The sequence below is a fragment of the Mytilus galloprovincialis genome, chromosome 6 (assembly GCF_965363235.1).
Source record: "Mytilus galloprovincialis chromosome 6, xbMytGall1.hap1.1, whole genome shotgun sequence".
NCBI lineage: Eukaryota > Metazoa > Mollusca > Bivalvia > Mytilida > Mytilidae > Mytilus > Mytilus galloprovincialis.
Genome location: NC_134843.1, coordinates 75,678,671 through 75,822,849, shown reverse-complemented (window position 1 = coordinate 75,822,849; position 144,179 = coordinate 75,678,671). Strand labels below are relative to the sequence as shown.

The 144,179-nt window shown below is 31.2% G+C and overlaps 5 protein-coding genes and 1 long non-coding RNA gene across 10 annotated transcripts in view; 3 read left to right on the top strand and 3 right to left on the bottom strand.

Annotated features, from left to right (window-relative positions):
- LOC143078322 (uncharacterized) overlaps positions 1–2,221 on the bottom strand; it is a 4,519-nt gene extending 2,298 nt beyond the window's left edge. The window contains exon 1 of the long non-coding RNA XR_012979173.1: positions 2,084–2,221. This is a non-coding gene — a long non-coding RNA (uncharacterized LOC143078322). The remainder of the gene's footprint in view (positions 1–2,083) is intronic.
- Positions 2,222–24,165: 21,944 nt separating this feature from the next.
- LOC143080341 (uncharacterized) lies at positions 24,166–36,745 on the top strand. The gene is made up of 3 exons (XM_076256144.1): positions 24,166–24,302; positions 33,876–34,778; positions 36,498–36,745. The coding sequence occupies exons 1-3, from the start codon at positions 24,257–24,259 to the stop codon at positions 36,512–36,514; spliced, it is 966 nt and encodes a 321-aa protein (XP_076112259.1). The 5' UTR covers positions 24,166–24,256; the 3' UTR covers positions 36,515–36,745.
- A 5,462-nt stretch (positions 36,746–42,207) lies between these two features.
- On the top strand, positions 42,208–47,397 carry LOC143078321 (uncharacterized). The gene is made up of 3 exons (XM_076253212.1): positions 42,208–42,367; positions 43,053–43,256; positions 47,271–47,397. Exons 1-3 carry the CDS (start codon positions 42,319–42,321, stop codon positions 47,276–47,278), a joined length of 261 nt encoding a protein of 86 aa, XP_076109327.1. The 5' UTR covers positions 42,208–42,318; the 3' UTR covers positions 47,279–47,397.
- A 4,250-nt stretch (positions 47,398–51,647) lies between these two features.
- Positions 51,648–109,188, bottom strand: LOC143080339 (AMP deaminase 2-like). 5 transcript variants are annotated; one of them, XM_076256137.1, is made up of 19 exons: positions 109,012–109,188; positions 107,709–107,931; positions 106,669–106,704; positions 101,790–101,828; positions 98,746–98,893; positions 97,431–97,620; positions 93,227–93,250; positions 88,351–88,576; positions 84,630–84,759; positions 79,872–80,009; positions 77,408–77,470; positions 71,957–72,088; positions 70,175–70,338; positions 64,538–64,664; positions 62,128–62,291; positions 60,763–60,883; positions 59,213–59,386; positions 57,734–57,844; positions 51,648–55,436 (listed from the first exon to the last, which is right to left on the bottom strand). In XM_076256137.1, exons 1-19 carry the CDS (start codon positions 109,058–109,060, stop codon positions 55,242–55,244), a joined length of 2,454 nt encoding a protein of 817 aa, XP_076112252.1. In that variant the 5' UTR covers positions 109,061–109,188; the 3' UTR covers positions 51,648–55,241. The 5 variants fall into 5 exon arrangements, with proteins under 5 accessions (XP_076112252.1, XP_076112254.1, XP_076112256.1 ...); XM_076256139.1 differs by lacking the exon at positions 93,227–93,250; XM_076256141.1 differs by lacking the exon at positions 101,790–101,828.
- Positions 109,189–109,370: 182 nt separating this feature from the next.
- Positions 109,371–121,953, top strand: LOC143080340 (BAG family molecular chaperone regulator 1-like). Its single transcript, XM_076256143.1, has 7 exons — positions 109,371–109,514; positions 114,433–114,564; positions 115,365–115,447; positions 115,711–115,824; positions 117,064–117,234; positions 117,649–117,704; positions 121,659–121,953. The coding sequence occupies exons 1-7, from the start codon at positions 109,421–109,423 to the stop codon at positions 121,675–121,677; spliced, it is 669 nt and encodes a 222-aa protein (XP_076112258.1). The 5' UTR covers positions 109,371–109,420; the 3' UTR covers positions 121,678–121,953.
- Positions 121,954–126,332: 4,379 nt separating this feature from the next.
- LOC143080338 (vacuolar protein sorting-associated protein 26C-like) lies at positions 126,333–138,909 on the bottom strand. The gene is made up of 9 exons (XM_076256136.1): positions 138,796–138,909; positions 136,969–137,112; positions 136,074–136,223; positions 132,693–132,779; positions 130,508–130,582; positions 128,691–128,771; positions 128,089–128,185; positions 126,824–126,949; positions 126,333–126,485 (listed from the first exon to the last, which is right to left on the bottom strand). The coding sequence occupies exons 1-9, from the start codon at positions 138,847–138,849 to the stop codon at positions 126,403–126,405; spliced, it is 897 nt and encodes a 298-aa protein (XP_076112251.1). The 5' UTR covers positions 138,850–138,909; the 3' UTR covers positions 126,333–126,402.
- Positions 138,910–144,179: the final 5,270 nt, after the last annotated feature.

Sequence of the window (144,179 nt, the reverse complement as noted above, 5' to 3'; positions counted from 1 at the left end):
AAACAAATCACTACCCTATCCTGTTCTGTAGAAAATGTAAACATTTTCTTTTTCCTCGAATGAGACATACAGAATGAGGCTTACCAAAATTCTGTATCAAATTGAGCAACATAATAAGTGCCATCTGATGTTATGATCTTTTTATCATATGCTTCAACAGTAGAGAATAATAACAGATTCACATATTGATCCTTTTATGTGGTTCCCGAAGTTAAAAGAGTAAAAAAGTTCACGGCCGTCGGGCCCAAAATTTGATACATTCGATATGAAATCTTTCTATCATATGACTCAACAGAGAGAGAGAAAACAAACATTTTAATATGGACGAATCGGCAAAAGATCATTCAACAATATACCTAATGATCATTGTTTGGAAAAGTCAACTTTTTAAGGAAACTTTCTAAATTATGTTTAAGAAAAACTTTAAGAAATGCATTTATTAAATAATTTTTTTTTTTTTTTATTTTTTTTTTATTATTTTAAACAATATACTTTCCAGTATTCAAATAATTGTTTTGTACACTACTTTGTAATGTTTTTCACTGAAAACGTAGCATTGAGGTGTATTTTCCGGAATTGGCCGAGTATTACCGGAATGCCATGTGATAACGTTACGGAAAGGCATGTGATAACAATCGGATTTTGGTGGGTTCGTGTAGCTTAGTCTTTAGATTTACATGTTGTGTATATTATACTGTTGTTTGACTTATGTTTTTTTTTATTTTGTTAATTTGTTCGTTGTCCTTTTGTTCTCGAATGATGAGGTTGAATGTTCCTCATGTATTTTTTCGCCTTTCTTTTGAAATTATCAGAGAAAACAAAACTGTTGAAAACAAATGTTTTAAACAGGAAAATAATTGTCGAGCTTGAAGTTTCCGGTATGATTGCTTTCTTGTGTCTTTCATGCAAAAAATAACTACGTTAAGCAAGGCTATTTATGTAAAACATGATGTCTTAATTATCAATTACAAGAGAACATCACACAAACCAGTATAAACATCATGCAAAAATCGTCATCTCCAAAAGAAAAGCTTAATAAATACCAATATGAAGCATTAATTTGCTACACAAGCACATCAACCATGTTGTGTACAATGTTTGAACAGATTTCGTCTTGCCCCATGATCAATAGCCATGGAGTTGTCAGTTTATTTTCGATTTACGAGTTTGACTGTTCCTCTGGTATCTTTCGTCCCTCTTCTATGTATATAGATGTTTTAAATATTCAATAATTAACTTAACACTATATGTAAAAACAATAGAAATTTGCAATGGGCTACCGGCTACAAGTGATACAGAAAGTAATTGAAGGACGTAGGTGAGCGATTTTTGTCAAGTGCTTTTGGTTTTGCTCCATTGTCAATCTGTACTTGTTTTCTCGCTCCATGACCTCCATTAAACTGTATATATCACGATAGATGTGGTACTGGTGCAGAACCTATTCACACTTCTTGAATACCTCTTTAAGTTGGGTTAATGTTGCTCATTTTTGTGTATAATGCCGTTACATATATGACACTTGAAACATTTTTGATACCCATAGTTCGGAACTTATTTTTTATTCATTGACGATATTCCGTGTTGTTTCAGCAATTAAGTTGTTGTTTCCGTTCGAAATTAAGGAAAGAAATAGGTACAAAAATTACTGTTTCTGTGTGCTGTGAAAAACAATTGAAAAACAAAAATGCGCATCTGGTGCGATATTCGGTACTGTTAATGTTATTTACGTTAAGGACTCAAAAAATAATGTGTCTGAGCTATTAATGACGTATTGAGATGTACTGGGTCCTTCAGTTTGAATCAAAGGCAAATCTAACAAAAAAGTTATTATCATAAAAAGTTTTTAAATTAATAAATAAAATACGGAAATTATTTTACTAGCGCTGAGGCTATTTTCTTGATTTACCTCAACAGGAACACTAAAAATCGAGTATTTGAAAGCCAAGGATGTCCAGGAACCTAAACAATAAGAGAGCTATATAACCAAAAAGAACCTAAAAAATAACCATCTAAGGGTAAATTTCCCCTGAGGGAGTTGAAATCTGAGATTCTCTATAATTTCAAAATTTGTAATAAAACATACCTGATATAGACAAAACTGCAAGAAACACCAAAACGGTAAAAAGTTTCATGATGAATTTCAATATTTACTAAAAAATGTCCAACTGGCAGGAGATGTCACGCCTCTTTCTAAATGACGTTAGTGACAAACGTATTATGTGATAGACATACACTTTTCACATTAGCATAATTAGTATTAATTAAAACTTGACAACAGTTATCTTTAATTTTTAAATAAACAATGTCGTTTTAATTTGTGTACGATTAAGATCTACATTAATAGTATTAATTTGAAATGATTCCATAATAAAGTTCGTGACAGAAAAGTCAGGTGTTGCGGTTAAGCACTTCAGGAAAATGTAATTACATTGTAAGGTACCTACCATTCATCTTTTATTTAAGGGGCAGTGGAGGGGAAAACTTTTTAGGTTTTCTTTATCGGGACTTAACATTTTTTTTGATAGTTTTCTTCAAACATATGGACAGGAACAAGACATTTTTTTTCTGAAATTAAATGCTGTTTTATTTCCCTCTTGTCTTCAATAGACATTGATACCTTTTTAAATTCACTTCTGAAACGAAACAATGTTTTTTGTGTCAAGAAAAAACGTGCCCTCCCCCTCGCATAAACACATGGTCGATGACCTGGGGTAATGTGTATAGTTTGTCTGTTTCAGAATGTTTTCACCATCATAAAAAAAGTATGGTAAAGATTTCATTCCGGACAACACTTAAAACTATACCAACCTTTAGACGTCACGAGTCTAAAATGGTATTGATTACTAGTAAATTTAACAGACTGTTATAGATATGTTATCAACTCAAATTGACCTTAACTAGTAATTAAAAATAATTTCTTTTTGTCAAATCAAATTATAAGTATATAAACTATGACCCTTAAATGACCTTAAATATATATTTTTGTATGTTGTAACATGAGCTTTTGCTCAATTTTTCATATTCAATACAGTTTATAGCATAGACCGCAACCTCTTATTTCAAAGAATTACCAAATATAGAAATTAACTGAAAATCAGGGAACCTTTATAATAAAGTCATGTTGATATAAAGGATCCCGCAATGCATCCAGACCCTGATATAGAACAGAAGAGACTAGTTTTTATTCAGAAATTAGACAAATTTGTTATATCAAAATATTTAGTATTGTTGATAATATCAGATTATGACATGGCATTTTTCATATCGCATGTATTATCAGCCCGAGGTTGAATATCAGCCCAAGAGCCGCATGGCTCGAGGGCTGATATTGACCGAGGGCTGATAATACATGCGATATGAAAAATGACATGTTATGATCTTTTTATCATATGCTTCAACAGTAGAGAAAAATAACAGATTCATATATTGATCCTTTTACGTGGTTCCCGAAGTTTAAAGAGTAAAAAAGTTCACGGCCGTCGGACCCAAAATTTGATACATTCAATCTGAAATCTTTCTATCATATGCCTCAACAGAAAGAGAGAAAGAAAAAACATATTAATATGGACGAATCGACAAAAAAATAAGTCAACAATATACATAATGATCATTGTTTGGAAAAGTCAACTTTTTAAAGAAACTTTCTAAATTATGTTTCAGAAAAACTTAAACAATGCATTTATTGAATAATTTGTTTGTTTTGTTTTTTGTTTTTGTTTTTTTTTATCATTTTAAACAATATACTTTCCAGTATTCAAGAAATTGTTTTGTACACTACTTTGTAATGTTTTTCACTGAAAACGTAACATTAAGGTGTATTTTCCGGAATTGGCCGAGTATTACCGGAATGCCATGTGATAACGTTACGGAAAGACATGTGATAACAATCGAAGCATGTGATAAACTTTTCATATCAGCCCGCTAAGCACCAATTCGAAAAAATACGTAATTTACGTCAATTTAATGCTATTATCATACGGTAAAATTTATATGTTATTTAGTCTAAGTATATAATAATATCAGATTATTACATGGCATTTTTCATATCTCATGTATTATCAGCCCTAGGTTCAATATCAGCCCAAGAGCCGCATGGCTCGAGGGCTGATATTGACCGAGGGCTGATAATACATGCGATATGAAAAATGACATATTATGATCTTTTTATCATATGCTTCAACAGTAGAGAAAAATAACAGATTCATATATTGATCCTTTTACGTGGTTCCCGAAGTTTAAAGAGTAAAAAATTTCACGGCCGTCGGACCCAAAATTTGATACATTCAATATGAAATCTTTCTATCATATGCCACAACAGAGAGAGAGAAAAAAACATTTTAATATGGACGAATCTACAAAAAAAATAATTCAACAATACACATAATGATCATTGTTTGGAAAAGTCAACTTTTTAAAGAAACTTTCCAAATTATGTTTCAGAAAAACTTTAAGAAATGCATTTATTAAATAATTTGTTTGGTTTGTTTTTTTTGTTTTTTTTATTATTTTAAACAATATACTTTCCAGTATTCAAGTAATTGTTTTGTACACTACTTTGTAATGTTTTTCACTGAAAACGTAGCACTGAGGTGTATTTTCCGGAATTGGCCGAGTATTACCGGAATGCCATGTGATAACGTTACGGAAAGGCATGTGATAACAATCGAAGCATGTGATAAACTTTTCATATCAGCCCGCTAAGCACCAATTCAAAAAATATGGAATTTACGTCAATTTAATGCTATTATCATACGGTAAAATTTATATGTTATTTAGTCTAAGTATATGTTAATAATAAATATTACAAGAAAACAAAAATCTCACAAAAGTTTAGAATAAGGAAACAATAAGATGGAATAGTAAGCTAGTCCAATGAAATCCACATGTATTAAAAAGATAAATAATGAGCACGTGTTCATAATTCTAAAAATACAAATATTTTATAACACTGAAAAGTACACATCATGTTAACATGGTTAAAAAAAAGTATTTACTTTAAACAATTGCAGCATTAATATTTTCAAAATAAGAAATATGTATGTCAAAACGTGCAAAAACAATTAAGGATCAAACTAGATTTTTAACAAATGAAATATTTAAGTAATTTAAATTAGGTTGACAATTAACCTAAATACTTTGTGCCTTTTATCATGTTTATGATGGTCTGGTCTGGGGGTCTCTCATTTCTTTATTATTTATTTTTTATACCATGATTTATTATTCTCTATCTTCTATATCATGTTTTATTATTATTGTATTTCCCTTTATTTTCTATTTTTACATTTATAAGTATTCTATTTATATCTATTTTTTTTTTAACTTATTCTCTACCTCCATTTATTCTGCAAACTATTTTTTTTTTGGTAAACCTCATTTAAACACTCTCTTATTATAGATCCTAGACTTCGGTTGTTGTAAACATAAATCTGATATGAGCAGAAAGAACTAAAATTCAGGGTTTGTATGGATAAAACTCTCGGTGAAACTACTTTAAGAATAAGATTCTTTTAAATGTTTGCATGAAGAGAAAATCTAAATGTTGACGTTAGATATATTTGTTTACAAAACCAATAGGTACGGGGCGCCGAATGGGACTCTTGTTGTTTTGTACAAAATCCAATTCTGTCATAACAAAATTATTTTTGTCTAACAAAACTATGTGATACAGACTTGTTTTATGAGAACTTCAATTTTGTGATGACAAAATTCATTTTTGTCATGACGAAATTCATTTTTGTAGACAAAACTCATTTTTGTAGACAAAACTCATTTTTGTAGACAAAATTCGTTTTTGTCATGACAAAAGTCAATTTTGTCAAAAAGGTATGCAAATATAAACTTATTTGCATACAAAATTGACTTTTGTTACCTGATATGGAAATTAAAACACAAAATCAATTGTGTGAGCCAAATGCAATTTTGTCAATTTTGTCTAACAAAAGTCAATTTTGTCTCACAATTTTGTCTCACAAAAGTCAATTTTGTGTCACAGAAGTCGTCTTTTGTATGCAAATTAGTTAACAGAATCCAAACTAAACAAATTTGCATACAAAATTGTCTTTTGTCGCCCAATTTTTAAATTAGGTCACAAAAGGAAAGTCTGTGTTACAAAAATGAATTTTGTCATGACAAAAGTAACTTTTGTCCACTGAAAGATAATTTAGTATGACAAAATTTTAAATTTGTAGTATGCTATAAATTTTGTTAAACTGAACTCATTTTTGTTGAACAAAACTCACTTTTGTCCGTACAAAATTGAATTTCGAGTACAAAATCACAAGAGTCCCATTCGGCGCCACGTAATAGGAATGTGAAAAACTATTAATACGAATCAACGTCGTCATTCTAAACTAAAAGAGGTTGTGATGAATTTTTTTTTTAAAAGAATTTGGTATATCTAATAGTCCAGTGGTTGAAAAATACAATTTGCATCATATACATGTACAGTAAATCTGTGAAATTCTATTTTAGTATCAAATTATCATGAAAATATGATAAATATGGACATTTTATAATTTATTTATACTGTAGTTCTTAGTAAATAATGACCACAATTTTGTTTAAGATTAAGTTGGACTTTGTGCATAAATATAATGCATATATAATCTTAAAGATGATTACATTCAAATCATTTAATGATTGTATCAATAACAATGTATTCAACTGAATGATCACATGTACTTAACTAACGACTACATGTACATGCCAACACAGTGTGGTGTTTTTTTCGCATAGCGTCCAGAGGCAAATGTTTTCACTCTTCTTATCTTTGCCATATTTTTTGCTGTGTCTGAGAAAACACCTCTGTTGTATAAAGATACAGAACATTGACACAAATCATTACGACAAAATGGAAAGTCCTTGAAAGTTAATCAAAAGCAAAAACACATCAAACGAATGGATAACAAGTGCCATACTTCTTATTTTGTACAGGCATTTGCTTATGTAGAAAATGGTGAATTAGACCTGGTTTATTATAGCTAGCTAAACCCCTCACTTGTATGACAGTCGCATAACAATTTCATTATATTAAAAACAATGTGTGAACGAAACACACAGACACATAACAATAGGTATACATGTCAAAATTAGGGATACAGCAGTCTCAATTGAATCTTAATTACCATAAAACAAAAAAATATGTCAACAAAGAAAAACAAAAAAGGCATATAGACAAAGCACAATTAAATAATACTAGTTCATTAACTGATTGTCGATGGATGCCAAATGAAATAATGTTACAATAATCAAAAGATAATGAAAGGGAACCATTTTACACAAAATTTATATATAATTTTTTAAATAAGACTAATCACTTGTATCTATCTTATCATCAACTGGTTTCTAGAGAAGTGATGTTACTGTGACATTTTCACTTCAATAAGATTTAAAATGTTTAAGTCATTTTTAATGTGTGTTGTAAACCTAATCAATTGGGAGATATTGACGACATTAACTGCTTATTCGGTTGCTAAAAACTATATATGTAAATATTAAAGGTTTCTAAATGTTGGTAGTCAAATTTTTTTAACTTTCAAAAAAAGATTTAAAAAATTACGTATATTAATTATATGTCTTTTTGAATGAATTATAAATACTAAAATCTAATCAATATAGATAATTTGTAATGCTTAAACATAGAATGAAATAATTATTTACAAATATAAAATCTGGTAATAATAAGGGAAGATAACAACACATTTAAGTTAAATTTAACTTATATTAAGTTATATAAAAATGTGAACCGTGTGGATCTAATCATTTCCAGCTATCAGAGAATAAAAAAGACAAAATACGAAATTATGTTCATGAAATTCCGTTGATTCATTGTCAGATCATGAAACAGATAGTCGTTTTACTAGAAATGGGTTAAGCTAGAGAATTGATAAGAAGTAGTGGATTCGAAAACGATAATAAACTCGCGACTAACGACTACATGTACATGCCAACACAGTGTGGTGTTTTTTTCGCATAGCGTCCAGAGGCAAATGTTTTCACTCTTCTTATCTTTGCCATATTTTTTGCTGTGTCTGAGAAAACACCTCTGTTGTATAAAGATACAGAACATTGACACAAATCATTACGACAAAATGGAAAGTCCTTGAAAGTTAATCAAAAGCAAAAACACATCAAACGAATGGATAACAAGTGCCATACTTCTTATTTTGTACATGCATTTGCTTATGTAGAAAATGGTGAATTAGACCTGGTTTATTATAGCTAGCTAAACCCCTCACTTGTATGACAGTCGCATAACAATTTCATTATATTAAAAACAATGTGTGAACGAAACACACAGACACATAACAATAGGTATACATGTCAAAATTAGGGATACAGCAGTCTCAATTGAATCTTAATTACCATAAAACAAAAAAATATGTCAACAAAGAAAAACAAAAAAGGCATATAGACAAAGCACATTAATTATAACAAACACGAAGACAAAAATACAAACAATTACACAGCACAAGAATACAATGACGGGATGTATAAGTACCGAACCACTTCAAATGGATATTACCAAAAACAGTAAAAGTAATTATACTTTACAAAGACAAACAAAAGAACACTTTAACACGTAATTCAGAAAATCGTTTCGTTAGTAAAAGATTCGATTGCTGAGATGACTGTTTTTGTATCAACACTGTAAGATGGTTCGAAAGGAAAATCACTTTTAGAAAACAAAACAAGAAAAATTAACTATAGAGAACGAAAGATTGTCTCTTTTGTCTTTTTTCAATTTCTAGTGTAAACTCAAACACCTAAATCTAGGAAAAGATAGCTACTATTGTTCATCTCTGATAATTTAAAGTCAGTTTCTTTGGGTAAATAACGACGGCAGTTAGAAAATTGTTGATAATTCGGCGAAAAATTGTCATCATGACAATGTTCAGTGCTGTTGAAATTATCGAGTAAATTAAATTCAAATGGGTCTATACTAATGTTTGTCATACGATTTATTGCCAATACGTAAATAATACGTAAAGAATGTACAGCTTTTAGTATATCACTTCACTTCCAGTAAGTATATCTAGCATATTCGCTCTTTTTTATTATAAACGGAGGCTTCATATGATCAGTTGCAGCAGATAACTGTGCAATCAGATATTCCAAACGACCGTTCAATAAAATAGGAAACCATGTGTTGACAAAATTGAATGAAAATAAGTGTAAATAGTTGAAAAGTCAAAACTCTCAGTCGTATTAAAAGGAACACCAAAAGTACACCCGAAGAATTATTTGCACTCCATGATAAAATGATACCCTTCTTTTCTTATGCTGTATTTTACAAAAAGTAAAGTGACAAAAATACTGAACTCCGAGGAAATTCAAAACGACGTCCCTAATAAAATGACAAAATCAAAAGCTCTTACTTATCAAACGAATGAACAACAACTGTCATATTCCTGACAGAGGCCTCAAGCTGAGATGTTACAATGATATGATTGTTTACTATATGACTCTTTTTGGAGAGCATAGACCTGAATGTAAAATAATTTCTACTTCATTTTCAAAAACTTCCAAGTAGTATTATCGTCATACCACATCCACATTGTGAGCTGCTTTATCAGCTGGCTCAAATACAAATCGTTTTGCTACTACTTGAAATGTGTTTCTTATTTTTTAACCCATTTCTCTGACGTCTAACAGTGGATTATTTTTCAAGAATCCACTGGCCACCATGTTAACTTAAATCATAACTTTAAACTTTTAACTTACGGCATGTGATATTCTCAAAAACGAGTGACTAATGAAAGATTCGAACTCGCGCGTATTTTCGTCAGTAAAGTCTGTAGTCTATGCATGATACCACTAGACCACGAGTGCCGATATAAATTACTAATTAAATATCACTCTTATATCGTATATCTGTCATTGCATGTCAATATACTGAATTTCAGTCTTTTTGTTATCTAATAAAATATCTACACAGGTGATTTTTAAATCAATGAATTGTAAATATTACTTATTAGTACAATTCCTTAATAAAATAAACATCCATGTACACATTACACTTATGACTTTTAATGTACAAGGCCTTTCCCTTTTGATCATGGCAAATGCTTAATTTTGGTTTTAGTATTAAAATGATATCATACCATGATCACTTAGTTTTTCTTTGTTTGATTATATAAATCAACATCTTACTGACTCTAATTTTAATAAAGATTGATAAGCTTTGACTATAAAACTACTTCTTTGGCGGCAAAACTAGATACAAAATCGTCAACTTTATAGTAAAAATGAAATAAAGATACCCCTAAGATTAAAAACAATATTATGGACTTTCCGAATTGATTTCTCTGAGTTCAGTATTTTTGTGATTTTACTTTTTAGTAGAGAAAAATATCGCAAAAAAAATCATTCAGGATACTAGGCTTGAACTTGGCACTGTTGATATCACAATTTTTTTTTACCATGCCAACGACTAGACGATCACGGCTATGAACAGCTTACATGATACTCTGCAAAATTGAATACCTTATATATTGTACATTTGTAATAAGAGCAAGTCTGCTTGGGTTTCAGAATGAGTACCACAATTAAATAATACTAGTTCATTAACTGATTGTCGATGGATGCCAAATGAAATAATGTTACAATAATCAAAAGATAATGAAAGGGAACCATTTTACACAAAATTTATATATAATTTTTTAAATAAGACTAATCACTTGTATCTATCTTATCATCAACTGGTTTCTAGAGAAGTGATGTTACTGTGACATTTTCACTTCAATAAGATTTAAAATGTTTAAGTCATTTTTAATGTGTGTTGTAAACCTAATCAATTGGGAGATATTGACGACATTAACTGCTCATTCGGTTGCTAAAAACTATATATGTAAATATTAAAGGTTTCTAAATGTTGGTAGTCAAATTTTTTTAACTTTCAAAAAAAGATTTAAAAAATTACGTATATTAATTATATGTCTTTTTGAATGAATTATAAATACTAAAATCTAATCAATATAGATAATTTGTAATGCTTAAACATAGAATGAAATAATTATTTACAAATATAAAATCTGGTAATAATAAGGGAAGATAACAACACATTTAAGTTAAATTTAACTTATATTAAGTTATATAAAAATGTGAACCGTGTGGATCTAATCATTTCCAGCTATCAGAGAATAAAAAAGACAAAATACGAAATTATGTTCATGAAATTCCGTTGATTCATTGTCAGATCATGAAACAGATAGTCGTTTTACTAGAAATGGGTTAAGCTAGAGAATTGATAAGAAGTAGTGGATTCGAAAACGATAATAAACTCGCGACTAAAGTCGCTCGTTGATTATCGTTTACGAATCCACTACTTCTTATCAATTCTCTACTACAGAAATAGACGTATAATGTACCCTTTTATATATTTCCAAATTATTTTCAAAACGTGATATTCGAATAGCCTCAATATTATTTCATTTATTTAAATATTAAATCAATAAACATATGTTTTGTTCAGAATTTTCCGTAGCTATGTTAAAAATATGTAAATTAAAAGAGAATATCAAACTCCAAGGTTAACTAAAAAATGAGCTTGTCCATAAAAACTAACCAAACCATACAATTGACTATTGCAACCAACTCAATGGTTCTGACATTTCAGAAGAAAAGGGGGGAGTGTTGAACCTGGTTTTATAGCCAACTTAATGATAAAAAAGGCGTATCACTTAAACATGTTGTAATGGTCATTTTAAACTTTGTTTCCGTAGATATCATATTTTACTAGTATGTCCTTTCGAAAGCAACAAATTCTGCAACTGATATTTTTTATTAACAGTATATGATCAAAACAAAATAATTTCAGAGATATGAAATATAATTCAGTCATATCCTGCTGTTGAGGTGGTATATAAAATACAAAATGAAGTTTATTGTCAATAGAATGGAATTTGATGCGACTGTCATAAAAGTGAGAGGTTTAGCTATCTGTAAAACAAGGTTCAATCCACCATTATCTACATCAAAAAATGCCTGTACCAAGTCATGAATATGACAGTTGTTATCCATTCGTTTGAGATGTTTGAGCTTTTGATCTTGCCATTTGATTAGGGACTTTACGTTTTGAATTTTTCTCGGAGTTCAGTATTTTCTTAATTTTACTTTTTACTATTTATTGTCTTGCAAACATTAGTTTGATGTAAAATGTAAGCGAAACTTGAGTCAGTTGAAGATTTGATCGTCGAAAATGCAAATTTACTGGTGACACAGAGAGGTTTCAACTCTTCGAATGAAGTGCTGTTATACATGCAATACATGAAAAGCACACAAAAATATCGTCAATTGTGATTGCATAATGAATTTGTAAATGAATACATTCGTATACCGTGAAATTGACGAAAGTTTTAATCTTATTAATCGTTGAGTTACACATCACATTGCATTAAAATAGATGATATTATGATTTAGTGCATAACTTGTTTGGTAACCATAATCTTCACATGAGTTATGCCATTCAAAGCGTGAAATAATTATACTAAATTGTATAAGTCTAAGGTTTTTTTAAATGTTTTATAAGCTTACACACCAATGCAGCGCTCACAACCATTACGACTATGCCAACTGCAACGGTAAATAAAGGCAACAGTAGTATACCGCTGTTCAAACTCATAAATCCATGGACAAAAAACAAAATCGGGGTAACAAACTAAAACTGAGGGAAACGCATAAATATAAGAGGAGAACAACGACACAACACTACAATGTAACAAACACACACAGAAACGGACCAAGCATCAGACAAAATCCCACGAGAATAACAAATATAACATCAAAACCAAACACATGAATTTGGGATAGACAAGTACCGTGACACGTAAGCCTTACTGTCATTGCGACTCTACTAGTCCATCAGCTGGTAAGGCAAAATTTCAGTTCTGTGTTACACCCCAGGGTACCGCAATTTTTTGGTATAAGTCTAAAGAGTAAGGTCTGAAGAATATTTTAAGAGGTGTTAGACTTTTAAAAAAGTGTCCAAAAGGGGTTAAAAGGGGTCTTATTTAAGAGTATATCTAAAAAAAAATTTCACACATATATACAGAAAAAAGAAAAAATAACCAAGTATTCGGTACAATTACCCTTATTAAATTAAACAAATCATATCTTCTTAATACATAGGCTAATTTTTATTTAATTTTTAAATCGTATAGGACCAAGAAAAAAAGGGGGAGGGTAATATCCAAAATTCATGATGTTGAATGAACCAAAGCATACATACTAGTTTTCTTGATATAAAATGTATATTTTTTTACATTGAAACATAGAGCATCAAGTAACTAAAGGCAGAGGTAAGAAAGGGAAAAAAAAAAACATGCAATCAATGACAAACACAAACATAAGCAATGTACATCGCAGTCATTGAAAAACACACATAGTACTAAAAAAATAAAAAGCTTTCAGGGTTTCAAGATAAGTTCTTTTAACAACAGAATCACCACTTTTTAAGGTCATGAAGAAGGTCAATCCATAAAATCATCTTCATTTTCATCAATGCCATCTACCGAATCATCATCACCATCATCTTCATCATCTTCGTCGTCATCGTCAGCCATATCAACGATTTGATTATTCTTGTTGCTACAATCACTCGTATATTTGCAGCCATATGTACAGGATAAACCTTGTCGAATACATGAACATCTTTTGGTAGCACAACCAGCGCAGCTATACATGAACAGCTTATCAGTATCAATAACCCATCTAACGCTGGCGGTTGGACTCGCCAATTGATGCTGATCAAATCGTTCTTAACAATCCAATCATGGTTGTTTGGCGATGGAACAGTGTTGTGTTATAGAGCAGAATTTCAAATTTTTGCCTGAGAGTCAAATCGTTTGATGTGCTTTAACATTGCATCTTTTGTTGGGGCAGTAGATGACAATGAATGTTTTTTGCATTGCAAAAAAAGAATATGAAATTCATTGATGTTATTATAATCGTATCCATATATAGCACACAAAAACCTCTCGAGTGTTTTTGACAGTTCTTCGCTTACCTCTTTAAAATTTTCACCAAGACGGGAAAGACCTTCTGAAAACTCCACAGAACGATTCAAAAGGCCAAATGCTTTGCTTTTTCCTTTACCAGACAAAGCACGAACTGAATCACAGCCACTAAAGGCGTGAAATCCTGTCAGTGCTCTACAAACATTCTCCCTAAATTTTGCGCACATTGATTGCACATTTAATAATCTGCATTTGGAAGACGTACCTATCAGAAGAATAATATTTGAACTGATGGGATTCTGAAAATAGCAGGCCAATACTTCCGCATCAGATTGATTTTATTACAATGGAATCGTAACCTTTGTCAGCTGTGTTTTGCATGAAGAAACATTTTTTGTCGGCTTCTTCCTGTTTGCTTAGAAGCTCAGTGCATTTTACACTTGTCACTATTTCATTTTCAACAGTGATACAAATAAATCAATTCCTTCAAGTGTAAATCTATAGGATTGTTTAATCCATTCCGACACAAAGAATTTAATAAGAGCAATTTTGTTTCTACCAACTGACAACAATTTCTTCCATTGACGAGGACACGATTGTGATGGTCTCAAAATTATTGTTATGATTTGCCCTCCCCTGCGATCCCGTTCTATGTTTTTATGGATATTGTGGGATACTGACCAGTGACAAAATCAATGCGGGAAGCTCTTTTAGAAACTGAAAGGATGGTTTTAAAAACAACATATGCCAAATCAGAAAAAGTACTTGGTATCCTTGTGATGGATTGAATGACTGACATGCCATCAAATATCCACATGCTTTCCTCGGGAATAGCTTGCATTTGTTCAACGCCCTTTTCTAAAAGACCAGCAAGGACAGATTTATTTGTCTTTACTAGTGTACCATCAACGTTTGCAAGAGACTATGGAAGAGGACCTAATTCATATCCAACTGTCTTGTCTGGGCTATTAGTCTATATTTACTTTCAATGTGTTGTTGTTCATATATCAGTTATTAACTACTTACCTTTTATTTCCTTTGTTGAAAATGTAAGCAATGATTGTCTTTTAATTGGTTTGAAAATGCCGATTGACTTTTGAGCAAGCCGTTCACTGATGAAATTGTCTGATGCCAACTTTCCCTTTTTATAGGCGTCGCACATTAATTCAGAGGAAGAAACAGTGCCCGAGGACAAGCCTGATAGCTGCTCAGATGTCTCAAATGTGTTTGTCCACCTTTGCAGTGTTTGAACCAATTTCAAAACGTCAGTTTCATCTCATTTCATTCGAGTTTTGTCAAGTTCTGTTTGTGTGGATGTTTCAGGATTAACTATTCATGCCAAATCTCGACATTTTGATGATATTGAAGCTCTTTCATGTGAATTTAGCAACCAACGTTTAACAGAACCTTTATTCAAACTGAAATCAACAATGCCATCTCTTGTTTTGGTATCTCTGTTCAACGTTTGCTCGATTGTTTGGTCAACTGGAGATCTAGAAAATCCATGAGAGCTTCTCTGAACACAAAAACCAACAGATGAAAGACATACATGGGCATCAGGATATGTATTTGGTAGATTTTGCATATGAAGCAAATACATTTGTAGACTGACATGTATCGGGAATAGTTTTGACTGTCATATGCGAAAAACCATGGTAACATTTTTTCAACACATGTCAAATGAAGTTCCCAATTACCTTCTCTTGTTGCTCTTATAAATACCAATAAAAGTTTGATCATTTCTATGTAAGAATTCCAGAACTTTTTCTTTAGTCCCTCACTTAGATTGCAATATACACTAAATGCCTCAAATAGTTTACCAACATAAGGTGAAATTAGCAAGGTTTTTAATTTGTTTTCTGTTAAATTTTGTCTGATTTGAGCTAAGATTGACAGAACAGATGCTGAAAATTAGGATCGAGAAATTCATTCTCATCATTTGAATTAAGCCAAGAACCAAATGCTTCCCAAAGTAATCGTTCAAAAGCTTAAAATACAATTTTAAGCAATCGCAGCGCTCGATTATAATGTTTACCTTCAAATACACCAGTCAATTCAAAGAACCTGACCCAATAACTCCAGACTCCAACAGGAGATCGCCCAGCCCTGCATCGCCAAACCGTTTCCCAATGACTGCTATAAAACCACATGTAGTGTGACAATATGTACAAAATTTATAAAACAATAGTGAAGCAATATATCAAATTAAGAAGGAAAGAAAAATGATAAAAAGCACTATCAAATGAGGAACAATGTATATATTACGAAAAGCAAATAAATAGTAACCAGATGGTATGTCAAATTGACATAATTATGTGCCAAAGAAAGTAAAAAGTCTAAACAAATTCCCCAACTGACTATTTTACCTACGTTCAAAGCAATGTTTGTCGATTGAATGACTTAACAATCTTAACTTAATCACCACATAGCTAAATCACAAAATGTAAACAAGCACACCTTTATTGAGTTCGATAGAGTGCACCTTTTCAAAAAGCAAAAAATTAACTTTAATTTGTAATTTTGTCATAAATATTTTGTTACACATTTACTTTATAAAATAATTTGTCTCACAACATAATCGACAATTAAATGTTTGTTTTCAGTTGCAAATTGATAACCTTAAAGTGGGTATGTGTGCACTCAGGTATGAATATATTATCGACTGAATCGAAGACGGTAATTTGATGATTTCCGGTATTTCACGAGTATTTGCACGTACTTATGTTTTATTGAATAATTCATATTTTAGACGATATATATATACTGCAAATAGTTTAAACATTGTATACTGGTAAATTTTAAAGTTTAATTCACAAAAACGGATAATTTTATTACGAATTTCTTCATGAAATGAAAAAATATGCCTTAATTTTAACCCAAAAAATCGGATTGTTTGTAATGTAATTACACACTTTTTTAAAACAATAAATCTTTAGTTTTAAATTATATATGATAGTTTTATATCTGTTTTAGTTGTTTCAACCTATACTTTATTTTTTTTCAATCGCTTTATATTAAAAATTTTAATTAAAAATTACTTAGTCGTGATAGCTAAATAAGGGGACCATTGTAAGGGACGTTTTTAAACCTCTTTTGGACACCTTTTTTTGGGTCTAACACCTTGTATTTTATTGATAAGATACTGAAGTTGAATTCTATCAAAAAAAATCGCGGTACCCTGGGGTGTAACACAAACTCCTTAACTAGAGCGCTTTTGAAAACTAGCTGATGGACTATACGGAAACCTGTTAATAAATTATTGATGGATCGACAGTTGATATGTTTAAAAAAAACTGTATTTACCATATTGTTTTTAGTGTGTACATAGTTGTCATTTCCTGATGTTTGGGCAGCCATTTCTATCAATTTCGAAATAAAAGACGATCACATGATGCATTGAATAATGTTTTGAAATTCCATGATTAAGAATTAATTTGAATCAATCATTTACATGTGGAATCGATATCATGTAAATATAATACTGTTATCATTATTTTCCCATTTTCAAATTTTGCATTGCTGATTTAAATGATCCGATGATAAAAACCAAATTTTCTTTTACAACGTATCAGTATCGATTGCCAAATCTTAAATTATTTTGATCAGTTGTACGTAAGAAAAGTTTTGCAAAACATTAAAAGTTGATTCAACATATTGAGAATTCAAACTATCAGTTAACAGACAGGTGGTGTCCACCAGATCCGAAAAGTTTATTATCAGTGTTGACAGCTGCTCATATTGTAAGTCATTCTGTTGAATAATACCTGAAAATAGTGTGAAGGCAATATATGTTGACAAACGGATAAACGAAAGTAATGGAATGTCCTTAAGTTAAGAAAGGAAATAATTTAACCAATAGTTCCAAGTGGTGAAGTTAAAATATTACTTTCGCAAATTTTTAAAAGAGACGCAATCACGAGTTTGTTGACCGTTATATAATTCAAGTTTCACAAATGTTACCGGATATGTTCCTAAAATTTTAACTACACACCCATCCCCTTTTCCAGAATGTGAAATACTGATTAAGACTTATAATAGTTATCAAAGGTACCAGGCTTATAATTTAATACGCCAGACGCGTATAACCGGGTTCTTTCTTACACGAGCAACACGACAGGTGCCACATTTAGTACAGGACCTATTTATCCTACCGGAGCACCTGATATCTCCGCTAGTTTTTAATGGGGCTCGTGATGCGCAGTCTTTATATTCTATGTTGTGTTTTGTGCACTATTTTTTTTGATAAATCTAACAGCATGTATCTTTTAAATCATGTCAGCAGTCTAGAAATGACAACTGAAAATATACGATTAACCACCAATTCAACGTTCTCTCTCTGTTACAGCCTCAAATGTATATACATTCTGAGGCTTTTATAACGTTAAGCCTTGAAAGTTCTAGATGAAAGTTTTACATAAATACATGCCAGATATGTAAAATACCTGCTATTTATATTTATAACACCTGTGTAGGACACTAAAAATAGCATCATATGTACTGTATCATAATTATCATAGAGTCGGTGCTCACGAACGTAATATAGTATATCATTTCTGGCTCTTCTGGTTACGTTCTTTTTTCAAGGATCAAAATTGAAGCAATATTACATTAACCACGAGCCACACACGTTGGCAGCGTAAACACCAAAAAGCACGTGGGTAACCAGATATGGAATATGGAAGTAAAACCAATCACTTTAACTTCGGATTAAGTACAATAAATTGACATTACACTTTGTCATTAATATCTTAGGCCATATAACATTGACAGTGAATTAATATATTCCATTTAATGAAAAGTTGTTTGCTTCTGTACACAACCTTATATCTGGACTAAAGTTTAAGGTTGACATAATATTGAAAATAAGAATAAATTTGAAACTACAGTTCTTTTAGACGACACAATAAGAGGTTAACTTTGTTTTGCTACATATATCTGCGTATATAATCTTTTGTTTTGCAGTATTATATACTATTCTAAATAGATATTTAGACGGCATGTCCTCTGTGATCAACCAAGATATTTCTAAAAATACAAATGTAAGTTATCAAAGGGATGGGGAGAATGAGTGCTCACAAACGTCTTTAAACCTGCCATATTTGCTATGTGCCTATTCTAAAAAGTCAGGAGTCTGTTATCCAATTGTTGTTGTAGATTCCTGTCGGCACAAATGGTGTGTCTTTTATCTTTTATGTGCCATTGGTTCCTATCGTCTATAATTGTTTGTTTTAGCAATGCATTTAAGCATACATAATATAATTTCTTTCACATCTTGTTATGATGGGAACTGTTATAGCTAATCTATTACGGTTATGGTAGTAAATGAATGTTATACGATTACCTCTAGTCGTTACATCTTTACAAAAATGAAATTTATATGAAAATAAGAAGATGTAGTATGAATGCCAATGAGACAACTTTCCATCATAGATCAAATGACGTAGCAGTTAACAGGTTATAGTTCAATGTACGTTTAAGTCTTAGTCAATTAATTACAAAATTAAAATTATTGTTTAAAAGACTTGACTGTTTTAAAACAATTGTAATAAAATTCTACCATATTATAGCGTGTTATTGCACAACACCTTTATGATATGTTTTTATTCATTTATGGAACATAGCATGTAATTTACCCCGTCTGTCTGTCCGTCCGAAAGACTATTCATCCTATTGTATTTCCGTCACATTGTTCTCAGGAAGTACACATAAAGCTGTCTGGATTTTTTTTATCAGGCCTCATGTCAGAATATTCTACCGTGAGTCGCAGTTTAAAATACATCGCTCAAAATTGTTCTATTTACCAAATAACTTAATGTATGTATTTATTTTACACATTCTTATTTTGTATGAAATTTGTCGACGCATTTTTCTATTAACTGTAAATACTTAATTTCTGAAAAATCACTTCCAGGCTTTATGAGAACATGTTTTACCGTGTAATTCGATTTCATTATATTTTTTTCACTTCCTCTTTACAGAATACTATAAGCAGGGTATCATAAGTGAGCAATATCTCAGAGTTCTACTTAATTTTTATTGAAAAAGTTTGTTTGATCTAAAAAGATTAGAAAAATACTATACTGCAACGAAAATTCAAATTGGATAGTCCTTTATAAAAAAAACAAATACAAATACACATCAAACGAATGAAAATCAACTGTCTTATTCCTGACATGGTAAAATTCGTACATGGACGGCGTATTATTGACTGAGTTTCAATAAAAATACCAAGGTACTTAACCAGTGTGTTCGAATACCAACATTATACAATTATATTAAATAAAACTCATATTATCATCTATGTTGTCAGCCTTTTGTACAAAAGAAAATAGAAATAGTATATCATCGTACATTGGATCTTATTATTAGAGATCCTGCTTCACATTGAAAACCTCTATTCAAAGTTGTGTTATTTGTCAACTTCATTATTTCTATTGTACAAAAAAATCACTATTTTGTTGTATACTTTTCTACGTATTATCTGCATTTTTGGTATAACGCAAAAAATTAGACATTTAATGTGGTGACTGTTGTCATTAATTATGTGAATGACGTCAAAATACTGATAATAATGCGCAAATACAAGTCTAAACATATGATATGATTTTTTATAAGAGTTTTGTACTAAAATACTTTTTTTTAAATAAACATCGTGTAATGTACTTAAATTGTAACGACAGAAAGTTACAGATGACAACAGAAGAGAAAAAAAAAAAGAAACTAAATTATTGGAGAAAATATATAAGAGGAATATGGATAAAAGTTTGAAAAAAACCAAATGTCGTTTCAAATGTACTCACATTTGCGAGACGAGATGTTTTAGATAACAATGTATAAACTGAATGCGTTTATATGGTCAACAACTTGCTGCGTGAGAAAAATAACTGACATAGTTTGGAGTTCAAATTTTTATGTCGGTTGATTGAACCCTCTTGTTCTTCACAATGTCTAAAAGATCAATATGTGTTCTTAAGAATGGGTCATCTTTCATTGCTACACGAAGTGTCTCTTTATTTTGTACATCATTTATTGGTATTTATGTTTCTATTATGGTTTTGGTTGAATAGTGTGTTACAATGTATGTCTGATTGTTTGTTGTCCAAAACAAAATTGCCTTTCATGAAAATTCTTTGGACAAGTATTGTGAAAGAGATTGCATGCTAGTTACGTAGGTGCGTCACTGTGTTTTTCTGCTCTGTTGTGTTTTTCGTTCATGAAATACGTTCGTTGTTATTCTACAGTTTGTATGTTGTGTCGACTATTGTATTGTTTGTTGTGCGTTTTTCTGTCATGTATGTTCTTGCGTGCGTGTTCGCTTTATTTTTGTCACGTAGTCGATTCATTTCAGATATAATTGTTAATATTGTCATAAAGCGGGGGTGGGGGGTGGATTAACATTAGATTACAACATGAAATAATCTCTCTCTGAATATTGGTTTATTTTGTCATACAAATCATGTTTTCTTCTTGTGACCTTGTGTCATCGGCGTACGTAACATAAGTGTCCTTTTCCTTCAACAGCCCAGGTATGTCATGTATGTCACAAATGAATATGAATCTTCATTTAAATTTAATGAATGAAATTTATATGAAAATCAGAAGATGTAGTATGAATGTCAATTAGACAACTTTCCATCACAGATCAAATGAGAAAGCAGTTAACAGGGTAAAGTTCACTGTACGTTTACGTTTAATTCCAGAAATAATTTCAAAATCAAAATTATTGTTGTTTAAAGATTTGGCTGTTTTAAAATTCTACCATATTATTGCACGTCATTGCACAACACCTTCTTGATATATTTTCATTAATGTATAGAACATTGCATGTAATTTTCTCCGTCTGTCTGTCCGTCCGTATGACCATCCTTCCTGTTGTATTTCTGTCACATTTTTATGAGGAACTACATATAAAGCTTCCTGGATTTTTTTGATCAGGTCTCATGTCATGCTGTCTGGCAAAAAAGTGGCGGTTGCTTTTGTAAATCAAAGATTCAACATTCGTACACCTGTTAGAGCCAATTATCTAGGTAAAAAATACAACAAAACTCTCCAGAGAGTTTAAACAAGTGTTTTATTTGTGAACGTGGTTGCCATTTTGTTCGCAATTGTCCAGAGAACAACGGGGGTTCTCCGAGTAGAAATCGGTCGTCTTATAATCAAAACTAGCAGTTACATATAACTGTTAGGAAATACCCAAAAACTATTTAGCTTTTTGTAGCGGTTTAGACAGATAGGCAATTAATCAACAATATACATTTGTTGCACCTAGCGGGACAGCAAACTCATAAACTGTACCAAAGGTATTCACGATGAGTTCAAGCTTTTATTGAACAAACACATTTTTACTTTAGAAGAAAAACAACATTGGTGTCGGTATAGAAGAAAATGATATTTTAGAAGAAACTGATATGGATAAGTTTAGCAATTTTCAAATTGAAATAGGTGCTTGGTTGAGAAAAACGATGAAAATGAACTTTCAAGACTGAAAAGGGAAATTTAAATAAAAAATCTTTCTATTAAATATATTGAACACCTTTATATAAAACCAGATACCGCTAGTAAAAAATCTTGGCAAAATGAAATCTCGATTGAAATTTTGCAACAATAATGACATTAAGATATGTGTAATCTGTCAAATGACTTAGTAAACATATAATATAACGATATACTTTAGTGTAGCTGAATTCCTTTATTTTGTTTAGATTTACAACTGTTCATCACAGATTATCATTGACAACTAGGAGATGGATAGATTTAGACAAGACAATAACGATATTGTAATATCAATATCAATATTCAGGTGGTGAATTTCTTTTTCAATTGCGTTGTATGGGTCTATACGACTCACGAAAACTATTTTAAGGTTAATTGTACTGTTACAGAGTAAATGTAATCAAAGATTGTTATTTATTACGAGCAGTACATAGGGTTTAATGATATACTATAGTGTAATGAATTTACTAGATTGTCTTTCAGGTTACCCCTTGTCTATCAATTTTCTATAATAATCATCTATATAAATCAGTTCTAACATTCTAACCTTGTCATGTGCTAAATATATTATGTATTATTATGTTTCATATTGGTATGCCATTGTGAACAGCATACATTTGATTTTAAAGCATAGAACCGTATTGTATTGTAAAGTATGGCGCACAACTACACACGGATAACTCTGTTGTACAAAGACATAGCTATACTGTATACTATCGCAACCGTCGATACATCTTAATTCGCATTGTTATATTAAATTAGAACCACATGAGAATGCATGCAGATTCATTTTTTTTCAAACGTAGAATGAGGGATTGGAATAAAAAAACATACAAGCTGTGAAACGTCGAATTCAGCGAATATCAAAAACGACACACACACTAAGCGAGTAATGTGCACGTTAGGATTTTAAATAGATTATTTCGATTCACTAAAATGATGTTAACTTTTGATGAAACTTTCAAGTTGCAGCCATGTTTAAAGATGTCAATTTATACTAGTTAGTTATCGATGGCAAATAATGTTTTCAAGTCAACCAGATAGATAAGCTCATCAAGTAAAGTGCTCTGGACTTCAGAATTAGGAAAATTTCAGAATACATTGCCTTTATCGTCACTTTATTCGTTTTTGTATTTACCGGTAGGACTCTGAAAATACTTTTGTCTCATCGCTCCTTGACCAGAATGATTCCAAAGTCAACCAAAGGAAATTACACGCGAACAGATTACTTTTCATACTCTGATATTTTTCAAATAAAAAGTTTTAAAAAATTTAGTGAAAATTTCAGTACGCATATGTTAATAATTTTACTACTACGATGGCTACTTTACAGACAAGGTAAACAGGGAAATTACAGAATTGATTTTTGTTAGTTGGAACTATACGACACAACCTATCAGCTATAAATGAGACTATAATGTAAGTTTAAAAGTGTGGTTTTATATATATGAATGCAAACTTTGTTCAATTTTTATTTCCTGATGTGGCAAAACGTACTTTTGGATTTTGAATGATCAAGTTATGACTTTTAATGCAAATTATGTAAAAAAGAAACTTTGACATTTTTAAAATTTCACAGGTAAATTTGTTCTTACAAACCTAATCATAATTAAGAATATAATAAATTAAATATGAAAAGGCATATATATAATGTTATACTTAATTAAAACGTCACGTTTTTATGTCATATAAAGAAAGCATGCAATGTTCTAGACAGCCCCCTTGACGTGAGAAACATTTGTTATAAGACAAATATGAATAATGCAGTTTTTTAGATCACACCTAGATATTATTCGACAGTTCTAACAATGGACCCATATCTTTTCCTTAGCTTGTTCGGACTCACAACTTTGGGTAAGATATTTTGTTCTAACTACTTATTTTCAGTTTTACTTTTAAATAGTAACATTCCATTGATAAAACTCTTTATGTATAACATCAGACTTGTTATGACCTGTTTAGAAAATATTGCTATGAATAAAATGGCTTCACACTAAATTGAAATACATGTAAACATGCCAGTTTCTTTAATGTTTGAAGACTAGCTATTAGTTTCTCTCTTATATTGTATTTATATCAAGTTTTTAGTATTATTTGCATCTGTGGATATATTTCATTGAAACATTCGACAGATATTTTACGGAAAAGAAATATAAAAAAAGCATTTCAGATAAGCTTATCTTTAAAAAATTGAGAATGGAAAAGGGAAATTTGTCAAAGAGACAACAGCCCGACCAAAGAGCAAATAACAACCGAGTTTTCTCTATTTGCTATAATAATTGATTAAAGGACTGCAGTTTAACGGCTATTTGCTTTATACTTCATGCTACGATTTAGTCGAGTAAATATGTTTTAACAAGTCCGTCAGTCTTTTAGTCGATTTTAATTCCGAATTCTTATTCATTTACTTTAAATCGGATATCGATGGTATTGAAAATATTGTCATATATACTGTAAATTAATTTTGGGGTCAAAGGTCAAGGTCAAACTGTACTAAAATAGACAAGTTTACAGGAAGGTTCTTTTCGGATGCTTAATCCTTCGGACTTGAATATACTTATTTAAAAATATTTAAGCAGTAGAAATTTTCAGGATCTCAAATATTAATGCTTCTACAACATTATTTTGATTTGTAGTCAAATATTATACGACAACGTTCCCTTTTGATTTTGGAGTCATTGGGTGTTAGTTAATTTCACAGTTACTTAAACAGCTAATATAAAACAATGCATCATAACAACATTCATGACAATTATTGCCCAGAGAAGAATAAATAGTTGCACAAACTGGTGATTGAAATATAATAAATATTACGATTGACGATACATTTCCGGATTTTTGTATTATTTATAATATACTAGTAGTACCAAATAGAATATGATATATACCATTACAATTTGACTTTAAAGTATAGTCCAGGATATTTCATATCATTCTAATGAACTGTTGATTATGAATATCAACAGTACTAGTGGTTGCAACTATTGTTTTACATTTTTTGGCGTTTGTTTACAAGTTTACATTCATGTGTATAGGATTAGGAAACTCTTCAATGCATATGCTTAAGGAATTTTATCGAAATCAATCATAAATAACATGGCGGCTAAACTTTTGAAAGAATGAATATAAGCAGGATATACTAACACATTTATACCTATTTCTCCTATGTGTAAAAGGGAATTCAGCAGTTACATGTACACAGTAATTTTCTTTCTTTGTTTCCTTTAGTTGAATCAAATATCGTTGAAGAAAACAATACATATTTTGAATAACCTAGAATATTAAAGATCCTTGTGTTTGTCAAATGCGAGTTGATCTGAATAGGAGAAACGCAGAAATCAAATCAAACTAGTTAAAAAGATAACAAATTTTATGTAAGGTATTGAACTTCAAGTTGTACTCCTCGGTACATTTGTGTTTTTAATCTAAAATACAAGCAAGCAAGTGATATAGTTTTGTCTTAAGGGTGTCCCCTGGTCAAAGCAATTCATCTAAGTCTGTTTACTAGAAATCTATACCTGAAGGAATTATTTGTCATTTTGTGTGGTGACCATATTGTACCGCCATTTTGCTTTCTTTATTTATTGGACTTTGACTCTCTGTTTTGAAGTATTATGATCATATCCTCTTGTAAACACAAATCCCTGCTACCATTTAACATAAAGATATCATTTACAAGTAATATTGTTTTCCATTATGTGTAGATGACAATAATTACTGTCAAATTAAATTTACCATTTTTACAGGATTTAGTTGACTTTGAACTTTTTTTTTAGTATTTTGACTATGACATCTTGTGAATGCAACATCTCTAAGACCGTGAACCGGAATCGGTTTTCATTCTTGAAAGGATTGTTTAGCATTATATATCGTTGACCATATCGTCATTTTTATCAGATCTTTTTTTTTCGGGAGTTATGGGACTTTGTCATATTTTGTAGTATGTAACAATAACACCTTGTGAATGCAATAAAGGCAACAGTAGTATACCGCTGTTAAAAACTCATAAATCCATGCACAAAAACAAAATCGGGATAACAAACTAAAACCGAGGGAAACGCATTAAATATAAGAGGAGAACAACGACATAACACTAAAATGTAACACACATAGACAAAATCCCACGAGAATAACAAATATAACATATATATATAACATCAAAACCAAATACATGAATTTGGGATAGACAAGTACCGTGACACGTCTTATTGCAATGTGAATTTACACTCAAAAATAAGAGAGAACAAACAAAAATGAGTAAATTTCGCAAACTTAATTTCAAAACAATCTAGTATTTGTGATATTTGTGATATATATACATGTCCATTTGTTGACATCTTGAACGGAACTCACAAAAATGTCGAAGATAAACAGACATTTATCTATACATTTTTTCACCAAGGGACTCAAAGGGATATCCCATGATGATGTATTGTCAGAAATTGCTAAGGTAATTCATATTGAAGATGTATTATCAATTCAAATCACTGAAAAAGACTGCATAGTAACCCTAAAAAACCCTGAAAGTAAAGACAGACTAGCGGCTCAAGGCATCGCACTAAGAGACAGATCTGTTAAATTTTACGAAGTAGAGAGTTTAATTACTCATGTAACGATAAAAGACGCACCTTACGAACTAGACAACTTATATATTGTTGCTCAGATGCTTAGATTTGGTAAGGTGGTTCCAGGCTCTTTAAAACGAGGCGTTATCAAAGGCACAAACATCGAAAATGGGTCTCGGTATATTGATATTTTGGAATGTGATACAGTGCTTCCGAATAGAACATCTTTTGGTCGTTTTGAAGTAAGACTTTTTGCTGATAACAATCGCACTCCATGTATTTATTGCCATATCACAGGTCATCCTTCATATAGATGTAAGGACAAACCAAGTCTCATGAATCAAAAGAGATGTTACAATTGTTGTGGTATAGGTCACGTAGCTAGCGCCTGTACAAGTGAAGCCTACTGCTCTTACTGTAACGCCAATGGTCACGCCAGACGAGACTGTGAACAGTACAAACAGGAAACAGAAAAAAAGGAATTGGGCAGTTATGGTCCTGAAATATTAGAGGGTAGACAAGACAATACAAAAAACATTCACACTGACGAAGACGACAAGGAATCCATCGCATCAGACAACACAAATTGTGAACGAGAGACGGTGTCTGTTCTCCTTGGAGCATCTAATTGCATTAGGCTGGGTCATATCGACGATTCGGTAGTGAACGCTTCAATATCTGGAGGATCCTTTGACAAAATTGAACAAAACATTGATTTAGCTTTTCAAAAAACTGAAAACAAAGATATTGAAAAGGTTGTTATCTGTCTAGGCACAAACGACATAAGTAGAAATAAAAGTGACTCTGATCAAATAAACCTTCTTGTAACAAGCGCTGTCAATCGTGTAAAGTCTAGCTTTCCAGAGGCACAGATAGGCCTTTGCAATATCATACCGCGAAAAGGCAACGGCGCTCAGTTTCAGAAAATAAATGAAACAACCAAAAACGTAAATAGTTTCATGAAAAAACTTTGTGTTCGAGAACAATTTGTAGCATTTGTTGATATAAATGATCAATTTTATAAACACGGAGCTGTAATCAGAACGTTGTTTGATAAAAATGACAGTAGTGGGGTGCACGTCAGCACAGAGGGCGCACAAAGAATTAACAGTAAACTGTGTGAGTTTCTCAATAGCCCAAACACAAACGTCGTCGTATCAAACACTCCGATTGATCGAAAACGCAACAGAAGTGACAAAACTACTCCAACATCTGCAGACCGGACATCCAAAGTATCAAGAAAAGAGACAGGAATAGATCATGATTAAACCCATGTGAATAAACACTCAGACTACTTAATCTGATTTTAATGTTAAAAAACAAATATTTAAAAAAAAACAAAACAAACAAAAACAAACAAAAAACACAAATGTATCACTGTAAATATTATGTCCACTTTTTTAAACATATTTTTCGTATGTATATGTTATTTAAAAATAATTCGTTTATATGCCTATATGTATATATTGCAAAAAGTGCAAACATTGCTAAGCTATACCAAACTGTATTGTTAAATATTGAGAAGATGAATAAGTATCTGTTTATTATACCTTTTACGGTTTTTAAACGACGCTTAGTATTGTTATATGATGAGAACATGAATGAGTATCTGTTTAATACACCTTATACGGTTTTTAAACGACGCTTTATGATTAAAGTTTTACCTGATTTGTTTACACAAAGGTATACACATAAACGATCCGTTAAGTTTATTGTTCCAAATAGATATAATCAGGTTCAAAGCATTCAAGTGAAACATTTAAATGACGAAAGAAAGAAACAAAAAACTATTCGATCTTAATATGTCTTTGTCAATTGCTTCTATAAACGTAAATGGTTTACGAAACAATAAAAAACGAGATATGATTTTTAATTGGTTAGTTTTAAAAAAGTTCGATATTATTTGTCTTCAAGAAACACATTGTTCAAAATCTGATATTGATAACTGGGGTAATGACTGGAAAAAATTTGGGGGAGGGGAATCAGTTTGGAATTGCGGAACTTCTGATTCAAGGGGAGTGGGATTCCTTTTGCAAAAGAATTTTTCCGAAAATGTAACTTTTATAAATCACGATGAAAACGGAAGATGTCAAATGTGTGACATAAAAAAAGATAATGCTGTATATCATATTATTAATGTATATACACCGAACAACGGTTCCGATAGAAAGACTTTTTACGAAAATTTGCGCAACTTAAATAAAGTGTATGACGATGATAGCGTTGAACACTACACCGTATTATTAGGAGACTTTAATTGTACTTTAGACAAAAAAATAGACAGAATGCCATCACATCAAAATAATGACGTCGGTACAATTGAATTAAAAAATCTTTTATTGAGATATGAATTAGATGATATATGGAGATCTCGATTTCCAGATACAAAACGTTATACGTTTCAGAGAGGAAACTCTAAGTCTCGTATAGATTTTATTTTCTGCAGCAAATCTTTGAATAGTAAAATATTTAACACTCGTATATCTCATTTCCCATTTAGTGATCACGAAATAGTTACATCAAAAATTAAGTTAGATGATATAGAAAGAGGGCCGGGTATGTGGATTATGAACTTAAATACAATTAAATCTGAGCAGTTTTCAAATGCTTTTAAAATCTTTTGGGAAGGATGGAAAAATAGTAAAGACAAATATAATGATATACAAGAATGGTGGGATATTACCAAAAGTAAAATAAAATTTCTAACAATTGATGTAAGTAAAACACTAAATCGAGTATATAATAACAATCACATTAAAAAACTTGAAAAACAACTCGAAGGATTAAAATTAGTAGAGGAAAAAACAAGTATCACCAATTCTAGAATAACCGAAATTGAAAGCGAAATTAAGGATATTTATACAAATTTTACAGAATCTGCGAAAATTAGGGCAAAAATTAAATGGTCAGAAGAAGGTGAAAAATCAACGAAATATTTTTTTAGTTTAGAAAAGAAAAATGGCCAAAACAAGTTATGGAATCGTATAAAAACAAAAACGGGTGAGTATAAATATGATATTGATTCGATATTAAAAGAACAAGTAAATTTCTATTCCACACTTTTTACGGCTGAAGGGTGGGACAAAAATAGCGGTGAAAAGCTTTGCCAATTTATTGAAAATAAGGTAAGTTCGGACGATAAGGAGATGCTTGATAGTAATATAAATATGGAAGAATTAGAAAAAGTGCTCAAAGATCTCAAGACTAACAAATCACCAGGTGAGGATGGCATTATATCTGAATTTTACATACTGTATTGGGATATAATAAAAAATGATTTTTTCACACTCCTTCAAGAAATATTTGATAAAAATGTCTTAAGTAAATCACAACATAAAGGGGTTCTTACGTTATTACATAAGGGTGGTGAAAGGGAAAATATTAAAAATTGGAGACCTCTTACATTACTTAACACCGATTATAAAATCATAGCAAAACTTCTTGCAATGAGACTGAAAAAAGTCTTACCGAAAATAATACATTCAGATCAAAAAGGGTTTGTAAAAGGAAGAAACATTAGTGATGCTAACAGATTAATTCAAGATATAATAGACTATATTGACAACGAAGATGAAGATGGAATAATAATATTTCTTGATCAACAAAAAGCTTTTGATAGAGTTGAATGGGAATGGGTGGATTTTGTATTAGAAAAGTTTAATTTTGGGGGGAAATTTAGACAATGGATAAAAATGTTACTCTATGATGCTATTACTTGTATAAAAACAAATGGACATGTTTCAAAATATTTTTCGATAACACGTTCGGCCAGACAGGGCTGTCCAATAGCACCCCTTATATATATTTTGCAAGCAGAACCAATGGCATGTGCAATACGAGGTAACAAGGAAATTGAAGGGATTCAAATACCTGGTGAGGGGGGTAAAAGTATAGAAACTAAATTATGCATGTTTGCTGATGACACTCAGCTTTTTAACAAAAATGAGAAATCAGTAGAAAAATCTTTTGATGTCCTAACGCTATACGAAAAAGCTTCGGGATCTAAAATTAATTTTGATAAAACCAAAGGTTTACTTATAGGATCTCTTAAAAGGAAAAAACTAAAATTTAATAAAATTAAATGGATCACAGGTAGTGTAAAAACCCTCGGAGTAAATCACGGATATGAAATTGATAATGATGCTATATGGCAAAGTATAATAGAAAAGATTAAAAACTGTGTCCACGTTTGGAAAAGCAGGAAACTTTCATTTAGTGGTAAAACCTTAATTGTAAAAAATTTCATATTGCCCATGTGTAGTTATGAAATTGAAATGCGGGGAATTCTTGAAAAATATTCAAAAGAAATAAACAATATTATTTGGAATTTTATATGGGATGGGAAAGTTAACCAAATAGAAAGACAGGTTTGTTGTCTTGATATAACAAAGGGCGGAATGGGCATGATTAGTATAGACTTATTCATTAGAAGTAAACAAATAAAGTCTCTTTATCGTATTCTCCATGAACCATTAGAAAGCTGGAATGCGATTGGCAAGTATTGGCTTCGACACTTTGACAACAAGTATAATGATCAGTATTTTTTATGTAAATGTTCAAATATTAAAGGACTAAATATTAAAAATATTCCTTTATTTTATCAGAAAATGATTTTTACATGGTCTAATTTTCTAAAAATTGGAGATAATCCCAAAACTAAGAACGAGGTACTTAATATGAGACTATTTGGTAATTCAAAAATTTCATTTCAAAATAAGCCATTGTTTTTTTCTTCCTTTCTAAATAGTAACATGAAATATATCAAAGACATATGGAATGTAGAAACCAACAAATTTAACAGTTGTTGTTCTATATTTGAAAAACTTGTAGATAAAAGAAACTGCATATCGGAATTTTCAAGAATTAAAAGTGCAATACCAATTGACTTCTTACAAATATTAGAAATTGATAATGAAATTAATAAGAAACCAAACATAGAATTGAAACTTTCTAATGAAATGGTTATATTAGACAGATCTGGGAAAACAATCAAACCAAAAGAATTAAAACTAAAATATATTCGAGACATGATTAATAAGAATATATATCCAAAATGTCAACTTAAATGGCAAGAATTTTATGGCCACGAAATTAATTGGAAAATAGTATGGGGCAATTTGAAAAAAGTTAAAATCACCAATAAAATGAAAGAATTTCAATGGAAATGCATTCACAATATCATATATACGGAAAGTAGACTTAAAAAAATGCAATTGTCAAACGGAAAATGTCATATTTGCCAAACTGTAAATAATACTGAAAATCTGCAACATTTATTTTTCGATTGCAATACAACAAAATTAATCATTAGTAAAATCAAAGATATTTTTACATTATGGAATATTCAATTAGATGATGATAATTTAAAACAGTTTATGCTTTTGGGAGATAGCAGTGGTCACTCGAACCAAAATTTACTTGTAAATCTATTTTTTATTTTGACAAAATGGTCCGTGTGGAAAATAAGAAACAAAATTAAATATGATGGGATAAAAATGTCCTCTACATATATTTTAAATCTTTGGAAATCATACATGGTAACACATCTGAAATCTGTACCCTGTTACTTATCAATTAATACATTAGACAAAGAGAAAATAAACACATTAATTAATTTCATACTATAAGTACATACCTTGCAGGAGATAGCAGTCATGTTGTCTGTTTTTTTTATATCTCTTTAATTTATATTGATTACGGTAATCCATGGTTTAAAGATGCACTCGATTATGTTAAAATATTATGTGAATCTGGTTTATAGGTGCACTCGTTTATGTTTTTATAATGTTATATTATTTACCACTAGTAGTACATTCTATAAAGATATTCCTTTTTCACTCATTGTCATATAAAAGAATATAAGTATTATTACATGTATACTATTTTTTTCGGATAATATAGTGCACATTTTTCAACCTCCTGCTTCCCGGACAGTTGGCTTAAATGTAAACGGGAATCCACAGTTTGCATCCTGGGCAACTGAGGAAATTGTAAACAGGAAATATTTGGAATAAACAAGTATCAATTTAAAAAAAAAAAAAAAAGAGAGAACAAACGACACAACGTTATAATGTAATACACACAGAAACGAACTATAATATAACAATGACCATATTCCTGACTTGGTACAGGGCATTTTTAAAGGAAAAAATGGTGGGTTGAACCTGGTTTTGTGGCATGCCAAACCTCATTCCTGGTCACGGTCAAGGAATGTCAGCTCAATACCTGAGCGACCATTTGACAGAAAGCGTTCATACTAAACTGCTTTTATCGTATGTTTTTTAACGGGAGTGATGGCACTTCGATTAGTTTTTAGGAGTATTGAGACAATACGACTTCAGATCGACCATTTGACAGAAAGCTCTTATATTTAAAAAAAATGTAGTTGACTATATTAAACCGTCTTTCAATCTGACCATTTTGTAGGAGTTTTTGTTTCATTTCCAAACATATCTTTCAAAGATATCTTATGAGAGCGTGTGTTCCAAAGATGGTATATTGCCATGCATAACGCATATCAGATCAAATACATTTAAAATAAAAAAAAATAACCATTCAATATAAAACGCTCATGTGCTTAGGTTAAAGTGTTTATAAGAATCAGTTCTCTAAATAATTTAAGTTGATAAACTGTTCTTACTCTTCACTCATAGCACTTGGATATTAACCATCAAAACAACATTATCTCTGTATAGTTTTTGCGATACATAAACTAATCGTTTGTATAATCTACTTTTCTGTGGAATTTGAAGTTAAAAACTATGTTTCTTAGTGCTAAATAATATAAGATGTCATGTACAAATAAGGAGGCAATGACGAGCTTTATTTATTTAATTTATTTTATTATTTTATATCATTTCAGTTGGCAATGGAATCGTACAAGGGCAAATGGGACATATGCAACAGATGGGACTCTCCAACCAACGACGTAATTTTCCATCGCGGACGGGAAGGTTGCTTGGTTCTGGAAATGGTAATGGCCAAGCTGTGAGCAATCCAAACGTAATGACCTTTTCCCACTCGATGAATTCTAATGGTATGGGATCAGGAGTGATGGACAATCAAGGACCTCAGGGTACAGGAGCCGGAAACGGAATGTCCGGACATAATCAAGACATGACAGGACCAGGAAATGTCCAGGGAACGACGGTACATGATCCAGGAATGTCAGGACAAAACAACGGAATGTCAGGTCACGGTCAAGGAATGTCAGCACAAAACAACAACGGAATGGGAGGTCAAGGCAACAATGGAATGTCAGGACCAGGCAACAACGGAATGGGAGGTCAAGGCAACAATGGAATGGGAGGACAAGGCCAAGGAATTGGAGGACAAGGAATGAATTCTATGGGCAATGGCATGGGTGGAGGGGGAATGGGATTTGGAATGATGGGTGGTGGAATCGATCCTTCAGCTTTCATGGGAGGAACAGGAAACAACTGGATGCAAATGCGAATGGCTATGAATAGTGATATGCCACATATGTTTATGGGTACAAGAAACTATATGCAACATCGGGCATGTGAAAAAACACCAAGTATAGCTAATCAATTGTGTAATCCCGCAACACCAAATGCATGTCAAGCTGCAAGTTCTATGTTGTCTGCAAGCATGCCTATGGGAATGATGGGAATGATGGGTATGGGAGGAGGACGACGACAGCAGCAACGACAACAACAAAGAAACATGCTAGTATGCAGTCGTATGAACGAACATGGGCATGCCAAATGTTGTGCTAAAACCATGGCCTATGCAAGATATTTAGGTAAAATTCTATTAAAATTTTATGGTTTCAAAATAAGTTCTCAATTTCAGTTTTATGTTTGCTTTTTAACAATTTTCTCCACTACCAATGATATTCTTCTTTTACAAATATCTTCATAAAATGCAGATAATTCCAACATAAGTGCAACAAAAGTTTGTATATAGAATGATTGTAAGGTTTTTAGTGGTTCTATAGGTTTCTATTACATGATAGCAATATGTAAGCGTTGCTCATTAATAATACCACGTCTCCTTATTTTTATCTTGGTTAATGGAAGGATTGTAAAGTGTACATGTGCATCTGGGAGGGTTAATTTTAATTTCATATCCCATAAACAATGACCATTGATAATGTTAAATTTGTGTGATATCTGTAGTAAAAGATTGTTTCGAAAACTTTCAGCAGACGAGACATTTAAGTGTATGCACTCTTGTTTAAAAAACAATTCAAAATAAATGTAAAAGTGATAACAAAGCCGTAGGTCAATTGAGTCACCTTAAGATTCCGTTGATGACATTCATTTTTGACATTACAGACTCGTATTAGTAAACCTGACACAGTAACTATTTGACACTGGCATTTTTTAAAACGTTCTTGTCTTTATTAGATTACCAGTGTGGATTTAAAGTTGTTGCAAACATCAAAATGCTTTCTTAGTCATTCGTTTTATTTGTTCAGGAAATATAACCTTTTTAAGGGAACTTAAAACAATAAAAGAAATGAAATAGTGGCTACGTATATTTAATTTCGTATCCATAAACTATTAAGTTGGTGACCAGATGTTTAAGCATTTGAATACAGTAATCTTTATTATAAAACCTGACTTTTATGACAATTATCAAAAAAAAGAAAAAAAGACAATGCTAATGCCATACTTTTCCTTTAAGATTCAACTTCCCCAATGCCTTACAATGAAAACAAGTATGCTGGTCACCATGGTAGCAAATAATGCCCTCTTTGTCTCAAAGTTTTTATCAGGAATACAAAGGAAAACAATGCAAGCCTTCACATATTTTTCAAATTGAATAAATAATAGTATACAGTTTTTGATTGTTGGATCCGAATTATTGTCACATTAACCAATTGTGTCTGTGTTGATGGTTCATTCAATGTTGCCAAAAATAACGGAACAATAAACAACTGTCGTACAAATGGGAAGTTTAGTAAGCCATAAAACCAGATTTATCCCCAATTTTCTTTGGAAAATACCTGTACCAAGCCAGGACTAACACAGTTGTTTTTCACTTGTTTGATTGGTTGCTAGCGTTTGTTTTTGTGACTTTTTATCGACTTCTTCTTTCTAATTAATCTTGGGGTTCGATATTTTTGTTATACTTTGCCACTAATGCCACTTTTCACATGTCCCCTGAATATCCTGCAATACCATAACACTGATAGAACTGTGACATAAAGGATTATTATATCTTTAACGTCGATTTCTTTTCATTAATAGGTTGATGCAAAACGTTTAAAAGAAGAATAGGTTGATGCAAAACTTAAAATAAAACAACATTTCATATTGGGCTTTTCAAAAAGTATTTTTCGAACAGAAAATCGCTAATCAATTCAAGTTAGGTTTGATATAGTAGAACATTGACCTTGGTAAACACTTTACAAGCCGGAATATTTTTTCAATAAGACATACACCAAATTTAGCAATTAGTTTATGTTAACTTCTATTTTTCAATTTTCTTACATCTTTTATTTCTATGTTTGTAGATACAATGTTTAAATAAATACTACAAACTACGACAGCAGCGACAGCGTCAGCGCATTTGGGGGAGTGAGTGGTAGTGCATGCCGTGATGTGAATCAAGACCAGAATGCAGTATTAAAGATGGTCGACTCATCTCGTGATATACATGTAATCACCATAATTTAATGTCAAACATTATCATTGTTTTGTTGTTTTCATTTTTTCAGTAGTTTATGTTTTGGTTTTCTTAAATAAATGAATGGCCGGTCTATTCAATTTAATTTTATATATTTGTCATCCACTAGATTCGCGGAAATTGAAACATAGCACTAGGACATGCGTTTAAGACTTCTTTGCAATACGTCTGTTCGATGTACACTAATTGATACTTGGGATATCATGATTTATTTATTAGTTGTTTTTTGCTCGGAACTTGATTCAGTAAGAATACTAGGTACTTTATTGTGTTTTTTGTTTTGCTATGGTTTTTATGTAATTTGTTTAATTTTTGTTTGTTTGTAGTGGTGCTTCGTATCAATATTGAACCCCTTACAACATTACTGATTTTCACATTTTGTTCATGTATTATGCTGATACACCATTGTCCCAGGTTAGGTGAGGGTTGAGTTCACGACACATGCTTTATGTACTTGTCTGACTCAAGTCAGCAGCATGGATTTTTCACCATATTGCTCATATAAATTAAAATTCAGCAGTGAAGGAACCCGGCTGAATTTGTTTAAAATTGAAGTTTGACATCTTTGATAAAAGTAGCATACTACTCTAATAATAAGAGAAATCCCTTCTGACGATATCAACAATTTGATATTTATTCAAGATATCAAGAATTACACTATCATTTTTTTAAAAAGAAAAACAAAGAATATATGACAGGTAGGTGCACAATAAACAGTAATGACAGCAAAAATAAAAAGTACCGAACAACAAGAAAAATTCCAATCGTACAGTCCTTTATTAAAATGGCATAATCAAAATCTCAAACACATCAAACGAATGGAAAACCACTGTCTTATTCCTGACTTGATACAAGAGTCTTCCCCACTAGTGGCAGCCGTCATGTTAACCATGGCAAGTCAAAATTCTATCATAAGTTGCATTCAGTACCGTCATATTCGATTAAAAGAGGCAATTTGTGCCTACGGCAATTGGAACATATATATGGTCACCTCTGACACATAACATTGATATTCCAATACGGTCAATCAAATCATAAAATAGTATATCATAAATATACTTAACTCAAAGGCAAATTGAAAAAGGTTAGGCCATAAAAACTTATCATATCAAATGTTATCAATACAAAGTAAAACACAATCATCATGAACTCAGACTATTCAGAACGGAAAGTCCCTAATCAAATGGCAAAATGTAAAGCAAAAAAAACCCAAACAAATGGACAACAACTTTTATATTCTTGACTTGGTACAGGCATTTTCTTATGTAGAAAATGGTGGATTAAACCTAAGATACAATTCTTCCTGACAAATCTATTGGAACTTAACTGAGCCAAGTATATGATAGGAGAATAAAACTCAATTATATTGACAACTATGTGTGAACAAAACCAACAGACATAATCGTTAAAAAAAATAAAAAGAAGTGGTACAGCAGTCGACTTGTGTAATTACCTTAATTTCTATAAAAAAAAACCAGAAATATGTAATCACAAATTACCATGACACAATAACACAATGACGGGATGTATGAGTTCAGAGTCACGTCATATGAAACAAAGAAACACAAAAATTAAAACTCCACAGTAAAACAGTAAAGTGAATAAACCTGGTTATGTAGCTTGCTCAATCTTCAACTTGTAAGACAGTTTAAAGTTCCATTATATTGACAACATTTAATAAACCCCTTAAACAAACATATTGGATAAATGATGGTGTCTGTAAAACAGTGATGATTTAAAATTGACCATTAAGAACACCTGTTTCAATAGTTAATATACAAGTAGAAGAAAAATCGAAGAAGGGAAACTGTGCTGAAAGTGTTGAAATTATAAAGATGAAAGTAACATTAAAAGAGATATTCATTCTGACGATATCGAAATTCTAATATTTGGTCAAGGCATCATTATTGTGAACCGTTGATGTTTCTATACACAGTACCCATTGCCGGGTAAATAGTTCTAACAGTCAGTATATGCAGGCGGGCTATGTACATCGTTGATATTACAAAAAAAACATGTAAACTACTACCCTGTAAGTCACCAAAAGATTGACAGATATTTGCAACAATAATGGCTTGTTGAAAAAAACATAGCTTTTCCTAGCCCTTACATTTCGTTTGTAAACCGGATTTGTTTTCTCAGAATTATGACTTTTGAACAGCTGTTTACTAATGTTGCCTGTATTTATCATATATACTTTTTCTGGGTATATATGTGCTGAAGTTGACCACGTTTTTGATCATGATTACAATGATTGAATTTCAAATATTGTAATACATATAATTACAAAGAAATATATATTTTGGTACGACAGTGAGTTGTTTAGAAACAATAGATATGCTAATATTATTCTTATAAATGCTAACGTTATCCTTTTTGTACAAATATTTATAAATAGAAATAATACTGTTTTGTTTATTTGGTAAATTTTCAGCATATTGTCTGTCATCTAATTTTGTTTTCTAGATTAGTTCTTTCCCAAATTTTAGCTACGTTGACGTTAAAATATAACATATGTTATCAAATAGTCAAGTGGTTATTCGTATTTTGTAATTAATTTCAATACTATCACAACGTAAGCTAAACTATATATGTAAATGTCATCAATTCTCGGTAAAAAAAGTTGTAGTTTATCATATAGTTAGCATATATTTACAACCCTTCGTCCAATCAAATTGCTTGAATTTACCTTTTATGTTTCACTGTTACATACTTTTCCTTGTACTTTTTTACTATGCATGAATGACCACAAAGTTAAGATTTCATGGTATAATAATCATAAATAAGAACAAAAAGAGCCACCGTGTGTTTTCGAATAATTTTGTTTTGTTTCAAAACTGTTAGAAGTGTGATTTTTGTATATCCTGTATAAAAGTCATCGGTATCAGATTTTGTTGAAACACAATAATATAGTGTAAAAATACAATAAAACCTATGGTTCTTTATTCATTGATCAAAGTACACCGCAATCTTAGAACTGCAGTCATCCATCAGTTAGTAGGCAGTAACTCTGTCTAAAAAAATAAAATATTGCCGTGAATATATGGGATGAGAAATAACACAACTTGATTGGATGATACTCTGAAATATATACAAGAGAAAACATCGTGATGGCGTCAATTTAAAAAAATTCAAGGATTATCCGATTCCTTTTATCATAAATTGAAAAAAAATACATTGTGATAACGTCTATCTGAAGGGAATGTGCCATAAATATTTAGAGTTAGCTTAAAAGTTTACTTTCAGACAATAAAAAATTTCAAACATGTAAGATTATAAATAATTTATTGTTAATTGTTTCTTAATTTGCATATTGGCTAGACGATCTATCCGCTCCTTGTATCTAATTTTTTAAAATAACATGACAAAATTTAGGTTTTTGGGACTTTGCCTTTTTGAATTAACCTTTGAGTTCGGTATTTTATTTTATTATATTTAGTAAAATCTTCATTATCATAACATACATTACTTACAGCTACCACCTTTTCGTTACGAAGTAAAGGGCATTTTAAAAATACTAATTTTTATGTTTGATTGAAATTTGATAAACCGTCAATTAATTTCGGAGTTTATAAACTCAAGATTTGGTAAATCTCTCACATAAATTAAACACATATGACAGCTATGATACTAGTAAGTAAATTGTGTTTCCCTCAGTTTTAGTTTGTAACCCGGATTTGTTTTTTGTCGGAATCGATTTATGAATTTCGAACAGCGGTATACTACGGTTGCCTTTATTCAATTTAATTTATGCACTTTGTTTTAAAACATGTGAGACAAGTTGTCAGCAAAATAAGCTATCAATAGACCAATTAAAAGATAACCATAGTTGTAAGTATGTGTTAAATTGGATAATCAATGGAAGGTTATAAATCTCCTCAAACTGATAGTATAAGCCTTAGCATATACCATACTATACAAACACAATAGACATTTCCTATGTTTTCACATTGCAAGTATATATGCAAAATCGTTTTAGTGTTCAATGACAAAATATCTATTTATTTTTAAATAAAGAAGACATTTTTATAGTACATTAGAATCCTTATCTGAATTTTACAAAAGACGACAGGCATAAGACATAGCTTAAGATTTTGAATGATCATAAATCAAAAGTATATTTCAAACTGAATTAAATACTTTTATCTTTTACTCGCTTTATGAGATCTTTATTTGAATTTGTTTTGGGTCTGAAACCGATTAAGATTTTGCTGTGAATTTTTTTCAAAGCAAAAATACACAATTGTGAATTGTAAAGTTACAATGTGTAGATGTTTGTAGTTGATATCATTTTCGATTGCTTATTGTTACAACAAGGGTTCATGTTGCCATTTTATAAAGGGGTTTCTGTTAAACATATACCGATATGTTTCTATAAGATGTTCATGTATTATATTGCCTTTTGTTGAACAGATTTGTTTTCCCATTGTCCCAACAGAAAAGGATATATATATTTGGATAAGTACGCTGCTATTTAAAATGTTTGATACACTAAAAAAACGTACATATTTCGATTATGAATAAATGTAAAATGATGTGTTTGTTAACTTAAACAAAATAAAAGTTTGGAATGTCCAATATGACTTCGGTGGAACTGCTCGCCAAAACTTATTCATCTTATCCTCTAAAAGAGGTGGAACTGCTCGCCAAAACTTATTCATCTTATCCTCTAAAAGATTGGCTATATTTTTATCCGTATCATTTCTATGTTGTTTCATTAATATTCAGTTTCATGGCCGGTAATCAAATATTTAGTAATTTATGGGCTAACTGGGTTCCTACAGTTTTGAACTGAAAAGTAAATGTGAGTTATTGACATTTTTCAAACATTCATTCTTATGTACATAATCATACCCTGTCTAAAATTATAAAATGTACATTTTATATTAGATTATCATTTGAAGCAGTCATACGGAAGTGATTCTCATTAGAATATTAATATCTCAGCTCAACGTCTTGTCGTAGATTGTATGCCCAACAAATGCACGAATTTAGCCGAATAACGTCACCTGAACCCAAATTCTTGGATGGAGAAATAACGATTTGAATCGCTCGTGATAGTAACAAATCAACCCTTTAACTGAATTGATGGTGTATAAGAATAATTTGAATATATTTTAAAGAAATGTACCGTTTGTTTATGCTCACATCTGCTCTTGTATAAACATACAAATTTCTCGACAAAAATGGAAGTTTTGTAAAATCATTATCATGAGATTTTCGTAAAACATTTAAAAGCCGTCGTATCAATAGCCAATCAAATGTTTCTAAAATGTGTTGTATTTTAATACTGCAAGGTTCCAGAGCACCAATATGTTAAATTATGTTCTTCATTTTTAGGACAAAAATAATCTAGAAGTTGTGAATGTATATGACAAACAATGTATATTTTTAGTGTCAAAATTAATTACAGTAATACATGTAATAAATAAAAATTAAACATGATTTTTTGAAAATGTCATTTTTAATTACAGCATGTTAAACCAAACAGACCACTATCAGATATCTTATCTTTAACACAATGCATGTAAATGAGTCAAGTGTAGAATTATGCAAATTAAGTTTGTAATTATGGTCTGCATACTTTAACAGTTTCTTTGTTACCTGATGAAAAGTAGTCCGGCTAGCAGCATAATTGATTGAACAAAATGAAGGCCATCTTGTTGCTGCTATGCCTTGTTTTGCTCTCATCAACTGGTAAGATATTTTTAAATTTATTTAAAAAAAAAATATTGCAAAACATATTCAGAACAACTTTAAACTGATAAAAAAAATCAAATGAACAATATAAGGATTTTTAAGAACGATCCGAAACGAGAAAAAAAGAAACAAAACGAAACCTAAAAGAAACAAATAAAAATAATATATAAATTAATTTGAAATTAAAAAAAAAAAAAGGCAAATGGAAGTAAGACCCTTTTATTTCAGATTTTGGGGGTTTTACTCAATATTTGTTTATTACACCCATTTGATATTTAAACAAGTGTCTTGTACATCGGTTATAATTATTATAATTATCAACCTCCGATGCAGTGAACATCTATTAGATCTAAAAATTAAAAAAAATCTACAAAGAGAATGGATGAATTTCATTTTTTTTTATTTATACCACAAAACACGAGATAAAATTTGGAGTGTTTTGATGCATAGATACGTGAATACAATTTTTGCAAGACTAAAACGTCTAAGTAAAGTAACAGAGAAAATATCTTGTGTCTTATCGACCAGTAAATTAATTTCTTCAAAGAACCTATCGCCAAAAAGAATTTATTTCAACGGATCAGATTCTCTATTAACCGAAATATGACAATGCAAAGCGTTTACTAATGTGAAACAATGATGTTTCGATTAATATAAATATTCATATATTTTGTTCCTGTAGTAACTTCCCAGTATTGGGGAAGACGGTGGTATGACCCATATTCATCACTGTGCAAAAGTGGATTTTATCTAAGAAATCCATATACTCGAAGACCCTTCTTATGTGATGGAAAATGGAGAGGTTGTCCATGGCCAAGATGGTTCGGTTGCCAGTCCATGACTGGATCAGATGATGGAATAGGAATCTGTTGTTTTGAAAGAGGAGGTACATACATTATCATATCTTTACTCTTCATAAAAAGTGGTTACAATATCTCATGTAAAAATAATGATTATTATGAATTTATAAATTGATTCAATTTAAATCAAATCGTACCCTCTACTGTTTACTTAGTCGCTACCGCTTTTGGATGTTTTTGTCGGTATTTTCATTCCTAAAATAAAATGGTTTTGGAAATTTTCAGTATATGATTTTCTGAAATTGGGCATAAAATTTGGTTACATTTCTTCTAGCATAAGTTTATTGTAGACGGTCTTTCTACTGTATTGAAAATTAATGTCAAAAAACGAAATTCACACAAAGTAACAGTAAGTAAACAGAAACAGAAATATTTTACTTTTTCCTATTCTTGAATTGAGTATTTTTATTTCACACGTGGATCCTTAATAAAATAAACATCAAATTTGAATTGAAAGATAAATTGTTAGGTCGTTGATGTTTTTTTCTACCCTTCTTCTGATGTATATATTTTTCCCAAATCATTCGCGGTTCCCTTATATGCAATCACGCTTTGGATTTATACAAACATAACCTACATGTATGTGTTCTGCACCACACATGAATATTATAACACCTTGTACTTAATTCTTTTAAAGATAGAAAGATTTTTTTGGCTGTACCTGTTGAAACATTAAAACTAGTAAATTGAAAACGATCTGAATAAACTTATTGATTCTGTGAAATGACTTATCTTTGAATATTTGAAACAGTGAGAACTGAGCATGAAGTACGTTCCATTTAGGAACAGAATGGCCCTACAACCCGGCCCGTCAATACTTATAAATGTTTTGGCATTACGCAAGCTAGGATATAGTAGTTATCAAAGGTACTAGGATTATAATTTAGTACGCCAGACGCGCGTTTCGTCTACATAAGACTCATCAGTGACGCTCATATCATAATATTTGTAAAGCCAAACAAGTACAGAGTTGTAGAGCATTAAGGGTCCAAAATTCCAAAACTACGACTAAGATAATCTATGTTTGGGATAAGACAATCCTTAGTTTTTCAAAAGTTTTGTAAACAGGAAATTTATAAAAATGACTACATTATTAATATTCAAAGGGCTGGTGATACCCTCGGGGATGAAACGTTCACCAGCACGGCAGTTATATAATAGATTCGTAGATTCGTAGATGACATCTTGTTCTGACTGATACTTTGGGTTTTTGTTTGTATAAATGAAATAGGTAAATATGCTAGGAGTGAGTTTTGAAGGAGCTTTCATTCAATGTTCACATCCTCGTCTTGTGGTCCGTGGTGAATCGTAGTCTTGTTGTTCGGTTTATGCTCTTTTAGTTATAATTTCACAAATTCAAAAAAGGCCATTTTCTATAATTCTAACTATTTATTTTCATCACTAGGTCGGTTTCGTTTGTGATGGACTATGTTGTTCCCAGATGTACCATCTAGCTTTATGGCCTTTAAAAAAAGGTTTTAAACGTTTATTATTTTTGAATTTCCCAATGCGTTTGTAAGATCTAGAGCGAAACCGGTGATTTTTATATTATTTTCTACCACATTATACCTTAGCATTAATAAATACGATTACTTATTCAACTTCAACTTCATACTTTATTTGGACTTTTTAATTTCCTTGGATTCGAGCGTCACTGATGAGTCTTTTGTAGACGAAACGCGCGTCAGGCATATATACAAAATTAGTCCTGGTATCTATGATGAAATAAAATTGAGAATGGAAATGGGGAATGTGTCAAAGAGACAACAACCGACCATAGAAAAAACAACAGCAGAAGGTCACTAACAGGTCTTCAATGTAGCGAGACATTCCCGCACCCGAGGGCGTCCTTCAGCTGGCCCCTAAACAAATATATACTAGTTCAGTGATAATGAACGCCATACTAATTTCCGAATTGTACACAAGAAACTAAACTAAAAAAAAAAAAAGACTAACAAAGGCCAGAGGCTCCTGACTTGGGACAGGCGCAAAAATGCGGCGGGGTTAAACATGTTTATGAGATCTCAACCCTCCCCCTATACCTCTAGCCAATGTAGAAAAGTAAATGCATAACAATACGCACATTTACAATTCAATTCAAGAGAAGTCCGAGTCTGATGTCAGAAGATGAAACCAAAGAAAATAAACAAAATGACTATAATACATAAATAACAACAGACTACTAGCAGTTAACTGACATGCCAGCTCCAGACTTCAATTAAACTGATTGAAAGATTGTGATTTCATCATATGAATATCAGGCACAATCCTTCCCGTTAGGGGTTTAGTATCATACCATCATAACATATATGAGAAGAACATAACCCGTGTCATGCCAACAACTGGTTTTTTAATAAATGTGTTTAGTTCCGATGCAAAGACCCTATAAGTGAATCAATATTAATGCCAAAATAAGCAATCTTTAGTGACCTGACAACAGTATCGTAACTATATCCCTTCTTGATAGGGTTTTGTTAGTTTCTGAGGTGAATACTGACATTTTTGTGCTTTATAAAGAATATTTCCATAAAAAATTGGATGTGAAATACCTGAACGTATAATAAGTCTGCATGTTGAGCTATATTTACGAATGATGTCCTTATACCGATCATAAAATTTAGTAAATGTTTTGACTAGTTTGTGATATCGAAAACCCTGGTGTAATAATTTTTCAGTAATACATAAATTTCTCTCGTTAAAATCTAAAACATTGTTACATACACGAGCGAATCGTACAAGTTGAGATATATAAACACCGTAAGATGGTGACAATGGAACGTCACCATCTAAAAATGGATAATAAACGATAGGAAATGAAAAATCATCTCTTTTATCATAAATTTTAGTATTAAGCTTTCCGTTAGTGATATAGATATCAAGATCGAGGAAAGGGCAGTGGTCATTGTTAGTATTAGCTTTATTTAAAGTAAGTTCAACAGGATAAATTTCTTTAGTATACATACTGAAGTCGTCATTATTTAGAGCCACAATGTCATCCAAATATCTAAAAGTATTATTAAATTTGTTTATGAGATGTTGTTTCGATGGGTCTTTGCTGATTTTTGTCATAAATGAGTTTATTTATGAGTTATTTCTATTTTTCGAAGGCATAAAATTTATATAGTCGATGTGGCAGTATTTAAATCTTCTTAGGACATTATGATACAGATATATCAAACATTTGTCGCAATTTAAATGAAAGAATTTGTATTTTTAACAATTAATTGAACAATAAATGTTCTTTACTCTTGATCATATTATATTTACAAAAAGATATACTGGGAGCTTTAAAAACGGAATATGTGTTGTGTAATTATTACTACTGTCAACATATTTACATTTAACTAATGAAGTGTTTATGTATTCGAAACGTTAAACGACCTATTTGTAAGGTGACATTTTTCATCTCAAACTAACGACCTTCTGCCAGAAATGTTTAATTAACTTGAAGTAATTAACTTTAACCCTGTCGTGTCAGAGACATTGAAACACACATGTAGCATGTTGAATACAAATTATAGCAAAACTGTTTTGTTTACAAGACATAAGAAGGGCCTCATGTGGGGGAATCTACTAAATTGTTTAATAATATATTTATTACGAGGTTATATTAAATGAAAGATAAAAACTTAAGATTAAGACAGACGGTGTTAATGTCTGGTGCCTGCCCCCAACAAGAAACGGTGATTGTTGACGACGGTTTGATGTCTCATAGTCGTATGCCTAACATTTTTTCTTTTGATAAAACAAAGGATTCATTTTGATGCCCATGCATAGCCGAAATTGTCATTTAAATACTTATTCCAATACAAATCTTAATTTCCCTCTTTATTTTTTACACGGGAGTAATATAAAATTAGTATGTTAGTTTTACTCCTTTTACTGCCTATCAAAAATCATAAGTGAATCATTCTAAAAAGGCATACTAGTTACCAGTCAAAAATAAAAAGGCCACTTCAGCTTTTGGTTAGCAGCGGTTATTTTAAATGTGCAAATGCGACTATAGTATATATATCATGTTTTTTTCTTTTTATTTGCAGATATGTAAGACTATCAATGATGTACATGTGTCTTGCTGTTAGACTTGTCCGTTGATGATGTAATAGATTTTGTAGTGGAGAAACGATGTCTTTTTTTATAGATATAAATATACATACTTACCAATCATTCACAAATATATCATACAGATAACATATGTGTCAATAAAAATATTTGATTTGAAATAGAATGAAATTCAAAACAGTGTGGCTGTGGCCATTGATTGACACATTAAATTCATCCATTGACTGGGACAATTTAGGTGAACGTTTGTATGTAACGACCGCTGCTCACTATGTACTTTTAAAGACACTTAAACTATTGGGTCACCAAAGGTTCTCAACACCTTAATAAAGTAATTCGAAAAATTAATCAGAAATAACACGATGTTTTGATTTTTATCAATTTTATAAATCAAAACATAAAGGTTATTCCTGATTAATTTTTCGAATTATTTTATAATTAAAGGCGTTAAGAAACCTTTGGTGATCCCACAGTTTAAATGTCTATCGTGGGTACGTCGTGAATAGTGGTCGTTACAGACAAACGTTCACGTAAATTGTCCCAGTCAATGGATGAATTTAATTTGTCAATCAATGGCCACAGCCACACTGTTTTGATTTTCATTCTATATATAGATGTGGTAAACGTCAATTAGACTGCAATTCAATAATCAATAGTTAACCTGCAGTCAGTCTTTTCTTCCATAAAATTAATTAAGGTGTATTACGTCACAAATAAATAAATGGAAAATTCGTACTTAAACGATCAGAACATTGTCTCCCGGCGTTAGTTATTAACGAAAGATAATATTCAATTTATTGTGTACGTCACAAATTATTTTTGGTGTCATTTCCATATATAAAATTATTTTCAAAAACGAAGGGATTAGCCAGAAATTAGAAGAAACTCTTTTAGTGTTAAGCGTCAATATAACATTCATGATATTATCCCCACCTTTGTCAGGAAATATCAAATTAATTTATTATGTACTAGCTACAACATGGGTGATAATTCACGGTGAGCGTTTAACTTTGTTCATTTATATTATAGTACAACTTTTTAAAACATTAGTTGTAAAGAGTATACATCCAAAATTCAACACTAGAAATTAAAGAGAAGTATAGAGAAAGGCATTTACTAATTCTCCTGTGTTTAGTAAAAAGAAAAAAAAACATTCCACGACCGAAGAAAAAATACGAATAGACAAACATCAGTCAAGGAACACTACACAGAAAACGAATGACTGCATGGTCAACAAACACCTTACAAAATCTACGATGTAACTTTAGTGTTTCGAAAGAGCAAGATGTTCCTAATTAACGATAGGCAACCTACCCATAGTTCCAGTGTTTAAAACAATCCGATGATAAGTCATATTTAGTGGTTATGAATGAGAAACCAACGAAAGCAATTTGTCTTTGCACATGGTCATCAGATAAAGATGTAACTAAATGAGCTCAGATATAACCCAGTAATAGAAAAAAACAGAATGCTGACTATGGGGTTGAGGATGCCCTCGTAAACGATTCGAAACGTCATCAAGCAGCACTTAGCATCAACCCAGTATAGCTGTAAAAACTCTTCCAAGATACCAGGCGTATTATAGAAAACGCTAGATACACACAACTTCATAAAAGTCTTTATACAACTGTTTTCTCATCAAAATCATGGACAGTATAAAACATATAAAACAGAAGGTAAAAAACAGATATAACACATGTATAAGGTAAAAAAACAGATATAACCCAGAGAGTACAAACCAGATAAAACAAAGAAGGTACAAAACAGATAAAACACAAAAGGTTTAAACAGATAAAACGAAGAAGGTACAAAACATATTAAACACAGAAGGTTCAAACCAGATAAAACACAGAAGGTACAAACCATGTAAAACACAGAAGGTACAAAACACGAATAATATAAAAGGTTCAAACCAGATAAAACAAAGAAGGTACAAAACAGATTAAACACAGAAGGTTCAAACCAGATAAAACACAGAAGGTACAAACCATGTAAAACACAGAGGGTACAAAACAGACAAAACACAGAAGGTACAAACCAGATAAAACAAACAAGGTACAAACCAGATAAAACACATAAGGTACAAACCAGATAAAACACAGAAGGTTCAAATCAGATAAAACACAGAAGGTTCAAACCAGATAAAACACAGAAGGTACAAACCAGATAAAACACAGAAGGTACAATACAGATAAAACACAGAAGGTACAAACCAGATAAAACACAGAAGGTACAAAACAGACAAAACACAGAAGGTACAAACCAGATAAAACAAACAAGGTACAAACCAGATAAAACACAGAAGGTACAAAACAGATAAAACACAGAAGGTACAAACCAGATAAAACACAGAAGGTACAAACCAGATAAAACACAGAAGGTACAAACCAGATAAAACACAGAAGGTACAAACCAGATAAAACACAGAAGGTACAAACCAGATAAAACACAGAAGGTACAAACCAGACAAAACACAGAAGGTACAAACCAGATAAAACAAATAAGGTACATAACAGATAAAACACAGAGGGTACAAAACAGACAAAACACAAAACACGAATAACATAAAAGGTTCAAACCAGATAAAACAAACAAGGTACAAAACAGATAAAACACAGAAGGTACAAAACAGACAAAACACAGAAGTTACAAACCAGATAAAACAAATAAGGTACATAACAAAACAAGTGAAGAAATTATCTTCAATTTAAAAAGATAGAGGGTACGAGTCTTATGTCATGCATGAACGGGGACTTTCTACACTATAGTATAGAAAGTCCCTGGCACGAATCATCTGCCATGTGAATCTACACTCAGTCAGTCAAAAATTTACAATCGAAAATATGACGCAATCGATAAGATTACAAATCAGAATAATAATGCATGATGCTTTTTGTCTATTAGAAGGTTCCATATGAATTCCGCTTCATACAAAACAAGTCACCAAGCATAACAAGTATCAATCGGAATACCGACTGTAAGTTAAAATACCAAACTCTAAAATATTTTTTCAAAATCCTGCATTTTGATGATGTTACTTACCATTGTTGTTTCTAGATGATATAAAATCTTCGCAAGATGAGATTTTTCTTTACCCTAAACAAGGTGTGTGTCTACGGTTACTAATTTTGTAGAAAAGGCTGTGTTTTGAGAACAAGGATGAGAGGCAAAAAATCGTAGGGAAATATCCGTTTTGATATTACCACAAAATTGTTGCAATATGATTCTGACCTACGATTTTGAATATGATTTTTAAGATCCCAACACCGATTGTTGAATATACCTCATCACAATATTTTGGAATGCCATCTTTCCAGGGTCATTCGTAGAATGATGATTTTCTCTATAACCCTGGCTTTCATTTAAACAATGGCTAACCTTGTTAATGTGTTTATAGATATATTTATTTTGATTGTTCATTGGTAAATTTATGGTTATGAAAGTAAGATATAATTTTAAAAAAGATTTCCAAAACAGCAAAATTTAATAAAGCAATCACTTTGATGCTTATAACATAGTACAGACTACTGGGCTGGTGATACACTCAGGGACTTGCATTCATTGTACTGAACCAGATGCCCATTTCAGCATTTTATTTCTCTTCTATGACATTTGTCGATTTGAGACCACTATTTTGAGATACTGGTGTAGAGAACAACTTTGCTTCGTCAGATAAGATTATTACATAAAACAGTATTTAGCATCATCTATCGATCTGACATGTTGTGATCATAGAAAAAATATAACTATAATAAGGAATGTATCTCCTTCAAGCAAATTTCCCAATTCCTCTTCCAGGTTTGGCAACACTTTAAAGTTCAGTGTTTTTTGGTTTTACAGCTCTCTAAAATGATTGTTTTTGATTTTCAAACATGTTGGCCTTGGGCACTGTAGTCATTAATTGTTTAAATATGCATGTGATAAAGTAAAATTTGAACCTTTTGAGTTATTGACAGTACAATGACTGACAAATTTATAGTAAATTTGAACATTATTTTATCTATAATTCTTTAAAAGCTAGATATTAACTTTCTTGCATGCTGTTGTTTGTCTTTTTGTCTTTTTACTTTTTTGTCATTGCTAGTTGGTTTATTATCGACTTATAAGTTTGAATGTCTCTTAGGAATCTTTAATCTTATGTTTATCAAAAACATCAATATCTAAACAAATTTTGTAGTCTGCATTTTAATCTGGAGAAATAATAACCTAGTTAAACACAGTTCATTATTTTATGCCTTGAAGAACACTTCATTATCTTGGTATTGTCTGGAATGTTTCTTGACAAGAATAACTTATCCTTCTGAAACAAAGTAACTCCATATGGGTATGGTAGTACAAATAAATAACTCATTACAATCTTTGGCATCTTTATTGACCAAAATTGCACTTTAATTGAATCACAGAAAACATCAAAACAATAATAATAATTCTATAATTTATATTTATATGTCAACAAACAATTTTATGCTTTTGAGAGATATATTTCTCCTTTAACAATCATGTGGTATAACAGCAATATGTTTCTGGACTTCCTTCCATTTTCACAATTTATTTTTTGAATTCTTAAGCTCACAGAGACCTGTACTTGTACTGCCTACTTTCTTATCAAGCACCAGTAAAATATCAACAATGAATTTCGTTTGTTGTGTTATACAGGACTCTGAAAGATTACTGAGTTCGACATTTCTCCAAACATTAAATGTTTTTAGACTCTGTAGTTTAAGAAAAAGTGTTATTAATAGATTACTTTTAATTTTATCTTTGTAATATGGTCTTGAATATTTGTTTATTTCACCAACATATTTTTTTTTCTAAATCTGTATATGTAGTGTTTTATTTCAAATTATAAATTAACCAAAACAATATTGAATTCAGCCAATTTAAAAAGGAAACTTTGATATTTCAAATATTTGCAAATGCTATAAATTAAAATCTTCTGAATAAAAGTCAACATTTAATTATACAGCTATAAAACAGCAAAAATCTTTCAATAAATATCCCCAACAAATTACAGATTGATTAACTAATTAATTAACAAAGTGATACACTCATTTACAAATGAACACAAACATATCTATTAAGTGAAACAAATATGTCATTCTAAGTATGTTACATAATGCCATAGTTTAGGGTTTATATGGAAAACACCCACATTAACACACAGATACTTTAACAAGGCAGTATGTTTATAATACAATTGTAGTGATAATTTAGATTTCTTCAAGTTCCATACCTTTTTGGCACCTAATTGTTCTGAATTTTAACTCAATTTGCTTATAAGACGAATACAGAACATTAAAAACTGGTTATGCGTATCAGAACATCGGATTTTAATGAGTTTGTAAAATATCACTACTTAAATAGTTTCTAATTCCTGGAAATTCAGATATATATTCTCTATAAATGCAATATTTGATTGAAAAGAATTGAGATTGCAATAATAAAACATGCAGTTAAGGAATAACTGTAATTGAAATGTTCCCATCTTTAAATCTCAGATACACACATGTCCTATGACATTCAAATTAGGGTTGATCATTACACACTACTACAAAATGCACAGAATCCTGATAACAGTCCTCAACGTGGTTCTTGGATACAATATAGCATGGTCTAACATTGCTCATATGAGAATTGATTTTCCAGGACTATTAGATAAGTTATATTTCAAACTAATTGTTACAATCTTGCCTTTCAGGAATTTTGAATTATACAAGTTTGATTCCCTAAATTTTGCAGGATTTTTTTTATCAAGAATAAAAATGTGTATTTTCACTGTGTCTTAATCTTAAAAAGTGTGTATTATACATGACCAAATACAGTATGTTTTCTAATGGAATGTTGTTTATAATAATAGAACAACAACAAAAGCAGACACAGAACATGCCTGCCTTTATTGGGTAGGAAATATATCTGTAATGGAACAACTCTACGTTATAGAAGGATAACTGACTATATAACTTCATGGATATTTAAGTTCACAATATATACAATAAAATATGGTTTTACTGCATTCTATTAACTTTGATCTATTTCTATAAATTACAATACATTACAATAGCAACTGATAGGCAGTGTTGTTTAACTTATATATTATTCTATAAAATACAATACAATACTTCACATTATTCACTGATGGCAGTGAAGAAAAAAAGCACCTCATAACTATCTATAAATAGTTTTCAATAATGCCACTTTAAAGCTATTTCGGTGAATTAGAAAAGTCATCTTTTCATAAATATTTGTTAAAGCTCTAAATATCTGAGTAGCTTGCACATGTTGAGCTATAGATTAAAATTAAATAAAATGAAAGAATAAAAGTTTGTACCAATGTAGAAGACCCGCTTTATCCAAAAGTTTGTATATATGTAGTGAACACATTTCATCTAAGTTAGGTAAAAAAAATGTTTATGATCCTCTTAAAAACCCAATTCATCACAAGATACTTCACTTTCACAACACCTATTTATGACATTGTCAACTGTACTTTACATAATATATATGTATATTTACACAAAACATCTATTTGTCAACAAATTTGGCATACACTAATAATATATAAGTGAGATCTCTTACTTATATCACAGTTTACAAATAAATAATTTTGCTCTGTAAGGGTATTGAGACGATAATTAACCTATCATGATCACCCATATGAATAACCTGGATGTTTCATGTAAAACCAATATTTTTTAATTAACTAACATACAAAATTTTATTTTAAACTTTTGTTTTTAACAATAAAAACCTGAACACATAAAGTTTTGTTGTCTTTGAATTCTTAGATTGAAATCCATTCACATTATGACACTTGGACAAAAAGTATACTCAAATTTAATAAAACGAAAAAATCCAAAGCTAAAAAAAAGCTAAGCTCTTTTTTCATTTAGTTATACACTTAACATTCTTTTGTTCAACAATACAATAAGAAATTCTGTATACATAAAAAGAAGTAATTGAAATGCAAAACATATGGAAATAACATCTGTCATTCTCATAGTTATGCCTTATACAATAACAATTTTATAACTTACATTCTGAATAAAGCTTAGCCATTAAAAAATACTTGAACATTGTCGTCTAACAAAAACAAAATGATTGCATCAACAAATACTAAAAAAATACATGTAAGATATTTAAACAAAATGAATGATGGTAAAAAATAGCCTAATGTGTTTATTATTAATTGTTCACCATGTATACTAAACATTATTAAGACCTTAAAAATTAGCTTTATATTGATATTCAATCCATTAACAAAGCTTTAATGTTAACCATTATGAATTAATGCTATATAAAAGCAGCTACCGGTAAGTCAAACACACTTTTATACCATATAACAGACTTACATGAAGCCACTTATATCTCAAAAACAAAACAATGTTATCCCAATTACACTGGCAACATAAATAAGCCACCTGCCACAGCTTTTATAAAGTGGTACACTTCAGTGTGACTAATGACTAAGTGCCTGTTTTGGGTTAGGAAACCCCTAAAATCAATGAGAAAAGAAAGGCAGTGAAATATTTCCCTTCCTATAAACAAAATTTACACAAATTTAAGTAGCATAAAATGTGTTTTATATAAAACTTGAATATAGCTCAAACGAACCATGTAGATATCATTGCTTAGCCATGGGAATCCCCAAAATTTAATCAGCAGATGAAAATTGATAGTTACAGACCACCTTGTAGATATGATATGCACACCACAGCTAAACTATGCAAAAGCTCATGTTTGGCTAAAGGAAATCCTAAATAATCAATGATGTTAGAACATTCAATTGTGCAATATAACACTTTTAAAGATTTGTTTAAGTTTGATTGGTTCTTTTGAGAAATTGAAAAGGAACTGTTGGCTGAAGCAGATAATAACAACAAGAAAATAAATAAAGAATCTTATAAGTCCTCTCCTCTTCACAAACGACCCCAAAACGTCCATATGAAAGTCTAAGAGGATGACAATGAGTTTTCAGATTTGCGAGATTTATCATATGACTTAACACCACTTGAGATACAGCGTAGCTCATTCACTAGGGATTCATATCTATATGCCACACGGATACCGGAAACATTTGTTCTTGTCACATCATTTCCTGCTACCCCTTCTTTGGTGTAATTCAGTCCAAGCCAGTTCTGTTTTACCTGAAAAAAAAAGAAATTGGATGTATAAAGTAAATACAGGTTTGTTCTCTCTCAATACTAATATTGAAAATTCAGCTACTTCAAAATATTATTTAATCAAAATTTAAACTGAAATTTTGTTTTCTTTTATTACTGATTCAGTGATTTAACATTTTACTTAAATCGAGTGGTTGCTTGTATGCCACACTACATATTTTGTTCAAAAGTCAAGTGTTAGCTTTTTTTAGTAAAAGATCTAAAAATTTAAAATGGGTTAAATATTTTGTATTAAATTTCAATTGAAGATTTCTTGCTATTGTGCAATACTGTGATATTGTGCAATAGTGTGCTACTGCGCAATACTGTGCTATTGCGCAATACTGTACAAAAGAAGATTTCTTGCTATTGCGCAATACTGTGCAATTGATGATTTCTCGCTATTTCGCAATACTGTGAAATTGATGATTTCTTGCTATTGCGCAATACTGCAATTGGATAATTCTTGCGATTGCGCAATACTGTGCAATTGAAGATTTCTTGCTATTGCGCAATAAGACATTTCTTGCTATTGCGCAATACTGTGCAATTGAAGATTTCTTGCTATTGCGCAATACTGTGCAATTGAAGATTTTTTGCTATTGCGCAATACTGCGCAATTGAAGATTTCTTGCTATTGCGCAATACTGTGCAATTGAAGATTTCTTGCTATTGTGTATACTGTGCAATTGAAGATTTCTTGCTATTGCTCAATACTGTGCTATTGCACAATACTATGCAATTGAAGATTTCTTGTTATTATGCAATACTGTGCTATTGCACAATACTTCATATAATAATTTACACATCCTGTTTGGTGTGTATCTCCTGCCATATCAGTATTTTTTGCTTTTATATATAAATCAGAAACAATCAATGTAAAAATGGAAAATTTTAAGGAAAAAAACCCAAAATTTTTTTACGAAAAACCCAACAAGAGGCTGTCACAAGGACAGCAAACCGGATTTATTAACATTTATTTGTGTCCTGGCAATATCACAAGAACCACATACAACTGATGAACGGTGAAAGTGAAAATGGTCAATATCAAATTTGACCTCCATTTTGTCATCAGTATCAACATATTAAAATTTGAAAAGCTTGGGTTGAATGGTTCATGAGTAAATGCAACAACATGAATGGAAACGCCATTTTTCGATCTTTCAAGAACCATAACTCAAGAACAGAAAAAGTCAAAATCAACATTATTGAACTTGACCTCCATTTTGTCATCAGTAACAACATATTAAAATTTGAAAAGCTTTGGTTGAACAGTTCATTAGTGAATGCACGAACACAACTGGAAATGCATTTTTCGATCTTTCAAGTACCATAACTCCTGAATGGTAAAAGTTAAAATCGTCATTATTGAACTTGACCTTAATTTTGTTGTCAGTAACAACATATTAAAATTTTAAAAGCTTTGGTTGAACAGTTCATGAGTAAATGCACAGACAACATTTGGTTGCCGCCGCCCGCCCGACCGGCCGCCCGACCACCCAACCGCCTGCCGTACATCCCCAAATCAATAACTGGCATTTTTGTCACAAAAATCCGGTTAAAAATCTAAATACATGTTTATTAATAAACAACATAAGTTTTAGTTTTTAAAGGAGTTTGCTCCATAAATATATATTTATATACATAGCATTCAGAAAATTAGTTTATAAAGAATAATAAACAAGCCTACCACAAATTCTTCAAAACATTTACCAAAATAAAAAGAATTTTTTGTTGTTGTTGTAGGGATGTATAAATTAACCCTGCCTGTTTTATCGTTTGAATTGTTTTACATTTGTCATTTCAGGGCCTTTTATAGCTGACTATGCGGTATGGGTCTTGCTCATTGTTGAAGACTGTTTGGTGACCTATAGTTTTTCACTCCTATATCATTTGGTCTCTGATGGAGAGTTGTCTCATTGGCAATCATATAACATCTTCTTCTTTTAATACAAACAAAAAGAAATTCAAAGGTTGTTGTTTGTTGCTTTATATCATTTTGTTTTGTAAATAAACCAGGCCGTTAGTTTTCTCGTTTGAATTGTTTTACATTTGTTAATTAGGGACCTTTTATAGCTTATCATGCAGTATAGATTTAGCTCATTGTTGAAGGCCCTACGGTAATCTATAGTTGGTAACTTCTGCATCATTTAGTCTCTGGTGGAGAGTTGTCTCATCATTCCACAGCTTCTTATTTTTATATTCAATAATAACTTAAGGTCAAACCATCTACCCCCCAAATGAAGTGAAACAACATACATGATTAACCTTGTGATAATTACCTCATGTTCAAATCCACTCTGTAGAACACTGTTCCTGGCTATCTCACACATATCACAAGAACTTAGCTTCCATACCTGGGAAGCAATACTATACTCCTCCATCAATGGTTCCTATTATAGAATAAAATTATCTTGTAACTTAGACAAATGGTACTTGTTTAATTACCAAAAAAAATTGCCACATTATTATTATCAGCATCATGTAATTTTTGTAATTTGATAGGTTACCTCAAGATTATTTTCATTTCACATGTTATAATTTTATGTATCTGGTATAGAATTTAATGCAGTTTAATTTTGACAGAACTAAAATACAAATGCTCATGTTCCAAATTCAAAAAAACATGACCCATGTGAATCAATGTGAACTCATGTTATCTGGAAGGTAAGCAGTTCCTGCTCCACTAGTGGCACCTGTTGTGTTGCTCATGGCAAGTAAAAATCTGGTGGTAGTCCCATGAGGTGATCGAGGAATAGAGGACAGGATTGTGGAATCAACAAGTGGAACATATCCATTGGTCATCTTTGAGAAAGATTTTCCATAATGGTCAATCATGATAATGCCTGTACATTTAACAATGGGATGACTTCATCCTTGGTTCAATAGCTTTCTAGTAGGCAGCTACCCTCTATCAACAAAATCATGGTAGCAAATGCAAGCTCTGAATATGCTATCAACTGGCAGGTATTTACTCAATATGCAGGTGCTGCAGGAATTTTTCTACATACAAATGGAATGTTCACAAAGGAAAATTGAAATCACAATTTAGTATCCACAACTGTTTCACATGTTGGGTTTTTCAAGTAAATTTTCAATACTAGTACTTAATTCTCGTATTAGGCAGTTGATAACCTAACTGAAGCGTTACTTCTCCCTCCTTTGCCTAAAAAAAATGTGATACAAATATAATTCAAATATAATTTATTTCAAACACAACAACAATTCAGTAACGTAGCTTTTTTCACAAAAAAACTTAAGTGTAAAATTTATCGTAAGTCTAAAATATTCCTTAACAATTCAACTAAATATTTTTATCGTAAGATTAATTTTACACTTAAGATTTATTGTGAAAAGGGCTACAGATGTCTTAAAGTGAAGTGTAGCAACTTCACTGCATACTGTGGATGCATTTATTTTCGTGGGTATAAATTTTAGTGGATTGAGGAAAACTTGCATTTTCATGGATAATTGATTTCGTGGTTTTGTTAAACTCTGCATACAAAGGCTACAGAAAATTCGTAATTCCTTGAACTTTTAAATTCATGGTTTACCTGTACACAGGAAACCCATGAAAATTAGTATCCAACGAATAATAATGAATCCACAGTATACTTATACAACAGCAATAGCTTAGAAAGATTAGACATCGGCAGAAAATAACTGTTGTACATTGATGGCAGAAATGTTTTGAAAATCTCACATCTTTTTGGTGGAGTAAAATTGTGTACAGACAAATCATGTTACATAATTTAATTTACCTTAGTGAAATGGAACTGCAGTGGATCATCTGTGGACAGGGATACATTCAGCCCTCTGTTGAAGTATTCTGGCAGTGGATTGCGCTGATAGTTGAGGAATAATGAGTTATTACTCAGTGGTGACATAGCTATCCCTATCTGTGACATATAGTACAGATACTGAAGTACAGGAACCTACAACATAATGGGTTATTACTAAGAGGTCACAGTTAATCCTATGTGTGACATGTAGTACAGATACTGCAGAACAGAAACCTACAGCAAACAAAATTTGTATAAAAATCTTATTTTTAGTCAATATCCAAATTCCATGCTTACTGAAAATACTATGAATTCCTTTATTTTCTTGGAAACCAATTTTTGTTGATTCAGAAAAGTTTCAGAGAAGAAGATTTATGTAAGATACTTATCAAAAACACAAAAAAATGGTAAAATTCTTCATAAAAAGGCAATGACTCCAATAAGGAGACTTCTGACAATTTCACCCATGTTAACTTATTTGTAGATCCTGTCTGTCTGATCACTTTTCCTATTTAAAGTTCTCTCTATTTATTACTGTTTTCAAAATAATAGACAAAAATGAAAAAAATCAGTAATATTTGACATTTAACAAAGGGTAATAACTCCTACAAGACGTTGTCTGGCAGTTTTGATGAAAAGGGACAGCAGGTAGATCATAACATTCTGAATATCCTACACCTGTCCGATTTTCTCTATTCATAGCTTTTTTCAAGATAACAGAAAAAACTTGCATTTTACTGCTATGATCTATTTTTATCCATGTCAATTGGCAGGGGGTCATTGGACATATTTTTAAAACTAGATACCCTAATTAATGAATGGCTAATATCTATTTTGAATTTATTGAACAATAAAACTAATTTTTGACTCTTCACATTGAATAATCCGTGAAGCGGATTATGTAAAATGTGAAGAGTCAAAAATTAGTTTTATGGTTCAATAAAATCAAAATGAATTATTGCCATTCATTATAAATAAATTTCTATCAAAAATAAGGCTGAAAGAACTTTTTATATTATTTATATTAACAATAACAAAGTACACACATGTTGGCGTATGAATACACAACGTCTGAGTGGGCGTGTCGCAATCAAAATTGACAACATTGAAAATAAAACTAATAATTTTAACCAATCAGAAGACAGTAAAAACACTAAATTTATTTATTTATGATTGTGGCCAAGTTTGGTTAAATTTGGCCCAGTAATTTCAGAGGAGAAGATTTATGTAACAGTTAACAACGACAGATGACGACAACAGACGCCAAGTGATGAGAAAAGCTCACTTTGGCCTTTCAGCCAGGTGAGCTAAAAGTACACTCTAAAATTTTGTCAAAATCTACATAAGTGTATGTGTGTGTGACTGTATCATTTAAACCCCAAATGTATGTTCTATTTTAGCCATGGAGGCCTGTTAGTTGGTCATTGGTAATGAAAATTATTTTAGACACTCTAAGGATGCTTCAGGCTAAATTTAGTTGAAATGAGCCTAGAGGTTTCAGAAGAGTAATGGTTAGTTGAAATCCATACTTTTCTTAGAACTAAGCCATGGGAAATGTTTTCTGCAAATAGGAAACCTGCTACAAGATGTGTAACATTTCCTGCCTCACCACAATGTGGTCTCAGGACAAGTGTGTGCATTCCTCTCTCTCTGTAAAACAATAAAGTAAATGATCAAATTGTATTTAATCTAGTGATTATTGTGAAAGTATGATTCCACCTGCAGCAAATAATAAAAAATGGTACTAAACAACCAGTTTTTTTACATTAATAATATTTATAAAGCTAACAAGATTAGGAATTGTCCTTTGAAACTTTCTCTTTGGATAAATGATATCATTGATAGAGGTTATAATCATAGTGCTGTTGTTTATTCATTCATTCCAGTATTTCTGGAATGAACATCAATTAGTTAACTTATAATTTGAAACAAAACTAAAATGTTTCTTTTCTTTCTTCTGCATTGAAATTCTTAACAAATCTAATTTTGTGCATTGCATTGTTAATTCTTTCTGTACTGTAATAGTTTATAACCCTGCTTCATGTGCATGTGCTTGTCACAAGTAATGTTGTCTTAGGTTGTAACTAAATGTTTTTGTCTACTAGGAATATTTGGTATTCATGGCAGATTTTTTATAGTCTCTGTTAAATTTATTCACAACTCTTTCATTGGCTCTTGAGATTTCGAACATGACATATTGTTAAGACACTTGTCTATTGTTGAAAAACCTTCAGTTTGCCTCTAGATTTCTTCAGGTTTTTTTTTGTATCATTTAGTTGCTGTCTTAATGACATATACCCAACATATCCTTTTATTCAAATATACAAATGAAAAGGACTAAATCCATACTGTGCTTTGAGGAAGGTGGCTTCTCAGTTTCAAAATAATTAACTTTTCAAAACACTAGCATATACATGATATATTGATAGGGAATTTATAAAGTAATCAAATGAGCAGAAAAAATATGTAGGTCACTGTGCTTGTTTTCAAGAAATTAGTCATTGAAATTTTGGTGGGAAAATGTTCTCTCTTGTCTTTTCATAGCTTTATCATTGACAAGTTTAAGTCCTCAAAAACTATTAAAACATAATTGAAATTTTATAAGACTTTAACAGACAGTTTATCATTATACATGTAAAAGAATAATAAAAAGATAAATGAGGGTCCTGGGCAAAATTTGTTAAGGCATTCAAATAGATAAAACCAGAGAATTCCGAAAATCTGACCAAAATTACAAAACATGACAAGCAAGCTTCCTTAAAAATGATATCAAGACACAGCACATAGAAAAATAGTTGAGATAAACATCTCTTCTTTGTGTGTGCAGTGAACTTAGCGTTCAATCTTATTTATTCTAGATGTGTGGTCTTTAATTTCTTTCTTAAACCCCATACCTTCTGAAGTGGTTTAGAACAGCAAGATTAGCATACATAAAGTATAAGTAGTATGTATATGGAGGATTTTCCAATCCAGTCCAGTCTTCAGGTTCAGGTGTATCCTTAGTAAACTGGATATGTTCTGATTTAGATTCATCATCTACAGAGTCAATTCCAGATACCTGTTCAATGATTAGAATGTTAAAATAAATAAAATCATATATAGCTTCTTAATTAAAGTGGCTGTGAGCACTGAGAGGGGTACATAATTCTTTCAATGTGCATTGTGAATAAAAATTAAGCAAAGAAACATATCTATGCAGTATTTTGAATGAGTTGTCTCCCTTCGTCAATAAATGTGGCTTGAACATATCGATTAATATATCATGCACTAATTTTTGTATACTATTATTTGGGTTTAAAATTGCACAATGTGCAATTGAATCCCTATAGTCATGGACTGGTTAAGGTGCATCTGGTGTCTTCTGCTGTGTTTGATTGTTAAATAGTAGAAAACTATTGTTTTAAGATCTTTTATAAATGTGCAAATTTTGAGAGAAGAATGTAATTCAAGACTTTTCATCTAAATGAAAAAAAAGGTGTGTTTTATCAAATTTTTATGACTGGTTTTTACAAATACAGAATATTTTTTACTTTTAATAAAATGAATTTCAACTTTGGCCATACAAGGGGAGATTTTTGTTTTTTGTAATTATGATGAGCACATTTAACCAGAATCAAATATACACCTTTCAATGCCTTTACTTAGTCTAGCAACTATCGGTCAGTTTGTCTGCATGATTTTACTTTTCTCAATACCATTACTATATTACACATTGATAGATTACAGTAAAGATATTGAGTCATTCTATAATTTAATTTTCTAAATATGTAATGGTTTTGTGGACTGTTGTTTGCCTTTTCATAATTTTTTCATTGGCCATGGATGTTGTTTGTTTTTCTTCAACATTGTATTTTATTGGCCATGGTGTTTGTTTTTCTTCTACATCATATTTTATTGGCCATGGTGTTGTTTGTTTTTCTTCTACATTGTATTTAATTGGCCATGGTGTTGTTTTGTTTTTCTTCTACATTGTATTTTATTGGCCAGTGTTGTTTGTTTTTCTTCTACATTGTATTTTATTGGCCACAGTGTTGTTTGTTTTTCTTGTACATTGTATTTTATTGGCCATGGTGTTGTTTGTTTCTCTTCTACATTGTATTTTAATGGCCATGGTGTTTGTTTTTCTTCTACATCATATTTCATTGGCCATGGTGTTGTTTGTTTTTCTTCTACATTGTATTTTATTGGCCATGGTGTTGTTTTGTTTTTCTTCTACATTGTATTTTATTGGCCACAGTGTTGTTTGTTTTTCTTGTACATTGTATTTTATTGGCCACAGTGTTGTTTGTTTTTCTTGTACATTGTATTTTATTGGCCATGGTGTTGTATGTTTTTCTTGTACATTGTATTTTATTGGCCATGGTGTTGTTTTGTTTTTCTTCTACATTGTATTCTATTGGCCACAGTGTTGTTTGTTTTTCTTCTACATTGTATTTTATTGGCCACAGTGTTGTTTGTTTTTCTTCTACATTGTATTTTATTGGCCATGGTGATGTTTGTTTCTCTTCTACATTGTATTTTATTGGCCATGGTGTTGTTTGTTTCTCTTCTACATTGTATTTTAATGGCCATGGTGTTTGTTTTTCTTCTACATCATATTTCATTGGCCATGGTGTTGTTTGTTTTTCTTCTACATTGTATTTTATTGGCCATGGTGTTGTTTTGTTTTTCTTCTACATTGTATTTTATTGGCCACAGTGTTGTTTGTTTTTCTTGTACATTGTATTTTATTGGCCACAGTGTTGTTTGTTTTTCTTGTACATTGTATTTTATTGGCCATGGTGTTGTATGTTTTTCTTGTACATTGTATTTTATTGGCCACAGTGTTGTTTGTTTTTCTTCTACATTGTATTTTATTGGCCACAGTGTTGTTTTGTTTTTCTTCTACATTGTATTTTATTGGCCACAGTGTTATTTGTTTTTCTTCTACATTGTATTTTATTGGCCATGGTGTTGTTTGTTTTTCTTCTACATTGTATTTTATTGGCCATGGTGTTGTATGTTTTTCTTCTACATTGTATTCTATTGGCCACAGTGTTGTTTGTTTTTCTTCTACATTGTATTTTATTGGTCATGGTGTTGTTTGTTTTTCTTCTACATTGTATTTTATTGGCCACAGTGTTGTTTGCTTTTCTTGTACATTGTATTTTATTGGCCATGGTGTTGTATGTTTTTCTTCTACATTGTATTTTATAGGCCTCCTTGCATCTTTTCTCTCTCTTTCATAGAGATATAATTATTTCTAGTAGACATTATATTGTCCGTTATTATCAAATTCTATCTTAATTTGCCTAGATTACTTACATATCTGAGGAAAGCATGTAATTCTGGATGTGAACTAGGATCGTTGGTCACTTCAAATAAGGGCAAGAAAATATTCTCAAGTACATCCTGGAAACTGTTTACCAATTTATTTGACTTGTAAACATCACTGTAAAAAACAATTTATTAACTTTTTAATTATACTATCAAGAAATTTCAAATAAAAAAAAAGTTCTATAGATGTCTATGCTTTTTATGTTCTTTGTCAGAACAACCAATTTTTAGCTCACCTGGCCCGAAGGGCCAAGTGAGCTTTTCCCATCACTTTGCGTCCGGCCTCCGTCGTCCGTCGTCGTCGTCCGTCGTCGTTAACTTTTACAAAAATCTTCTCCTCTGAAACTACTGGGCCAAATTAAACCAAACTTGGTCACAATCATCATTGGGGTATCTAGTTTAAACTAGAGGCTCTAAAGAGCCTGTGTCGCTCACCTTGGTACATTTGTATATGTGAATATTCAACAAAGGACACAGATGGATTCGTGACAAAATTGTGTTTTGGTGATGGTGATATGTTTGTAGATCTAACTTTACTGAACATTCTTGCTGCGTACATATATCCCCATCTATAATGATTGGCCCAGTAGTTTCAGTTAAAAGTGTAAGTAAAAATTTACAAATTTTATGAAAATTGTTAAAAATTGACTATCGATTCGTCTGAAATTTTCAGGGCAGATAGATCTTGACCTGATAAACAATTTAACCCATGCCAGTTTTCCTCTTAATGCTTTTGTTTTTGAGTTATAAGCCAAAAACTGCATTTTATCCCATGTTCTATTTTTAGCCATGGCAGCCATCTTGGTAGGTTGACCAGGTAAACAGACACAATTTTTAAACTAGATACCCCAATGATGATTGTGGCCAAGTTTGGTTTAATATGGCGCAGTAGTTTCATAGGAGAAGATTTTTGTAAAAGATAACTAAGATTTACGAAAAATGGTTAAAAATTGACTATAAAGGGCAATAACTCCTAAAGGGGTCATTTGACCATTTCGGTAATGTTGACTTATTTGTTAATCTTATTTTGCTGAACATTATTGCTGTTTACAGTTTATCTCTATCTATAATATTTTTCAAGATAATAACCAAAAACAGCAAAATTTCCTTAAAATTACCAATTTAGGGGTAGCAACCCAACAACAGGTTGTTCGATTCATCTGAAATTTTCAGGGCAGATAGATCTTGACCTGATAAACAATTTTACCCCATGTCAGAATTGCTCTAAATGCTTTGGTTTTTGAGTTATAAGCCAAAAAATGCATTTTACCCCTATGTTCTATTTTTAGCCATGGCGGCCATCTTGGTAGGTTGACCGGGTCACCGGACACAATTTTTAAACTAGATACCCCAATGATGATTGTGGCCAAGTTTGGTTTAATATGGCGCAGTAGTTTCAGAGGAGAAGATTTTTGTAAAAGATAATTAAGATTTACAAAAAATGGTTAAAAATTGACTATAAAGGGCAATAACTCCTAAAGGGGTCATTTGACCATTTCGGTAATGTTGACTTATTTGTAAATCTTATTTTGCTGAACATTATTGCTGTTTACAGTTTATCTCTATCTATAATATTTTTCAAGATAATAACCAAAAACAGCAAAATTTCCTTAAAATTACCAATTTAGGGGTAGCAACCCAACAACAGGTTGTTTGATTCATCTGAAATTTTCAGGGCAGATAGATCTTGACCTGATAAACAATTTTACCCCATGTCAGAATTGCTCTAAATGCTTTGGTTTTTGAGTTATAAGCCAAAAACTGCATTTTACCCCTATGTTCTATTTTTAGCCATGGTGGCCATCTTGGTTGGTTGACCGGGTCACCGGACACAATTTTTAAACTAGATACCCCAATGATGATTGTGGCCAAGTTTGGTTTAATTTGGCCTGGTAGTTTCAGAGGAGAAGATTTTTGTAAAAGTTAACGCAGGACGACGACGGACGACGACGACGACGGACGACGACAGACGCCGGACGCAAAGTGATGAGAAAAGCTCACTTGGCCCTTCGGGCCAGGTGAGCTAAAAATGTGTGGCGTGACCTGGCCAACCAACCAAGATGGCCGCCATGGCTAAAAATAGAACATAGGGGTAAAATGCAGTTTTTGGCTTATAACTCAAAAATCAAAGCATTTAGAGCAAATCTGACATGGGGTAAAATTGTTTATTAGGTCAAGATCAATCTGCCCTGCAATTTTCAGATGAATCGGACAACCCGTTGTTGGGTTGCTGCCCCTGAATTGGTAATTTTAAGGAAATTTTGCTGTTTTTGGTTATTATCTTGAATATTATTATAGATAGAGATAAACTGTAAACAGCAATAATGTTCAGCAAAGTAAGATTTACAAATAAGTCAACATGACCGAAATTGTCAGTTGACCCCTTTAGGAGTTATTGCCCTTTATAGTCAATTTTTAACCATTTTTCGTAAATCTTAGTAATCTTTTACAAAAATCTTCTTCTCTGAAACTACTGGGCCAAATTAAACCAAACTTGGCCACAATCACAATTGGGGTATCTAGTTTAAAAAATGTGTGGCAGGACCCGGCCAAACAACCAAGATGGCCGCCACAGCTAAAAATAGAACATAGGGGTAAAATTCAGATTTTGGCTTATAACTCAAAAACCAAAGCATTTAGAGCAAATCTGACATGTAGTAAAATTGATTATCAGGTCAAGATCTATCTGCCCTGAAATTTACAGATGAATTGGACAACCTGTTGTTGGGTTGCTGCCCCTGAATTGGTAATTTTAAGGAAATTTTGCTGTTTTTGGTTCTTTATCTTGAATATTATTATAGATAAAGATAAACTGTAAACAGCAATAATGTTCAGCAAAGTAAGATTTACAAATAATCAACATGACTGAAATGGTCAGTTGACCCCTTTAAGAGTTATTGCCCTTTATAGTCAATTTTTAACCATTTTTCGTAAATCTTAGTAATCTATTACAAAAATCTTCTCCTCTGAAACCACTGGGCCAAATTAAACCAAACTTGGCCACAATCATCATTGGGGTATCTAGTTTAAAAAATGTTTGGCGTGACCTGGTCAACCAACCAAGATGGCCGCCACGGCTAAAAATAGAACATAGGGGTAAAATTCAGTTTTTGGCTTATAACTCAAAAACCAAAGCATTTAGAGCAAATCTAACATGAAGTAAAATTGATTATCAGGTCAAGATCTATCTGCCCTGAAATTTTCAGATGAATCGGACGACCTTTGTTGGGTTGCTGCCCCTGAATTGGTAATTTTAAGGAAATTTTGCTGTTTTTGGTTATTATCTTGAATATTATTATAGATAGAGATAAACTGTAAACAGCAATAATGTTCAGCAAAGTAAGATTTACAAATAAGTCAACAAAACTGAAATGGTCAGTTGATCCCTTTAGGAGTTATTGCCCTTTATAGTCAATTTTGAACCATTTTTCGTAAATCTTAGTTATCTTTTACAAAAATCTTCTCCTCTGAAACTACTGGGCCAAGTTCATTATAGATAGAGATAATTGTAAGCAGCAAGAATGTTCAGTAAAGTAAGATTTACAAACACATCACCATCACCAAAACACAATTTTGTCATGAATCCATCTGCGTCCTTTGTTTAATATTCACATAGACCAAGGTGAGCGACACAGGCTCTTTAGAGCCTCTAGTTTTCTCTCTTATCAATTAAAACATGTATGTTATTATTCACTGATGCTAATATATATGTGCATCTGAAAATTCTATAAGCTGTATTGCTTTGAATAAAAGACTATTATTATTATTAAATCTGATATAAAAGTAATCCTCTACAACTAGTAATTTTCCAATATAACATCTCTTTCACAATAACTTTCAATTAACAATCATTTAGACAATTTAGTTATATTTGTATTCTTGTTTCACTATTGATGGTATTCAGCTCAGGTTTTTAAATGAATCCTACTTACACACTCTAAATTTACAGCAATTCCATTGAAAATCAAAAAGTAACATTTCCAGGGATGTGGACTGTTAAAACTACAAAGTTGAAACTCAAAACACAATGAACATTATACATGTCAAAGGTTGTGACAATTACCTGACCTTGACATTGACATCAAGAAATTAATATAAAACCTTAACAAGAGTGAACACGCTGAAATGTCTCGCCTTCTATACTAATCATTGATATTATGTTGATAGTCCTAAGTATAAAGCTAAGCTTTATTACAACTGTCACATAAACTTAACATTAACCAAGATAACTAAACAAATACCAATGAACCTTGAAAAAGAGGTCCAGGTCAGATGAACCATGCCAGGCAGACAGGTACAGCTAACAATGCTTCTACACAACATATATAGTTGACATATTACTTATAGTTTAAGAAAAATAGACCAAAACACAAAAACTTAACACTGTGCAATGAACCGTGAAAATGAGGTCACGGTTAAATAAAACCTGCTCGACTGACATAAAGATCAAAAAATATTTCCATACACCAAATATAGTTGACCTATGGCATATAGCATTAGATAAAAAGACCAAAACTCAAAAACTTAACTTTGACCACTGAACCATGAAAATGAGGTCAAGGTAACATGACATCTGCCCGCTAGACATGTACACTTAACAATCATTCCATACAACAAATATAGTAGACCCATTGCATATGGTATGAGAAAAACAGACCAAAACACAAAAATTTAACTATAACCACTGAACCATGAAAATGAGGTCAAGGTCAGATGACACCTGCCAGTTGGACATGTACACCTTACAGTCCTTCCATACACCGAATATACTAGCCCTATTGCTTATAGTATCTGAGATATGGACTTGACCACCAAAACTTAACCTTGTTCACTGATCCATGAAATGAGGTCAAGGTCAAGTGAAAACTGTCTGACAGACACAAGGACCTTGCAAGGTACGCACATATCAAATATAGTTATCCTATTACTTATAATAAGAGAGAATTCAACATTACAAAAAATTTGAACTTTTTTTTCAAGTGGTCACTGAACCATGAAAATGAGGTCAAGGACATTGGACATGTGACTGACGGAAACTTCGTAACATGAAGCATCTATATACAAAGTATGAAGCATCCAGGTCTTCCACCTTCTAAAATATAAAGCTTTTAAGAAGTGAACTAACGACGCCGCCGTAGCCGCCGCCGTAGGATCACTATCCCTATGTCGAGCTTTCTGCAACAAAAGTTGCAGGCTCGACAATAATTATTGCTAGTAAATCATAGGTTAAAGTTTATATAAGAGATGTCTGAATTTTACCTTTTATTAATTTGGTGAGGTGGGGTTGGGGACATTTCGTGCTATACAGGAATAAGTGAATTTATTTTACCTTTTAAGGGTATATGATTTAATGTTATGTAAAATGCTCCACAGGTCATATTATTTACAAGCAGAGTCATAGAGAAAAAGTAACTGTAAAGTGCAATTAAATCATAATGAAATTATTTAATAACTAGTGACATTTTCAGCAATTGTTTTTATGTTGACCACAGAAAACAATTTCATGTTTCCCATATCAAATAATCAAACTTTACGTGTGTGTGTTTATCATATACTCAACAAATTTAGATTTAAGGAATTAGTTGATGTTCAATTAATACTTGTGGAGTGTTTAACTAAACTTACTATAATCTTGGCACCTGGATAAGCCATCTTACATTATTTGAGTACACTTTGTTGGTAACTGCCCACTTAGCTAGTTTGTCCCACTCGTCACGAGATCGACCATAAATAGAGAGTCTGTACTCAGCATTCTGATATTTACTCTCCTCCAGGTCACTCATCACTTCCTAAAAATAAAATGGATAACAAATTCTATATCATGACTATGATTTAAAGTTTTTAGATCTATAGTTTTAACTCAATGGGATCTTTATTCTTGAAGTTTTAAAAATCTAAACAGAATCATGAATATGACCCAGGCTAAAATTATGTTAGAAATAGTCCAATAAACCTCATGAATATGACCCAGGCTAAAATTATGTTAGAAATAGTCCAATAGACCTCATAAATATGACCCAGGCTAAAATTATGTTAGAAATAGTCCAATAGACCTCATGAATATGATCCAGGCTAAAATTATGTTAGAAACAGTCCAATAGACCTCATGAATATGACTCAGGCTAAAATTATGTTATAAATAGTCCAATTGACCTAATGATTACAAACCAGGCTAAAATTATGTTGGAAATAGTCAAATTGACCTCAGATCTACTTTATTATTCAATAGTATCAAAAAACATGAATGATCAATTATGATTTTTTCCAGCTTTCATGTGTCAGTTGCTAATGAAAGACAACGTAATTATTTTAAAATTCTACAGACACTGCCTACATTAATTTTAGACAAATCTTTATTAAGTCATTTATCTTATTTTAGTATTGTTGCATTGCTGTCTTATTGCTGTATACACTAAAATAAAAATAAAATATATCAAAAAATATATCAAAAAATTCTGCACCAGAGCCATTTTTGTAACAAAAAATTGGATAACCTTAGTTAGTTCACACTTGGACATTTAGATCGATTTAAACACGATCAGTTCACTTTAGATCGATGTAAGCCAAATGTGAACTCTTTGACTCGATCTTGAATTGGTCTGAACTAAAACACCAAAATATGTAGTTTAGTTTGAATCAATCTAAAGTGAACCGATCTAACTTTATAACTACCGGTATACGAACAGCAGTATCAACATTTGAACTTGTTATTCAAGTGAAACAATAACTTCTACCATAATTTTTTTTATTTAAGCGTGTGTATCAACACATTAATTTAATTAGATATTTCTTTTTATACTCAGTGTTTATAATTTCACTGATAATAAGGTCAAATCAATTGCATTTTTACATGTAGTGTGAACGCAGTGGTTAAGATTAGACCAATAGAGATTGTTAGGATGAAAATAATGTAAAGGCTTACTGGTTTTATTTAGATTAATTCAAATTTAGATCGATTTGTAAAAAGCTAGTGTGAACAGAGTCTTTTTTCAATTTCACGGGACAAAAATATCAGTTAATGCAGGCCATACTTTCTAATCCTAATGTTAAGATATTTGACTTTAAAAAAAAAAAATTCATATAAAATACAACGAATATGAATGAAAGGAGATGTCATGAGACAGCTACTCAATAACTCAAATAACCAAAACATCTATAGTTCAACACAGTCGTCAACAATAGATGGATATGTATAGACATAAGTTAGCTATGATATTGGACCAAGTCAGTCAAATTGGACTTATTTCATTAAATACACTCCACAGAGAATAATAGCTATTGTATTAATCAATGGGAGGGTTCAACTTGCAAATATTTAAATGGACAGGTAAACATCAACTGATTTGGGGAAAGGTTCTATTCTTTTGCAATAATAGAAAAAATAATATACAACTGTTTTAAAATTACCTTGAGGACTTGACCAAAGTATTTTCCATTGACGTAATTATCAGTTTTAATGAAGATCTCTCTCAGTCGACTTTGTCCAATGGGGTTATACTTGGCATTGAACTTGTCAAACCTGTGAAATGTGTTTCTGTCCTGCAAATGAAAAAATATAAATAAATAACTATAATTTTTCATTACCCTTTTTTAATTAACAACTTCGTTTTGTTTCTTTTGTTCCTTATTAAGAGGTACATTAAATATAATATATTTCTGAATAAGTTATTTACCTATAACTTACAGAGGTATGCAATGTTTTTACAATGAATTTGTAAATAGAAAAAAAGATCATTCAAATTTGATATATTTTTCTGGAAAATTAAAGAACAATTATGGAAATTTCATATAATAAAGTCAACTTAGGAATGTGTGCCATGATTACTGTGAATTTGTCATAACATTCATTTGGATAGGGACACATGAGGATACCAAGAAATAAGAATCCCTTAGAAATATCAAATTCTCTGACCACAAAAATTGACACCTGCAGAAAGATGTTCATAAAATATAAGTATGCCAGACATCAGTATTAATATTTTTGAATTTTTGAATTTTGTCTTATATATTTGCATCAGGACTTCATACTTCTTTAGTTTAATGTAACATTGTATAAACTGCCAAAAAAAACTCATTTTCAAATCTTGTCATTAATATTTAAATACCAGACAAGGCTGTAACCAAAAAGATGGTATGCTACAAGATGTCTCTGGCTCAAATCCAGGATGTCTCTGAGGATTATAATTGGGGGTCATAACCTCTGACTCTAACAGTCAAAATTCAACCTTAATAGTATACCCACTTAAATAGTCTTTAATAGTATTTTTGTTTTCAAGGGACAGTCCCCCTTCTAAGATAGATATGTTTGATTTAAGAAAAATATGTTACATGTATAAAAGTAGTCATTTACTTCACCTTAAACCTAATTTCACCCTAGAAAAACAGTCAATTTCATAGAGATCCACCAAAAGATGAGATGTTTATGTTCATACAAATTTATGCAATACATTTGTGTTTTAAGGCATCCAATCACAGATTTCAAACAAAACAATGTGTTGTCCTGAGGATGTGTTATGCTAAAAATAGAATAGCCCTAACAGACCAACAATTTGCACACACAACAAAATCATGCATTTTCAGTCAATATTTTTCACAATACCAAAAAAGGTATCTTTACATTTGAGCCCCTTTTGCCTATGTTCAACTGTATAACTTAATTTTTTTACAATTTTTTTTAAAAAACATTCATGCGTTCCTACTACCAGTAGCAAAAACAAGTCAGAAAAAAAATTAATAAGGAAAAATAAATACCTTCCGACAACAATTTTTTTGCAATTATCATCTTGCAAGTGTACAATAAAAACATCTGCACTGTTTCTCTTACAGATAACCTATCTATCATCCATACAGCTCAACAAATATCAGAAACTTTTTATTCAGATAATCAAGGCCCTTATTACCTTGAAATGGTAAACTTAAACAAGAGTGCACACACAGATATGTTTTGTCTGCTTAACTGATCATGATTTAATTTTACTGAGAACAAGCATAATATGAAAAAACCTTGAACATCTGTATACAATATTTGAAGTATCAAGGTCCTTATAAAGCTTCATGCAAAAAACCAACACCCTTGCTCAGGCCTTATGAACCTGATTGAACATATATAAATATGCATTAAAAAGTATTACTGCACTTGAACAGAAAAAAAATCTTGCCATAAATTTAACTTCCTTAACAAAATTAAAATATCTTAGGCTATGTTCTATCAGTGATTACATTTATGACAGTGAGTAAAATTATACATCCATTTATGAGTAACACAGCTCTTTCTTTAAATTTGTGTCTAATATTAAGCATTAAAACAATAGAAAACATGTATGCTTTCTACAACACAACTTACTTTTGATGAGTAAGTCTTAGCAGAATGAAGGATCTAGTTAAAGTAATACAAAAATAACTGAATTTCTGTCTGAGATATCTTACTTTTAGGTATATCATTTCTTATACAAAACCAGATTATAATAGGATACACAAACATGTTTAACCATACTACATTTGTATGTGCCTTTCCTAAGTCAGGAGCCTGTTATTCAGTGGTTGCCATTTGTTGCTGTACATCAGATTTGATTTTTGGAACATAAATCTGGCTGTTGGTTTTCTAATTTTAACTTTTTTGTCATTTTGCAGCATGTTATATCTTACTTTGGGTATTAGTTTTGCTCATTGTTAAAGGTTGTACAGTGACCTATAGTTGCTTACATCTATATCATTTGGTGTCTGATGGATAGTTGTCTCATAGGAAACCATACTACATCTACTTTTAGAAATTTTATATATCTAGTTAGTCTTATCTATAGTTAGTTAGGAAGGATCAGTATTCCTCTGACATTTGGGCTCAAAGGTATGACAGTTGAATATAATTACGGTAGTTCCTGGACGTCTTCCATCCAGCTGTAAAACCAATGCTAAAGACCTACTGCTAATTAAATCTGAGAAACAGACCTAACAAATAAACTTAACCTTGGTGACTGATCCCTCAAATGAGGTTAGGGTCCAATGAACCCTGTCTGACAGAAATGTAGACCTTGCAAGGTTCCCACATACCAATTAAAGCTGTCTTATTAATCATAACACTGTGATCCCTTTATTTTTGTGGGTACAAATTTGCATGGCTTAAGAAAACATGCATTTTCATCATTATTTGATTTCCTGATTTTGCCAAATAGATATATATAATAAGAAGATGTGGTATGAGTGTCAATGAGACAACTCTCCATTCAAGTCACAATTTGCCAAAGTATCAAACAAGTACCCAAAAAATACAGTAAGAATGAATAGGAATAGATTATATGGTATTCTACACATTGCTTTTGTAAAATATACTAGATCACACCCGCGAAATCGCGGGCATACGCAGTTGTAAACTGTTGTAGGATGATTTTTTGTAAATGATATTACGTCTGGAGAATTTCATAAAAGGTATCAAAAGCCCCCTCACTTTTGTTCCTGTTTCCTTTCTGTTAAATTCAATTATGTTCATGGCTCTGGCCTCTAACCACAATTATTCTTCCTCTTGGCTACAATGCATTTTCTTTGTAAAAGTCAAATCAAATTATCAAATTAAAAATTTGCACCGCTTCAAACATAAAATAAATGTAACTTCTTATAGACCATTATTGTTCTAACAAAAATAAATATGCTTCTAGGAAAATCCATCAGTGGTTTTTTGTTTTCTTTTGAGAGCCCTATTAACGTGCCAATGGTAGGATTTGAATCTTGTATAAATGACGACGGCTAACTTGAGGGGTCACGGGTCGGAGGGGTCCTCATCCCGAAATCCCGGACTTAAAACATGAAATCCCGAGGTGCCGAATTTAAAGACATTCATTTCCCGACATCCCCAAATTCGAAAAAAAAATATTCCCGGATCACGAAAGGATCAATCCCGAAATCCCGAGCTTAAAAACACCAAATCCTGACATCCCGAAAAAGTCCTGCCTCCCTCAAGATTTCACCCTACTTTCATTTTGGCCAAATCACTACTTTCACTTTCAACAATACATTTTTATGCTCCATTTAAGGGCATTATGTTTCCTAGTTTGTGCGACCGTTCGTTCGTTCGTCTGTCCGTCCGTCAGTCTGTCCGGCTTCAGGTTTTTAACTTTTTGGTCGAGGTAGTTTTTGATGAAATTGAAGTTCAATCAACTCGAAACTTATTAAATAATTATGTTCCCTTTGATATAATCTTTCTAATTTTGAATGCCAAATTAGAGATGTTACTCAATTTCACGGTCCACTGAACATAGAAAATGATAGAGCCGATGTGGCATCCGTGTGCTATGGACACATTCTTTTTACACATATTTTACTTATTTCAATATATATGCAACTGGTATGACCCCTTAAATAGTCATTTCAAAGAAAACAGTACAGAATTATACAGAAAGTCTCTATATATCATAGTATTATAATCGCAGCTTACATGTAGATAAACGCGAAAAATAATTGTCCTTTATAAGGAGGTATAATAGTTGTGGTTCTTGCGATCCGAAAACCATTATATGGAGAACGCTCTGATTGGCTTATTAATTTTTCATTTTTGTTATCCATCATACGATTGATCCATAAACCATAATATGAAGAACGCTTTGATTGGCTTATTTATTTTTCATTTTTGTTATCCATCATACGATTGGTTTTAGTTGTGCATGTTTAAAACCGGAAAACCTATATATGACCAAAAGTCAGTCTGATGACGGAATCAATATCCGGACAACCTTTTTGTCGTTTTTCTCCAAAAATAACTCAATCTGAATAATCATAAGAATGGATGACAAATGCGACTATGCATGTTACCTGTAGGACACAGAGGCATGATGATTAATTTGTTGTAGAAGGAAGAGAAGCGACACACAAAATGAGGTCTTCTCGTTTAATAGTATAGAAGCCATGAGACACAATGTGAACCTTTTTGGCATGTGAGTGCAGCGATAAAGCAAGAAAGCATCACATTGTGCTGAACGTCCGATATTTTATGATATTTATACACAGAAAACCTGATAATGAATTTATTGTTCTATTACTGATCTTTTTCCTCTCCCTTAGACATTTTATGCTTGACTAAGCAAGCTTGATTAAGTCTCCTCTTACACTGTGAATCGCTGATAACTTCTCCTCAGACATTGTGACCTTGCTGATAATGCCAGCTTATGTCTCAAAGCCGTGATAAGAAAATTACAGAGCAACTGTGCAGGGTGATTAAGGGAATGATAATAATAATGAATCCACAGTAATTGGAAAATTCAACTGATAAAAAAAACAATAGTTTTGTAAGCAGTCACTAAACCATCAAAATGAGGTGAAAAGGACGATGAACATCTCTGACATTCTGAAACTTCAGAACATAAGGTATCTGTATACAAGATATACAGTATCCAGGTCTTCTACCTTCTGAAATATAAATCCATTACACAAATAGTTTATGCTGTGGCCTCCACCACCAGATAAGCATCCCTAAATACATATTCTGGAACTAGGTTGAAAAAATAGTTGTTAAGAATATTTCTGCCCTGCCAGATTTTCTTTATTTATAATGATTTTCAAGATAATAGACAATACTTGCATTTTATCCCTAATGAGTATTTTTAACCTCAGCCCATTTTGGTTGGCCGGCAAATCATAAGAACGTATGATACCAATTAACCTGGAAGTTACAAAGGAGAAGATGCTTGTAAAAGAAAAACGTTTGGACCAGGTGAGCCAAAAAAAAATTAGATCAAAACTATCAACAAGAATGGATACTTACATAGTGTCTGAGATAAATCACAGCTAAACTCACAGACATAATACACAAATATAAAGTAAAATCTTAAACTGTTATTATGTCACATGTTAAAAAAGGGAGGTAATACTCACAGCATGCACATCCAACATATCTACATTCAAATCATAGGGCTTCAAATCCATGCTTGTAAAAACCTGTAGTCAGAAATGAAAAAAAAATTAACAGTTTCTCTACTCTATTTTTCCTGTTGTTTTGTCACCTTTATGAAACAACTTCTACATCGTTTTCTTCTAATAAGCATAAGGTCTTTCCAATTTTATAACAGTCTGTCATCCATAATTTATACAACATATTGTTTTAAAAGTTGAAACATTTGAAATCTATTTTATAAAAAATGTCCTTTCTTTGATATCCTCAGCCAGGGATTCAATTGTTGCTGGTCAAATAGGCAATCTTATTTCATTATTTTGAGCTTCTCAGGCTTTTTCCATTCAATAGTATTATTTTCCATCTTTTTTACCCAGTAACCCCCTAAATTTTCTTTTTATATTTTCTTTTAATATCTCGAAAAACATTCCTGCAAAATTTGGCCAATACCTGATTATTACTTAAAGGATTTAAGAGTGAAAATCTCTTTTTACAAAATATACGAACAATTAAAATCAGGGCAAATTTAAGTAATGAGTTATTGGTCAACAACTTGCTCATCTTTCAAGAATGAAGTGTTGATACTAGTGACCTATATAAAGCTAAACATTGTGATTTGTGACACAGTACTATTAATATAACATTTTCATTATACATCTAGTTTACTGTAATAGTGTTTCCTTTTCTGATCTTCACAGTATAAATTCATGGTAATTATAATAAACAATCAATGCATAGCAAAAATTGAACACTTAACATCCATGCTTTTCTCAACAGACTTACAGCATGTACGTCTAGACTGTCAATGTTCAAATCATATGCTGACAACTGTAGAGTTTCAAATACCTATGGTACATATTGAAACATTGTAGTAAGTGTGGAAATGTTGCTTAATTTACTAAAATTCAACTGAATTCAGAAGGTATTTCCTACATTAAAAGATATTCTATATATATGTGGTAGGGAAGGAAAGGATGTTTTTTTTACATAAGTTGTTTGTTTTATGGTTGTATATCCATTTGATATATGCAAAATTCTGTGCCTGTCCTAAGTCAGGACCTTATAATTCAGGGGTTGTCTTTTGTTGCTGTATATTGTTAGTTTTTCTTGTTTGATTTTTGTTTTCATTTCTCATTTCGGGGCCTTTTATAGCTTGCTATGCAGAATGGGTCTTGATCATTGTTGAAGGCTGTATGGTGACCAAAAGTTTAGTTTAGTCTCTGGTAAAGAGTTGTTTCAATGATAATCATACCATATCTTCTTACTTTCATAAAGAAAGTATGTTGGTTTTGTATGAACCTTTCCTTCCCTTCAACATTCACATAAATGGAATAGACCTTATAATAAAGTCTTTGTTTTTACATATTGTATCATTGTTAACTTAGTGAGATCATCTAATGTAATTGTGAACTAACACTTTTTATAGTACATGTAGAAACTTACTGAGTTACAAACCTTTGTTAAAGAAATACATTGTACATCCATAATTAAAATCATTTACTTTAATTTGCTTCTTTGGCACATTATGCGTTTTATTTTAATTTGTTTGAAATCATAATTTCTTTCATAAACTATTTTTAAATGAGAGACATGGTTTATCATAGACTTGCTACATTTCCCTTTCTTGTATTTCTTTCTTACTAATTAAAATATTTACTGAAAACTGCCAGTATACTGATTGCCTTAGGAGAAAGGTCTTCCTCTGCAGATGTCAGTATAATGGTAATCTCTTAGTTATAGCAGTAAAATTGTTAAAGGGGCAAAATTGAAAATAAAATAAATTAGGAAGGGACATGTAGCAAGTCTAGGTTTATCTATGAAGTATCCCAGCCTCTTACTAAGTGTAAATGTTTAAATTAGTCAAAACAGAATAATAAGCATAAATTATTTTATTTAGAACTTCCTCCATATTGTAATCCACACCTAACTCTTCATTATAGTTTCCTTTAAGGGCCCAACCAAGAATCACATTTATTAAAGACGAACATATTTGTGTACAGAAAAATAACATTCATGTGTAAACAAATACATTAATATGAAATTCATCATTATGAGATATTTTTTTACAGATGTAATTCTATAATTTTCTATGTTTTTCAGTAATCTATAATTGACTTACATTTGTAATTATTATCAATTGTTCTGACAATGTGTGTCATCATATAATATTGGTACATGTATTTCTATCACTAGGAGTTGAATTCTTGGTATATAAAAAAAAAATAATCAATAAATAATTTTATTTTTTTCCAAAGAGAACTTTAAAGTTCCCATTGAATAAACTCCACAGGGTACAATAGCTACTGTATTCATTCAATGAGACAGTTCAACTTCCAAGAATTTAAATACCCTGACAAACACCAACTGATTCTCATAAGAGGTTCTATTTCCTTTGCAATAAATACATAACTGACAGATGTAACTGCTTCAATAATATTTAAAAGTTACCTCTTTCAGGGTCATTTCTTTATTCAACTTTTTATCAAAACAAACAACTTCATTTCCTTCTGTCTTCATCTTTTTCTTGATAAATCTTAACAAATGCTTCTGATTCATACAGGAAGAAGCGTGGATGTGAGTGTCAACCTATAAACACACAAAAATAAATAATGAGTAGAAAAGGCATTCAAACTAGCAGAACTTTCAATTGGTTATTTAGTTTTTTCAGGCCATTTCATATGAGTAGAAAAGGCATTCAAACTAGTAGAACTTTCATTTGGTTATTTAGTTTCTTCAGGCCATTTCATATGAGTAGAAAAGGCATTCAAACTAGAACTTTCATTTGGTTATTAACAGTTTTTTTTTCTGGCTATTTTTGTTATGTACATACAGACTTAACAGAAATACCTAGTGCATACTTAGTGCAAGACATATCTTATAGACATTATTCTACTGTAGAAGACAGTATGTAAATCTGTAGATTATTTTCTGTTTTTCCTTTGACACACATCACATCTTCTATCATTCATATTACTAATGAAATGTATGAAATTAGAGTAAAGATGACTTCATTTTTGCACTGACGTTCACAACTATATAAGATCATATACACTTACTAAATATAAATTCACAATGGCAAACTGAGATCTAGATTTTAGTGTTTCATTGACCTTATTTTTTATGAACTTTTGTTATTATCCAAGGTTGGTGCACTTGCCATGAGATGTATAAATAGTAACTATATTGTAGGTCTGGCGTATATTTTCCATAAGTGTGGAAGATTTAAATAATATTCCAAAATTACAATGATTCAGTTGACTCTGTGTGAGTAAGTTGGACAAATCTGTGAGCTGTCTTAAATGGATCAAAAGGATAAAAAACCTATGACTTCACAAATTTAATAGATATAATTCCGTTCTTAAAAAGTTAATTCTTTAATTACTAAATAAATGTCATAAAAACGGGACAAAATTAACCAAGGACTTCACTTTTTATTCTACCAATAAAATGGTTACAAAATTACAATGATTCATTTGACTCAGTAAGTTGGACAAATCTGTGAGCTGTCTTAAGGTAACACGATACCGAATGGCATATCTCCCGATTTCCAAAATTTTTGGCATACGTCTACTTTGAATCGAGTTACATCGGAATATGTAATAAAAAATGGGGGTCACCATTTTTGTTTTTTTGTAATTTTCATAGGAAAACGTCAATTTTGCCGACAAATTTACTTAGGTATATAGGGGAAATGCCTTTTTTTCAGCTTACCTTTTTAGATTTTCGAATGGATGGCTATTTTCTTATATACGGAGAAAAACAAAAAACTAACATAATATCCAGGATTGCATAGTGAATCCATACACGTATAGAAACTCATATGTCACCATCCTTGTTTTTGAAATAAATGGCTTTAAAGTTGATCGATAGGCCTAGAACTTAACCAAAAACGTGTGACGTTATGGTGTACGGAATATAACGTTATTCCTTCTCAGAGAAATGGAGAGAAATATAAGTGTCGGGATCTGAATGAGTATATTTTATTTTCATTTCCCCTGTCGACTGTCAGAAAGTTCCTAGTAATGCAATATAAAATTCTACTGAATCAAATATAATTTTATTTCATCCTGCACAAGGAATTTCACTCATATGAATTAATATTAATATCGTCTGATTTTCATATCAAACGAGCATATACTTGAAACTTGCGTGAACAGGTTCCATGTGAATCTTAATTTATGATAATAGTTCATGCATAAATCAACGGAATTTTTTACACGTTAAGTTCACGTAAATATTTGAAATAAAATTATTTAAATAATATCTTTGTTCTAAAATTTGATTAAAACCATAAAAAGTACCTTCAGATTTACGTGAAAATTAAATGAAACATTTCACGTGAGATTCATCCGAATTACTGATTTTTAACTCCATCATATTAGACAATGGTGGTATATCACTGAATCCCGTGATGCAGAAATATAGTATTTTAAAAAATTTGATTCATTTAACAGTTTTTTAATTACTCGGTTTGATGGTTGTTTAACGTTCAGTGGCAAATAGTTCATGCATGCTCGGGACGATACAATACAATTTTGAAAACAGTTGTTTATAAAAGGCACATTTGATGCATCACTCAAAAAAGATCAATAATTCTGTTATTTGTGAAAATAATGAGGAAAAATAATGTTCCTGATAAAATACACATTACAAAAAATAAAATAACAAAACTCCAAGAAAAATTCAAAACAAAAAAATCCCTTATCAAATGACGAAATCAAAAGCTGAAAAACATCAAAAGAATGATAAACAGCTGTCATATTCTTGACTTGGTACATACAATACATGTAGTATAGTGTACTCTGCGTGGTGTAAATGTGTTACTTGTTTGCTCAGCAAGTCGGACAAACCTTCCAAACTGTTAACCCGAATAATTCAGTCGTTATATTCCGCTTACTACATTAAGTAGGTGAGAGAGATCGATTACGGGGAGGGACTGAATTATAAACAAAGTATCATGTTACCCCACTTCCATAATGAGCAAGCGGTAATAACATATATATTTAGTTTTGAGTAACTGTTCAATTTTGGTCTTCCTCGCAGTCTGCGTTTAAAATTTGTCGTATTTTTGAAAAAATTAGAGGCAATGATTTAAATGTTAACAACTAAAGTTCCAAGTTACGGATGTTAATTGTAGGATTGATTGCTTTGATTATTGGTTGGTTAACGTCCAGTGGAAAATATTTCATGCATGTTCAGGACGAGAACAAGTTAACAATAAATACAAAACATGTAGGTAGGTTTTTGCAATAGAGGCAGGGCATCCGCAATGATGGTCGGAAAAATTTTTACTGACGCTATACACATTATTTATGTATGTACCTGTCCCAAGTCAGGATCCTGTAATTCAGTGGTTGTCGTTTGTTTATGTGTTACATATTTGTTTTTCGTCCTTTTTTTTTTTAATATATATTAATAAGGCCGTTAGTTTTCTCGTTTGAATTGTTTTACATTGTCTTATCGGGTCCTTTTATAGCTGACTATGCGGTATGGGCTTTGCTCATTGTTGAAGGCCGTACGGTGACCTATAGTTGTTAATGTCTGTGTCATTTTGGTCTCTTGTGGACAGTTGTCTCATTGGCAATCATCCCACATCTTCTTTTTTATATATATACTTATATACTTGTTCTAAAAACTAATTTGAAGAAAGAAACTTTCCGGGCCTTTTCCTACGCCTAGTATGCGAGCAATATGGCCCTTAGAGCCCTAAAAGGTAACTTTGTTAATTTTCTTTCAGTCTTTTTTTTCTCCCAGCTTGTACATGTACATTATTTCCAACTCAAAACTAAAAAACACCAAATACCCATTCAAGCGTAAATTAACACGAATATAAAATCTAAATAATTTCAAGATCTAGCTTTTTTACAGTCTCTTGCCGTTTGAATAAAAAGTCAGTCGTTTGCATGTAAATTTCAAGAAAAAAATTATAACGGAATCAGGGAACACGGAACCGGTCTGACTACAGCCAGCCCCAACTATCAACTTGCGTTTGTAGACGGAAGTGGATACTCGGGGCTGGCTTTATTCAGACTGTAAGGGAACCTGAATTTTGTTATTTTATTTCTGCCGAATCAAGTGCCCATATATTTCTCAGCCTTCGTTAACTTTATAATACTTCATTCCGATGTTGCTGTCCGTCCTGAGTAGACCTGGTTTATACGATTACAAAGCTGGCACTGTATTTTAAAATATTTCCAAAACTATATCGAATTTTCTCTGTACAGACCAATGAATTTCAGAGACTGTTTACACATGGAACACAGGAAAAGTTATTCGTCACAATAACCACTTTTTTTCCATTCCATACAAACAAACTATTTTCTGTATGATTTTCAACGTCTGCTTAATTGTATTGTGCTTTTCCCCTAATTAAATCCGTATTCTCATCCAAATAAATTTCAATTTTGTGCGAGCGGTGTTTTTGATGACCATTTAATTTAAAACGCGTTAATAGTTGTAAAATTCCCCGTTTTTTCATACATCATCCTAAGCTTCTATAAATTAGATTTCTACATTCAAAACAAAATTTCATGGGGATACGGCGTGAATCATGAATAAGTATTTATTGCAAAAATAAACCAAGGTTTACTTTTATAAATTGTTATTTGGATGGAGAGTTGTCTCATTGACACTCACACCACATCTTCCTATATCTAGACCAAGAAAAAAAAATAAAATGATAAAACTGTCTGTTATGCATAAGAACATATATAGATAAAGTGTGAAGATGATAAAAATATCAAAGAAACAGAATATTTAAAAAGTAAAGTAATACTTTTTAAAGATTAACAATGAGTAGAGTGATTGCCTGAAAACGATAAAACAATCTATGTCAAATAACCGCTACGTATTGCATCAAAACTCTCGGCACTCTGCATCTAGGGAAAGTTACCATGCATTGGCTTATATGTTTGAACGTTATTCGATAACGTCAGGAACGATAACTCATGGCGTAACGTCATTCCGTATCGTGTTACCTTAAATGGATCAAAAGGATAAAAAACCTATGACTTCACAAATATTATCATAAATCAACCTGCAGACATTGATATACCTCATATATAACATACCGGGTACATATAAATATAAAGTTGTTCATACAATTCATTTAAAAAAAAAATCCGAATGAATTTCTGATTTGACCTTGTCAGATAATGACAAATAAAAACAATCTAAGAAGTGTGAAAATAGATAACTGTATCAAACCTTTCTTATATTGTAGAAATCTCTGTGTGATACTTCCTTCTGTGCTGCTGACTCTTTCAGTTCATTCAGTAATATATGCATATTAAACTGGGCAGACAAGAAGCATAACCTTCTGTAGCAGAATGATTTTCTGTAAAACACAGAGGAAAATCATATATTTGTAGCTTAAGTTATGATGCTAATATAATTTTAACAGTTTTATTATAATCAGTGAACAATATATTGCAATAGCCACACTTTTATTGCTGCTCTTCATGTTGATGCATGAGTGAAGGCCTTCAAGCTTGAGCTGAAGCGTTTATAACTTATGATAAGATCCAGATCACTGATTTAAGGGAGGGGGGGGGACCCTGGGTTAAGGTAGACAACTATTTTTTTCTTTCTGTAAGGTGTTCGTCACAGTCACTAAGAGCAATGGTTTTTAAATTAATTTTTCAATTATCTTATAAAAAATTATATATGCGCAAAATTTTTGACACTGGAAAATAATTTGGAATAGCAAACTTATACCTTCATACCAGTTTTTTGTTGAAATCCTAGCATAGAAAGATGTTTCCCAAAATATTCAATTATTTTTTAATAAAAAGTAAGTCTTTTTTTGCAATTTCCCTCCCAATTCTCACCAAAAAAAAAAATATGCACATCTACATAAGAAGCACAACTACTGTACTGAATTAAGATCCACTTCTTCTCATACTTTTTAAAGTTTGCATTAAAAAAAAAGAATTTTCCAATTTCAGAAAAAAATTATATGCACATATATCATGCATAACAGATGTACAAAATTTTATCCATGTCCTACCTATGCTTTTTGAGTTTTTGCATCAAAAAATTATTTATGGGCAGACAGAAAAATGGACAAAGAGAAAACTATAGACATCCAGCATCATCTAGGCAAACCGATCAATGTGAGACCCTAATACCGTAATTCCTTTCCATGATGAAACATCATTTTAGAGATTATTATCAATAGAAAAATAAGCCCTTTATGCAAAATCCCTTCAAACATGATTTATTGTGCAAAAACAGGAAAGGAACTTAATGCTAAACAAAGTTCTAGAACATAGAGAAAACTGTGTCAAAGTCATTAGGGAACTGTATAGCCATAAATTAATAGGATATATATATATATATATATATATATATATAAATACTTAATGATATTCAATCCAAAGAAGTTTTAGTCTTATTATAAAATCAAAATTAAATGCATGCATTCATTATTGGTAACCCATGGCCAGAACAATGAAAAATTAGTTATTGTGATTTCTGCATAATTAGATATTTAACCAGGTGCTCCGCAGGGCGCAGCTTTATACGACCGCAGAGGTCGAACCCTGAACAGTTGGGGCAAGTATGGACAAAACATTCAAGCGTGATACAGCTCTGAATTTGGATTGTGATCAAATTTTTGACATTACATGGTTTTTTTTTACACAAAACAAATGTCAAGATTTTACAAATCAATTAAAGATTTCTTCTTCAAACTTTTTAAATCTAAAATTAAATAGTTGATCATGACACAGCATAGGTTTCTGACATAGAACGAATGTGGTCTAATGAACTTAAAAGTTTTTTTTTGCCTTTGAGCAATTCACTATGCTGTTGAATATTAATCCTCTCAAAAAAATGTTTGAAGAAATTTTCTTTTTATTTATGAAATCTGAAATGAGAAAAATTTACCCCCCCCCCTTTTTTTTCACATCCCCGTTTCCCTTTTTCCAAAACTGATATCAATTCAAATTTCTAATGGAGTTTGCAACAATAACTACTCTTTTAAATACATCATAAAATATTAAAATGTAAAATAAAGTGCTTGTTATCACTGAATGGTAAAGATTGGTTGGTAGTAAAAGTGAATATACATTGTTTATTGTATAAAACAATAAAAAAAACTTCATCAGCAACATTTCATATTGGCAAATTTCCAATGAAGTTATTTACATAAAGTTATTGGCAAATAAAAATAGAAAATGACATCATAGTCATGTCTGGCAAATGTCCAACATACATTATCTAAAAACATTTTAGATAAGATAAGGAAAAAAAGCTTCATCAGCAACATTTCATATTGGCAAATTTCCAATGAAGTTATTTACATAAAGTTATTGGCAAATAAAAATAAAAAATGACATCATAGTCATGTCTGGCAAATTTCCAACATATCTTATCAACTACTATTCTATACAAAGAAAGATAACTCCAATTGAAAATTAATTGCTATTGCACAATATTGTGCAATTAGATATTTCTTGCTATTGTGCAATACTGTGCAATTGAAAATTTCTTGCTATTGCACAATACTTGATATGGAATCCTGATTTGGACCAACTTGAAAACTGGGCCCATAATCAAAAATCAAAGTACATATTTAGATAAAGCATATCAAATAAGCCCAAGAATTTAATTTTTGTTAAAATCAAACTTAGTTTAATTTTGGACCCTTTGGACCTTAATGTAGACCAATTTGAAAACTGGACCAAAAATTAAGAATCTACATACACAGTTAGATTTGGCATATCAAAGAACCCATTTATTCAATTTTTGATGAAATCAAACAAAGTTTAATTTTGGATCCCCATTTGGACCAACTTGAAAACTAGGCCAATAATTAAAAATCTAAGTACATTTTTAAATTCAGCATATCAAAGAACCCCAAGGATTCAATTTTTGTTAAAATCAAACTAAGTTTAATTTTGGACCCTTTGGACCTTAATGTAGACCAATTTGAAAACGGGACCAAAAATTAAAAATCTACATACATAGTTAGATTCGGCATATCAAAGAACCCCAATTATTCAATTTTTGATGAAATCACACAAAGTTCAATTTTGGACCCTTTGGGCCCCTTATTCCTAAACTGTTAGGACCAAAACTCCCAAAATCAAACCCAACCTTCCTTTTATGGTCATAAACCTTGTGTTTAAATTTCATAGATTTCTATTTACTTATACTAAAGTTATGTTGCAAAAACCAAAAATAATGCTTATTTGGACCCCTTTTTGGCCCCTAATTCATAAACTGTTGTGACCTCAACTCCAAAAATCAATCCCAACCTTCCTTTTGTGGTCATAAACCTTGTGTTAAAATTTCATTGATTTCTATTTACTTATACTAAAGTTATTGTGCGAAAACCAAGAATAATGCTTATTTGGGCCCTTTTTTGGCCCTTATTTCCTAAACTGTTGGAACCAAAACTCCCAAAATCAGTCCCAACCTTCCTTTTGTGGTCATAAACCTTGTGTCAAAATTTCATAGATTTCTATTCACTTAAACTTAAGTTATAGTGCGAAAACCAAGAAAATGCTTATTTGGGCCCTTTTTGGCCCCTAATTCCTAAAATGTTGGGACCAAAACTCCCAAAATCAATCCCAACCTTCCTTTTGTGGTCATAAACCTTGTGTTAAAATTTCATTGATTTCTATTCACTTTTACTAAAGTTAGAGTGCGAAAACTAAAAGTATTCGGACGCAGACGACGACGACGACGCCAACGTGATAGCAATATACGACCAAAAAATTAAAATTTTTGCGGTCGTATAAAAATGAAAGTTTCATCCTGTTGCATTTTTTGCATAAATAAAAACATATGATAAATTTATGATTTTAAAGTATCAGAAGCAATGTGAAGATATTAACAAACAGACAATGTTTTTAAACCATAATAAAAATAAAGATATAATATACCTATTAATTCATTGAAGTTCAAATATTTAACTTACAATGGGCCATCACTGATTAGAGTATACATAAGATTCTGATCAGATATAAACGTTTTAAGAACAGGATAAGGTAACTCCAACGGTTTATCATTGGCAAGAGCTTCTTCATCAGCGTACACATAGGTCACTCCCTGCTTCATTCTAAGGTGACAGCCAACACTGTCTGGGATTGGTACATCAAAAGGATCTCCCGTCTTTGGTGGAGGATCTATAGGATGACTCTTCTCTATAAAACAATAGATATACAGCTTCAAATATTAGCAATGTAAAACAATAGATATAAATCATCAAATACCAGCAATGGGAAAGAAACACGATAGTTATAATCTAAACAGGGATTGATATTTATTTATAAGTGACCTGATAGTCTATGTTAGAGATAATAGAAATTTTATATCACAAGGTCAGCAACTTTATGCATTTAGCTCTATAAATAAATTGATGGGAAAATTTAAAACACTGAACTGTTCATGGCCTTAACATGAAAAAAAATTCAAAACACTAAGGTCCATGGGCTCATCATGGAAAGAAATATCCAAACAATATTATATCCTTGGCCTCTACATGTTTGTTATTTAAAAACAAGGTGTTATCTTTTTATAAGGTAAAATATAAATGGATTATGTCTATCATCAACTTATAAATAAGACTAAGATAAAAATGCACTGGTTTAAATTCCCATAATTTATATTTGATTTAAACTTCAAAAATATACTGAAGATCTTTCAAATTATACAGATGTCCTATATTTACTTGTCATGTATACCAGAAGTGAAGTTAGAATTCTATATCAATGGACTAGAATTTAAAGTGAGATATTTGCTTAACAAAACTGCACTTTTTCCCTATAATGCATTAGTACAAAACAATACTTTAAGTTAGGTTATCAAATTTCTTCAAAATTTATGAGTTATCTACTTCAAAAAAAAAAAATGTTAGCTGTGTACTTGTTGCCTGTGATGAAATTTCAAAAGTGTTGTTTTTTTCAAATCTAGTTAAACTTTAAAAGCTTAATTCTGCTATCAAAAATCCACAACACAATAAACCCACTCATTATTATCTACAATTCAGCTGTAGAAATAAGCCTAGCTTGCCCAATGTTATTGTAAGCAGAGCAGTTGTCTATTGAATTTCACCAACTTACTACCATTTCTACAAACACTATTGGTCAAAACCCCTGTAAGTATATGTCAGTATATATACTCCATCACATCTAGGATATATATTAACTAGCAGGAAAATGATAAATTACATATATTAGGTCATCCTTGTTAGTATTAAAGGAAAAAATAACTTTATTACACTTTCCCCCGATTTTCCCCAATTTATAATATAATTGAGCAGTATAAAAAATAGTTATTATCTACATTTGTTAATATAAAGAGTGACTTTTAGGAATCATATTTTTGTAATGCAAAAATTAACCTATTTATAGAAGTTTAATTTGCCCTATATACCTTCAGCTCAGATGTTGTGTCTTATTTCAGCTTTTTATTTACAGTTCAGCAATTCTTTTAAATCAACTTTGCCAAGTTTATCAAAAAAAACTATGCAAATTGATATGCTTGTCATCCTGAAAGATTTAATTTTTATAAATAATAATTTCCTAAATATCTATGATTTTGGAATAAAAAATAAATAGGCAAAATTTTACATTGCTCATATATATTCATTCTAAATAAAGAATGCTGGTGATAACTAGAAGGGTTTTTGGGATATACTGAAGGTTATGGAGACCAATGACACCCATTGATGTTGTAAATACCATTAGCCTATCCTTACAGCTGATATACTTCAGTGTGTACTTCATGCATAATAGTCAGGTTTGCCTGTGTGTTAGGCTAACCATAAATGTTTTATTACCTATTGAAAATATAGCAACAACCTGTTCAAACAGGTTTTTCAGTCATCAATGTGTTACCCATCCCAAGCAATAACTTTTGTTACTGTTTCAATGCAGTAATCATAGATTATAGTTTTTTCAAGGTCTACCAAAGGCAAACAAGCAAACCTAATTTGTTGTAAACACTGAAGTATAGGTGCTGTAAAGCAAAATGTAGGTCAATGTGATCCAGTTTTAATATATATATAGACCTCAAAATGACAATATATCCTTCTAATATGACCTGTGGCTGTTAAGTTTAAAGACAAATCTATAATAATTACTCTCATTCTAAAAACAGAACTTTGATGGTCAAGGACCCTTTATACCTTCAATTTTTTTTATGAAGAAGATTTAAGTTCTGTATAATTAATATGTTCTTATATCAGTCAGAGATATAACTCTATAGGGTTATTACAGAAAATAGTTATTACAGATACTTTCATGAGTTGTCTACTCTTTAATCCTTAAATTTTCTAAATCTGTAATAACATGTTTGTTATTTGTAAAATAAATCATAAATATTTTAATTTTTTATTGGGCACTAGGGTACTCTTGAAACTTTGCTCAGAAACCAAATGCATAGCCTTGATTACTAATTTTTGAACTATATTTCATACATTTTTCATTTACCATAGTAAATCAATGAGACAAGGCTTTTAATGAATAAACTTAGCTGTAATAACAAGGCTTAGTTATTAAAGGCATGTAACTTATAATATAAGACACTTGGGAATTACTGGGAAGCTTGAACAGAACCTCATTACATGCTCTGATCATTATTTCTTACAATAAATTAAAATACATTGTAGTTAAGCATGATGTTTGTCTTAGCAAATGCTTTGGAGTGATGTAGAGAAGCTGTAATAACACCCTTTAGTTATTACAGGAATATTTTTTCTCTAATAACTAGGGATGTCAAAAGATCTGAAATTTAATACTCGGATACTCGGTCATAATACTCGAGTACTCGCAAGTACTCGGATGAATCTTAAACGTCTATTGAAAAGTTTAAGTTAGATTTTAGGTGGGATGCAGTGCTTTTGTTATTACCTTTCATAAACACATTGACGAAATACAAACGTACTACAAACATAGCTTGCTCCTCTGTTTTTTTGTGTCAATGAAACAATAAATAAACGACTGCCGTTTTTAAAAATAACATATCATAATAGCAATTATTGTTTGTTTACGTGTTTATGAACCAAATTTCAATAAAATCAAAATATTTTATAAGCAAAAATCAAAAATATTTGCATTTTAAGTCCGACAAAGTAAACAATATATTTAGCATCCGTTCCTGAGGAGTTGGTATTTTTTATAACACGACTTGTCTATTTAAAATTTGTCAACAACAATTATGATATTGGACTTCAAATTACTTGTGCTTTTTCGTGTTGCTCAGTATTACTTTTTTTGTGTTTTTTTTTTTTTTTGCACTATCGTTTGTCTGAATTTCTTTTTTTTTAGCCATGACGTTGTTAGTTTATTTTCAACTTTTGTGGTTGAATGTCGCTCTCATACTTTCGCATATCTCTAAATTGTAAATTAAACAATTATAGTTAAGCTTTAAAAAAAAAAAGAGTAATTAAATTAATTTAAATATACATCTCATACCAATCAGAAGTCTTGATTAACAAACAAAAGTAAGTTTTTACGGCTTGTGATGAGTTAATTATTAATCCATGAAAGTGTTGATCCGTGTACAAACACCGTTAAAAATGTCTCAATCAGTTGTGTAGGGTTCCCCGCAGGTTACTTTGATTTTGTGTTCGTTTAAAAATATGATATGGTCAACAATTTCAGACGAAAGACTGTTAAACTCTCTATTTTTTTGTTACAAGGAGTGCACATGAAATATTCCCTCGAAAGGAAAGGACGTTGCTGGTACTACTATAACAGATAGTATCCTCAGGATAAACATAGTTATGTTATTAATTTATTTTATTGAGTATTACGAAGGAGAAATTTCAACAGAGCTAAAATTGAGTGGAAATGTGAAGAGAACTATCTCAAGATGTATAAAAAGCAAACGAGTATCCGAGTACTAAAACTGTACTCGAGTACTCGGTCTTCCCAGTGAGTACCTGAGTACTCGAGTACTCGTTGCCATCCCTACTAATAACATAATTGACAAACTATGAACTGTTATATCTTTCTATAGTTAAGTATACATAAAGACAATAGTAATATCAGTAGAACTTGTATACATTTTAACAAAACTAATGATGTATATTGTCCCTTTGAAACATGTAACATACATGTGATATCACAGTTCTTTGATTTTTTAGTCAACAATAACAAATGTATCTTATTTTTCTGTAATAACCCTATAGAGTTATATCCTTGACTGTATATTATAACATAACAATTATTACATATGCATTTGTTTACCACATCTACAAACATCTTACAACAAAAGTTAGTAAATTTATGAGTTATGCTGTATTAAGTTTCATAAATATCTGTCCAGCTTTTTAATATGGGGTAGCCTTTATAATTAAGTTGACAGAGACAGAAAGATGGGCAGGGCAATTCATATACCCTCTCTCCCCCCAAAAAAAACATGGGAGGGGGGATAATGAAGAACTGCATCATTCACATCACTAAAAATGCAAATCATTCACTGGCTAAAATCAGCAAAAAACATTAAAAAAAAAAAGGAAGTACATGATATGCAAAAGGAAAGGAATAGGGAAAATAATCATAAGAGACAGCAACCCAACAACTAAACAGCATTCAAAAATCAATGTAGGGACAGGTGATTATGACTTTTAACGTCCCGAATGTAGTTTAACAAGAAATCACTCCATTTTTACAGGTGAAAAATATTAATGTATATATTACATAAAGCGTGATGTCCTGTGGACAACTTACTAGTTTACAAAGTCATTAATCTGTTAAACGTAATTTTAAAGAATACTTTATTTATTTGTGTTACGATACAGTGTTTGAAAACGGCAGGAAAATTCACACATAATCAATCAACAATACCTTTGGAATAGTAACCATCGGCATCTACAAAACAATGTACATTCTACATCCTAAAAACAAATTAAAAGGGGGAGCAAACTAATTCATGTGTACTACAATCAATCTCAGTAAATTTGTTACAGCCTCACACACATTTTAAAACAATCTTGAAGATGAATATAACTGGTTAGTAAAAAATTAAAAGTCATGATGTTTAAATAGTTGGTCACTCTTGAGGGTATTTCCTTGCCCTGAAGATAAATATCACCAATAAAAGTAAAGTTGTACTCTGTATTTAATACAAATTTATTTCACATGTATAATATATCGTATTCTTATCAATCTGTTATTTATTAATTTTTTTCAAGGGCAAGAAACAGAACGTGTTGAGATTTCTTGTGTATTTGCAGAATCCATTGTATATTGTCTATAATTTACCAATATATTGTAAATATATATATTTGTTAAAATAAAGTTTAAAAAAACAATGATTGATACATCATCCCTTGAGAGTACTCAGAATATTTCTTTAAAGATTAAAGTATTAAGTCAATAGATACTTTATGTTGATTTATTTTCTAGTTATTGTCTTGATTGTTGACTTTTGAATAATAGATCAGAATGTTTGCATACCCTCTACCTCCAGTTTTTTTTTATCATGATATATGAGAAAAAAATTGTAGTGCTACTTTCCTTGAATATTCACATGATTCAACATAAAAACCTATTAACAAAACAGATTAAACTTAAAAGTTGGAAATTTTTGATATCCCTATTGTATTTTAACATACAAAGTTTTATAGAAACAAAAAATGTATTTCAAAGTTATATGACTCTCCCATTTACAGACATTTCAATCTTATTCTGAATTTCATGACACATCCTCAATAAGTGACATCAATAATATATGTACCAAGTATCATCAATATCTTTCAAGGCATTCATTAGGTTTAATTTAGACATGACTTGCATAGTATGACAGTGAGATTCGTATGTTAACCTCCTCCTCCAACTTCATGGAGGTAGTATAATTAATACTTTTGTTATTCTCTGTAAGAAAGGCATAAGAATCCCTACCAAAACTATAAAATATATATTTTCATTCTGAAGTAGTCAACTAGTTAGGAAACTGTATGTAGGTTTTAGGGATATTCCTGTGCAATTCCTAAAATCGATTTATCAAGCTTGTATAATTTTCTTATTCTCATTACAGCATAGCCATACTGCATAAAATGCATAAGCCTAATCAAATTTTGGGATAGTTCAAATTTCTCTATTAGAAATGGATAAAATTTACATTATGTATCAAAAGGAGACTAAAACATTAAAAAGTACAACTGGACGTCAAAAATTGTCAAGTAACAATATATACTACAGGCAGAACAATTCATATATTATAACTTTCAATAAATGGTTCTATTCAACATTAACATGAACATGTAATTGTATAGCTAAATGAAGAAAGATTTCACTTTAAGTGCAGATAAGTAAGAGCCAGAAGAAGCAGAGACTATATGAGCAAGCTAGAACATTAATCACATCACTCAATAGAAAAAGCTTTTATTTTTCTTGCCCATCTATATACATCAACCTCATACATTTTTCTGTATCATGTTTATGTTACATTTTACTGTTTAAAAAAGTGTATATTTTTGTTATTCATTTTTGGAATGTGAGAGGAGCTGTAGCTGCCGGTATGCTATTTAATTAGTGAAATTGAGAAACATTTATCAAGAGTCCAGATTTCATTCCTTAAAGACTTGGAACTACAGTTTTAGAGAAGAAGAAATCTGAAAATTGACCATTGAAAAAAAAACCAGCCTGGTTACAAAGTTTTTCAGAAGGAATGAGGAATTGTTATATCATTACAGCTAATCTTCTTTTTAATTTTTCATGTGATTACAGACAAGTGTCTAACAGCTGACCCAAATATCTTTTAAATTAGTTATAAGATTTTGAAAATATATTATTGGAAACCAAATGAAACTTTTCCACAGATTCATCTCCTATTGTTCAATCTATTAAAACTTTTGTCAGTTCTATTGTCCCTTTAGATAAATACAATAGCTATAGTTCTCTGTGTAGCTTATTCACTAGGACCTTTAAATTTCTTCTTTGGAAGAGAAATCCATCACTTATGGATTAATATACCCAATTAAAAACATTATCTTCTAAATAGATGAAAATACATGTGTCATGTCAAAAAAATGCATGTGAAGTTATATTTATTCAAAATCAATAATATATTTTCAATCTGTTCAATATAAACATGAATTTAATCATGAAAAGTTAATTTCTGACAAAATTTTTAGCATTGTTCCTGTTGAAATTTTGCATTTTTGATTGTTTTTGTTTAGTTACAGAATACATTTAAGAAGGCCATAATTTAAACATTGCCTTTTTTCTAGTTTTCATTTGTCAAACACTAAAAAAATCAAAAAATCAATAGGAACAATGTTGAATATTTTGAGAACAATAGCTATTGTATTTATTATAAGGGACAATAGAACTGACAAAAGTTTAAATAGAGTGAACAAGAGGAGATAACTGTGTGGAAAAGTTTCATTTGGTTTCGCAAAAAGTCATACTAAAATAGACATTAACTGAGCATGGCGATTGCATGGACGCTTTTAAACATGATAAACAAATACTGTAAAAGAAGAAGTTTTTGTTGGAGATTTTATTTCATTTTTTAGTGAATATATATACAATCCATGAAATTAAAATCCCAACAAAACATTAACATATAAAGAGCATTACTTACTCTAACTTGAAACATTTTTAGCAAATTATTCCCAAAATATCACTTTAATTTTAACCCTTCAAAAATTAATGATATTTTATAAACTGAAATTCACTTCATTCATTCAGCAAACAAATTCCTCTCTCCTTTTCGAAACTAAGGGACAGAGATGATTGACTTTTTGAATGTTTTTTGTAAAAGGTGAATTTAAAGCTTTTAACATTTTTTAACCCAAAAGATTGCAAGATTTCATTAAATACCAGTGAAAAAGAGCATAAAAAGTTTGTATGTATTTAACACTGTGTACATTTGAGTACATTTTGAAGAAAATCTGCTATATTAAAAGTATTATCAATCTGAGTATAAAGCAACAATTAAAAAGCTTGAAAATGGCAAATTTATATACTTCCTATTGCCATGGTAATGGTTAATTGTTATACTGTATTTGTAAAATCTATATAATTTGATTACATGAAAAAGTGTTATTTTATATTTTTTTTTAAATGTGCACCAACAGAGTGAAATTAGTATCACTTCAAATTTTAAACAGAAGAAATGACACACATTAAAATTCCTGCATGAGGGTGCATTTATACCTGTCTAAACTGAACCAGCATTACACACAATTTTTCTATGGAATCCATTTTTGTAAATACTGCAAGAATGGATCAAGAAATTTTGGGTACTGTGGATTCATTTATTTTCATGTGTACTAATTTTTATTTTTTTCAAAGAAAAATTGTATTTCATGTTTTTTTTTATGAATTCTACATACACGCAAAATTTGTTTTCACATTGTTCATTTCAGCTTAACCCACAAAATCCACAGCATTTTGACGCCACATATAATAAAAATCCATGTACACTATATGTCCTTGGAGCTATCCAAGAAACTGACAGCACATGGACATTTTGTCTCTCTTGATTTTGCATCAGTGTAAAATAGATTACTATAATTTTTGGTTCACTTGAGGTTCAGTTTACACAAGTTTTGCTGAATATTCACATCGGAAAAACATGATTTAAAAGCTGGCAAAAATATTGAAAATATCACCTTCTTTCATAGCTGAAGAGGAAAAGATGCGATATATATTTCTGAAGAAAAGACCCCAAAAAAAAAGAAAAATTTCTAAAACATACAGCAACAAGAATGTGTCCACAATACACGGATGCTCCACTTGCACTATTATTTTCTATTTTCAGTGGACCATTAATTGGGGTCAAAATTCTAATTTGGCATTAAAATTAGAAAGATCATATCATAGGGAATATGTGTACTAAGTTTCAAGTTCATTGGACTTCAACTTCATCAAAAATACCTTCACCAAAAACTTGAACTTGAAGCGGGACAGACAGATGGACGAACAAACGGAAGGACAAATGGACGCAACGACCGAAAAACATAATGCCCCTATGTTGGGCATAAAAATAATTTCCCCCTAAATGAAATAATTGCTCTATTTAAATATTCTGTTTAATTACCTTCAGGGTTGAGGCAATTTCCAGCGAAACCTTCCTTCATGCCTTTAAAATCTTCATTGTCCAGAAGATTCTGAAGAAACCTGGCTGTTATCTTAGGAAAACTTTGATGAGATAACATCATATATTTCTGTCTCAGTATCAAGGCTTTGACAAGTGCTTTGGAGGCATGTTCTAAGTCACTGATGTGTACCTGAGAAATAAATTCTTTTAAAATAGACATATTTTAAAGTCCGTTTGATTTCTATAAATCTTCAGAAATTAATTCTTAAAAATTCATTTTTACTAATAAATATTTTTTTTCTTCATGTGTATTATTGTATGATATATACAAACTCTGACTATGAATATCATAATTTTGAACCAATAATCAAAAAAGTTACTCATTGGCTCTCTATGTTATTTCTATTCTTTTTAATATTAAATACTCAACGGAGTATGTATGAATATTGTAACAGCCTTCCATTCAAAACAAAAACATTAGACATGTGCTTTAAACCTGTTTCATTGTACCATGTGACTTTCCTCATTTAAATAACTTTGGTCATGTGATTACTGAGTTTTCTGTTTGCATGCTTTTATATTTCTCATTGCATACAGAAAGCTCAGTAATCACATGACCAGAGTTATTTAAATGAATAAAGTCACATGGTACAATAAAACAGGTTTAAAGCACATGCCTAATGTTTTTGTTTTGAATGGAAGGCTGTTGCACTACTCGTACTTACTCCATTGAGTATTTTGTATAAAAAAAATAAAAGTAACATAGAGAGCCAATGAGTAACTTTTTTTATTGTTGGTTCAAAATTATGATATTCATAGTCAGAGTTTGTATACATCATACATTAACACACATGAAGAAAAAAAAAATTATTAGTAAAAATGAATTTTTGAGAATTAATTTTTGAAGATTTATAGAAATCAAACGGACTATAATCAAGATTAATTGAAATTAAATTGGTTTATTGGAATTATTGCAAAAAATTTCCATCAAATCGTGTTACAAATATCAAATTTTTTATAAATAATCTGTAAAATCAAACTGAAAACAAAATTTCTAAGATAAGTCAAAGCTTCTTTTAACATGATTGAAAATGGTTAAAGAGTTCTTAAACCGGTATACCTTATAATAAATTTGGTCTTCTTATTTTGTGTGAAAAGAATCCCTGTGCTTTTTACTTTTTAAAGAGACAGAATTATGGCTTTAGACTTGAATTAGTTGCAAAGCTTTAAAAGTAGAGATAAGATGCTAAGGTCGGAGTATGATCTGGATCCTGTTAAGTCAATGGAAATAAAGTTTTCTTAGATGTAATACTACCCCACTAGTATCTTCTCCACTAATGTTAATCCTCTGGAAATCAGGGGCCAGATCATATTCCTCCTTAACCTCTGGAAACTCAGAAAATGTGTCTTCAAAAAATGGAAACTTTGGTGTATTATTCTCTCTGGTCTTCGGTTCTTTCGCACTGAAAAAAATAAATTAATTAAGTTTAGTGACAAAGGAAAAAGTGCTATTTATATTCAAATATTTATAAAACACAGTTCGATTTGAGAACAAACTCAATGTTTTAATAGTATTTCTTCTAACAGTCTTTCAGGTTATTTGCATATTACTGACTTCGAACCATCAAATTATTTTCCTGAGAAAAAAAATCCATTTATGAATTTCATAATTTTCTGTACATGAAAATAAATGGACTTCAAGTACTGATGAACAAAACATGTTTTCTCATATAAAAATATAATATACCAGGGAAAACACAAAAATTCATTAAAATATATCATCAAACCTTTTTTCCTGCTTTATTGCTGATTTGCTTCCTACACCAGAGGACATAAAGATCATTTTAAAGAAAATGACAGTAATCAAGTTTTAATCAAGATTTATAACCATCCTATATAAGAGTCAATCAATGTAAAAGCCATATTGACTTAATGTTGGTTTTTGTTAATTAAGTAATGAACATGCTATATAGCCAGGCTAATATTATCTTACTAATCACTTTTATCTAGACACAGATGAAAGTATCCTGAATACCTGTTCATAGTTCACATATATGGCTATATTCTAAATTAATTAAGTCCTCTGAAAATTTTATATACTTTAAATAATGAATCTATCATATACTTCAATGAGAGTTAATTAGAGATGTGGATTAAATAACTACTTCATTATCCTGGTGTTAGCTTTGAAATAATCCAAAAAACGAAATACAGCAAAAAAATCAGAAATACAATCGGGTACAGTGAGATACATAGCGGAAGGTAAGAAATCATCGATCATCTTTTTCAAAATTGCTTATGATGCATTTTTCCATACCTTAAAGTCATGGTGCATTTTTTTTTTAGAAAGTTTCCCTAAAAGTATACACTCTAAGAAATCTGACCATAATAAAACCTTGAAGTCTCAAATTAAATTTGTTATTGAACCATGCACCTATAGTATCAAAGAATAAATTTCCAATCCACAATTTTTAAGCAGATTATTAAAAGCAGTTACATAAAAAGTGTGAAAGAAGCAAGTAGTCACCAAGCTAAACCAGAGTTTGTCGAAATTGTTATAGCACTAATCAGAATATGACTAAATTCTTTGATAAAATAAAGTTTATATGTGTGCCATTATATCAGTGTGGTTATATTACTAAAATAGACATATAAATTTCTTGAAATGTTAGTTTACAAAATTGTTGTTAATAGAGGTATATTTCATTCAAGTCTGTTCCTTAGTATATTGCAAGTTTTAGTTTTCTCAAATCCTGTCAGTATGGTCCACTATTATCCGAGTTAATCACCTTGTTTCTAAATTTAAACTTCATTGTAATGAAAAAAATTACATATATAGAAAACTAAACTAAAGCACGTTGTGTAGGTATATTGTACAAGTTTTAATCTATTATTAGTTTGTAGTCAAAAAGTATATATCCTGATATAAAAACACCATTATTCAAGATGTGCATATCCTTTGTATAAAGTGCATTCAAAGAATTTTCAAGAACATGTGTTTATTTTACTTCATTCAAAGCAATACATGCAGTTAAAATCTTAAACAGTAGGTTTCATTGTTTAAAAGATACAGTAATTATAGTCTAATCTAAACCTGTACATTGCTGTACATGTACTTCTCAACAAGCAGTCAGTTTACATTTCTTTGCATTTCAAAAAGGTGCATTAGAAAATATGGCAGGTGACAGTAACACCAGTTAAATGATAGGCATTGAAGTAAAGCTGTATTTGTTCAGTAACTTATATGGAACTTTCCTCCTTTATCAGGCTTCCGTAGGGTAGACTAATATTTTGAAAACCAAAAGTGTAATTTAATATTTCGCTTAGGGTTCAATGTACAACTTAAAGCCAACCCTGGTAGCAACACTGGTGGAGTAAAGGGACCATAGAAACAACTGACAGCAATATTGGTTTAACAAGAGGCACCATAGTGTCAGCAGAAATCTTGATTAGTCTGAGACATAGAAGCCATTATACATGTTAGATGTTTGATCAGTGCAAAATAAAAATACTAGGCATAAAAACTGTTAAAAGGAAATTTTCTCCGCCTAAAGTTTAATGTAAAATGATTATCATGATAGTTAACAGATTGACTTAAACCCTGAAGAGTGATAAACTTAAGATCATACATGTATGCTACTTGACAGATGGGCAACATATGCAAAGTGATTGATTGCCTTAAGCTCATATGTCACCATGACAGATGAAAAACACACAAGAAGTGATTACCATAAGCTCAGGTATGTTACTTTTGACAAAGCAGTTGAGCTGACATAGACAGCATACTATAGAGCATATTTGCATATATATATCTGTACAGAACTTGATTAATTCTGTCTTCAAGTTATTTATTATGACAGATTTAGGTACAATTCCTATTTCTACATTGTACTGTTATGGTTCATAATAATTCACATGGTACCAATTTTCTAAGATTTTATGTATTTGATATATATATATATATATATATATATCTATAAAAAGGAAAAATTATATACATGTAATATTATTTTACTGTTGAGGAATATATTCTCTTTATAAAAAGTTGCATGTATATAATATTCAGGGAAGTAATTCTGAAAAGCTAAAATCCCTAATACATATGTACAATAATAAATTATTAAGTTTATCAATGTCACTAATTTGATAGATTTCAATGGCCTTTCATGTAAGTGCTAATTAAAGGACAGGAAACTATTAATGAATTAAAATTTTAACATTTTTTTTAAATTCATTTTTCAAATCAAGAAAATTGGTGCAATGGAAGACAATGAATAAAAGTATAGGTGTGTGTGTGTAAGCTAACCTATATACACATGCTTGGTTCTTTGGATTACATGAAAACATGCAGATAATTACCTCTGTGGGACAGGTGGAAGTTTGAGTTTGAGGTCTGGCCTATTAAGAAAAATAAGGTTAAAATAAACCAATGGTAAATAGTGTATTTTGCAATTCACATGACCATGTTGAGCTAGCTGCTGAAAGCAATCAAGTCTATTTACTCTAGGGCTGAAAAGGAAACATTATATAAGGACCTAATGTGTAAAGAGTGGTCCTAAATAAAACTTTCTGCTTTAACAGTGTTCATTTGTGTCATTAAGTCTAATCTGTACCAATTAAAACTGATACAACTAAAGTCCACTTATATAGACAAATCAAGAAACATGACCATAGAACTTTGTACTTTCCATGAAAAGTTATTTCTCTAGGCAGATTTTTACTTGACTAGCAGGAAATAGTTAATTCTAGAACCCTACTACTGATCATAAGCCTGCCAATTTTAATAATTCAAATTTGAAAATTACTTCTTGAACAATTGAAACAATTTTGCTGTCTATTTATTTCAAATTTAAGTACAAGTGAGTTCAATGGATAATTTACTGAAAAATGGATTACATATGCTTAAATTTCTTCAAGTACCTCAAGTAATGCATATAATTTTCTTTCTTTCTAATCATATGTCATGTTACATGTATATCAGGATAAGAATATGGTCATATGATATGAATAGGAACCTTATACCAGGCTAATACACTGAGTCTGATTTCAATATACTAGTTCACAAGGAAACAGTACATATTTCTACTTTTTGAATTAATGATTGTGTAATAAATGGATTTTGGCTGGACTTTACAGACGCATTAGACTGTTAAATGAAATTGATTGACAGTTCTGGATCATGATTTATTAAAGTACCAACAAAAGATTAGGATTATCATCTGACTGAAAGAAAACATTTTAATATTTTTGTCTAATCAATTAACCTATTATTTTCATTGTATGCATTTATGTTCATCATTTATATAATGTCAATTTGATTTTGTCTGATTAAATAATGTAAATGTTTACATATTTTGAATTCAGATTTGGTAAATCTCCAGTTAAATTTTCATTGGGGTTTTAATTTCATGAATAATTCTTATCCACGAAATAAACGAAATTTAATCTCCAACGAAAATTTCTGCTCTTACAGTATATAGCTTTATAGAAGTGGTTTATGCTGTCAGTGCCTTATGATTACCATCCTTATGTCATCATTCTGCTTCATTTGTTGCAGGTGAAAAAAAATTCCTTAACACATTCTATTTTCAATGCATTACTTCTAAAACAATTTTTAAAAAACTTTTGATTAATATCTGTGTTGATACTTTTAACAAAACAATCCTTTCGTATGAGTTATCTCCCCTGTCTGGTTTCTTTAACAATTTTTTTAACAATTCTTTATATGAATTATCTCCCCTGTCTGGTTTCTTTTACAAATTTAAAAAATACTTTTTATGAATTATTTTCCCTGTCTGGTTTCTTTAACAAACAATACTTTTTATGAATTATCTTCCCTTTCTGATTTCTTAACCAAAACGATACTTTTTTATGGATTATCTCCTCTGTCTGGTTTCTTCTAATAATACAATACTTTTTATTACAATGGCTAACCATAACATAATTAGATTAGTAAATATATGGTGGTTAAATGAAATATTTTCACATTTGATTTTTATACAAGTTACCACTGTTTTAAGATGTTTGAAACACTGGGATAAATAAATACTGGAATAATCTTGAAATATAGAAATTCAGTTTCATTGCTGTTCTTGTATTTAAGGGTCTTTATTTGTTTAAAATAGAATCATAGATAAAACTAACCAACCCTTTACCATCCATCCATGGCTAGGCTTCATTCAATTGTATGTTTTCAGAGATAAATTATTACTAAACATTCTAGGTACCAGAATTTTCCTGGTGTCATTTTTTTTTGCTTATTAATTGTTTGATTTATGATTGATTGCATTCCTCATATATAAAGTCAAAATTATTTTTTTATTAAGTATTTTAGCATGCCATAATACAATTGAACTTGATAACAACACAAATTTATTTCTGTGGCCTTTAATACTGTTATGACCTTGCATACTTACAACTTTTAAGTCATAGTATATTTACTTACACACCTTTGTTAACATACCACTTCAGGTATTTACTACATGTATATATGTCCCTGATTAACTGCAGTGTACATGGCCACTATGTTATTCTCTTCTATTATAATTAGGAGAAAACTGTTACAGTACTACTGATGTACATAGGGTACACTTAGTCATGTTAGTAGTGATATATATTCTTGTATTGCAATCAATGTGTCATTAGCATATTTTGCACAAAGTTTTGAACAGAGTTATGCAATAGGAAATAGCCTTTTTATTTCCATTTTTTAATCTTTATCATTTTAACATGTAATTAAATTCTTGTCTTTTTCCTTCTTTCTCCTTTCTGAAACTATTTTGGTTCTCAAACTAACATAATAAAGACACCCACTTGTGAAATTTCTGTTTGAAACAGGCATGACAGGTAAATTAACAGAGGCAGGGCTTAAATACATTTATCACATTGGTTGTAATGAATTACATAGATTTTCCAGTGAAATAAAAACCGATAATTTCACATGTGAAACAAACCGTGAAACGTGGTTATTTCACTCCTCTGACGTCATACAACAATAGGCGTTGTCAAGATGTCGATAACATGGGATCAAAACAAATAGTGAATGCATAGAAAAAGATATATAGTTCCTTATATTTTCTACTTTAGTTTAATTTCATTAAAAAAGCCATTTGCCAATGTAATAAAAAGAATAACTAATCAAAGAATTCAAATATCGAAAATTATTCAACTCATGACCGAACAACACTGATAATTCATTCATACACTACATACATTCGTGAATTAATATGTTGTTCGGTCACTCGTTGAATATTTTTCTCTATCTGAATTCTTTGATCCGTTATTCTATAAGTATTTCTTTTTATCTTTAGTTGGAAGAGATACAATACAAAGTAACACAGTTTTGAAAAGCTGCGGTCATAAAATTGATTTATAATAATTAGGTAACAATATGTCAACAATGCCAATGAATGATCAAAATTGATTTGGAAGAAATCACTTTACGAGATGTTGGTTTATCTATAGGAGCACCTATCTGAGAAACAATTTGGAGTGTGACATCACCATAAGTTGAATATTTGACTTTGTGTTACTTTTATCTCTCAATAAAATGCTTAAAATAAGGTAATTATTGCATAGATTTTGGAACGTAATGTGTCAATGGCAAAAAAAATATTTGTAAAAAGTAAAAAGTTCAGTAAAAAGAATTTTACAGAATAATAAAGATAAACCAACTAATAAAGCAAATGTGTTAAGTATTTAAATTGTTATGCTTGCATCTGATTAATTTCCTTAACTATAAATAAGTGACTGCAAAAGATTCGCTATCTTTGTCTCAAAATTAACGGACTTTGGACTACAAGAATGGTTTTAATATTAAGGATTACATGGTTTTTGTCCTCATTCTTTGCAAAAGGATTCAAAGAGGTGGGCAAGTACCAACATTCAAATATTAAACTGTCAAAATTAAAACCTTAAGTTGACCTTTAGACAAATGACCTTTTGTGTTTTGTGTCATTTGACTTTTAAAGAACTAAATTTGTTGCATTTTGAAGTCTATATTTTAGTAAAATTTTATACTTTTTTTTTAAACTTTGATTAAAATATGCAGGAGAGTGTTCACAAAATACTTCAATAAAATAGATGCATTTACAATCCAATCCTCTGGCAAGTGGTCATTCCATGTCAAAACATTTAACCAGTACAGAAATAATTGGGACATAGATTAAGTGACTAACACGTCTTTATGGTGTTTCTTCAATTTCAAGCAATGTGCAGTACATATAATTAATTATATGGAATAAGTTACTAAGTTCATGCAAATGACAATTTACAATCAATGAACCATATTTGACTTAAATTTATGATTTCAAAAAGGATAAACTTTCATTCAATAGTGATTTTTGTAATTAGAAAAATCTGTCACTATAAAATTCAAGCAACTCCAAACATGAATAGTTTATAAAACGAACTTCTTTTCCTGTTACCATGGTTAAATACAAAATATACATCAGGATTATGAATTAGTGTTAAATGTCTAGTGACAAATATCAAATGCATATTAGGATGAGAAAATGTTAATGGGATATGAATATTGTACTAGAATGATACTTTGTCAGAGCCAAAATTTAAAGTTTAATTTCACACGGTAACTTATCGCAGGAAGATATATCATCCTACCTGTACACATAGTTCTGTCTCTATGCTGACCAGTATTTGCTCTTACTCATAAATGCTGTGTGATTACCTGAAGAGCCACAAGACCACTGAGGGGGTTGAATACATGTTTCAATTTGAAATGCTCATACACAAAAGATAAACAATGAGAACTCTATTAAGTTATACTTAAGTGCAATGCTCCCTTCCCAAATTACACATGTTTGTTATTCTCCTCTGTTCACTAACTAATCAAGTTATAAGCAGCACATATTCAAAGCCTGTTAAAAATCTGAATGCAGTTTATTACAGTGAACATTCCCAATATATATGTAAATACAAATATTGTGTCTCAAAAAACAAATGTCCAGTTTTTCATGAAATTTTAATCATAAAAAAGTCCAAAGAAACAACGTTAAATTGCATTAATTTTCTACGTCATCAAATTAATTTTTTACATTTTCAAGAATTTTCACTGTGTTTCAACATCCAGATGCATATATACATACGCTTACATGTACCATGAGATATATGTGTGCTTTACTTAACCTACATATAACAATTAAAACTGAAACAAAAGAACATTACAATATTTTTAAAAACAATATTATCATGCACAACATGAACATTCCCTGAAACTCACATTTCTTCAGCTATCTGCTCCAATGATCCTGTTGGTCTGAAAATAGTTATCTAATTGTGATAAAAAATCAGATGAAACCTCTAAAAATGGTATTCCCTTCAAAAAAATATTTCTTGAGTCTAAAAAAACCACATGTTTCTGCTAACCTAACCTACTCTATATTTTCTATACAGTTTTTTTCTCACCAGGTTTTAACAAGCACATTGAAAATCTGAATGTTTCTAGAAAGTTGATGAAAGTAGTTCAAACTTTTTGAAATATATAACTACTTGTTTATCATGCTTATTACATGTATTAATTACATGTATCTCCTAATTTTTTCAAGATGTAAGAAAAAACAGGGTACTTCTGAGTGAAAACAGAGGGGGGGGGGGGGGAACAACAATTTGAAAAACCAACAGTAAAAATAAAATTCAATTCAATGATAAATTATTTCTCACCTGTTCCAACTTATAAATAAATTGAAATAAAAAATCAAGGTTTGATATATGGTAAACTATGGCTATGACCATGATGATATAATTATAGTGTTATAGAGGAAAACATTCACACAATACAAATAATTAAAGATGAATGGTATTAAGCAAGGAATAAAAAATTTTGAAGCAATGAAATAAAAGATTAAAAAATTTCATAGATTCAAAACTCATATGACAGCATTTTCAAATTAAGCCTTATAGATTAGACCGTTGGTTTTCCCGTTTGAATGGTTTTACACTAGTCTAGTCATTTGTGGAGCCCTTTATAGCTTGCTGTTCTGTGTGAGCCAAGGTTCCATGTTCAAGACCGTACTTTGACCTATAATGGTTTAATTTTACAAATTGGATGGAGAGTTGTCTCATTGGCACTCATACCACATCTTCTTATATCTATTATCTCATTTAACTTACAATGAAAAAAAAACCTTGCAGAGATTATTTGTTCAAGTAAAAACACCATTTCAAACAACTGTTAGTAAAGTCAAGTCAAACAATGCAACTTCATTCAGCACTCAGTGACTTTATATATATATTGCTACACAAGCTACATGTATAGATCACCTTGTACTCAATTGTCTCTCAAAATAATTCTTGCTTTCATTTTCTTCTATTGGATATTCATCAATCTCATATGGTGCAGAGCTTTTATAATGAAGTTCTGGTCCATCTGTTTTTCTCCGTAGCATAGAATCAGCAATTTCTTGAAATTTATCATCTGTAGGGTTGTGGATATGTTTAGGGAATTTCAACTTAGCAGGTGCAAATGTAGGTGAAGTCAGTCCATCTGAAAACAAGTTAATATTTTTGTCAAAAATATTAATCATATTAATCACATATTCTAATACACACAACCATTTGTCATGTTTGTCAAGATATTGTTCACATAATCTACAATAAATTGTCAAACAAAAATTGTCAAAAATACCACTTATTAAATACAGTCAGAGTGTCATACTTTTTACAGTTCATGCAGTTATTATGAATTGAACTAATGCAAATATTGCATTTATTGTGATCAGTACATTTTGTTGTGTAAAGGTGTTCTTTTCTTAACTTCAAATATCAAAAGAAATACATGTATAATGGATATATCTATATGCATTGCTGAATGTCTTTTATTTAAAAGTATATATAAAACCAAAATTGTATTACCGCATCATATTTATCAATATGTTTGCTTGAAATAGGAATTAATATATTCAATTTTCTTCCATTCTCTCGAGTCAATTGGTGTAGATTTCCAAAAAGCAATAGGGTGTATTGTTTCTGTCACACTTCTGCTACACAATATATTTTATCACCATTTTTCAACATAATTATTTGGACTATTTTATATTATGACTTCAAAATTTGACAGGAACCTTTGTGAATTCCAAATAAGGATAAGATGTACAATGGTGTGTACAAATTTGTCTTTAACAAATTTAAAATTTATTAAAAAAAGATAATTCTAAGAGTAAGATCCTGGAAAAAAATTATGATCGAGTATTAAAGAATACACCTTATCGCTATTTGTCCACCATTACTGGATATCGCACTGGTTCCTGTAAAATTTTGACGTAACAATACAAAATATCTGACACCACAATGGAAAAATGATTGTTGTTGTATGCGTCAAAAGTTCAAGCGGCCGGGTCAGCCGGGATTAGTGATAAGGTGTATTTAAGATGGGTTTGTATATATATGGTTAGATATTAATTTATGAGTATGTACATTCTATACCCAAGTTTCACTGTAAGAACATTTGATGCAAACTACCCTGATCCAGAACATGCAGAAATCATTCACATTATATAATATTAATAAGGATGCAGGCAGACGTTTGACCTTAGTGAACTTGATGAAATCAATTTTACATATTTACCTGCGGCGGCTGGCCTTTTCTTTATGTCATTTGGTACGTTTCCGTTCATTTCGAGTAGCTTTTATCCTAATACACAAATCATAAATTGTTTGAATATAACAATTGCATCTGACAGCACTTTCGCCAAATTACTTTTCCGTATCAAGATTCAGTAAACATTAGAGATATCGTCCAAGGGACATAACTGATCTAGAAGGCCAAGAATATGTATTTTTTTCCTTTGTTATGTTGAAAGCGAGTATTGAAAATTGACTAAAATCACAGTGTAATTTACAATGTTACATATATGAAACATTATTGACATAAAATAAACAAGCATAGATGTTATCAATATTTTTTAGCTTGATAACAGTGTTCGGATTTTACTCCTGTCTCCTCCCTTGATCTGTGGTTTAGAATTTATTTATGAATGTTGACATTGGCAATCAGGAATTTATTCTTGGAAAACACAACTATCAACATGACAGACCAAAGACACCGCCTGAAATTAAATATCAAACATGGTTTTTATCAAATATATTTGTCCATTATAAAAAAAATGCTTTTTACCTGTGTGAAACGGGGACAAAACAAAACATATTGTTTGTTATTTTCAATCAAAACATGCTACATTGTAGGGCCTACAAATAACTGCTTGTTTCAGTGTCTGTTCACACATTTTTATATTCACCTACATCATTGTATATTTATATGAGATGAAATCTGTGGGTTGTTTATTGTACTGAGGGATCAAAATTTGTCAGTAGAAAATCTAACTCTTCATGCTCTTACACTGTTGGGTATAATTTTCAGACATATATATAATACATATATATATATAATATATATGTCTGAACCAGTGAAAACTGTACAACAGATTTATCCATCGGATCACCAGCAGTGATCATGGTGATGGTGATACATGGCTCTGTACATTCTGTATATACAACTCGTCTAACCATCAGCCCAACAATGTTACAACTTACAACTTACAACTCCCGTTAGCGCCATGTGTCGCATAGGGCGCGAATGGAAGCCTTCCATCTGAGTCTGTCTGCTGCTGCTTGTTGTGCTTCTCCCCATGTTCTCCATCCAAACTCTGTTCTTTCCTTATCTACCATTCGTCTCCAAGTTTCTTTTGGTCTTCCTACATTTCTCTTTCCTGGTGGTGTCCATGTCAAGGCGATTCTACAATCATTCCATGGGTCCATCCTCAGGATGTGACCTATCCAACTCCATCTCCTGATCTTAATGGTGTTGGTTATGCTGCACATGTTGGCTTTTTGTAGCAGTTCTGCGTTGGATATCGTAGTTGGCCAAAATATCTTAAAGATTCTACGCAAGTTCCTGCTGTTGAAGGTGTTAAGTCTATCTCCATCTCTCTTGCTTATCTTCCAACATTCTGCCCCATATAGCAACACTGATATAACATTGCTTTTATAAATTTTCATTTTAGTGTTTCTACTGTATTGGTTTGATGTCCATATTTTTCTTAGCTTATAGTATGCTGCTCTTGCTTTTTTAATTCTATTCCTTATGTCGGCTGTTGCATTGTCGTTGGTATCTATGACCGATCCAAGGTATGTGAAGCTGTCTACTATCTCTATTTCTTCGTTGTTCAATGTAATAGGCTGGATGTTGTTTGCCTTTACACACATTATTTTACTCTTTTTCTTGTTTATTTCTAAGCCAGTTGTTTTAGCTATCTTTTGTATATCATCTGTTTTAGCTTGCAGCTGTGTTCTTGTTGCTGATAGGAGAGCAATATCATCTGCAAAATCAAGATCTTCTAATACCTGTAGTCTTCCCCAGTTGATACCACGCTTTTTCTGTGTTGTTTGCTTCATTGTCCAATCTATAACCAGTAAGAAAAGGAATCCAGACATTACACAACCTTGTCTGACTCCTGATTTAATGTGGAACCATTCCGAATGTTTACCCTCATGTTCTACTACACAACTGAAGTTATCATAAAATGCTTGTACCATCCTGATTATTTTACCTGGGATTCCATAGTTTGCCATGATCTTTTTTAAGGTTTCTCGATGGATAGTGTCAAATGCTCTTCTGAAGTCGATGAAGTTGATAAATAGGGGGCTGTTCCATTCAATGCATTGTTCTATAATATTTCTAAGGATGAATATTTGGTTGATACAGCCTCGACCTCTTCGGAACCCAGCTTGTTCTTTACGTAGTATGTTGTCAATAGCATCTTTAATTCTGTTGATGATGATTCTGCAGAGGACCTTCCCAGGTACAGATAGTAAGGTTATTCCTCTCCAGTTTTCACACTCTTCTAAATTTCCTTTTTTTGAGAGTTTGATTATAATTCCCTTTTGCCAGTCTGTTGGTATTTCTTCCCTGTTCCAAATTTTGGTAAATAAATGGCAAAAGACTTTTGCTATTGTGCCTACATCAGTTTTCAATAGTTCAGCTTGTATGTTGTCAATACCTGGAGCCTTACCATTACTGAGTGCCTTTATGCTCTTTATTATCTCTTCTGTGGTTGGTGGTTCAATATTCATATCGACAACATCTGAAGGATGAATATCGGCTAGTACTGGTGGATCTTTCGCATTTAAAATCTCTTCAAAGTGTTCTTTCCATCTCTCTAACTGTTCCTTCTCGCTGGTTATAACATGTCCCTCTTTTGACTTTACAGGTCTGTTCCCTCTCATGCTGCTGTTGGAAATTTTCTTACTCAGCATATATAGCTTGTTCTGCTCTCCTCTATTTGCTGCCTCTTCTGCACTTTTTGCAATATTATCAATATATTTTCTCTTATCATCTCTGGTACTAAATTTTACCTCCTTGTTCTTATCCTTATAATCTTTCTCAAGCTTTTCTTTCTGTCTTTGTGATCTTGTAGCATTAATTTTTTGTTTTATCTGTTTACGTTCTTGTATTTTGTGGATACTGTTGGCAGTAATCCATTCTGGTTGTTTTCTGTCTTTAAATCCCAATGTTTGCTCACCAACCTCACATATTGCTTGTTTAATATCTATCCACTGTTCTTCTATGCCTTCTGTTCCTCCCAATACCTGGAATCTGTTCCTTAACTCAAGTTTGAACTCTTGTGCAACTTTTGGTATCTTTAGCTTATCTGTATCATATCTTTTCTTCTGTCCCTGATTTACTCTCTGTCTACAAAGTTTAAGCTTAACTCTGGATATAAGTAGTTCATGGTCACTACCAACATCAGCACCTCTATATGACCGTACATCTTCCATAGATCCTCTAAACCTTTTGTCAATCGTGATGTGATCAATCTGATTCTTGATGTTTCCGTCTGGTGACGTCCATGTATATTTATGAATATCTTTATGTTGGAATATGCTGGAGCAAATTACAATGTTGTTAGTCTGACAATAATCCCGAAATAGTTCTCCGTTCTCATTGATAACACCATACCCATTCTTCCCCATTACATCTTCATATCCAACATTATCTGATCCTATCTTTGCATTCATGTCACCCATTACAATTATCATATCATGTTTATGAACTTTTGCTGTTACATCGTTCAAGGTTTGGTAGAATTCCTCTTTTACTTCATCAGAAGCGTCATTCGTTGGTGCATAACACTGTATTATGGTCAACTTTATATGTCTAGAAAAAAATCGAGCTGTTATTATTCTTTCATTAATAGGTTGCCATTCCATGAGTGTTTTTCTGTTTGCTTTTGATATAATAAGTGCTACTCCATACTCATGCCTTTCTGTTTGTCCTGAGTATAGCATAGTCTCACCACCTCTGAGGTTGATCTTTCCTGTTCCGGTCCAACGACATTCACTAATACCCAATACATCAATTCCATAGTTGTTCATTTCATTTACTACCTGGTATGTCTTTCCAGGTGCATACATTGTTCTAACATTCCAGCATCCGACCTTGATCTGTTTTCTAGGGTGAACCAAAGGTTCTCTCCTGATGTTTGCTTCCAATTGATTCTGGGTTTGGCCAACATCATTCATTAAACCTTCTAACTGATTTATGTTTTCTGGTCTCACCTCGGTATTTCCCATCAGAAAAGTCGTTCTTCCATTTCGCGTTTCTGTAACTTTAAAGTTTTTTACAAGGATAGGTTGTTGGCCTAACGCTCAATCCCCAACCTGGAGAACCAGAGAATCTTTACTCAAGGTTTCTTTCCTATAGATCCATTGCCGACCAAGGCTGACGAGTCAAATCTACCCGGTATTTTATATCAGAGTTTTCTTCTCCTATATGAATTGCCTTTCAAGGCTGACGACTTTCATCTAGCCGGCTATTAACCCATAACTGGGGCAAGGTTGATGAGTGCTAGGGCGTATCCACACGCCGGTGGGCCTACACACTTCATCTCTAGGGTCCTTGCTACTCCGAGATCCTCTACAGTAAGGCCTAGGACACAAGGTCCTAGTTACCGTGTGCTGTCGCGGGGAGGCACTGTAGAAGTCTTGTTAGTGTAGAGGCTATGTACTGGCAGGAAAGACTTACGCACTCGGCTTTCTTTTCACCTATGAATATAAGCTATCCAGCGGCAGTTTAAGAGTCTATGACTCCCAACTGCACTAGGCGCATACACAAACCTGTGGCAACACACCACCAGCACACTGCCCAACAATGTTAGATCTGTAAATTTGCTTTCACAAATATTTTGTTCTTCTCCCGCCAGGATTAGAACTCATGCTACTGAGAAATTGCCTGCACTGTATCTGATGTGCTAGACCACTCGACCACCTTGGCTTCAAAAAAATATAGCTTTCAGTGGCCAGGTTTTACTTTTACTAAATGATATAAATATATAAAAAATGACTGAATAATAGTCAACGATAAATCTTACAGGGCGATGGATCATATGATTATGATACAGTACACTACAAAATATAATATATAGCAAGTCTAAAAAGGTACAACATCACCATGAAATTACAATAAAATATATATATATAATAAATAAGAATATGTGATTTGCTTGCCAATTAGACAACTCTTCACAAGAGACCAAATGAAACAGGAACTAACAACTATTTATTACAGTTCACTCACTGTACAGCTTCAACAGTGAGCAAAGTCCATACTAAATAGTCACCTATAAAAGGCCTTAAAATGACAAACGTAAAACAAGAAAACTAAAGGCCTCATTTATGTACACAAAAAAAGTACAACATAAGACCGAACTATAAAAATCAGTTGAAAAAGGCTTTCAACTCATCAGATGGATACAAATAGAAATACATCTAACAAAAAAACAGAGTGGACATGGCCTATTTCAATCAAAAGCTTATTATTTCTCTGAAACAGATACCTATATTATAATTATATATTATGATTTTAATATGAAAACTACAAGATATTTGAATTATTTTTTTTAAGATACAAAGAAATTGTTGCTGAAACAAACAGCATGTTTTAAATTAAGTTTTATTCTTGTTTATACAACACATCTTGCTTCTTTTACAGGGTCAGTCCGATACAGCATTATTTTAGAATTACCATCCAATTCCTATGAGGTATTGAAAGTCCAACATTTGATGGACAAAATGGTGGAGATGTTTGGAATACCTCTTGAATGTCAGAAAATTGTTCATAAAGGTAATCATGGTAAAATGAACAAAGTTATAAATATGATAATGTAGGGATAATTTGTTGTAAGAAACAAAATTTTCATGTCATCTCCTGCAAAACGAACAGAGAAAACATAAAAATGAACAGTTAGAAGTATGATTAAAACATTTGTTGGCCAAATACTGATTGAACATTCTTGAACTGTGCTTAAAGTTCCTTTGAAATTGATCATATTGAATTAACTCTGCATATATAGCCCTTAATAAGAGATTCCAGTTAGAAAAAGACAGAAACAATTTTCTTTAAAGTATTAAATCAGTTTTTAAGACTGATGGTTGATGTTATGTAGACTTTGTTACCCCAGATAAATGTTTTAAACAATGTCTGAAAGTTGTATATTTACTGAGTTATCTCCCCTTATAATCTATCATGGTGTCTAGAAACATGAGAAATATAACTAATAAGCATTGACCAATTCAATTTTGTTCAGTAATACAAGGAGAGTCTTTTTTTCAAGACTGATGTACATTTGAGAATTAATTATAAATTTATATGAGGGATAAAAAAGTTTTTGAGAAAAAAAAATGTAAAAATTCTTTCATATGAATAATAATGATATGGGAGCATCTTTTAAGAATTTTGTGTATTATCTTCTGTTTTTTTAGAGTCAAATCAAAACAAAAATGAGCACTACCATAGCACATTTTCAGGGATCAATACTGTTCGACAGTTTCATAATTTTTTCTCAAAGTATCTGAGAAATACTTATAAAAGTTGATTGTCAAATCTCATAATGAATTATGAATAACTTAAGATATGATTTTCAGGGAAGACTTTAAAGGATCCTGGTGATATATTGAGTGAAATAGGTGTCAGGGATGGTGCTACAATAATGTTATTGGGGAAGAAGGTATTTTTTAAATTCCAAATTTAAAAAAAAAAATAGTATCGATTTTTAAAAATTTACAAGAAAGTTTTAAGCATGGTAAAAAATTACAATTATGAAATTTTATCAATGAGCAGTTCATTAATTTACTAAACTATTCCGAATCAGTGCATACAGGAAGAGAGTTTATGATAATCAGAACAGATGTTTTAAAACTACTTTAGAATTCTCAGATATATTCAAATAATATTTTGAAATAGGATTTGTTTTCCACACTTTATTTATAGCCAGATCCTATCGAGGACAAAGAAATGAAGAAGTTATCAGATATAGAAAAAGATGTAGAGAAAAATGAAAAGAGATTGAGTGATATCACATATGAATTAGATGGTATTCATAGAGTAAGTAAAATATTAAAATACAGTCGACTCTCGTTATCTCGAAGTCAGCCGGACCAGAGAAATATTTTGAGATACACATAGTTCGACTCAAACGAAAACCGGAAGATTGACAGAACAAGGGACAAGGCTCTTGCTTAGCTTGGTAAAGCTAAAATAAATCCGGGTGAATATTGGAAGTGGATCGATATTCTGGTATTAGATCGATGTACTTGTATGTCAAGGTCTTTCATTATTATAATAATATTATTTTTACTTTTTCAATTGTTTCAGTTACAACCTTTTCCTATGGCTTTTATCCGAGAGAGTAATTTCCAATTGATAGTTCCGTTATTCAGGTCGTTTATAGTTGACAAAATTGTTTATTCTTGGATACAAGAGACTTTAGAAAATTAAGATTCCTCTTCATTTTGTTTTATCTTTCTCTTTCTTTTCAAAAGAAAATACAACAAGATTAAAGACGCCGATTGAGTAGTTTTTAGGTGATCATTAATGGAAGTCATAATCCTTACTTTATACACACCCAAGCTCATTAGTGTAAATCACAATTAATTGTTTCGTAAACATTTTAAATATTTTTTCATGAACATTAACAATGCATCACTAATTATTTATAAAAATTCTATAAAAGATAATCTTAGGTAAACACTCGTGGAAATAGCATGTCATAAATCAATACAGTGGTCAGTGATTGGAAATTTAATTACACGTGTATTGTCAGATTAACTCTTCAATCCATTTAAATGCCGGAGGTCATGTTTTGACATATGTGTACTAGTTCGAGATAAATAATGAATTTTTAATGCTTTTGTTAACCTTGGAATCAGATTTTGATAAAACTGGAACATATTTCATATTCAATTTAAATTTAATTGTTTAAAAAATAAATATGAGTTACTTCCCTTAGCCTTAAAATTCTCTTATTGATATTATAGATTGACTTGGCAAATTCAGCAGTCAAGGAAATTGAAACACTGTGTTTTATGCAAACATACCACATGATATAAAAAAGAAGATGTGGTATGATTGCCAATGAGACAACTATCCACAAAAGACCAAAATGACACAGACATTAACAACTATAGGTCACCGTACAGCCTTCAACAATGAGCAAACATGATGTTTTGTTAGTTTGATGTGTACTCTTTCTTTTTTTGTTGTCTTTTTTGTCAAAAGTTTTAAATATTTGAATGAGAAAAAAAATGTTCTGAAAATTAAAATTATTTTAAATTTTAATTTCAGGGTTATATAAATGATGATTTGAAGTTACCAGCCTTAAACCAATTAAAGAAAAAACTAGGAGGAACTTCAGAAGTATTTATGAAACAATTATTATCTTTAGATGCCTTAAGTTTTGAGGAGAGTAATAAAGGAGGAAGAGGGAAAAGAAAAACTATAGTAAACAGAATACAGGTAATTATATAAACATTTGATTAAATTTTTAATGTGATTATCAAGCCTCGATAAATGTATATAAATATTCACATTTGTAAATTCGGTAGTTAATTGTCAGCGATATAGTTCAAAACTGTAATTATACTTTGCATGCTGATCTTTTTACATACAATATAATACACATATTTGATCAGGGTGACCCATTGTGTGTCATTTCCATTGTGTAGAGTAAGAGGGTGTTAAAGGCAAGTTTTACTTTATTGTTCAGGCATGCAATTGACGAACAGATGGTATTTTGAAAATATCTCGATAATTCCAAGATAAAATTTTATCGTCTTTTTATGTGTGTATTTCAACAATTATTTCTAACTTTGAAATTATACAAACATGTTTATTGTGTTTTAGTACCTTTTAATATTGTTGATTTTGCAGGTTTTGTTAGACAGATGTGATGGATTGATGTCAGGATTAAATGACCAGATAGCAAGGTTGTCTATATGAAATGCACCTTAGTTACAGTATACCTCACCTTTTGTATGCACTGCACAGATTTTTACACTCAAACACTCAAATTATATAGAATGTTTATTTGTGCTTTGAATTGTGTGTTTTTGAGAACTTTTTGCAACTTGTTTCTTTGTTTGAAATTGCACATTTTATATTACTTTATTAAACAATACTATTTTTGCTCTTTAATTTAAAAACCCCATGTGAGTTATTGCCATCATTTTCCATCCATTGTTTTCCCCTTCATGATGCTTTAGGTAGTACATATAAATATTGAGCATGCATCTGTGCGTTTGTCCACTCATGATAGCATTCTCAATCTCATGTGTACATTTCTGGTCAGATTATATTAAAACTTATATCAGTGGTCAATATTAGCATCAAACTTATATCAGTGTTCAATATTAGCAATGTCTTTGGATAAATAAAAGAATGAGTGCTTACCAACTAGTTATGTCCCTTTGAATTATCAATCATATTAAAAGTTGCATTTTAAGTGCTCTTAAATGTACAATATTTTTACATCGTAAAATATTTCATTCAGATATTTATTAAAGGATAAAAGAACTAAAACCATTTTTTTTATTTATTGCCCTTAGAGAGATAAACTATGTGCAATGTGGGGGACATTGGAATTCTCTTCTTTTTTACCTGTGTCTTACCTGCGACGATAGAAAACATAAACTATTTGTTATTTCAGAAGGTAGAAGACCTGAATGCATCATGCCTTGTATATTGATACCTTATGTTACAAAGTTTCCACTTGTCATATCTCCATTGTCCTTTACCTCATTTTCAAGGTTAAGTGAATGCTTGAAAAAAATATTGTCAAGTGAAATTACCACTTAAAATGAGTAATTAGTTAACTGTATTTGGTACATGGGTTCCTTGCAATGTCAAAATGTCTGTCAGGTAAAGGTCACCAGATCTCAACCTCATTGCATCGGTCAGTAATCTAGGTTTAAGTTTCATGGTGAAATCCATATGATTATCTCAGAATAAGCAATAGGTCAACTATATTTGGTGTATGGAATGATTGTAAAGTGTACATGTCCAAATGGCAGGTTTCATCTAATCCTGACAGCAAGGCCTGAGTTTTGCAGGCTACTTGAAGTCACTGTACACATATTATGGAATTATGTGAATGCTTTTGTTGATTGTAGAAATGCTGTTGTCAATAAAATTTTGCACAGTTTGCTCATGTTTTACTATTCTTTTGTTTTCTTGATGAAGTTCATTAATAGAGAGAATTGATGCATCTAAAATGACACTTTTTTACTGCGACAGTTTTAAAAAATATTATCATAATTTATGTGTTTTTATGAATGTGAACTATCTGTAGTAAATCAGCAGAAGAATTAATTTAAGGTGGTACATAACACTACGGGGAGATAACTCTGTAAATATCAGCTGAACATTTTAATCACATTCTATTGTTAAGGAAATATTTTACGCATCTGCAGGAGTTAATTAAAAGAGAACAACACATGTCAAGATGACAAAATCCTATAAAAGACTTATTTGTTTATATTTCTAGAAATGCATCAGATTTCAATGAAACAGCCAATATTTTTTTTAAATTTTGAAGTAATACAGAAAAAGAGGAGATTTAAGATAAATAATGCAGAAACCCAACTACTGTGAATTCATTTATTTTTTCGTGGGTATCAATTTTCTGGATTGCTAAAAACCTGCATATCCGTGGATATTTAATTTCGAGGTTTTCCCGATGTCCGTTTATAAAGGCTATTGCAAATATGTCATTTGTTGAACATTTGAATTCAAGGTTCGCCTTTACTCACGAAAACCACGAAAATTGGTATCCAACGAATAATAACGAATCCTCAGTATCCAAAATTTTATTTTAAATTCACACTTTTTTGTATGACAGCAAATTTCTTCTAGTAATAAAGGTATTTGAAAGTTATCATCAATATTGTTGTTATATATATGATAGACATTTATCAGATATTTGAAGTCAAGTTTACATCTATATTTTGAACAACTGAAAATCTCATGTCAATCTTTGCATTCAGATCTAAGTTTAAGCTTTTCAACATGTTTATTTTGAATGAGACTTTTGTGTCTAAATTTAGCCTTTGAAAGTATTATAGTGTCCAGCTTTTTGCATCAGAATTATGTTCCTTGCTTGTGAAATTGGCATAAATTTTTATTTTTTTCTGCATTCAGATAAAAACTTGTTGATGTATTGTTGATTTCAGTGGATGAAATAATCATTTACATTCAAATTTTAACTCAGAGAATACATCATAGATTCAATAACTCAGAGTGCCTTGAATTATATTTATACTTTATAACTTATTGGTAAAAATTGATTTATATGTTAACATGTAAAAGAGTAAAACATTTAGAAATCACAATAAATCATGAATAGGTGAGTATATCAAATTAGGTGATGTTTTCTTTTTATAATGGGGACTAAGAATTTTGTCAGCTTTTTGTGTGAATTAACCATGCAGAGAAGACTGGTTGAGTAGTAAATTAAAGCATTTTTTTTGTGATATTATTTTTATTTAATTTTTATTTTTTTGTATTTCATCTGGTCTACTTACACTACATTAGGTATAATATTTTCATCTAACAGTTGTTTACCATGTTTACTTGTAGATTTTGCTTGTTTTCATAATTATCTAACCATGACAGTGGTATTATTTTGTCATTTACTAATTTGCTTATTGTGCAGAAAAATATAACTTGATAAACTGCAACATTACTTGGGATCATGAGTGTTAAATTGCTGTGACATAACTATACACAATAAAAAAAGAATTCCCATGGACACTTATACTAATAATACATATAAAAAACAAAAAAAAACATTTAACCACTCAAATAAGGACATTGTTCTTTTAAAATTGTGTTTTTGTTGCTTGCAAAAAAGCCTTGAAAGTAAAGAATTATCATGCTTTTAAGTAATGAATGTCATCATTAATTTATTTTGCCAGTTCAAGGATACTTTTCATAAATAAAATTCATTACTTTCCTTTTTACCAATATTTATAAAAATGTGACATACAATGTTTGAAATATTTTTCCACCATTCTATAAATTTTAACTGAAAAATTAAATGTATATGCATAAGTTTTAGAATGAGGCCCATCAAAGATTCATTTAAAGCACTTGTCAGTAATCCTGCTTTAGGGGCATACGATACAGTTACAGGGGAGGTAATGACGTTGCTAACGTAAATTATTACTTTCGCAACGTCGAATGGTGACTTATCAGGAAAAAATTAAGTTTTCTTTACGTAAGAAGATTATATGTACCAATTTTCATGAAAACGAAAATAGTGCAATTTTTTTTAATTTGATTAATATACAGCAAAATATGACGTTTTCATGAACATTTGATAAATTTTAGTTATTTGTAAAAATAAAATGGACAAATTTATACAATATTTATATAAAACATAAATTACAAATAATTTAACAAAAAAACAGCTTGTGTTTATCTTTTAAAACAAAAAAGTTATGTATTTCTATTGAAAGGAAAAATACGTCCACAAATCCCTATTTTGAGGAAATATCTGAAATTTGAACCTCAATTTACTCAAAAAGTAGCACATGAAGGTATATTTTTTATTAAATATTTGATTGAATCAGGTAAAAAATAGCCTATATGCAAATTTTCATGAAAATGTCAATATGGGATCAAAACTGTATCGTATGCCCTTATAAAATTAATTATTGGATTTGTGATTCAGAAAATGAAAGCATGTCATTCGTATAATATTAGCTATAAACAAAGTTTCTAATTTTTTATTTTGTGATGTATAAACTTTTCTGTTTGAAACTATGTTAAAATTCAGACATCCAATTTTTTTTTACAAACCAAATAATTTGTTTGGAAAGTTCATATTGTTGTGCGTTTTTTATAAAAAAAAAATGCTGAATATACATTTTTTCTTTACACAGGGAACAAGAACAGTCATGACCAAAGTAAAGAAGTACAAAAGACATTTAGTGGTTTCAGGGTTTCAAAATAAATGTAGCATTTGACAGTGTAAAGTCTTCAGCATTTTCATGTAGAAATCTCAAATATTTTCTTTATAAGAAACTTACAATGCTAGTTTCCTTACTGTGTCTAATTCTGGTAGATGTCATTAGGAAAACTTTGAATGATGTTGTTTTATGTTGTCAAGATACACAGAACTATCATGCATCTATATGTTACACAGATTTGAAAAAAAGAATAAAACATAAAACTTGAGAGTGTTATATTTTTCGTGTGTACCAGTTGTACAACACGACGGGTGCCACATGTGGAGCAGGATCTGCTTACCCTTCCGGAGCACCTGAGATCACCCCTAGTTTTTGGTGGGGTTCGTGTTGTTTATTCTTTAGTTTTCTATGTCGTGTCATGTGTACTATTGTTTGTCTTTTTGTCCTTTTTATTTAGCCATGGCGTTGTCAGTTTATTTTTGATTTATGAGTTTGACTGTCCCTCTGGTATCTTTCGTCCCTCTTTTGAACAATTTACACCAAGATTTATATAAGAGGATAACTTAAATAAGTCAGTGCCCTCTAGCAGCCTATCGCCTGTTGAGGTTGATGTAGTAACCAGGTAAATAAGAGGAAGGATAAATTTTAGGCAGTATGCTAATGACTTTAACCAGTTTTTGTGTGCCATGTTATTAACATGGTATCATTAATAAGTTTTTATATATATCATATTGGATATATCTCACTACAGCTTCTTTAACTGAATTTGAATCAGCAACATTGGTTGAACAATTATCTTCTGCACTATAGGGGTTTTATACTGTTATCTTCTGCACTATAGGGGTTTTACACTGCTGCATAAAAAATGTTGCAAAATCATATGCATTAAAATGTAGATGTGCCTATCAGATGGCAGCTTTAACTAATCATATATACATGAAAAGCTACACAACCAGTTTTACAAGGACATCATTTGTCTGCCTGTCCCAAGTCGGAAGTCTCTGGCCTTTGTTAGTCTTGTATGAATTTTAATTTTAGTTTCTTTTATATATTTTGGAGTTCAGTATGAAGTCTATTATCACTGAACTAGTACACATTTTTGTTTAGGGGCCAGCTGAAGCACACCTCTAGGTTCGGGAGTTTCTCGCTGCATTGAAGACCCTTTGGTGGCCCTAGACTGTTTGCTGCTCTTTGGTCAGGTTATTGTCTCTTTGACACATTCCACTTTTTCATATCTCAATTTTATTATGCATTTATAGGCTCATTGTCTGAAGTTTCATGCTGGCATATACAAGTTGACCATTACCTGATAAATATTTGAGTTTGAGAAAACATGTAAAAGGGAGTGTCAACATTTACAAACCAAACCCTACCACATTTTTGTCAATCCTTGCAACTTTTGTTGCAGAAAGCTCGACATAGGGATAGTGATCCGGCAGAGATATTAGCTAACTTATTGAAAGCTATATATTTTAGAAGGTGGAAGACCTGAATGCTTCTTACTTTGTATGTAGATGCCACATGTTACGAAGTTTCCGTCAGTCACATGTCCAATGTCCTTGACCTCACTTTCATGGTTCAGTGACTACTTGAAAAAAGTTAAAGTTTTTTTGTAATGTTAAATTTTCTCTTATTATAAGTAATAGGATAACTATATTTGGTATGTGCGTACCTTGCAAGGTCCTCATGCCTGTCAGACAGTTTTCACTTTACCTCAACCTCATTTCATGGATCAGTGAACAAGGTTAAGTTTTGGTGGTCAAGTCCATATCTCAGATACTGTAAGCAATAGTTCTAGTATATTCGATGTATAGAAGGACTGTAAGGTGTACATGTCCGACTGGCAGGTGTCATCTGACCTTGACCTCATTTTCATGGTTCAGTGGTTATAGTTAAGTTTTGTGGTTTGGTCTGGTTTTCTTATGCTATATGCAATAGGTCTACTATATTTGGTGTATGGAATGATTGTAAGGTGTACATGTCTAGCTGACAGATGTCATCTGATCTTGACCTCATTTTCATGGTTCAGTGGTTAAAGTTAGGTTTTTGAGGTTTGGTCTATTTTTTTTATACTATATGCAATAGGTCAACAATGTTTGGTGTTTGGAAATATTTTACCATCTATATGTCAGTAGCACAGGTTTTATTTGACCTTGACCTCATTTTCACAGTTCACTTATTGTATTAGTGTTTTGGTCTATTTTTTCTTAATTTATAAGCAATAGGTCAACTTTATTTGTTATATGGAAGAATTGTTAGCTGTACATGTCTTCTGGCATGGTTCATCTGACCTTGACCTCATTTTCATAGTTCATTGATCAATGTTTTGTTTTCTTGGTTTATGTTGAGTTTATGTGACAGTTGTAATAAAGCTTTATATTAATAGGACTATCAACATAATATCTAAGATAAGTAAAGAAGGCGAGACATTCCAGTGTGTGCACTCTTGTTAATAACATGTTCCAAGTCAGAAGCCAATAATATAGTGGTTCTCTTTAATTGTTGCTTTTTGTGTTTTTTAACATTATTTGATCAGCATAAATCTGGTTCTATGTTTTTATCTGGCAGCAACAACGTAATTTATCTGTTTAACTTAAAAGCTGAAAATTTCAGAAGGTATAACACCTGAATTCTTCATAACATGAATGCAGATACCTTATGTTACGAAGTTTTTGTCTGTCATTTGTCCATTGTCCTCAATATAAACCAGAAATGTGGTATGACTGCCAATAAAACAACTTTCCACAAGAGAGCAAATGTCACAGAAATTAACAACTATAGGTCACTGTACAGCCTTCAACCATGAGCAAAGCCCATAATGCATAGTCCTTTATAAAAGGCCTTGAAATGAAAAATGTAAAACAATTCAAACGAAAAAAATTAAGGCCTAATTTATGTACAAACAAGAATGTGTCCAAAGTACATCGATACCCCACTGGCACTATCATTTTCCATGTTCAATGGACTGTAAAATTGGCTAAAAAATCTAATTTGGCATTAAAATTATTAAGATCATACTATAGGGAACATGTGTACTAAGTTTCAAGTTGATTGGACTTCAACTTCATCAAAAACTACCTTGACCAAAAACTTTTACCTGAAGCGGGACGAAGGAACACACAGACAAACAAACAAACGGACGCACAGACCAGAAAACATAATGCCCGTCTACTATCGTAGGTTGGGCATAAAAATGAACACAAAACAAATATGTAACACATCATCTTAATTACAGGCTCCTGACTTGGAACAGGCACATACATACAGAATTAACCTTATTTTCATACTTCTACAACTGCTTGATTTTTTTATTTCTTTTGTCACTCATTATGAGTAATATGATAACTCTATATTTGGTGTATGTCAAATTTGCAAGGAATGTCAGGCAGGGTTAACCTAACCTCCACCTCGTTTCTTAGATCAGTGATCAAAATTATGTTCACATGGTCAAGTCCCAGGTAATAGGTCCCAGCAACAGGTAAACTATATTTCATGTATGGAATGATTGTAACATGTACTTGCTTGACTGGCAGGTTTCATCTGACCTTGACCTCATTTTCATTGTTCATTAAATAATGACAAGTTTTCATAGTTATGTTTGTTTTTTAGATCTTGTAAACTACATTTGGTGTACAGAATGATTGCACTTATCTGACCTTATCTGACCTTCACCTCATTTTCATGGTTCATTGGTCAATGTTCAATTTTTGTATTAAGTTCTGTTTTTCTGATAATGTATGCATAACTATATTTGGTGTATGGCATGATTTTAAGTTGTACATGTCTGCATAGGACGGTTCATCTGACCTTAACCTCATTAACCTCAATCTTTGATAATGTTAATTTTATTCAAAGCTTAAAAACCTTCATATCACACACTTTCAACATTAATTCAATCATGATAAGTAAATCGAGCAAAACATTTCAGTGTGTACCCTCTAGGTTTTTTTTGTTTGAACTATTTTGTCAGCCTTTTATAGCTTACTTTTAGGTATTGCTCATTGTTGAAGTGTGTACAGTTTGCTGTAGTTGCTTTAATATAAGTCAACTGGACTCTGGTGGATAGTTGTCTCTGTCAATCCAACATCTCCTTATTTTCATAATGGTATATTTATAAGTTGAAATTAGGCTTTGAACTAGTTTACAGTAACAGTGAGTATGCTTTGATTTGTATGTTGTGTATATATATATATATATATATATATATTCCCGATAAAGTTTTAGAATTGTGCTGGTTCAAATCGCACATTATTATTTGTAATTTAAGCATATATGTGAGCTCTCTGTTGTAATAAGCCATGATGCAAGCGTCTTAACTAATGTTCGGTTTGACTTTTTTATTGTATAAATTTCAAGATTTAGTAAAAGTTTAATCTAAGAAGAATTAAAGATGATTCATTTAACATCAGAATCTGACTGATGAAGGATATCTGTTATCCGAAATATTTCTAAATAATTACATTTATAGTTACCTTTTTTTGTATTTGGAGTTGTTGTGTACACTTTTTTAGGCGTTTATATATATATATAAATCCATGACTTATAGGGGAGGCAAAGATATATATATATATCTTTGCCTCCCCTATAAGTCATGAATTTTTTGCTGGGGCTGACATATCAGTTAGTAGTATTATACGAAACTATCTAAAGTGTTTTGAATCTTTTATTTATAAATATATAACAGATAAAAATATTGCACTTGTAGAAGTCTTAACATTCAGTATCTAACAAGTTTGATTGGGAAATTCTCCGTCACCAGGTGATCATCTCGGAATACCACTACAACATTTATTTCAAAATCTGAAAATAGAAAAAAGAGGTAAAATTTTGAGTTGTTCAAATGATTGTTTGCTATTGTATATAAATAGATGACGGTAAAAAGCAGTCCTAAAGCTCAGCAATAAATTTTAAGTACATACTGTATTCCGTAAAATATATTAAACTATTCTTTTGTTATATAGATTGTCCCATCATATCATAAAACTATCTCAGGTAAGGGGCAGGGTTTTGTGCATTGTTGAAGGCTATAAAGTGACCTATAGTTGTTAACTACTATGACATTTGGTCTCTGCTGAAGAGATGTCTCATTGGCAATCATATAACATCTTACTTTAATAATTAAAGTTAATATGTCTTACCTATTTTAAAATTATTTGTTGACAATGTTGGACAAGTAAACAACCTTGGAAAAATCATATAAATTGGTATCAGTAGGCCTCTGCTCACATCCCCGTCTGCAATCTGTATATTCTGTATTTCTGTAGCTAGAAATGTGTAGTCATGGAAACTGACATGGTTAATAAATCTTTGTTTATTTCGTTAACATTAAGTCATTTCATATGCCAGTTATATAAGTAAAATGTACTACAATAATTTTTTAAGTTTCTTCTCTAGCAATTTTAGAAATTTCAAAATCAATGTGCTTATTTTCATTTTTTGATTTCCTTAACCTTCTAAATAAAGGATCAATAGAATTCAAATAAACACAAAAATGATTAATCAAAAGAGGTGTGAACTCAAAACCATTTGACCATCTGCTTAAAACTTATTTAATTAAGGAATGACTGTAATATTTTCTCTGTCTATGAAGAAATAACATAAAAAATGTGGTGCACACTCAATAACCTGCGTAGCTGGGTTTTCTAAAGTGTGCACCACATTTTTTATGTTATTTCGAAAAGACAGAAAAAATATAACAGTCATTTCTATAATTTAATTCTAAATTCCATTTTAAACCGGAGTAAACCATGAAAAAATGTTGATGATGCACAGTCACATGACACAATTATGTCTATGAGCTGATAAACAAAACAGCATCAGCCAATCAGAAGATGTGTTACATCCAAAATTAAATTAATTATCTATATAATAGATTATTTGTAACATACTAAATCTCTCTTTATCTTATTTTTCATGAGACTTAACTTTCTTATAGCTTGTAACACCTTTACCTATGATTGTGAATTTCTTAGATTTATACTGTAAAGAGGTTAAATTTTCTAAAACTCACAATTTGAACAGCAAAACTTATTTTAGAGGTTTTGTATTCACCTTTTAATTGTCTTCAAATGGTCTTAATCTTCATAATAAATAACGCAAGTAGATATTTTGTTTAACTCAACCGCCGGTTACCATATCTATATAAATAGGGTGCAAACATTAATCCACCATTCTGACTCTGGATGAAGGTCCTTTTTGGACCGAAATCAGTCAGGCTATGAAACATCACCAGGCGCTGTTAATTATGTGAATTGGTATATATACTATATTTCTATGCTTTTACATTTTTCTCACTGATACACATAGTTAATATGGCTTCTACTAACGAAAGCTCCATTTGGAGTTAATGGGTTTAGAGACTACTTATGTCAGTACACCTTTCCTATATTACATTACAACCTACCATCTTTGGCATAACCTTCTGCACATCCACAAGTTTCTACTCTAACTAACTGTATTTCTATTGATTTAATCTGGGCGTCACAGCTCTCAACCATTAACTGTAATATATAAAATTGTTACCATTGACCCTTGTTGGAATTAATATTTGCCTATATACACATTATCACTATTTTTAAGCCTTTGCTTTATATGAAATACATTCCCATAAAATTTGAATGGCACTAGAGAAAATGTCTGCAACAATAATGCAAAATGGATTGTTGCAGGACTTCAAAGGTTAAAGTGTTGCAAAATGAGATACAGATACCTAAATACCAATAAAGCTATTGAAATCAGCAAAATATGTTTTGCTCATATCAGTTACAATATAGATTTTCCTGTTTCACAGTACTTTATCGAGTAACAACATTACCTGGTATTCATGCTTATTTTAACATATGAATTGATTGTTACATCAGTTCTTTATTTATGCAATTTTGAATTGGAAAGTAAAAGGAGGGGATTATTCTTACACATATGAAAAATTAAAAAAAATTATGCTTGAAACTCTGCAAAATTAGACATTTAGAAACTGTGAAAAATCTAGATTAAAATTATTCTTACCTCCCCTGTCAATGGTTCTGTTATATTCAATACTGAAGATGTAAGTTTTCCTTTGATTTTGAACTTTGGCACATTTCCTTTCTGAAATTGTAAGGTACTATCAATCAAATTCACAATCAATATTTATCAATTATGGACTTTTGACGAGGTCAATACATTATATATGGACCTGTTCAGATTATATTGTCTGAGGACGAAGTCAGAATGTCAATATAATTTAACAGGTCCATATATAACATATTGACTGAGAAAGTCCTTAGTTTATATATTACATCTTACATATATTAAATAATGTATTAGGAAAATGGTGCTTTCTGTGTATTTTTTTATTGTATTTTGCAAGAATTTTAACATGTTATTGAAAATATCAATAGTCTTTGAACAACTTCATAGCTTGTTGCATTAGCTTTCTTGCATTCTTAGCATCTGTATTTATTGTGAAGCCAATGGTACTTTTCAACAGATTCACCTGCAACATGTGCAAGTTTCCTGTCCTTTTAAACTTTTGTGAGTTCTTTTGTCCCATCTAACAAATACAATAGCTATTGTTCTCTGTGTAGTTTATTCAATGGGACCTTTAAATTTCTTCCACCAGAAATCTATCACTCCATGATTAATTTAAAAAATTGAACTGTCAATGATGAAAATACATGTACAAATAAGGAATCACAAAACTGCATGTGATGTTGTTTTTATGTAATATCAAGACCACATTTTCTATCTGTTTAATATAAACACTGATTTAAAAATTAAAAGTTGATTTTTGCTTAAATTTCAGTATTTTACCTATTAAAATTTGCTCTTTTAGTGTGTTCACATAAAAAAACTTGAAAATGATAATGTTTAAATTAAGGTCTTCAAAAATGTATTCTTTAATACTGAACAACCACAAAAAACATCAATGTTCTTTGGAACAGTAGTAAAAATAAAATCCAGAAATAAACTTTTTATAATTGAATCAGTGTTTATATTGAACAGATTGAAAATATATTATTGATATTGAATAAATACTGTATCACATGCGGTTTATGTGAGTTTATACATGTATTTCGATCAACAAAGAAGATATTTTTTTGGTCAGGTAAATTAATCAATGAGTGATAGATTTCTCCTGGAAGAAATTTAAAGGTCCCAATGAATAAACTACACAGAAAACAATAGCTATTGTATTGATTCAATGGGACAAGTAAACTTACAAAAGTTTAAATACCTTGGTCAAGAGCAGACGACTTTGTGGTAAACTTTCATTGGGTTCGCAATAACATAAAATTCTTGAAATCTCCTGATAAACTTTTTTTTTATCTGCTGCAGTGCTTACTCCATGGTTGTTATGAGTGACATCATGATGTCATACATCTAACTTTATCAATATTTGTTATTTTGACTGTTAAAGAACATATAAATAGAAACATAGCGTCAATATACTTAAAAACATAAACAGGACTACGGATAAGTAAAATAACCTCTGAAACACATGATCATAATCTCCAATGAAAACAGTAGAATGCTACTGAACATTTGCTGTACACCATATGTAATTTTACATAATTTAAACAGGTTCCTATCATCAATATAATACTAAACCTATTCATGTTATATATATTTTATTATGTATTTAATTTTGAGAAATCTGAAGTTTGTCCTTCATACTATTAATAACTTTGATGACAGTTACACATCCAGATACAATGATTTCTTAATCAACAATTTTTACATTACATTGATTTAAGATATGTTTAGTTCTCAAATAATTTGAAATGTCTATTTTAACCTTCAAAGAAAATATCATAAAAGCACAACAGAAGTACAATGTTTACCTCCTTGATATTTGTTAATGTCTCTGGAGATATTGTGAATGGAATGGCTTTGGATTTGTTCTTCTCATCTTTATTCTACAATTCAATTAACATTTGATTACTGTGGATTCATTTATTTTCGTGGGTACCAATTTTCGTGGATTAAGAAAAACTTGCATATTCGTGGATATTTAATTTTGTGGTTTTGCTGAAGTCTGCATACAAACCTATAGAAAAATTATCATTCGTTGAATATTTAATTTCGTGGTTTGACTGTGCCCACGAAATCCATGAAAATTGGTATCCAACGAATAATAATGAATCCCAAGTAACAATTATTCTTATACTCATATATTATTGTCACCACATCATGTATGGATTTTATAGTGTTGGTACATTCTAAAGATGCTATAAATGAAGTTGAAACTTTGCACATATGTAGATTTATAGTCCCAATAATTTTATTCAAATATTTTGTTGTCTTAATTGTCAAAACAATAATTGAATAAAAAAATATCTTTTTTTATCATATTTAACATACCACCAAATGGAAGTTTTTAACGACCTTAACTGGCTATACAGCCCTTGCATGATCAGTTAACATCCAAGATTACCAATAAACAAATATATAGGTTTATATTGACACAATTTGAGCAAGAGGTACTTCCCTTTTGTCAACATGTGCAGAAATTCCTGCATTAACCTGCACAATTCAATTTGCTATACTGATAGCTAGACTTCAAAATAATTGTTTTCAAAACAATTCAATTTGTTTTACATGTAGCCTTGCTTGATTCATCATTGCGACCTAGTAGTATCTCTTATCCAAGTTGTTTGTACCTCTTATCATATTTAGGCTAGTCAAATAAGAAATTCAAAAGGAAATAACTCACATTTAAAATACATCCTATTCAAATTAATGTATGCTTACAATGGTGTTCATATATATATATATATATATATATATATATATATATATATAGACGACTCTTGTTATGTCGAAGTCAGCCGGACTAGAGAAATATTTTGAGATACACGTAGTTCAACTCAAACGAACACCGGAAGTTTGACAATCTAAGGGACACAACTCTTGCTTAGCTTGGTAAAGCTAAAATAAATCCGGGTGAATATGGCAAGGGGATCGATATTCTAGTATCAGATCGATGTATTTGTATGTCACAGTCTTTTATTATTATAATGACATTATTTTTACTTATTCAATTGTTTCAATTAAAAAAAATCCTTTGGCTTTTCCAAGACAGTAATTTCCAATCGATAGTTTCGTTTTTAGGTCGGTTATAGCTGACAAAATTGTTTATTCTCGGATACAAAAGATTTAAGAAAATTTTGATTTCTATTCATTTTGTTTTATCTCACTCTTTCTTTTCAAAAGAAAATGTAACAAGATCAAAGACGCTGTTTGAGTAGTTTTTGGGTGATCATCAACAGAAGACATAATCCTCACTTTATACACATCCAAGCTCATTAGTGTAAATCACAAATCAATTGTTTTGTAAACATTTTAAATACTTTTTCATGAACATTAACCATGTATCACTAATTATTTATCAAAATTCTATAAAAGATAATCTTAGGTAAACACTCATGGAAATAGCATGTCATAAATCAATACAGTGGTCAGTGACCGGAAATTTAATTACATGTGTATTGTCAGATTAACTCTTCAATCCATTTAAATCCCGGAGGTCATGTTTTGACATATGTGTATTAGTTCGAGATAAAAAATGAATTTTAAATGCTTTTGTTAACCTTGGGACCGTAAATTGATTTCGACTCAACCGAAATTTCGATTCATCCAATTTCGACTCATCAGGAGTCGAATTACATACTATATATATATAATGATTGAAAGCACTTGCCTTAAATATATTCTATCCCAGATATATTATATGTCTTTAATTCCAGGCGTCATATGACAGTTGTCAATATCATATGGGTAAAATCTGTTGCTTTGAATAAAGGGAGGTCATGACAAGTTCATACTGACAGAATCTGAGTAGCATTCAACCTTATTTTGATGAAATCATTTAAGCATGTTTTATTTTTACAGCCTGAATTGAAGAGTCAAGTATCATGTACACGAATTCTAAAATCCAAGATAAAATACATCAAAAAAACTTGCACAATCAATTAAACGTCTACAAAAAATTTATATAAAGAGACTGATCGTTACTTAGAAACTTACTGTTGTTTTGTTTTCTACAATAAATTCAATTGTTTTCTGCAAGTCTTTACTCAGAAGAGATCTTTTCATATCAACTTTTATTGAATACTGAAATAAAAAAAAAATTGCATCTTTAATAAATACTTTGTATTGAGGATTTGCATTATTTTCACAAAAATAAATGTATGATGGATTTTTACTGATTGAATGCCAAACTTTTAACCTGTTTTTTCCTTGGAGTGTGGTATTTTTGTTTATTTTTACTTTTTTTTTTAAGATATGAGTGCATGTCTGTAAAACCACTCTTACAGGCAGTCTAAAGATATGAGTGCATGTCTGTAAAACCACCCTTACAGGCAGTCTAAAGATATGAGTGCATGTCTGTAAAACCACCCTTACAGGCAGTCTAAAGATATGAGTGCATGTCTGTAAAACCACCCTTACAGGCAGTCTAAAGATATGAGTGCATGTCTATAAAACCACCCTTACAGGCAGTCTAAAGATATGAGTGCATGTCTGTAAAACCACTCTTACAGGCAGTCTAAAGATATGAGTGCATGTCTGTAAAACCACCCTTACAGGCAGTCTAAAGATATGAGTGCATGTCTGTAAAACCACCCTTACAGGCAGTCTAAAGATATGAGTGCATGTCTGTAAAACCACCCTTACAGGCAGTCTAAAAATATGAGTGCATGTCTGTAAAACCACCCTTACAGGCAGTCTAAAGATATGAGTCCATGTCTATAAAACCACCCTTACAGGCAGTCTAAAGATATGAGTCCATGTCTATAAACCACCCTTACAGGCAGTCTAAAGATATGAGTCCATGTCTATAAAACCACCCTTACAGGCAGTCTAAAGATATGAGTCCATGTCTATAAACCACCCTTACAGGCAGTCTAAAGATATGAGTCCATGTCTATAAAACCACCCTTACAGGCAATCTAAAGATATGAGTGCATGTCTATAAACCACCCTTACAGGCAGTCTAAAGATATGAGTCCATGTCTATAAAACCACCCTTACAGGCAGTCTAAAGATATGAGTGCATGTCTATAAACCACCCTTACAGGCAGTCTAAAGATATGAGTCCATGTCTATAAAACCACCCTTACAGGCAGTCTAAAGATATGAGTGCATGTCTATAAAACCACCCTTACAGGCAGTCTTAAGATATGAGTGCATGTCTATAAAACCACCCTTACAGGCAGTCTAAAGATATGAGTGCATGTCTGTAAAACCACCCTTACAGGCAGTCTAAAGATATGAGTGCATGTCTGTAAAACCACCCTTACAGGCAGTCTAAAGATATGAGTCCATGTCTATAAAACCACCCTTACAGGCAGTCTAAAGATATGAGTGCATGTCTGTAAAACCACTCTTACAGGCAGTCTAAAGATATGAGTGCATGTCTGTAAAACCACCCTTACAGGCAGTCTAAAGATATGAGTGCATGTCTGTAAAACCACCCTTACAGGCAGTCTAAAGATATGAGTGCATGTCTGTAAAACCACCCTTACAGGCAGTCTAAAAATATGAGTGCATGTCTGTAAAACCACCCTTACAGGCAGTCTAAAGATATGAGTCCATGTCTATAAAACCACCCTTACAGGCAGTCTAAAGATATGAGTCCATGTCTATAAACCACCCTTACAGGCAGTCTAAAGATATGAGTCCATGTCTATAAAACCACCCTTACAGGCAGTCTAAAGATATGAGTCCATGTCTATAAACCACCCTTACAGGCAGTCTAAAGATATGAGTCCATGTCTATAAAACCACCCTTACAGGCAATCTAAAGATATGAGTGCATGTCTATAAACCACCCTTACAGGCAGTCTAAAGATATGAGTCCATGTCTATAAAACCACCCTTACAGGCAGTCTAAAGATATGAGTGCATGTCTATAAACCACCCTTACAGGCAGTCTAAAGATATGAGTCCATGTCTATAAAACCACCCTTACAGGCAGTCTAAAGATATGAGTGCATGTCTATAAAACCACCCTTACAGGCAGTCTTAAGATATGAGTGCATGTCTATAAAACCACCCTTACAGGCAGTCTAAAGATATGAGTGCATGTCTGTAAAACCACCCTTACAGGCAGTCTAAAGATATGAGTGCATGTCTGTAAAACCACCCTTACAGGCAGTCTAAAAATATGAGTGCATGTCTGTAAAACCACCCTTACAGGCAGTCTAAAGATATGAGTCCATGTCTATAAAACCACCCTTACAGGCAGTCTAAAGATATGAGTCCATGTCTATAAACCACCCTTACAGGCAGTCTAAAGATATGAGTCCATGTCTATAAAACCACCCTTACAGGCAGTCTAAAGATATGAGTCCATGTCTATAAACCACCCTTACAGGCAGTCTAAAGATATGAGTCCATGTCTATAAAACCACCCTTACAGGCAATCTAAAGATATGAGTGCATGTCTATAAACCACCCTTACAGGCAGTCTAAAGATATGAGTCCATGTCTATAAAACCACCCTTACAGGCAGTCTAAAGATATGAGTGCATGTCTATAAACCACCCTTACAGGCAGTCTAAAGATATGAGTCCATGTCTATAAAACCACCCTTACAGGCAGTCTAAAGATATGAGTGCATGTCTATAAAACCACCCTTACAGGCAGTCTTAAGATATGAGTGCATGTCTATAAAACCACCCTTACAGGCAGTCTAAAGATATGAGTGCATGTCTATAAAACCACCCTTACAGGCAGTCTAAAGATATGAGTCCATGTCTATAAAACAACTCTTACAGGCAGTCTAAAGATATGAGTCCATGTCTATAAAACCACCCTTACAGGCAGTCTAAAGATTTATGATTGCAATATTATTGATAATGAAGTACAACTGTACTAATAGCAGGAGGCTTCACTGGTTACATGTACTTTCAATATGTTTTAATAGAACAAACCAAAAACATCAGTTTGACAAATATGAAAGTACACAAGACAAAAATCATATTGTACATGTTGGATTTGTATGGCAATCATCTGAAAGGCAGAACAATGTATATTTGTTCATTCATTTTTTTTTTGTGTACCGGTATATTAATTAGGCCATTAGGTTTTTGTTTGAATTTGTTTAACATTTGTCATTTTGTGACCTTTTATAGCTGACTATGCGGTATGGGCTTTGCTCATTGTTGAAGACCGTACGGTGACCTATAGTTGTAAATGTCTATGTCATTTGGTCTCTTGTGAAGAGTTGTCTCATTGGCAATCATACCACATCTTCTTTAAAACACATACAATGTGAAGGTCATACAGTGACTTATAGTATAAGTTACTATCTGTTGTTATTAAGATCTTTGTCATTTTGTCTCTGGTGGCAATCATATCACAAATGTTATTTTTTTTTTTCATATACATTTACATTATACAAACCTGTACATTGATAAATACACCATGGTAAGTCTCATATAAGGTTTTATTTGGCTTAGGTTTTAACGGAACTTCAAATGGAATTTCTGTCTTCCCTGATGGCAGCTTCCCTGGTTTCGATATCTCTAGTGAATAGTTTATCAAGTGGATAGGCTGGAAATAAGACCACATAAATTCTTTGATGTAATTAAACACTATTATCGATTTTATAAGTCTAGCATATTTTCATTGACAATGAATAAAGTTTTGGAAACACAAGGGAAAAGAAAAGCTAGAAGTTCATTGCAATCTAATCAAATTCGGTGGAAGGTACCAGTACATATCTGTTGTACCTCACATACTATTTTATACACTAATTTTTCTTTCAAATTCTTTTATATTTCAGTTGAACCCTTTGTTGTTTCGTTACCAATTATATAATATCTAAAAATTCTTATTTTAAAATTTTAAGCCACATGTTCATATATGCATGTTCTAATTAAAAAACTTTGTATGACAGTATATATATACGTAAGTGTCTTTAATTTTATCTTAATGTTCTAATTAAAAAACTTTGTATGACAGTATATATATACGTAAGTGTCTTTAATTTTATCTTAATGTTCTAATTAAAAAACTTTGTATGACAGTATATATATACGTAAGTGTCTTTAATTTTATTTTAATTTTAGTATAATTGAATTATTAAGGAAATTTAATTTTGACAATTGTCAAATACATTTAATGAACTTCTAAAGGTCTTTTATTTTGTTATTGTTGGATTGCTATCAATATGTCAATACACAAAATTTCCTTTCATTTAAAGAAAAGTAAAGTAAGATACAACACTTAGTCACTCACGGTGACTGATTTACTAATAGCAAAGTTTCAATTATTCATCAACAGATATATAAATTACCTTAAGTGAATTGTAAAATGCTTCAAACAGTCCAACACTTTTGGCACTCAGCTGTAAAGTGACAGCGCCATCTACTGTTAATGTGATTCCTTGATGCTGTAAATCTCCATTACTTGTCACAACAATCACTCCAGCAACAACATCCTAAAATACACAAAATGTTATTACAAATTTTCATAATCGTAATGATTTTTTTTTGTTATTGTGATCGTTGACCAGATGGGCAAAAGATGTGAGTTTATCTATTATGATTTAGTAAATGCTACATACAACATGTACAGATAATACTGTGAAATCTAAATGTGAGTTTAAATTTTGCAAAGCCTTTTTAAAATATCAAAATATATATAAAGCCAATGAGAAAAAAAGACCAACTAAACTATATTTCTATATAGCCATTTTTGTCAAGTGGTCTTAAGTACAGGCTGTGTTGCCACTGTACCTCAGATGCAGGGCTTTAAATCATGACAAGAGAAGAACAAAAATTTGCTTTCTAACATTGTTGGGCTAAGTTTGAGAAAAAATATATAAACATGATATAGATACATGTATTCATGTATAAGGTTAGTATTTTTTTTTCAAGAATGTAAAATAACTACACAAACATGTAGTTTGTCTTCCCTTAATGAGTCATCTTAATTTCAATATCCTATTTTTACTATGTTCACAAGACTGATAAGTATCATAATTGGTTATTTGTGGTCAAAATGCTTTCTGTTGCTGGTCTATTAAGTTTTGCGATAAAAAAATCAAATAATGATATAAACATGGATTCTCGCTCCATTCTTAAAGATGACTGGATCTATTTGTTGACATACATACTAGTAAAGTTACATACATCAGGGAAAACAGATATGGCATTATCATAAAAATTGAAGATGCAGGTATTAAATATTTCTTATTGTCCCTCAAATTTTAAGTGTGTAATTTTAAAAAGGTTCTAAATGAATATATATGCAGTAAATTTTTCAAAAATTTTCCAATGAAAAAAGTATTTCAAAATCTCATTTACCATGTTTAAGAATAATTTAAACTGGTAGAAAAACTGTTGATTACTAAATTCAATATTTGATTTCACCACAAACACACACACAAAGTATGATACATGTATTCTATAATGATATAATTTGTTTACATCAAGTACAAATGTAACACTGTACATGTATATGTAAGTAAACTTGAACAATAATGTTGAATACATTACAATGTGAATTTGCTTTCCTTTACCATTGAAATTGTGTTTGCAAATTCAGTAACATTACCACAAATTATTATAGGCATGTTACTGAATTTTCATTTAACCTTATAATTTATGTAGTCAGTGCCTAATTTGTATGCTTGTAGTTCAAATCCTTTTTTAATACTTTGTCTGAGTTGTCCTTATACAAAATGTAGATGATCTGAGTCAAGTCATTAGCAGTCTGAGTTGTCTTACTGACAGTCTGAGTTGTCCTCTTAGATGGTCAAGGATATCTTCTTAGACAGTCAGGAATTTCTTCTTAGACGGTTAGGCATGTCTTCTAAGAGGGTCCCACTTGTCTCTGGGTAAATTGTCCTGCATTCACTGGAACAAGTTTACAATGGACATTATGGTACAAATTTACTGTGGTAGAAGTTTGGGTTTTGAGGTACCAGTTTGAAATATTAAGAAATAACTATATTCATTGAGATATAATTTTGACAGACACTGACCAGTGCAGTGCACTTAGAAATGTAAGTTGTCTATGTTTACCACCCTTCAATATATCAGGCATTTACTTGGACAGACTTTCAAACTCATTGATCTGTCCATGAACAAGATATCCACGAAATAATGCAGAGACTTACACCCTCTTTGTAGATCTTATTCACTTTCTTCAGACGAACATCAAGTGTTGCCATTTTTAGCTATCATGTGACTTCGCCGGAAATATACATAAATATCCCTTGCAACATTAAAAATATTGTTCAAGTTAAAGCACAGGTATATATATAATTCAAGAATTTAAATAACGAACTGAGAAATGATACTCATAAATTATGTGTTCTGATTATTAGTATAAACATCAATTAGAAAGACTTTTTTTCATGAATCTAAGCTTCAAAAAAGATAACCTAATACCATTTATTATGTGATTTCAAACGAGCACCACTACGGACTTGACTTCGGTGTTCTCGTTTGCTAAATTATGGGGTATATTAGTTGTTTGCTTCTAGTTTGTTAATAATTAAAACAATCCTTGTCTTCTAGAATATGCTGTTATACTGAATGTAAATGTGCATTGCTGTTTCTATTATGGTTTCGGTTGGATGATCTGTTGTTACGTAGTTCCGAAATAATTGTAAACTGCAATATTCCATTACCGATTATTGTCATGAAAATTGTTTGAATGAATATTGTAAAAATAGTTGTATAAAGTTCGAGATGGCATGTTGGTAACGTAAGCGCATCACTAATTTTTATATCCAGTGAGTGGTGTTGGTTAATTTGTTGAGTGAATCATATGTTCTATCTATCTAATCATCTAACTTATCTTTGAACCCCTTTGCAGTCTAGAGGAACCATATTTTCATATGTAGAAACGGTTCTATTGTTATGTACAGTTTTCTTCTCCTTAATTCCACCATTGTGCAGCTTTTAAACCATATTTACATGCTCAGTTCGAGTGATTTGTATATCCTTCCACAATTCGCGTGACATCTGAGATCATCTGAGGTGCGCCTATTTACAGTGACATCCTACCCATGACACAATTTGCACAAATTCCTTTATATTGCCGTTTATTTCACTTGATTCTAGAAATGTGTGTGGTTTCCCCAACCACGCCCTTATCGATGTTGAGATAACGGAATGGTTTATTTTTAATGTCACTGCTTCACACTAGTTCGCATTGTTTTGTGGTTTGCAAGTTGTGTCGACTGTTATATTATTTGTGTTTTGCGTTTCTCAGGGTTAAGCCCTTTTTAACAGATTTTTGTAGCCCGTTCTTATGTTTTACTGTTACACCACTGTCCCAGGTTAGGGGTAAGGGTTGGGATCCCGCTAACATGTTTAACATCCCAAATTCTGTATGCACATGTCTGTCCCAAGTCAGGAGCCTGTAATTCAGTGGTTGTCGTTTGTTTGTGTGTTACAGATTTGTTTTTCGTTCATTTTTGTACATAAATGAGGCAGGTTTTTTCTCGTTTGAATTGTTTATCATTGTTATTTCAGGGCCTTTTATAACTGACTATGCGGTATGTGCTTTGCTCGTTGTTGAAGGTCGTACGGTGACCTATAGTTGTTAATTTATGTGTCATTTTGGTCTCTTGTGGAAAGTTGTCTCATTGGCAATCATACCACATCTTTTAATATATGCATTTTCATAAAGCGGGTGATTTAGCTTGCCATTAAATCTGTTTCAACCCGCCACTTTTTCGTAAAATGTCAGGTATCAAGTCAGGAGTATAACAGTTCTTATCCAATACTAGTACTAGTAGTTCGTTTCTATGTGTGCTCATTTCGTTTTTCAAATTGTTACACTTCGGTGTTCCTGTTATTCTTTTGTGTTCCTCATATAGTTAATGTGTTCCCTCGGTTTTGGTTTGTTACCCTGATTTGTTTTCTCTCAATAAATTTATGACGTTTAAACACCGGTATACTACTGTTGCCTTTGTTTCTTGTTTGCCTTATAGTATTTCGTGGCAAATTTCTATTTGTATTTCAGATATAGTGGCCTAAACCAACTAAATGATGAGTCAAGTTAAGCCCTTTTCAACTAATTTTTATAACTTGTTCTTCATAATCACGTTGAACAGTTACGCTACTGTCCCAGCTAGGTTAGGGGATGGTTGAGCGCCCGCTAACGTGTTTAATCCCTTCACATTATATATGTGCCTGTCTCAAGTTAGAAGCTTGTAATTCAGTGATTGTTGTTTGTTGCTGTGTTACATATTTGTTTTCATTTATTATTTTGTACATAAATTATGCTGTTTGTTTTGTTTTACATTTGTCATTGGGGGAGGGGGTATAGCTAACTATGTGGTATGGGCTTTGTTCATAGTTGAAGGACGTATGGTGATCTATAATTGTTTATTTCTGTGTCATTTGTCTTGTTGAGTGTTGCATTTGTCTTATTGGAAATCATACCACATCTTCTTTTTTCATAATTCTGTTGACAGTCATATTTTTTTTCTACTCTACGCTTAACATCTTTCAATCTTATCAAGAAATAGTTTTCATATTTGATAACCTAAGGTCCTAATCTAATGTCTTTCATTCAAGTTAGCAAAAGTTGATGCAGGAATGCAGATAATTAATGTGAATTCTGATTTAAAAGAACTCATTGATAAAATTATGAACTTATAAATATAAATGTTTATACAGGTGTAGATTATTTTTATTTGATTTTTAACGTTTTAAATTGCCATTGAAGGGGAGATAACTCTGAAATACTGAAATTTCTGTAGGAATCTACATGGAATTTTGCTATTTTTTTTTATTTTTGTCGAAAAAACATACGGTGACCCTATTATTATCTTTTGATATTCTCAAAGCATTTTCTAAAAGTGACCTTGTATTTATTTTACAATTCTATCATTTAGTAAAGCTTCTAATCACATAATGATGATTTTTCTTATACATAATCCATACAAAATTTGTCATTTTGTTATAACCCGTAGATTGAGGTGACCAATCATTTTTATCATATTTTTAAACATATATCAATAATCAAATACTACGTGTTGGCAAATTATGAACAAATTCTATCATTTTTAATTTATACTCCTTTTTTCTGTAACAAAAAAGGGAAGTATACTAGACACATTTACTGGAAATGTGAAGACATGATTGAAGCTTCAATTTTTTTCCTGGACAACATATAATATAAAAAAGAAGATGTGGTATGATTGGCAATGAGACATCTATCCACAAGAGACCAAAATGACACAGAAATTAACAACTGTAATAGGTCACTATACGGCCTTCAACAATGAGCAAATCCCATACCGCATAGTCTGCTATAAAGGCCCCGAAATGACAATGTAAACCAATTCAAACGAGAAAACTAACGGCCTTATTTATATAAAAAAAATGAATGTACGTTTCGACGAAAAAGTGAATCATATGTGTTGTTTTCTGCTATTTATCATTGTATCATATATGTTTGATTGCCATTGCCATAGCATGTATATGCTTTTGCCACTAAACTCATGTATTTGTATCTCGTCAGGCGTCTCACAAATTTATATGTACCACCTTTGATAAGTATTAAGTATGACGATACAGTTTCACTTTTGTTCCCGAACTATGAACAACTTTATCTTGTAAAACATTTCCGTACTCTGGCATTTTTTTTTTATTATATTGAAATTTACATCAGTAGGTGCGTTATTTTATTTAACGCCATTTAGGCCAAGATTATAGCTATCTTTTTGACATTGTTTTACATACCCCTTTTGCATTCAATATTGTATCAAGTTATATTGTGTCAAAGATCGAATTTATTTGTTCTGTGTATGTTTTACTCGTTTTTTGTTAACATGCATGTTTGGTTGAGTTAAGCCATTTCAATTGATATTTTATATTTGGTTTTTCTATGTTGTGATGTTACACTAAGAGTGAAGGTTGGTGCCTGTTAAAACGATTTTTTTAAAACCCGCTGCATTTGTTTGCCACTTACCAAAGTCAGGAATCTGTTGATCAGTGGTTGTCGTTTGTTGATGTGGTAAATAAGTGTTTCTCGTTTCTCGTATTTTCATATAAATGACTAAATGATACCATTGGTTTTCCTGTTTGAAATGTTTTACACTGGTAATTTTTGGGATCCTTTGTAGCTTGCTGTTCGGTATTATCCAAGGCTCCGTGCTTTACTTTGACCTATAATTGTTTACTTTTTACTGGCACATTGTGACTCGGGTAGAGAGTTGTCTAATTGGCACCCAACCTCTGAGGAACCTGTCAACCTCCGATGTAAAATTGCATGTCTGCGATGACCTGCATTGGGTACACGATATTCCAGGTCATAGCATACAAGAACATGTTAGCTGAATTTTACTTAACATATTCTTAATGTTCACTTAGGAGAACTTATTTGAAAATATTCATATACATGCAGGTTCAATCTTTATCGGTTCACAAAGCTATGAGGTTTTAAAACTAATATCAGTTGGAATTAAGTGCTTTCTGATTTCCTATAGTACTGATGAACTGGAAAAGTGTACTCTCTCGTGGCCTTATAAAGGGAAAATTCGCGATTTTTTTCCTTATAGTTTAAATAATTTTATGTTCATTATGACATAAAAAATGTGATCTGCAATAATAATAATAAAAAAAAAAGGAATTATGAATTTAATGAAATCCTATTTTACAATCAAGTCTAAAAAACTTTCTTTATTCTAAATGATTTAACAAATGTTATTAACTCGAACCAAAGACCAATCAAATTGGTTGTAATTGAGCCTGATGCTGGCAGTTTTTTTTCAAATCACAGTCAAAAAGATAGTTCATTGGACAATGTTGGATGACTTACAATATAGTTTCATTTCAAATACCGGTAGACTTTACAAATAGAAACAACTCATTGGAGGAAAAAAATCGAGATCAATAGGCTTCAATCATAAATAAACTTTTTATTTATCTTTTATGAATAATAATTTTTCCTGTCCAGTTTAACACTCGGTTGCTTTTACTTGTTCCTACCTTTGGGAAATGGTATCCAGTTATCTATCACTTTATTTATGATTACTTACATCTGTATTTATAAAAAAAAAAACAAGAGAAAAATTGAGTGCATGCTTTGTAAGATACGAATAAATCAAAACAATAGTGCAAAAAAAAATTTACTAACATGGCTGACATATGTTTTAGACATTTGTATAACTTCTAGGATTTATTGTTCTATATGAGGGTTGAATGGTGTTTACGGAATAGAGAATAATGGGCAAAAAATATCAAGATATTAAGTCAGTACATAATTAACAGTCAGTCATTATTTTTTAAGATAACTTGCAAAATTCTGAAATAATATACGGCACTGAATGCAGAAATAAAGGAACCCCCTCTATACCATCCTATATTGTATAGAGAAGAGTAGGTCGCGGTCAACTGTTCACAACATATCTTAAGATTTTGTGGTTATAACTAATATATTTTTTAAATTTGTAATCAAGTATATTAAAAAAAATCAAAATCACATCAAATCTAACATACGAGCCTTATATTAATGGACCTTTTGTTGCTTTATTCGTAT

What these genes read in the sequence shown, in the direction of transcription:
- LOC143080338 (XM_076256136.1), bottom strand. Translation starts at nt 138,849, where the DNA reads ATGGCAACACTTGATGTTCGTCTGAAGAAAGTGAATAAGATCTACAAA. An exon ending in CATTAACAAATATCAAGGAG is followed by an intron (nt 128,772 to 130,507) that starts GTAAACATTGTA and finishes TTACAATTTCAG; the next exon opens with AAAGGAAATGTGCCAAAGTT. An exon ending in AGAAGGTTATGCCAAAGATG is followed by an intron (nt 126,950 to 128,088) that starts GTAGGTTGTAAT and finishes ACACATTTCTAG; the next exon opens with CTACAGAAATACAGAATATA.
- LOC143080341 (XM_076256144.1), top strand. Translation starts at nt 24,257, where the DNA reads ATGGACCCATATCTTTTCCTTAGCTTGTTCGGACTCACAACTTTGG. An exon ending in GTTCGGACTCACAACTTTGG is followed by an intron (nt 24,303 to 33,875) that starts GTAAGATATTTT and finishes ATATCATTTCAG; the next exon opens with TTGGCAATGGAATCGTACAA.
- LOC143080339 (XM_076256137.1), bottom strand. Translation starts at nt 109,060, where the DNA reads ATGAACGGAAACGTACCAAATGACATAAAGAAAAGGCCAGCCGCCGCA. An exon ending in TACATGCTTTCCTCAGATAT is followed by an intron (nt 62,292 to 64,537) that starts GTAAGTAATCTA and finishes ATCATTGAACAG; the next exon opens with GTATCTGGAATTGACTCTGT. An exon ending in GTTCTAAACCACTTCAGAAG is followed by an intron (nt 60,884 to 62,127) that starts GTATGGGGTTTA and finishes ATTGTTTTACAG; the next exon opens with AGAGAGAGGAATGCACACAC.
- LOC143080340 (XM_076256143.1), top strand. Translation starts at nt 109,421, where the DNA reads ATGTTGACATTGGCAATCAGGAATTTATTCTTGGAAAACACAACTATC. An exon ending in TCAGAAAATTGTTCATAAAG is followed by an intron (nt 114,565 to 115,364) that starts GTAATCATGGTA and finishes TATGATTTTCAG; the next exon opens with GGAAGACTTTAAAGGATCCT. An exon ending in AATTAGATGGTATTCATAGA is followed by an intron (nt 115,825 to 117,063) that starts GTAAGTAAAATA and finishes TTTTAATTTCAG; the next exon opens with GGTTATATAAATGATGATTT.
- LOC143078321 (XM_076253212.1), top strand. Translation starts at nt 42,319, where the DNA reads ATGAAGGCCATCTTGTTGCTGCTATGCCTTGTTTTGCTCTCATCAACT. An exon ending in TGTTTTGCTCTCATCAACTG is followed by an intron (nt 42,368 to 43,052) that starts GTAAGATATTTT and finishes TTGTTCCTGTAG; the next exon opens with TAACTTCCCAGTATTGGGGA.